The sequence below is a fragment of the Elephas maximus genome, chromosome 12, assembly GCF_024166365.1.
Source record: "Elephas maximus indicus isolate mEleMax1 chromosome 12, mEleMax1 primary haplotype, whole genome shotgun sequence".
Lineage (NCBI taxonomy): Eukaryota > Metazoa > Chordata > Mammalia > Proboscidea > Elephantidae > Elephas > Elephas maximus.
In genome coordinates this window covers 60,583,007-60,686,843 of record NC_064830.1, presented here as the reverse complement: position 1 = coordinate 60,686,843, position 103,837 = coordinate 60,583,007, and the positions used below count along the sequence as shown (strand labels likewise).

The following is a 103,837-nucleotide window of genomic DNA, read 5'->3' as shown; positions in this document are numbered from 1 at the left end:
TAAGACAGATTTGTTCGTTCTTTTGGTAGTCCATGATATATTCAATATTCTTCGCCAACACCACAATTTAAAGGCATCAACTCTTCTTCTGTCTTCCTTTTTCATTGTCCAGCTTTCACATGTATATGATGCGATCGAAAATACCATGGCTTGGGTAAGGCGCACCTTAGTCTTCAGGGTGACATCTTTGCTCTTCAACACTTTGAAGAGGTCCTTTGCAGCAGATTTTCCCAATGCAATGTGTCTTTTGATTTCTTGACTGCTGCTTCCACGGCTGTTGATTGTGGATCCAAGTAAAATGAAAACCTTGACAACGTTGATCTTTTCTCCGTTTATCATGATGTTGTTCATTGGTCCAGTTGTGAGGATTTTTGTTTTCTTTATGTTGAGCTGTAATCCATACTGAAGGCTGTGGTCTTTGATCTTCATTAGTAAGTGCTTCAAGTCCTCTTCACTTGCAGCAAGCAAGGTTGTGTCATCTGCATAATGCAGGTTGTTAGTGAGTCTTCCTCCAATCCTGATGCCCCGTTCTTCTTCATATACTCCAGCTTCTCATATTATTTGCTCAGCATACAGATTAAATAGGTATGGTAAAAGAATACAACCCTGAGGCACACCTTTCCTGACTTTAAACCAATCAATATCCCCTTGTTCTGTCTGAACAACTGCCCCTTGATCTATGTAAAGGCTCCTAATAAGCACAATTAAGTGTTCTGGAATTCCCATTCTTCACAATGTTATCCATAGTTTGTTATGATCCACACAGTCGAATGCCTTTGCATAGTCAATAAAACACAGATAAACATCTTTGTGGTATTCTCTGCTTTCAGCCAGGATCCATCTGACATCAGCAATGATATCCCTGGTTCCACATTCTCTTCTGAAACTGGCCTGAATTTCTGGTAGTTCCCTGTCTGCAGCCGTTTTTGAATAATCTTCAGCAAAATTTTGCTTGCGTGTGATATTAATGGTATTGTTCTATAATTTCCACATTTGGTTGGATCACCTTTCTTGGGAATAGGCATAAATATGGGTCTCTTCCAGTCAGTTGGCCAGGAAGCTGTCTTCCATATTTCTTGGCATAGACGAGTGAGCACCTCCAGCGGTGCATCTGTTTGTTGAAACATCTCAATTGATATTCCATCAATTCCTGGATCCTTGCTTTTCACCAATGCCTTCAGAGCAGCTTGGACTTCTTCCTTCAGTACCATCGGTTCCTGATCATATGCCACCTCTTGAAATGGTTGAATATCAACTAATTCTTTTTGGCATAATGACCCTGTGTATTCCTTCCATCTTCTTTCGATGCTTCCTGCGTCTTTTAATATTTTCCCCATGGAATCCTTCACTATTGCAACTTGAGGCTTGAATTTTTTCTTCAGTTCTTTCAGCTTGAGAAACGCCGAGCGTGTTCTTCCCTTTTGGTTTTCCATCACCAGCTCTTTGCACATGTCATTAAAATACTTTACTTTGTCTTCTCAAGAGGACCTTTGAAATCTTCTGTTCAGTTCTTTTACTTCATCAATTCTTCCTTTTGCTTTAGCAGCTTGATGCTCAAGAGCAAGTTTCAGAGTCTCCTCTGACATCCACCTTGGTCTTTTCTTTCCTTCCTGTCTTTTCAATGACCTCTTGCTTTCTTCATGGATGATGTCCTTGATGTCATTCCATGCTGGGAATGATGTCATTCCACAACTTGTCTGGTCTTCAATCACTAGTGTTGGATGCGTCAAATCTATTCTTGAGATGGTCTCTAAATTCAGGTGGGATAGTCTCAAGGTCATATTTTGGCTCTTGTGGACTTGCTCTGATTTTCTTCAGTTTCAGCTTGAACTTGCATGTAAGCAATTGATGGTCTGTTCCACATCCAGCCCCTGGCCTTGCTCTGACTGATGATATTGAGCTTTTCCATTGTCCCTTTCCACAGATGTAGTCAATTTGATTTCTGTGTTCCATCTGGAGAGGTCCATGTGTATAGTCACCGTTTATGTTGGTGAAAGAAGGTATTTGCAATGAAGAAGTTGTTGGTCTTGCAAAATTCTATCATTCCATCTCTGGCATTGTTTCTATCACCAAGGCCATATTTTCCAACTACTGATCCTTCTTCTTTGTTTCCAACTTTCGCATTCCAATCCCCAGAAATTATCAATGCATCTTGATTGCATGTTTGATCAATTTCAGACTGCAGCAGCTGATAAAAAGCTTCCATTTCTTCATCTTTGGCCCTAGTGGTTGGTGCGTAAATTTGAATCATAGTTGTATTAACTGGTCTTCCTTGTAGGCGTATGGATATTATCCTCACACCGACAGCGTTGTACTTCAGGATAGACCTTGAAATGTTCTTTTTGACAATGAATGCAACACCATTCCTCTTCGAGTTGTCATTCCCAGCATAGTAGACTATATGATTGTCTGATTCAAAATAGCCAATACCAGTCCATTTCAGCTCACTAATATGTTCCATTTCATTTTTGATGATTTCCAATTTTCCTAGACTTATACTTTGTACATTCAGTCCCGATTATTAATGGATGTTTGCAGCTGTTTCTTCTCATTTTGAGTCATGCCACATCAGCAAATGAAGCTCCTGAAAGCTTTACTCCATCCATATCATTAAGGTCAACTCTACTTTGAGGAGGCAGCTCTTCCCCAGTCATCTTTTAAGTGCCTTCCAACCTGGGGGGCTCATCTTCCAGCACTATATCAGACAGTGTTCTGCTGCTATTCATAAGGTTTTCACTGGCTAATGCTTTTCAGAAGTAGACTGCCAGGTTCTTCTTCCTAGTCTGTCTTAGTCTGGAAGCTCAGCTGAAACCTGTCTTCCATGGGTGACCCTGCTGGTATCTGAATACCAGTGGCATAGCTTCCAGCATCACAGCAACACACAAGCCCCCACAGTATGACAAACTGACAGACACGTGGGGGAATTGTGCTGTAGAGGGTCAAATCTTCTCCTGTTGGTGGCCATTCATGTTTTCTTACCATATCAAACACTGCTGCAATAAAATATCCTGTACATACATTGGTACTTTTATTTTATAAGATGGATTGAATTCACAATAGTGGAATTGATGGGTCAAGGAGACTTGTAATTTTAATTTCTCTACTAGAATGTTTTCCAAAAAATCAATATTTCCCTTTTTCCCGAGTTATGACAGTGAACTTTTCTTCCTTTCTTTCTTTCTTTTTCAATGGGTTGGATGAGAAGTAAATGTTTCACCTTATTCTAATTTGCATTTCCGTCATGCCTAGTGAGATAAAGCATCTTTATTTTATGTGATTACTGAAGTACAAAGTTAATCTTCCAAGTATTGGCTGAAAAGTTGGGGTCCTTTTCCCATTGTTCTGAGGTTGTAGTTTTGTTGCTGTTTTATCAATGGTAAGAGTTTACCTTGTGGATTATTTTAGCTCCTTTTTTAATTTTGATGTTGCAAATATTTCCCTATCACATTTTTGTTTGTGTTTGATAGCAGCATTTTTTTCCTCGTGCTAGACATATTTTGAATGTCTGTGTAATCCAAACTTTGTTGTACATCTAAAGACAACCACAGTGACATTGCTCCAGGTGGGTCCCAAACCCACAAATCCCGGCTTAGAAGGCCAATGCTGTACCCATTAGTCCACTGGAGCAGACAGCAGGTGCTTCCATGAAAACATTGAGAGAAGGAATCATTCATTACTGGTGGCCAGAAAGTAATTCAAGAACGAGTTTGAGTATTGTTGACTTTCTACAATGTACCAACCTCTCTTCAAGTGTCTGAGGACAGCATAGTCACCCAAGAGCCCAGGGCTAATCCCCAGACCTTGAACTTGGGGCTGTTATGGTTCCACCAGCTCATGTTAATCCCTTTGAGGCCTGGGATGGAACGTCACCAGAGCCTCTCCCAGCTCTGCTCCACACTCTCTGACATCGCAAGACTCCAATTAAAATGTTAGGAGGGTCAGGAGCCAGCTCGAGACCTTTACAGATTTCTTTTATTCACTCTTTCAGGGCTGAGTTTTCAGGCTCAGTGTTGAGGTCTCGGGGCCTGACCCACATCTCATGTCTAGAAGAGGAAAAGACGTACTTCTGTGAACAGACAAGGGCTCATCCGGGATTCGAACCCGGGATCTCTCACACCCTGAGCAAAAATTATACCCCTACACCAACGAGCCACACCAGCTGCTCCTACGGGCTACTCTATGAACGTGGAATGGCGTCCATGGATGGGATGGGTGGAGCCAGCCGGTGGTGCTGGGAAAACACTGGAACCTAGAACCGCAGAGGAGGCGGGCGTGGGCCCCAAGAGAACCCAGCGCTCTGCCCCTCTCCGCGCTGCACAAAATGAGAGCAGTCCCACCACCAAAAGAAGGATGCACGGGGGACACTGGGGACAATACCCCGCAGGGAGTCCCAGGCCCAGCCTAGCAGACGGACCTCCAGAAATGGGGTGAGTGGCTGCGTCGAAATCTTGGAGCCAGGCCACTGGGACACCCCCTCCTTGGATAGCCCATACCCATAGAGTGGTACTCCCTTGGGTGAAGCACAGAAACAGCCACGGCCCTGGCCCCCTGGGTTTGGTTTCCCCTACTGGGTGAGGTTCTCCGCAGCATGCTGCCATTCTGGACAAATACTCAGTTGATGTGAAGGTTCGTTGACGTGAGAGGGAAAAGTCAGGAAGGCACGACTGGAGAGTGTAAACGGCCAGCTCGGGCACTAAAATACATACCCAACGTGGGGCCCAAACCCATGACCCTGAGATTAAGAGTCTCATGCTCTACCGACTGAACTAGCCAGGCACCTGCATACTTAAGGGGGTGGCGGTTGGCCTGAGCGTGGCAGGAAATTGACCAGGAGGTGAATTGTACCTGCGCCTTAGGGATGGCTTAGCTACATAGTCTCCTCAACACCCATCAACCAAAGGCACCTGCTGTCCCTGCAAAGGGGCCCGACGCAGGGGCAGTCCAGACAGGCAGGTCTGGCAGCAGACATGAGCCTCCAGCGTCCTCTGAGGGAGGGCAGCACCTGGCAATCAGAGCCCCCTCACCTCTTTTCTTTGCCAGCATTTCTAAGAATGCTGTTTGATTCTTTCTTAATCTTCTAGAGCATTTTACATGTCCCTGTTCTTGAAGATATTTTCATTTTTTGTCTTTCTTTTGTTTAGATATAAGTGTTTATATATATATATATATAGCCATCCAGTTGATTTTGACTTATGGTGACCCAATCTGTTACAGAGTAAGACTACTCGGTAGGGTTTTCTTGGCTGTAATCTTTATGGAAGCAGATCGCCAGACCTTTCTTCCACAGCTCCAAACCGCCAAACTTTAGTAGTCCAGTGCAAACGTTTGCACCACCCAAACCAAAAAAACCACACCGATGCTGTCAAGTCAGTTCTGACTCACAGACACCCTATAGGACAGAGTAGAAGTGCTCCATAGGGTTTCCAAAGAGCTGCTGGTGGATTCTAACTGCTGACTTTTTGGTTAATAGCCAAGCTCCTAACCAGTGCACCACTAGGGACCTATAGTAAAGATAGCCTGTTGTCTTCCAGTAGATTCAGAATGATGGCAACCCCATGTGTCACAGAGTACAGCTGCTCCATAGGGTATTCTTGGCTGTAATCTTTAAGGAAGCAGATCATGAGGGCTTTCTTCTGCAGCACAGCTGGGTGGGTTGGTAGTTGAGTGAAATAATTTGTGCCACCCAGGGACCTCCATAATAAGGATAAAAAGGATAGTCATATTATAATCTGTGTCTGATAAACTTAGGATCTGAAGTTTTTGCAATTGTATTTATGGTGCCTGTTGTTTATTGGTTTTTGCTCATGGTACCATATTTCCTGGTTATTTTTTACAGTGACCTGCCCATTTTCCTTGTAAATTTCTTTGTGGGAAATTCTGCGAGATCTAGAATCAAACAGAAAGCTTCAGTTTGATTTTGTCAGGGGCCCAAAGATATTTGCAGTCATGAGTCACTTTAAACTATCTTCTGCTTAAGGTGGTTGTTTGCTTGTTTGTTTTTCCCCCCAACTGATCCTTAAATGCATGAAATTGGATTATTCATGATCCTTGTTTTATGACAAGGAGTCCTGGTGGTGCAGTGGTTAAGCATCCTCAGCTGCTAACTGTAAGGTTGGTGGTTCGAACCCACCAGCTTCTCCATTGTAGAAGGATGTGGCAGTCGACTTCCATAAAGAGCCTAGGAAACCCTATGGGGCATTTCTATTCTGTCCTATAGAGTCACTATGCATCGGAATTGACTTGACAGCAATGGGTGTTTTTTGGGTTTGATGGTTCACGATATGCTCTCAAACCCACCGTCCCCCCAAAAATGAAGACTCCACCAATAACAGTTGTGTCTTCCCCCATTCCATTCACTTGCTGCTGCCTCTCCAGTGTGACTGTCCACCAGATCTTGTGTGAGGCAGATTCTGTGGGGCCCTCAGCTCCACTCTTCTGAGCACATGCTGAAGGCACTGGACAGCAAGCACTTGTGACTGCCCACCAGAGGCTCTCTCCAGTCCTGTGGGCTGGACAAGAGGGTGTGGCTGGTGCAGCTGATCACCCTCATGTGAGTACAGACTATGTGTAAATCTGCTTAGGCTCCTTCTCACTCCTAAATACTTAGGGATTTTGAAGAACCCATTTTCACCCTTGTAGAGCTTTTGAACAGAACAGGAAAACCTGCCAAAGCCAGAACCTGGATAAGGCAGAATCCTTTCAGAGAAGGAAAACTTTAATATTTTCCACTAAAGCAAGATAGAAAAGTGGTAAGACTGTACCCTGATACAGAAAGAAAATTTGCAAGACCTGGAAAAACAAGGCAGTCCCACTGAGTTCCAGCTCTCACAAGTTTTACTGTGTATATTAGGTTTATTAACAAACGCTTGATATTCTCTGGCACGATTTTATGGCATGCCCTCTCCTGAAGCCATTGCTTGACCTTATTTAGCTGGTGGGGTATGGAGGGGTATAACCATATGGAATCATAGCCTCAGAACAACAACACATCCACTATTCTTCAAATGATTAGATTTTTCAACCTTCCCAAGTTAGTGGAACCCAGTGTTCGTGTCTTAGGTCTCTGTATCTGTTTATTGCTCTGTGAGGTAACCCTGGAGGAGCACAGTACTCACGGTACTCACGAGTACTCACAGTACTCATTATTTTTTACACCAATTTGTTATTTAGCTACAAGGTGACCTCAGGGGTTAGTTTCCTTCCAAGGTTTGAAGAGTACCTCAGGGTGATAGTGTCCAGGAGTCTCCCAGTCTCAGCCAGTCCAGTAGGTCTGGGTTTCTGAGGCCTTTCTTAAAGATCACCTTCGACAGGGTCAGTTTCAATGTCCAGCGGTCAAGACTCGGCTGAACCTAGATCTCTGAACAGCATCCATAGGAGAAAAAAGTAAGTGAAGTAAGTGATTAATGGGGAAAACAAAGGGCTCGTCCGGGATTATGAATCCGGGACCTCTCGCACCCTAAGCGAGAGTCATACCCCTAGACAAACTAGCCCCGGGAGCTACATACTGAGGCTTGCCTTTGTGGCTGACTGTGTGCTAGCGTGGAAGGGCCAAAGCCAGCCAGCGCAGGGAGGAGACTTGGGATCTCAGACTCCCTGGAAGGAACTCAGAAGCCAGAGGGATCCCAGCCCCACCCCCATCTCTGAGCAGCACAAAGTGGGGGTACCCCTTGCGCCCCAAATTCGGGCCCATCCTCCTCGTCTGAGGCCTCCACTTCTCTCTGGGACAACCACCATCCAGCTCCAGAAGGTGGACAGCCAGGCGGCATCTGTCCGTCTCGGTGGCACGTAGGCCACCCCTTCAAACACTTCGTGGCAGCCACGAGCGCCCTGGGGACAAAAGCCGCCCGGAGCTCTTCGCCCAAAGGGGCAGAGGGACCTCCAGGGGCGGGGCAGCGGCTGCGTCGCGGGTCTTGAAGCCGAAGTCGCTGGGGCACTGTCTCCTTGGAAAGGCCACGCCCGCACTGTGACACCCAGTGAATGCTGAAAATGCGCTGTCCCTCCGCCTTACCACCCACGCCTGCTTCCCTGGGCTCCGCTCCCCCCGCTCCCAGCAAGGCCAAAGTCAAAAACACGAGCTCCAAACCAAGAAAAAGAGTTCCCGACGTGGGGGCTCGAACCCACGTGGCTGAGGTTGGGAGTTACCTGTCCCAGGAGTGAACCAGGAGGGCAGCGCCAACTGGGCCCTCAGGTGCGCGGAGAAGTCCAGGGGCCGGAGCTGCGACCCCTGGGAGAAGCGGATCAGGCTCTCAGCAGTCCCGGTACTGGGGGCGGGTCAGCAATGCCCTCTCTCCACCCAGGTGCCTAGTAGGGACAGCTGCTTCCGCCCCCCAGGGCGTGGGGAGGGCAGAGGACGCGGCCTGCGAAACAGCGGGGGTCTTGTCCGGGGGTTCATGGGCCCAGAAGTCGGAGTCAGGTTCAGGGTACGCTCTGCTGTTGGTCTGTCCTTCCAAGTGTCCAAGTGTGATCCGATCCCTAAGAATCCAGCAGGTGTGATGAACGCGTCCCCTGCCCTGCGGAGCCCGACCTTTCCTCTCCCCGCCATCTCCCGGGCTCTTGCGAATTTCCGCGGACGCCGACCAGCCAGGAGCGCCCACTGAAGTTCTGCCCGGGGAAGCCAAGCAGCCCCGCCCTCCGCTTTCAGCTAAAATGCGATCTGAAGTACTAGTAGGGCTCATCGCAACCTGACAGGTGAACCTCTGGGGCCCGCGCAAGAATTACAGCACTTGGGCAACAACCAATCAACCAGCGTGACTTGCGCATGTCCTTATTCTAAATAACCTTCCCCGACCCAGGATCCCAGCTCTAGGTTATGGGTTAGGGATTCGCTCCCCATTCTTGCTGCGTGATCTTTTGGGACCGTGACCTGATTGCCAGGGCAGGCTAGCTAATCCCACCTCTTGGAGTCTCCAGACCCTGGGGATCCCCCGACGGCTGTGTCAGCTGGAACCTTCCACATTCTGGGTCTGCCTTCCACCTCCTGCGTCTCCCCTCTGTGGCTGAAAAGGTGAAAATGTCTGCCTAAAGAAGGGAGGAAAACCAGGGCTTATCCGGGATTTGAACCAGGGACCTCTCTCACCCAAAGCTAGAATCATACCCCTAGACCAAGGAGCCACCATAATGTTACTATTTGAGTGTTCTCCTACTGATTCACAGGTCATTCCAAAAACCCCATAGTACAGTTGTTAGCATGGGCACCTCTGAATCCTGGAATGTGGTTTTCCAGTTCACAGCCTTAGTCAGATTTTCAGGTGAAGTGTTTAGTTCTGCTGGATAACTGGATAAACCAGCAATATTTCCTGTTCATATAGGAGCCCTGGTGGCACAGTGATTAAGAGCTTGGCTGATTACCAGAAGGTCAGCAGTTTGAATCCACCAGCCTCTTCCTTGGAAACCCTATGGGCTGGTCTTACTCTGTCCTTTAGGGTTGCCACTAGTAGGAATCGGTTTTTTTAAGCCTCCACGCAGTCCAGCTGAGCTCAGCTTTTGATTCCCCTCAGTCCACATGACAGACAAGTGAGTAAAGGGGCCTCCACATGCATCTGGCTCCCAGCCCTCTAGCTGCCCTCAGCCTTCAACTCTTCCCAGCCGAGCCCCAGACTTGACAGATACAAGTTAAACCTGCTGTTCTTCCTTGAATTCCTGACACACAGAATCCATGAGCATAATATAATAGTTGTCTCATGACACTAAATTTGGGGATGTTTGTTACATAGCAATAACCAAAAAAATAAAAACAAGAAACCCATTGCCGCCCAGTTGATTCCAATTCATAGCCACCCTATAGGACAGGGTAGAACTGCCCCGTAAGAGTTCTGGAGGAGCACCTGGTGGATCTGAACTGCTAAGCTATTGGTTAACAGCCGTAGCTCCTAACCACTATGCAACCAGGGTTTCTGACATGCAGCAAATCAAAACCAAACCCATTGCCATCTAGTCAATTCCGACTCATAAAACCAAAAAAAAGCCTGTTGCTGTTGAGTTGATTCCAACCCATAGCGACCCTATAGCAACCCTACAGGACAGAATAGAACTGCCTCATAGGGTTTCCAAGGAGCTCTTAACCACTACTCCACCAGGGTTTCCTACATAGCAATAAAAAAAAGAACAAAAATAGTAACTGATAAATGGTAACTTTTTTTAATGACAACAAATATCATATTTAATGGTAGAACTTTGAAAGCTTCTCCCCCTGAATTCTAGAACTAAGTAAGAATATCCTCTACCACACTTCTATTTAACATTTTACTGGGAGTCCTAGTTAGAGTAATAAGGCAAGAAAAATAATTAACAGGTATAAATAAGGATCAAAAATCATTAAATAATTAACAATTAAGTACTGCCATTATGCACAGATGACATGCCCGAATATGTAGAAAAATATATAGATTAGAAAAAAATTAATGAATTTCCAAGGTTACTGAATCCAAGGTCAATATGCAAAAATTAATTGCATTTGTATATATCTGCAAAAATTATATTCAAACATCATTTACATTAGCATCCAAAATATCAAATACCTGGAAAAATTCTAATGAAAGATTCAAATCCTATCTGAGAAAAATATTTTTTAAAAAGATCTTAATAATTTGAGGGTTATAGCATGTTCATAAATTGAAAGATTCCATATTGTAATGATGTCAAATCACTCCAAACTGACCTATAGAAAAATTCCAATCAAAATCCCAGTTGCTATTTGTGTAAATTGACAAACTGAATCTCATATGGAAATAAAAGGATGGACAATAACTAACAATTTTAGAGAGTTAGTACATTCCTGGATGTCAAATTTTATCATAAAGCTAAATTGGTTTTGATGCAAGGGTAGACAAAGAGACTACGGAAAAAAGTTGCCCAGAAATAGAATCATATGTATTTAGACTCTTGATTTGTGAAAAGATGTGCACTGCAGAGCAATGGGGGAGAGGGTGATCGATCTTTTAAATAAATAGATCTGGATCAGAAAAAATAAGTCTTGAACGCTACCTCACACCATACAAAGAAACCAATTCATGGTAGGTTATAGTCCTAAATGTGGCAGGGAAGAAAGACACCAGGCAGAGAACAAGAAACTAGAGGCTTTGTTGACTCCTGCAGATTGACCAATGAAAACACAGAACTTGAAGCGATAACTCCAAGATGAAGAGTCTCCTACGGTACCGCCTGGGCTAAAGTGGCAGCTGCGACGTATATTTTGCCGGTTCTTTTCAGGTTTAAGTCGAGTCCTGGCTGGAGGGAAGGAAGGCGTTTCTTGTTTTACATTAGAATGTGTCATTCCTGCTCTCAGGCTGTTCTAGATTGTTTAGAAATCCGAGGGCCCTGGGAACTGGGTTAGGATCTCGGCTCAGCCTCCGACACTTTGGGGGACCCAGAGGGCGCGTCAGAGCTTTGGGAACAGAGCTCAATGGCCTTCAGCTGCGACTTGGGCCTAGCAGCAGCGATGGCCCTTCCTATGGAGCCGAGGACAGGAGAGGAATGGAAGGTTTGAGCCTTCTTTCAGAAGCCCGGCAGCCGTGGCCGCCGCAGTTCCCTCTGCTGTGGAAGCAGGTGTCCAGCCTGGGAAAGCGCCAGAGAGGAGCCGGTTTGGGCGCTCCTGGACACATGCGGACACGACGGGACACAGAGGGACTAGCACAGTGGAGCAGCCCGAGCGGAGCTTTCGAGGACTCCCCTCGGGCCCAAGGACCGGCCTCCCGCCCTCCCAGTCCCCGCGCAGCGACCCAGGCAGAGGGGTGCAACTCACCCAACCCCGAGGACAGCTGCTGGGAGTTGGGTGGTAAGAAGAGGGCGAGAGCCCAGACAACGTCAGGGCGTCGTACCGTCCCTCGCAAGGGAGCATCACCCGGGATGCGGCCAGGACCGCGCTCGGAGCTTATCCACCGCGAAGCCACAGACACTGGCTCTGAGCGGCTCCCGCCGGGTCTCCCCTGGAACTCTGCACATCCGCTGTCTAAAACAAAGACTGTAAAAGTGAACCGAACGAGGGCTCGTCCGGGATTTGAACCCGGGACCTCTCGCACCCGAAGCGAGAATCATACCCCTAGACCAACGAGCCACGAAGGCAATATTTCACTTCCTCCCTCCAGGTGCTCGCAGACTCATCTTCATTCTGCAGTTGGCAGAGTCCCTTCTTCCAGCCACTTACGGGGCAGAGATCTGTGGTCGCAGCCGGGAGACCCTGGGGACGGAGTCCAGGAGGAAAGGGGGAAGCTGGGAAGGGGACAGAACCGCGCAGTCGCCGGAAGAAGATTCCGCTGAGCCGACACGGTTGATTCCTGCCACACAGGAGTGGGGAACAGAAAGGGAAAGGGGGGTGCACGAGGGGCCTGTGTGAGCTAGGAGGTCACCTTGGAGGCGGAACAGCCACTCCCTGGGGGGAGCCTGGGCCTGGGGCTGTGACGGCGGTGGGGGCTGTGGCTTGTGCCTGGGGAGCAGGGAGGAGGGGGCCCAGGCATCATGGAAACCTTAGTGCTTACGGGCTCCAGTTCTGCCAAGAGGAGGCAGTCCAATTTCATGCGACCGGTTCCAGGGTTGGTAGAGGCAGAAGGAAGCGCGGATTCCAGTAGTCTGGTTCTCCCTGTTAATACTCAAGGTGCCATACGGGGGGCGACGATCCCCTCAGGGCTCCCTGCAGTTCTGACCCAACACTCAGTAAGGGTCAGTGCTAGCGAAACGTCAGGGGGCCGTGACAAAAGCTTGCAAACTTGATTCTTTTACGGAAGTCATGGTTTGGACCATAAAACACAACGTCCAAAGTGGGCCTAAAACTCACGATCCTGAGATTTACAGTCTCATGTTCTACCGACTGAGCTAGCCCGGCAACTGTGGTGTTAGACCTGAGACTCCCCTACCATGGGGGAAAGTGACTCTAGGGTCCGGATAGCACAGTCCCGGCCCTTAGCTGAATTTACCTCTCCCAGGCCCGATACACAAGGCCTCGGTTCCACAGGCGGGAGGCGGGACAGGTTCTTTTCGCAGCAGCTCTCGGATCCCAGCACGTTTGAAGCCCTGCGAGCGCAGGGGCAGGAGGAGCGGGGCTACATGCTGAGGCGGGGGGAGCCAGGCTGGGCCCTCCAGAGGGGAAAGGAGAGAAGGTGGGTCCCCAGCGTGGGGCCGCCCCAGGGAGCCTTGCCACAGTGCTTGGGGTGACTCGGCTCCCTCAAGGCTGCCGACTTGCCCCATGCGGTCCAACTGGAAAAAGAAGACTTCTTCACCAGAGCCGGCTTCATGGGCAGGCAACTCGGACACAGTCACACAGGTCGAGATGTATTGACACAATGACCACAACAATTGACTCAAACATATCTACGTTCATGAATCTGAGCCGACTCCACAGGAACTAACAATAATAACAACTACACTTGGTTTCATGCTCTGCTGCCGCGGCCTTGAAATTCTTAATAATATTGTAATGAGGGCCCTGCGTTTTCATTGCACTGGCCCTTGTAAACTATGTAGCCGGTCCTGACACTCCCCTAAATCTAACCAGTCCCCAAGGACCTCCACCTCTATCCCCACGGTTTCTCCGTCCTGCTACCCTCGCACAGCTGAAAGAGAAGACCCCCGGGAAGGGGGCGTCATCACCACCAGGCCCTTGGTGACCCGTGCCTCTAAGTCCCAGAATGGAGAATGCAAAGTCTTGGCTCCAAAGAGGTGGGAGGAGGGTGGCAAAAGCAGCAGCCTGTGGCTGGTCTATGGGCGTGATTCTTGATTCAGGTGCGACAGGTCCCGGGTTTGGCTCCTGGCTCCCTCTTGGAGTTGGCCGCTGAAATCTGGTTCCCAGAATTCTCCAAGTGGATGACGTGTGGACAGTGCAGATCAGCCTGGGTCTGGGTTGAGAAGGGGTGGGTAAGTAGGATTCCTTCCTGGACTGGTGTAGTAAATGTACCGGCATCACAGGGAGAGGGCGTGTGACCTTCCCCCAGAAACAACTCCGCCCCTTGTGTCTAGGAAAACCTTCGTCTATTTAAAAATTAAAACCAAGGGTAGGATAGAAGTGGAGGTTGGCTATGGCCCTCAGGGAGGAAGCCACAGATAGCCTGTAGAGAATCCCGGTGCAAGATATAAAGCAAATGCTGCGCCCAACGTGGGACTCGAACCCATGACCCGGAGATCAAGAGTCTTATGCTCTACCGACTGAGCTAGCCTGGCAAGCGTGATGCAAGCTTAATGGCAAATTCTCTGAGAATTCCTGGTGGCTGAGGCGCCGAAGGGAACTGGGATAGTTTGGCCTGAGAGGGATGAGACTACCACTGCGAGCATGGAGACCCCAGTACCCATCTTACTCAACACACTCCTACCCGTCCCCCACACCACTTCCCGAGAACCGTGGCATTGAAGGCAACGAGGAGCGCAACCGTCTGGCCCAGAGATTGGTGACATCGAGAGACAGCGACGTGCTCCCTGACCCAGATGGAGTGATAGACAGAGGCTGGGGCTTGGCGGTGGTAGGAGGCTGGTGCCTGGCGGTGGGAGCCGAGACGCCCCGCTTGGTCAAGGGACCCCCACGCTGGGGGGGCCACAGTCAGCCACCTCCTTCCCTGCCAGTTCTGGGCTGGGGACCCAGGCCTCCCCTCCATCCCTCCCTCTGGGAACCGGGAACTTTGGCCCAGCTTGTAGACAGGGAAGGAAGGCAGGGTCACCAATCAGGGTCACCAGAAACTGAGCCCACCTCCTTCCCACATAGGGATTGAATCTCCTTCAGCCCCCAGAGAGGTCCTGCATTCAAATCCTCTATGTGTTCTCACTTTCAAACTCTCCAGGCTCGTCCCCACCCCACCTCATCTCCCACTGATGCAGGGCGGGCAGCTGGACAGAATTGCCAGCATCTGGTGGAGGACCCTGGTACCCCAGGGATGCAGCTCCACCCGGCCAAGGCAACCTTCTTCCTTTTCTGCCAGCTTCTGGAGCCTTCAGCGGTCCACCCAGCACCTGAAGTCTGGGGAAGGACTACCAGGCAGGACGGAGACCAAGGTGAGGCAAGAGCTCTGACAAAGAGCTGCAGAGACTTTGGGGGCTGAGCCCAGAAGAGAGGCACTTGGCCGAGGACAGGAGCCCCTGGGTCATCTCCTGACTCTGATCCCTTCTCCTGTGAGAGCTGAGATGTGGCTTTGACCCAAGGCACATCACCTGGGCTGGCCAAGCTGGGAGGGATGAATCCTCCCTGTCCTGGGCTTGGTCTTATGTGGAACCCCCAAGTCAGTCCTGGAGCAGTGCCAGTGCCCCTTGGGTCCAAGTCCCCAGTGCCTCGGCTTGGGCCAGAAGGAGGTGACACAGTTTCAAGAAGGGACTCTGGACTTCAGGACACAGCCAGGCCTAACCTTACGCATCTGTTCCTTAACCCCTTTGTGATATTTTGTTAGGCAGCTCTAGGAGACTACGGCAGGTGCTATGAACAGAGAACATTTAGGACTTTCTGGTGCCCAAAAGTCGTCCTGGACCTGGGATGCCAAAGGTCGAGGGGAGAAGCAGGCACAGTAGCTCCGATTGCTTCTCCAAGAGAAGCCCTGGTCCGCGGCTTCTGGAACCATGAAAGAGAAAATTCTGGTCCAGGTATTGAGCCTGGCCTTTTTACGCCTGAACCGTTTAAAGACACAAGAAAACCATCTGATGGAAGCGATACACCCTTCTCTTCCCTCTTCCCCAACTTGGGAAAGGATAGCCTGGAGTCTGTTTCCATTTTAACGGGGAGGATGGAGCATGGTTGAGAGACCCGTGCCCTCAAAATGGGATGCCCCGACTATGGGGCGGGAAGGGAAATCATGATGTGGAGCTGAAGAGCTGGTCACTTCTCAGGCCACTGGGGTGTTGCTGTGACTGAGAGCTGGCTGCTGTGCTGGTCTGTAATGTTTAGAACTGTGGGTTAACTCAATCTTTAGGCAGCTGCGTTGCCTGCTTCCCAGCCCACAACCCTTAAGCCCACAACCCTGAGATTAAGGGTGTGGGGCTCTACCAACTGAGCTAGGCAGGCAGACAGAGAACACATTCCCTGCTCTGCTGTTTAGAGGCCTCAAGGCAGGCTTTCAGAAAAGGGGTAGAGGTGGGTCTGGCTTCAGGTAAGCGGTGCAGATGTGGCTGCCCCAGAGCCAGTCCTCCGTCCTCCAGGCACCCCGGCATCCAGGCAATTGGGAATAGCCCCTGCTAGGGTCTCTGACGTCTAGACCCGCCTTTCTCCCTCCTGGGATAGCTGTCAGTGGAGTGTGGATGCTTTAGCCTCAGGGTCATGCATTGGAGCCTCCCACTGGGTAGAATTTTTGGCCCCGAGGCTATTATGCACAAACCTGGTGGGGCCTAGCAGGGCGATTCTGGAGAGAAGTTACCACCTCTCTCCAGGGCCCAGGTATGCCCAGAAGGGGCCTGGGGCCCAGGCTCCTTCAGCTAGTAAAAGTCCGAATCCCTGCTGAATTTTGTGCAGGCTTTTTTATGGCTCTGAACCATTTAAAGGGACGGATCAGTCGTTGGAAGCGATGAGCCCTCCCACCCCCTCTTTACCTGTGTGCAGGGCGGACAGACCTCCCCATAAAACTTCAGTGGAGAGGATTCGCGGGTTGTTTTCTTTTGTCCCACGGTAGGTCCTCGCATCTGTGAATCTATGAAGCCACAGCTCTGCCTGCCGTGGCCACATCTTGGAAAGTCCGAAGCCCGTCTGGGTGTCTCTGAGGCCGGCGCCCAGCTCTGCCCCGAGCCTTGGGCGGTGGAGAGAGGGCAGGACCGAGAGAGCTCCCCTCCCTATGGAGGCCTCGGTTTCGGGGCTTGGAGAGGCCAGGTGGGCCAGAACCCCAGAGCTGCATTCCCCCAAGACCTACAGCAGTAATGGGCGGCATCGCTCACCCAGGCCTGCCCTCCGGGCTGAGATCAGAGCACCCTGGAGCCTCCAGCCGCTGGGAACCGGAGATGGCGGGCGCTGTCGCAGAACTAGGAAAATGGCGTGGGGGTAATCAAGAATGCAGAAGCAGAAAGTTTACTGGGGTGGCTTGTTGGTCTGTGGGTATGATTCTCGCTTAGGTTGTGAGAGGTTCCTGCTTCAAGTCCCAGACGAGCCCTTATCTTTTCTTTTTTTCCACCCAAACTCTTATCCTCATTTCTCAAAGACTGGTAGCGGTGGAGGTTTGAACACTGGCCCCGGAGCCTGCGTGGGAGCTCCATGTCCACCTTCCTGAGGGGAAGTGAAGCATGGCTCTGGTCTGCCCTCACCACTCAGCCGGCCAGCTGGCTAGGCCGATGGGAAGGGCCACAGATCTTTAATCTCTGAGACCTGAGCTTGAGCCTGACACTGGGTAATTTGAAGGCTGGGGCCTTCAGAGAGAGACCTCCACGCGCAACCAGACTACTCTGGCTCCCCGACGCTGGCACATGCCCTGCCTCTGGGGCCCCAGCTGGGCACAAGGGGTCCTCCGCAGCTCTGGCTCTCCCAGGCTGGCTAGGAGCCGCTAGGGGGCACTGCTGGGTTGGGAAGCCCTTGCTCTCTCCACGCTTCCCACTCATCGTTAAAATGTATCTCCCTGCAATTTTTTTTTCCTGGAATATTTTAAAGTGCATATCGTATGTTTTCACCCATAAAAGCTTCCATGTGTATCTCTACAAATAAAAACGTTTGTTTTAAAATATTCGCAATGCCAGGCGTGCTCCTAACAGTAATTCCTTAAGATCCTCTGATCCCCAGTCCGCGCGCTGTCCTCTGACCTCTCTCCCTTGATTCGTTCTATTCAGGATGAGGACAGGTCTGCAATGGCATTTGGTGAACGTTTCTCTCGCGTATGAAATTTCAGTGGATCCTAACAGGTCCTCCGAGCGGACCCTGACCCCAGAGCTGAAGGACCGGAGGAGAGGACTCCTGGGCCCCATCCGTAGGCCCTGTGCCCCCAACCCTGCGGGAAGACGCTTTGATCGTCCTCCTGGAGTCTCAGTTCCTTCTTGCGCTCGAGGTCGTGGCCAGGAGGGGGACGCGGCTGGGGTCTCAGCTCAAATCCACCCTGGGGCTCCAGGGCTCAGGCCTGTCCTCTTTTGCCTTCCCTCCAACCACTCAATTCCGGGAGGCTGGACCCTGAAGCAGCTGGCGGGAAGCAGGGGTTGAGGCGGTTGTCCCGAGGTCCCCATGCTTGGTCCGCCATCCACGACCAGGTTGCAGGTTCCAGGAGCACCGGTTCTTCCCAAGAGCAGACCAAGAAATTTGGGGCCCAAAATTTTTTTAAAAATAAATTAAAAATGTTCTTTCGATCTTAGATAATTAAAGGAAGTATAGATGGATTAGCCTGTGAAACAGCGGGATCCTGTGGGTCTAATAATTGTTTTAAGTTCAGGGGTTTGTTTGATCACGCTTGGCGGGGTGGATCTCATTGACATTTCCCCAGAGCCCTCCACACCTGAGGCCACCCAGCTCTGGACCACAAGCAGAGGGAGGGCCCCTGGGGTCTTACAACCACCCACCATTCCTCCTCCTGCCCCATGACCTGCCTCAGGGGCTCCCTGCAGTGGAACAGAAACCACAGCAGGGAGGGCCGGGATGAGGGTGGGGTGAGTGGGGGTTTAAGTTGGGAGTGAAAGGCTGGTGGAGGACGCTGAGGTGAGGGCCCACTACCTTCGGGCAGAAGCAGGCATGGAGATATGAGGAAATTCACGGAGCTTTCAGAGAAGACGCCCAATATGCTCCTGCCCTGACAGGTGCTTCCCTATCCCCTGATCACCCAGATACCTGGCTTCAGAACTAGGTACTTCCCCATCCTCTGACCACCTGAACACTGGCCTCAGCTCCAGGTGCCATGTGTCATCTGAGAGACCCAGGTACCTGGCCTCAGTCCAGGTGCCCCCGCCCCGCCACCCTCTGAGCCACCTGGATATCTGGCCTCAGATCCAGGTGTCCCCCCATCCACTGAGCCACCAGGTACCCGGGCTCATCTCCAGTTACCTCCCCATCCACTGAAACACCTGGACGTCAGTCTTCATCCCCAGGTTTCTCCCACTCTGCTAAGCACCCGAATACCTGGCTTCAGCTCCAGCTGCCTCTAACTACTCTGAGCCACCCAGATCCCAGGCCTCAGCACCTGGTGCCTCCCCATTCACTAGGCACCTGGATACCCAGCCTCAATTCCAGGTGACTCCATATCCTTGAGCCACCTAGATAAGCAGCCTCAGCTCTGGGTGCCTCTCAGTCCTTTGAGCCACCCAGGTACCCAGCCTCAGTTCCATGCAACTCCATGTCCTCTGAGCCATCCAGATACCCAGCCTCTGCTGCAGGTGACTCCCTGTCCACTGAGCCGCCTGGATACTCAGCCTCATCTCCAGGTGTGGCCCCAACAACTAGGCATATGGATACCCATCCTCACCTCCAGGTGCTTCCCCTTCCTCTAAGCCACAAGGATTCCCAGATTCAGCTACAGGACTCTCCCTGTACCCTGAGCCACCAGGGTACCAACCTCAGCTCCAGGTGCCTCCCAGTCCTCTGAGGCACCCCGAAAGAAGGCCTCAGCTCCAGGTACCTCCCCACCAACTGAGTCAACCCATCTACCCAGGCTCAGCCGCAGGTGCCTCCCTATCCTCTGAGCCACCCAGTTACCAGACCTCAGTTCCATGTGCCTCCCCATCCACTGAACCACCTGGATACCTGACCGCAGCTCCAGGTGCCCCCCTGCCCACTAAGCCATCTGGATACTCGGCCTCATCTCCAGGTGTCTCCCCATTTTCTGAGACACCCAGTTACCAGGCTTTGGCTCCAGGTGACTGCCCATCCTCTGAGCCATCTGGATACCTGGCCTAAGCTCCAGGTCGCTTATCATCCTCTGAGCCATCTGGATACCCAAACTCAGCTCCAGGTGCCTCCCCAACCTCTGAGCCACCTGGATACTGAGCCTCAGATTCAGGTGAATCCCCATCCACAAGGCACCCAGATACTCAGATGCAGCTCCACATCCCTCCCCATCCACTGAACTACCTGGATACCAGGCCTCACTCCCAGGTTCCTCCCACTGCACTTAGCATTGGATACCAGGCCTCAGCTCCAGCTGCCTCCCTATCCTCTAAACCACCAAGATACCTGGACTTAGCTTCAATTGCCTTCCCATCCTTTTAGCCACCAGGACACCTGGACTCAGCTCCAGGTATCTCCCTGAGCTCAGAACCACCTGGATACTCAGCCTCAGCTCCAGGTGCCTCCAAGTTCTTTGAGCCACCTGTCCTCAGTTCTAGGTGTCTCCGAGTCCTCTGAGCCACCCAAATACCCAGCCTTATCTCCAGGTCCCTCCACATCCTCTGAGCCACCAGGATGCCCAGACTGAGCTCCAGGTATCTCCACAAGTTCAGAACCACCCAGGTACCCAGCCTTAGTTTCAGGTGATTCCATGTCCTCTGAGCTACCCAGATACCCTGCCTCTGCTCCAGATGCCTCCCCATCCACTGAGCCACCAGGAGACTCAGCCTCAGCTCCAAATCCCTCCCCATCCACTGAGCCACCTGGATACTCCACCTGAGCTCCAGGTGCCTCACCGTCCACTAGGCGCATGGATACCCGGCCTCACCTCCACGTGCCTCCCCAACCTCTAAGCCACCAGGGTGCCCAGACTCAGCTCCAAGTACCTCCCTGTCCTCCGAGCCCACAGGATACCCAAACTTAGATTCAAATGTCTCCCCAAGTTCAGAACCACCTGGATACCTGGCCTCAGCTCCAGATGCCTCCAAGTCTCTGAGCCACCCAGATACCCAGCCTCAGTATCAGGTGACTCCATGTCCTCTGAGCTACCCAGCTACCCTGCCTCTACTCCAGGTGCCTCCCTGTCCTCTGAGCCACCCTGATACCTGTCCTCAGATTCAGGTGACTCCCTGTCCACTATGCACTGGATACCTGGCCTCAGCTCCAGATACCTCCTCATCCTCTGAGCCATCTGGATGTCCAGCCTCAGCTGTAGGTGCCTTCCCATCCACTAGGCACCTGGATACCTGGCCTGAGTTCCAAGTGCCTCCCCATCCTCTGATCCACCTGATTACCTACCCTGTCTCAGCTCCAGGTGCCTCCCCTTCTCTGAGCCACCCGGATACCCAGCCTCAGCTCCAGATGCCTCCCTGTCCAGTGAGCCACCAGGACACCGGGCCTCAGTTCCAGGCTCGATCTGACCACTGGGGTCCACATTTGTTCTGGGTCCACCTCACTGGGCCTGACTGTGCTCCACCCACTGGCCAGCCCAATCTCTCTGGGAAGGTCTCTCTCTACTCAGTGCCTGAAAACATCAGAAAAGTCAAAGTGTTGGTTCCTTTGGGTTTTGAAACTGAAGTGGGAATGAAACCTCCTCCCTAGAAACCTTGGTCTGCAGCTTGGCCTTGCTCCGTAGGGACCATCCACTGTTCACCCATTGGACACAGGGTGGCTGAGCCCCTCCCAGATCTGGGCTGGGTGTGGAAGGGACTAGACCTTTGGCGAAAAAGTTGGAAGGGACAGGGCATTTTGGAGGGAGGGACATTACTGACTGGGAAGAAAGAAGACCTTGGAGAAGAAAGACCTCGATTGTGATGGAGGCGGTGGTGGTGTCCTCTTAAGGGAGGTGGCCATCTTAAGCCGCTCAGGACGCAGAGAAGAACGCCCGGGCTGGGGCCTGTTGCCAGTTGATGCCCCTCCTCGGATCTGTGCAAGCCATCCCTCTGGGCTCGAGGGCTAGAGGGTGTGGGAGGGGCCTCCAGCCTGCACAATCAGGGATGGCTCTCCCGGGCATTTTGTGGGAAAGCCCCACACTTCGGAGTTCGCCCTTGCCCCTCAGAACCCCGGCCCGGGCTCTGTGCCCTGGCGACCCTCCGTCGGGCACGAAGCTGGGTTGGGGGTCAGGAAGAGCTTCCCGAGCCTGGGGGTCGGGCTTGTGGGGCGAGGCCCCGAAACTTCTTCCAAAGCTCCGGGTCCCAGTTGTTCCTCTGGGGGATAAAGGAGAGTGTGCGCCCCTGAACGCAGCCCTTGGTGTCTGTGGTGACCTCACGCCCTCCGCTGTCCCAATTCCAAAGATACAACCCCTCTCCGCCCCATCCTCACTGCGCTTCTCTTTTCCCCTGCCTTGTTGAAGGTTCCGTCCTGCACCCCGGGCTCGTCCTTGGTTTGAATTTGTCACCTTACACACCCAAAGCAAAAACAACAACAACAAAAAAAACACGACATAATAAAGGGCATCTATGCAAAGCCAACAGCCAATATCACTCTAAATGGAGAGAACCTGAAAGCATTTCCCTTGAGAACGGGAACCAGACAAGGATGCCCTTTATCACCGCTCTTATTCAACATCATGCTGGAAGTCCTAGCCAGGGCAATTAGGCTAGACAAAGAAATAAAAGGTATCCGGATTGGCAAGGAAGAAGTAAAGTTATCACTATTTGCAGATGACATGATTATATACACAGAAAACCCTAAGGAATCCTCCAGAAAACTACTGAAACTAATAGAAGAGTTTGGCAGAGTCTCAGGTTATAAAATAAACATACAAAAATCACTTGGATTCCTCTACATCAACAAAAAGAACACCGAAGAGGAAATAACCAAATCAATACCATTCACGGTAGCCCCCAAGAAGATAAGATACTTAGGAATAAATCTTACCAAGGATGTAAAAGACCTATACAAAGAAAACTACAAAGCTCTACTACAAGAAATTCAAAAGGACATACTTAAGTGGAAAAACATACCTTGCTCATGGATAGGAAGACTTAACATAGTAAAAATGTCTATTCTACCAAAAGCCATCTATACATTTAACGCACTTCCGATCCAAATTCCAATGTCATATTTTAAGGGGATAGAGAAACAAATCACCAATTTCATATGGAAGGGAAAAAAGCCCCGGATAAGCAAAGCACTACTGAAAAAGAAGAAGAAAGTGGGAGGCCTCACCTTACCTGACTTCAGAACCTATTATACAGCCACAGTAGTCAAAACAGCCTGGTATTGGTACAACAACAGACACATAGACCAATGGAACAGAATTGAGAACCCAGACATAGATCCATCCACGTATGAGCAGCTGATATTTGACAAAGGACCAGTGTCAATTAACTGGGGAAAAGACAGCCTTTTTAACAAATGGTGCTGGCATAACTGGATATCCATTTGCAAAAAAAATGAAACAGGACCCATACCTCACACCATGCACAAAAACTAACTCCAAGTGGATCAAAGACCTAAACATAAAGACTAAAACGATAAAGATCATGGAAGAAAAAATTGGGAGAACCCTAGGAGCCCTAATACAAGGTATAAACAGAATACAAAACATTACCAAAAATGATGAAGAGAAACCCGATAACTGGGAGCTCCTAAAAATCAAACACCTATGCTCATCTAAAGACTTCACCAAAAGAGTAAAAAGACCACCTACAGATTGGGAAAGAATTTTCAGCTATGACATCTCCGACCAGCGCCTGATCTCTAAAATCTACATGATTCTGTCAAAACTCAACCACAAAAAGACAAACAACCCAATCAAGAAGTGGGCAAAGGATATGAACACACATTTCTCTAAAGAAGATATTCAGGCAGCCAACAGATACATGAGAAAATGCTCTCGATCATTAGCCATTAGAGAAATGCAAATTAAAACTACGATGAGATTCCATCTCACACCAGCAAGGCTGGCATTAATCCAAAAAACACAAAATAATAAATGCTGGAGAGGCTGCGGAGAGATTGGAACTCTCATACACTGCTGGTGGGAATGTAAAATGGTACAACCACTTTGGAAATCTATCTGGCGTTATCTTAAACAGTTAGAAATAGAACTACCATACAACCCAGAAATCCCACTCCTCGGAATATACCCTAGAGATACAAGAGCCTTCATACAAACAGATATATGCACACCCATGTTTATTGCAGCTCTGTTTACAATAGCAAAAAGTTGGAAGCAACCAAGGTGTCCATCAACGGATGAATGGGTAAATAAATTGTGGTATATTCACACAATGGAATACTACGCATCGATAAAGAACAGTGACGAATCTCTGAAACATTTCATAACATGGAGGAATCTGGAAGGCATTATGCTGAGCGAAATGAGTCAGAGGCAAAAGGACAAATACTGTATAAGACCACTATTATAAGATCTTGAGAAATAGTAAACCTGAGAAGAACACATACTTTTGTGGTTACGAGGGGGGGAGGGAGGGAGGGTGGGAGAGGGTTTTTTTATTGATTAATCAGTAGATAAGAACTGCTTTAGGTGAAGGGAAAGACAACACTCAATACATGGAAGGTCAGCTCAATTGGACTGGACCAAAAGCAAAGAAGTTTCCGGGATAAAATGAATGCTTCAAAGCTCAGCGGAGCAAGCGCGGGGGTCTGGGGAACATGGTTTGCGGGGACTTCTAAGTCAATTGGCAAAATAATTCTATTATGAAATCATTCTGCATCCCACTTTGAAATGTGGCGTCTGGGGTCTTAAATGCTAACAAGCAGCCATCTAAGATGCAGCAATTGGTCTCAACCCACCTGGAGCAAAGGAAAATGAAGAACACCAAGCCCACATGACAACTAAGAGCCCAAGAGACAGAAAGGGCCACATGATCCAGAGACCTACATCATCCTGAGACCAGAAGAACTAGTTGGTGCCCGGCCACAATCGATGACTGCCCTGACAGGGAGCTCAGCAGAGGACCCCTGAGGGAGCAGGAGAGCAGTGGGATGCAGACCCCAAATTCTCATAAGAAGACCAAACTTAATGGTCTGACTGAGACTGGAGGAATCCCGGCGGTCATGCTCTCCAGACCTTCTGTTGACACAGGACAGGAACCATCCCTGAAGACAACTCATCAGACATGAAAGGGACTGGTCAGCGGGTGGGAGAGAGACGCTGATGAAGAGTGAGCTAATTATATCAGGTGTACACTTGAGATTGTGTTGGCAACTCTTGTCTGGAGGGGGGATGGGAGGATAGAGAGAGAGGGAAGCCGGCAAAATTGTCAAGAAAGGAGAGACTGAAAGGGCTGACTCAAGACGGGGAGAGTAAGTGGGAGTAGGGAGTGAGATGTATGTAAACTTATATGTGACAGACTGATTGGATTTGTAACCGTTCACTTGAAGCTTAATAAAAGTTATTATAAAAAAAAAAAAAAAAAAAAAACACGACTAGACCAAGCCACAGGACAGATGTCCCACCCGCGGGAATGGGGCGTGGCGGGGACAGGTTTGTCCTTTCGGTACCTGGGGTTCGGGGTCCGTTCCCGCAGCGCCGGTTGTCCCGGTGCACCCAGGACACTGAGGATCACAGTCCGGAGGCGCCCTCCAGACCTTCTTCATACCCAGGCTAATGGAGGGCGCCCCGTCGTCGCCCGGGACAAGTGCTTTTTACCCTCATGGGCCTTGGAGTGCCTCAGAAGCCTTCTCGGCTGGGCTTGCTACACGCCCTAGAAAGGTGAAGGAGGCAAAAAAGTGAAAAAAAACCCCGGTTTGTCGGGGACTTGAACCCGGGACTTCTCACACCCAAGGCGAGAATCATACCTCTAGACCAACAGGGCGACCAGCTTAGGAACTCCTGACGTGGCTCCTTAGTGGCCTGCATCCGTGGTTCCACGATAATCCACCTAGTCCCGGTTTCCCAATCTGGAGTGCAAGGGAAGTTTCGGTTTCCATCCCGGGAAGGGAGAGGGATATGCAGCGCGGCCGCGACCTTCCAAAGAGGGTGCTGCCCAACACCCCGCCTGCAGCGTGAGGGCCCCCTTCCTCCCGGAATCACCCAGTCCGGGAGTGCCGGCTCCCAGCCCCTCCAAGTTGCCCAAATGGAGTTTCTCCAATTTCACCCAACATGGGACTCAAGTCCAGGACTCCGAGAACAAAGCTCAGCCGCCTCCCAACCGGCCAGCACCCACGAGCCTCGATCACCTCAGGGAGGGGGTCCCGGTCCCTAACAGACACCTGACGCCTGTCCTCAGCCAATGCCCCTCTCTCCTGGGATACAGCCTGAGCCCAGTTCATTTCCCTCTGTTCCATCTCAGCTTAACTCCGGAACAAGTCTTCGTAATTGCACTGCCACAGCCTGGCAGGGACTAGCGATACTCTACCACCCAGGCTGTGGTCCTCACTGCCTGCCAGCCAGCAGATCATCCACCTTTAGAATCTCATCCTCACAGTCTGGTTCCTAGAACCACCTGACTTTCGGTACCAAATGTTCTAAAACAAGTTCCCTAGAAGCAAGCCTAAGACAGAGATCTTCATGGAAGCAATTCATTGAGGACACACTTCCAGGAGGAATCTATACGGAAGTGAGGGAAACACTGTAGGACAGATGCACTCTTTATTAAGCTATTATCTTTCAGCTTCAAACTCATCTTTCTGTACTCTGCTTTGCCAGTTGGATCCCTGTTAGGTTTTGCCAATAGGAAGCACTGGAAGGAAAGATGGGAGTAGAAAGAGGGAATTTATTTCTTGTAGCTAAAGAGCTGATATTGCTAAAAACAAAACGCATGATTTAATTATGCATGTTGCAGAATTACCATGTAAATTGAAGTCAGTCTCATTAAATCTTTTATGTCAAAGATATGGCAGTAATTAGGAAGGAGGAGGACTTAAGATTTGGACTGGAACATCTGGAGGAACTCAGACAAAGCTGAGAACCTTGAACTCCAAGCCTCCCTTGATGATGAAAGCAGCCAGTCCTCCAGTATCTGAGATTAGCCTTCCTTTGCTTGAATATCCCATAATAATCTCATCTGGAGCAGTTGCCTTGCAAGAAGATGCCAATTCTCCTCAAAGCCCACTCTAACCACCTCTAGTTACCACTCGACTCATAACTACAGTCAGATCTCGGCCTGTGTCAGGAGCAAGTACAAAGTTGGAGCTGGGAAGAAAAAGCTCATACAGCAAAAGAAAAGCAGGATTTTGCTAATTTATGCCAGCAGCAATCTGGGGGGATATGTGTGGGAATGGTTCTAAGGGTGTTAAACTAAGGAGGATGGGATGTGATTTTATTTCTGTGCGTTTATTGATCTGGGAGCATTTCCCAGAGAGCCTTTATTTAATATGTTGTCTCCTGCCATCTAACATGGCTCCAGCAGGTTCTTCAGTTGGTTGATTGAAATTCGAACTCAGGGATGTGGCTCATGTTTAATGAAACTGAGATGCCAGAATCAGGAACAGATTACCCAAGGTAAGCACCTGCTTAAGGCATCAGCAAAACAGGAGCAGCCATTGTCCAAAGCAAAGACCCGTAGATGCCAAGCAGACAGGACACAAGGAAAAGTGAGCACACAACGAGTCAAGAAAGACTCAATTCATTATCTGTATTACATATGAAAGTAGATATTGTTTGGCAGCTTAACTGTGACAAAATCATTGAAAAATTTATAACACAAAGAATAGAAAGAAATGTTTTTAATTATAACATGCTAGAGATGAAAGATCTAAAAATAAAATACAGTAATTTGTTGTAATATTCATATTCTAATCATTAAATTATCTTTTGACATCTTTTTATTTGATCATTTATAATTATAGCATTATGAAACAAGCATCTATACCTTCACCCAGTCCATTATTTCAAAGAAAACCAGCTGTCATGTAATGTAATCTCTACAATCAGTGTATATTTTTAAAAGATAAAAAAAGATAAGAACTTTAAAAATATATACATAACCATAACATGGCTAGCACATCTAGAAAAATTGCATCCGTTGCCGTCGAGTCGATTCCGACTCGTAATGGCCCTATTGGATAGAACAGAGTAGCACCTGGTGACCGAATGGGGACAGAGTAGAACTGCCCCCCAGTTTCCAAGGAGCAACTGGTGGACTGGAACTGCCGACCTTTTGGTTAGCAGCTGTAGCACTTAACCACTTCGCCACTCTTCCTTTATTCCATTAAGTACAGTGAATGGTTTTAAACAACAATTTCAAGGCTACAAGCACTCCTTTCTGAAAGCTCAACAGGCCTATTTCTTACCTAAAGAAAGCCACGACATCTGCCTGGGGCAGAATCCCCTTTTGCTCGATTCAGATACCGTGACTTGTGTGCCCCAATTGAATTTCACTAAACTTTGTTCCATTCGTTAAAAAAAAAAAAAAAAAAAAATGGCCTCAAATCAACTACTCTCTACCGCGCCTAGGTCTCGAACCAACAAACCCTGGTTTAGGAAGCCAATGCCCCATCCACTAGGCCACCGGGGTTGCCGCAGGAAAAATTGGCTGGTCTTATCTTATCTGGTCTTTTTCCCAGTGGTTTCTGCATAACATGCCGGCCGCATCCCAGCCCTCTTCCCGGCCCGTGGAAGTCCATATTCGGCCCACGTTCTCGTTCAAACCTCACCCTCCACGGAGCAATCTCCGGACCTGGCAGAGACTGCGCACAGTGCGTGTGGCGCTTACAGAGACTGGACAACGGCTCCTTGCTCTCGTTGGTGTAGGGGTATGCTTCTCCCCTGGCGTGAGAGAGGTTTGGGGTTCAGACCCCGGGTGAGCCCTTTAAGTCTTTTAACAGAAAAGCATGGATAATTAGTCGCAAAGAATGTGTTTGTGATGCTGAATGGGGCGGGGGGAGAGTAGACAGGGGACACCATGCGTACTCTGCAATGGCGAATTCGTCTTCCGGAAAGAAGGCGAGGGCGGCGTCCTTCCCTGTTTCCACCCCTCTCACCATTGCTCCTGACTGGGATCCCTGCTTTCTTTGTCAGAACTTCATGGCTTTAGATTTCTGACCTGAGAGCCCTCCACAAATCTCTAAGCAGCTGCCCGGCTAGCTTAGTTGGTGGAGCATGAGGCTCTTAATCTCACAGTTGTAGGTTCCAGCTCCACGTTGCGCGCATCCTTTTTGTTCGCCTGTGTCCCTTCCTGCTGTTCCTTCATCTTTAAAAATCTTATTCCTGTGAAGTTTGTCTGCCTTGTACTTACGAGCCCTCAGTAAACCACTGGAAAGTTACAAAGATGACAAAGGAAAAGGACCCTCCGCACGACCCAGACCATCAGCGCCGTGATACACTCCTCCAGCGGCAGTTCTACCCAACTTTTACCCACCTAGGAGGATACTCTCCGCTGCTCTGCAGCTGGATTCTTATATTTAACCAGAACATGTTGGGGGAAATTCGGTTTCAGCCTTTTTTTGTTGACCCAATTCCGGACATACTGTTTATATTTATACATTTACACAAGCAATTCAAGGGTACGTTCTCGTTGCAAGCAATCTAAATAATCTATTAGATTTTAAATGCACTTGTCCTTTGACCCTCCTTGGGACAACCCCACCCCCCCATCGCAGCTCCTTGTCAGCTTCCATCCTCTGAATTATACTTCACTAAGCGAACATGCCATTTGTTTCCAGCCTTTGCCCCTGCACGTCTTTGAGGACCTAAGGGTAGGTCTTCAGGAAATGTTCCTCAAATGGAATTGATAGATCAAAGGCCATGCCAAAGTCTAAAGAGATGGCCCCAATTTTCATCCATCAGTCATCGCAGCTGCCCTGCCTGGAGCCTTTCCAAGACCTGCGCCTCTCAGGCCTGCGAGGTCCCGGGGGGCTGCTGTGGTACAAGGGCGTCCAGGACGGAGGTGCTCACCTTGGGAGAGGGGATCCTGGTCCGACACCCACTCTGGCCCTAAGATCCTGGCCCCCGTCTCCGAGGGTGAGAAATGTGGTGGGCAGGACCCTGGGTCCCGCCCACTCCCGGGACTCTCGGTCGGTGGCTTCGGGGTCCGCAGTCCGCCCACCGGCGGCCAGCTTTGGGTCCCCCGGCTGCAGTCCTAGACTGGGGTTCTCGAGCTCCGCGGGAGCAGTCCCAAGAGGATAGTGTCGGGCGAGCGGTTTACGCAGCCCGGAATGTCCCAGGCCCTGCTAAAGAGAAAAAGGAAAATTTTGAACTGGAAAAAAAAAAAGGAAAAATCAGAACACCCGCAGCGACCACGAAGGGACTCGAACCCTCAATCTTCTGATCCGGAATCAGACGCCTTATCCATTAGGCCACGCGGCCCCACGCCTGTGAGCGGCACAGCTCGCCTCATAAAGTTTACGTAGGCGCCTAGCAACGTGCCTTAGTGCGCAAGCCGGTGGAGAAGATGAGCCCCGCCCCTAAAGGCATTATATAGGCGGAGCTCCGAACAACCAAGAGCGGCAAGGCTGGGGCGTCTCGGCTGGACCGCGCGGCGGCTGTCTGGGGACCGCGAGTTCGGGCCCCGGGGAAGCAGCCGGTTCCCACCGCCACCCCCCCCACCTCCGCAGGCCCCGCCAGTTCGGCGATCCGGTTCCGCTCTCTTCCCGCACTCTCTGGGTCAGGGGCTCCGGCTGCTCCCCCAGCTCCCGAGCGTCCCCATCACATTCCAGGCACAGCTCCGGGAAACTGCAATGGTCTGTCCCAGGGTCCGTCGCCTGGAGATGGGACTCGGACCGCCTTGAAGGCGGGGGCCGTGTCCCCTGCATTTCCATGGCCCAGCGTGGGATAGAAATGGGCGGCGTGTGCAGAGGTGGAGGTGCATGTGCTGCCCCTTCCCATGACCGCTCCCCCCTGGGTCGCTTTCAGGACATCCTGCCCAGTCCAGCCCGGGCCCCTTCACTGTCCCACAGTTGGGCACTGGCCCCCGCTGGGGCTGTCGCTCCCTGGTTCTCCGGGACACAACTGCGCCCTTAAGAAGTGCCCCTCGGGTTTGGGGACCATGGTTTCAGGGGACATCTAAGTCAAGTGGCATAACAAAATCTATTAAAAAACATTCTGCATCCCACTTTGGAGAGTGGCTTGCATCAATGGATCTCAACCCACCTGGAGCAAAGGAGAATGAAGAACACCAAAGACACAAGGTAATTATGAGCCCAAGAGGCAGAAAGGGCCACATAAACTGGAAACTACATCAGCCTGAGACTAGAAGAACTAGATGGTGCCCCGCTACAACCGATGACTACCCTTACAGGGACCATAACAGAGAACCCCTGAAGGAGCAGGAGAGCAGTGGGATGCAGACCCCAAATTCTCATAAAAAGACCAGACATAATGGTCTGACTGAGACTAGAAGAACCCCAGTGGTCATGGTCCCCAGGCCTCCTGTTAGCCCAAGACAGGAACCATTCCCAAAGCCAACTCTTCAGACAAGGATTGGACTGGACTATGGGATAGAAAATAATACAGGTGAAGAATGAGCTTCTTGGATCAAGTGGACACATGAGACTATGTTGGCGTCTCCTGTCTGGAGGGGAGATGAGAGAGCAGAGGGGGTCAGAAGCTGTCCAAATGGACAGAAAAATAGAGACTGGGGGGAAGGAGTGTGCTGTCTCATTAGTGGGAGAGCAAAGGAGCATAAAGCAAGGTGTATGTAAGGTTTTGTATGAGTAACTGACTTGATTTGTAAACTTTCACTTAAAGCACAATAAAAATTAGTATTTCAAAAAAAAAAAAAAGTGCCCCTCGGTTATCCTCACACATCCCGAGAGCAGGCAGTGTTCACCAGGACAGCGATATTTATTGCATGCCAACTAAGGGCCAGCACTCTGCAGTCATGATTGCTCAGGCCAACAGGTGAGGAGCCGTAGCGTGGATGGAGTCAATGATAACACTCAGGTTTGGCCACCCAGCTCAGCACCCAGTCCTGAGCGCGGTCAGGCTCTCAGGCAGAGCTGGCGCTGTAGTGAGCTTCGGATCTCCAGGCAGGTCTTGCGAAGCTTGTCAGAGTCAGGGCCCAGCGTGTCCAGCTCACACACCCGCCTGTTGACCTGCCAGGACCACTCTTGGCCATTGTCCAGGACTCCCCACTGTGAGGCTCGGCCTGACGTCCAGTGGGCAGCCCCTGGCCGAGGCTTGGGGAAAGAGGGAGTCCAGCCCTTGTTACCTACCTCCACCCTACCCCACCTCCCCACACACACCTCAGTCATCAGCTCTAGGATGTCTCTGCCGGAGTCGGCTTGGAGGACCTCCACCAGTGTCTGGATAAAGTCCGAGCCCTTCCCATCCCGATAGGCCACACATCCTAAGCCAGGGGACCAGAAGTTTTAGATCAGGCCCTCTCCCCTCTGGGGCCTCCAGTTCCTAGGGCCTGTTGTTGGTGGAGGTGGGAGCAACAAGCAGACAAGACCCTGGGGATGGGAGGGGGACTAGGGCACGGAGCATCTGGAACAAGTGGGTGCTCAATATTTGCAAAGTGAATATATGGATAGATTCAATATTTGAGCAAGCATTAACTGTGCACCTACTATGTGCCAGACTCTGAGCAGGGCCCTAGGACCAACAGATCCAACCTGCCCCATGGAGTTTATAGTACAGAGGGAATGGTACAGGCAAGGAAGGGGTTTGGCACAGCCAGCACCACCCAATATCTGCTCACTATTGTTATTATAAATAAGGCACGGGAGGAAGCTGGCTTAACTGCAACCGAGCTGGTGACCACTGTACCCCAACTTCCAAGACCAGAAAATCGGGCCTTTCCTGGACACAGGCTCTTTGATGACCCATCCGCTTACCTTCAGCTGCAGCATAGACCGTCAGGATGTCTGCGTGGTTGGAGCTCCCTGGAGCAGGGCCCCCAGAGGAGCTACCTGCAAAAGGAGTCAACCCCACTTACCCAGCATCCTGATACTCCACCAGCCCCCTGGGAGTCTCCCCACTTGTTATGGATTGAGTTGTGTCCCCCCAAAATTTATGTTGATGTCCTAATCCCTGGTGTCTATGAATATGACCTTGTTTGGAGATAGGGTCTCTGAAGATGTTATCAGTGAAGTTAACATGAGATCACATTGGAGTGAGGTGGGTCTTAATTCTATATAATTGGTATCCTTAAAAGAGAGGAGGGACACAAAGACAGACAGGGAGAACACCATGTGATGCTGCAACTGCAAGGCAAGGAATGCCTGGAGCTACCAGAAACTCGGAGAGAGGAATGGGACAGATTCTCTCTGAAAGGAATCAACACTGCTAACAGGATCTCAGACTCCCAGACTCCCAGAACTGTGAGACACTGAACTGTTCTAAGCCACCAGCTTGTGGTGCTTTGTTATTGCAGCCCTAGTAGACTGATACACCACCTCTGGCTCAAGGGTAACACAGGGCAGTAAACAGAATGCAGGGCAGGAAAGACAGAGTTCAGGGTTCAAATCTCACCTTTGCCACTGACCCACTGGGTGGCTTTAGAAAAGTGATTTCACCTCTCTGACTGCAGGATTGTTGAGAAACTCAAGTAGAAGTCTAGCTTCCCAAATGCCCCCAGCAATTTAGGAAGTCTTTGCTTCCCTCCTCTTAGTAGTACGGAGATGCTTTCTGTAAGGTTCTCACCACCAGCCCTGCCTGAACCAGGCTCTGGGAGGCAGAACCCACCTTGGACATCGGCATAGACCTGGAGGACATCTGCGTGCGAGGGGACAGTTGGAGGTGCCCACAGCCAGCGCCAGAACCAGGAGAGAGCAGTAGGCCCCAAGCCAGCGTCCCTATGCCCTGAGGAAGGAGGTGAGAGGCAGGTGCCTTCACTCTGTAGGTACCTGGGGGTGCCTCCCGGGGTCCCTCCAGGGGTCCTGAGCCTATGTGAACCATGGAGTCAAGGTAAGAACCCAGACTCCAGAGCTTGGGACAGGCCTGCCAGGCTGGAGACATCCAGAGCACAGTGGCCATGTGCTGAGGGTTAAGTGCTCAAATGCATGGGGCCTAGAAGGGGATGGCAGAAGGGGTCAGGGTGGATTGGTGCACAGGCTTCCTGGAGGAGATGGACAGCAAGTCTGAGAGGCTGAAGGTGAGCCAAGGAAGGAAAGCCAGGGCAGGAGGAGGAAGGCTGAGGCCAGGACCAGCCAGCCCTCCAGGTGGGCCCCTGGCCCTGCTCACCCCCACGACAGGCCTGAAGCAGGAAGATCTTGGGGTGGCCCTGCAGTGCCCTGCAGCGGCTCAGCTCCAGCACCAGGGCCTCCGGCTGTACCTCTTGCCCGTCTGCTCCTACCAACCACCCTTGCTGACCACCGTGGGCCATCAGGGCCACCAGGGCACAGCTCACGGGGCCCCTGTGGGTGTCCAGCTGCTCCTGGAACTGGGCCAGCTCCTCCTGGAAGTCCTGGGGTAGAGGTGGGGGGGAGAGATTGAAGCCTGGGCTCTGGAGCTGACTTCCTCTGCACCTGGCTGCCCCTGTCCACCCTACCTCTCGCCTCCTGCCAGTCTAGGGCCCTGTGGGGAAGTCCTTTCTGGAACCTCCTGCTGCAAAGCCGGGCATTGCCTCATTGGAAGTGCATATAGTCCAGCTTCCCACAGCTGGGAAGCTGCCGGAAAGTTAAGAGGTATGAAAAGAGGGCAATGGGCTGATGGGTGCCCAGGAAGGAAATCAAGATGGTTGGAGGGAAAGCTTGAGGGTCCAGTGGGGGCCCCGTGCTGGGAATCAAAGGAACTGCCATCTTGGGAGGCCGCAGGAAGCCTAGGAAGTGAGCTCCAAAGGCATGCGGCAGGGAGGAAGGAGGCTAGGCTTCTGGGCACATTTCCTGCCCTCCAAGTCCTGGGTGAGGGGTGTCAGGGCCCCCTCCCACAAAGTTCCATGCTTCCCTCACCTGGGCTGTAGGGTCCATCCTCACGGTGGTCTTGAAGCCCAGGCTCTGGCACAGGGACCCCAGAGCCTCCACATCATGTTGGGCCCCAGACCGACCTTGGATCACAGCCAAGATGAGGGCTGCTCTGGTCCCAGACAGGTCATACTGTGCCCTGGGGCCGGGATCTGGCTGCATCGAGGGTGAAGGCCTGACCAAAGTGATCGGAGAGGGTGCCTTGCTACCCCACCTCTGGCCCCCCGCCCTCTGTCCCACTCTCACCTGCGGCCATGGGATTGAACCCCCTCCCTGCCTGCTCACCTTGGGTCCCCAGGCCTGCACACCTCCCAGGCACAGCAACCCCCTCAAGGAGCTGTGAAGAACTGGGCAGGAGGTGCCCACTGTGGACTTCTCAGTTGTCCTTCGGAAGACCTGGGGGTGGGGCCAGAGGGCACCTCAGGTAGCTGCTCCGTGGGGAAGGGAGAGGTTCAGAGAGGTCCCAACCCAAGAAGGCAGCCAGGACCCTGAGTTCAGGGAGCAACTCATGGCCACTGCAGTCTCTGGTCACCTACCAGAATGGAGAGAGAAGAGGGCAGACAAGAGAGGGGAAAGGCAAGACGGAACTAAGCAGGACCTAACTTCTAGCTCAGGCTTGAGGTCATGGACTTGCCTGGGCATGGTGGACAGTGGCCGTACCACTCACTCTGCCTTGGGCTCTGTGTACACAGGGGTGGGGGTTCCCTAGGGCAGGGCACAGGCACCCTGCGTGCCCCTCGGGATGGCTAACAGAGAGCAGGAAGCAGAGCTGGACCCACACCTCTCACCTTCATCTCTCACCTCTGGGGTTGCCAGGGGCCCCCAACTCCCCAGTGAGACCTGCAGGCCTCAGGCCAGACCTGAGTCATTCCCAGACTGCAGCCTTCAGGACCTGCTGGCTAACAGATGTGAGGATAGAAGTGATGGATGGTAGGACAAGCTCCACTGGGGGAGCACAAGGAAGGCATCGCTGATAGCCTGGAGCAGACTGTGCAGCTGGCGGGGAACCATGCTGTCAGTCCAGAGGGGATCACGCAGACAGCCCAGAGGGGACTGTGCTGATGGGCGACCGTGCTGACAGCCCAGGCGGGACTCTGAGGATGGAGGCAGAAGCCAAGGGGGTGTACCAGCAGCAGGAATAGCTTCTTGAGCAAAGGCACGGGGTAGGGAGCAGTCTACGTGTGTGGGAGACCCTGACAGTGCTGTGAGTGGGGTGCAGTGTAGGATGGGAGGGAAGGACGAGGGTGAAGACATGTGGGGGAGACAACAGGGTTGGGAATGAATGGTGGGCAGGCATATGAATGCATGTCACCATGTGGCAGGCTCAGGAGCACCCAGCGCAGCCCGCCTCCCTGGGCTCCCTCTCTGGGCCCCCACCTCTGTCAGCAGCTGCAGCAGGGACCAATGAGGACAGCGGTCACAGAGCTTAGCCAGGCTGGGGAGGAAGGTTCCAGGCTCCAGGGTGGCTGGGGAGGGAGCAGCACATTGGCATGGAGGGAGGCCTCAGGGAGCCCTCAGCTCCCCTGGCCGTCCCTCACCCTACCCTCCCAGGCTGGCTTTGCCCTGTCCCAGAGCCAGGGGTCCCTACCCAGCCCACTCACCCCCCGGAGAACTTGAGAGCAGCAGGAAGAGCTTGGGGCAACCCCACAGGGCCCTGCAGCGACTCATCTCCCAGGCCAGCTTCTGGGACCACCTCAGTTGCCCACGGGGAGCCACCACGGCCACTAGGGCACAGCCTATGGGGCCCCCGTGGGCATCCAGCTGCTCCTGGAACCGAGCCAGCTCCTCCAGGAAGCCCTGGTGGCAAGAACAAGGGCCAAGTCTGAGGTCCCGGTCGGGTGTTGGGTGCAAGGCTAGGGGGTGGTGGGTGAGGGCTCACCTGAACGGGGGCCTCTCTTTGCCCAAGACTCTCAAAGCCCAGGGCCTGGAATATGCCCTCCAGGGCAGCGACGGTGGCAACCGGCATCCCCGGACTCCTGAGCATCAGGGCCACTCTTGGGCCCAGTGTGCTGTACCTCCCCTGGGAAGGCAAGGCCGGCGTTGGGCTGGGCTGGGTGCAGGTGAGAGCCAGGTACAGGCTGGGCCAGGCCTCTGGCTACCTTTCTGCCCAGGCTGTCCCAAGCATCTGCCATTTGCGCAGCCACTCGCAGGGTCCCAGCCACCAGGAAGGCCATGGTGCCAGCAGAGCTTCCTCCAAGCTTCCCTCTGGGCCCCAGCCCCAGTGTCTGGGTTCCAACCCTTGCCCTCTCCTGGAGCCTTGTCCCTATCAGCCGTTTATGAGCTGGGCTGGACTCTGTGCTCTGCCCCTGGAATTCTGGGCCCCGCTCCCCTAAGCTGCAGCTCCATGCCCTACTCCAGGGGACGTCCCAGCTGGCGCTCTGCGCCCCGACCAGGTCCTATTCTTAGCTCCTAGCCCATGCTTTTCTATCTGATCTTGTTAAACCTGATGGCTCCCAGAGCTGGCCACCAGCCCCACAGACTCCATGCACTGTTCCCCAGGCCTCACCCCTTGCTCCCCACAGACACGCCTGCACATGCACATGCATCGTGTGTACACAAGCACATGCATTGTGTACACAGCACATGCGCTGAGCTCGAGGGTCCTGGGTGTGGAGCCCTGAGAGGAGGGGAGTGGTGACAGAGTGGCCCAGAGCCATACAGAGCCTCAGCCAGCAACGTCAGGATTAGGTGGGGGTGAATCAGGCGGGAATGGCCTATAGGGGGCAGAGAGGTCAGCACACAGGCTGGTTACTTCCCCTCTGGCAGGGGCAGCACACTCAAGAAGGGACCAGCAATGTGGAAGGAGAGGTTGCTCTTTGGCGACCAGGAACTGGGACCTGCACCCGGCCAGCACCCACCGTGCAGGCCACAACCTGGGGCCTAGGTTTGGTGGTGCGGGGGGATGTTTGGACAGGGCCATCTTGACTCACTGGCTGTCTCCTTCCAGGGATCCAAGGGCAGGGGCCAGTCCTCTGGGCCTATGGCCAGGATAAGCATCACAGCCCCTGGACCATGTTGCTGCTGCCTCTGAGGGTCTCATGTGACTGGCAGGCAGAAAGCAGCGGCCTGGGGGAGACCACACACCCCACCAGGCTCCTCAGTTCTAAATTCCCTCATACCCATGTCCTGCCAGGGTGGGGAGGAGTGCCAGCTGTCCCATTCTGAGATGCTCCAGGCCAGAGTGCTGCTGGGGATAGAGACCTGGGACTCGGGCCACCCTTTGGGGCCTAGCCAACCTGAAAAGCCATGGTGTGGATCCACCTGGTGATGGCCCAGTGTCACAGGCCAGCAGAACAATCAGACCAGGAAGCCCAGCCCCTCACCTCCCCAAAGAACAAAGCAGTCTGGCAGGAAGTTCCCATGTTTATTCAAGCCCTCAGTGGCCCTCAAAGGTGGCTGGGCTGAGTGCCTCTGAAGGGTCTCATGTTCTGTCCCTGTTAATGCAAAGCTACAGATGTAGACTACAGACACAGAGGGAACACAGTGCCCAAGGGCTCAGCCCAGCTCCAACTGCTAGTGTTCTGATAAAGTAATGCCCAGGGTGGCCCTGCCACTGCCCTTGAGGCTTGGCTACCTGTTCCCAGGGCCACCACCACCCTCCCTGCACCAATAGTTAGTAGAAGGCCCCCAAGGGTGAGGATGGGCACAAGTGCTGAGAAGGGGCAGAGGTCACAGGACATGCGAGGGGTGGGTAACAAGGGGTCCCTGAACAACCCTGCAGGGCAGCAGGAAGCCTGTGACCTTGCCCAGGATTCAGACCCTCATGGGGGGGATGACTGTCCCTACCAGGGCCCAGGAGGAGGGTTAAGGCCTGCCGCACACCCTCTGCTCACACTGGAAGGGATGGGCTGGCAGGGGTAGAGGGCTGGTCATGCACCTGCCTGAGACAGCAGCAGACAGACCCCCAGCCAAAGAGAAGCTACAGAGGGTCTGGGATGGGGACCCCAACTGCCCCAGCCTTCCCCATATGTATGGTCACTAGTGAGGACAACCAAAGGGGAAAGGAGAGACGGAGCAGAGCGGGATGATGACAAGGTTAAGGGGGCTCGATCCTGGGAGGGCTGGGCAGGTCCGTGGAGCGGAGCAGGGTGGGGTGTGTTCTGCGCAGCCCAGGGTAGCGGGGCAGAAAGGTGGAAGACGAACAGCAGGGCCACAGGTGCAACCATGTGCTGTCTCCTTCCAGGGATCCAAGGCCTGGCACCTTGGGGCAGCCCAGTGAGGGGGTGGTGCCCGGTCACCCCACAGGCTGGGCCATCTTGGCGTGCAGGCTCTGGTGGGCGATGAGGTGGGCACGCTGCTTAAAGCTCTTGTCACACTCCCCGCAGCCAAATGGCCGCTCGCCAGTATGCACACGCCGGTGGTCCAGCAGGTAGGAGCGTAGCGAGAAGCTCTTGCCGCAGTCGCTGCAGCAGAAGGGCTTCTCACCCGTGTGGATGCGCTGGTGGTCGGCCAGGTAGGCGCTGCGGCTGAAGCTCTTGCCGCACTCGGAGCAGGAGAAGGGCTTCTGGCCCGTGTGCACGCCCTGGTGGCGCACCAGGTCGGAGGAGCTGCGGAAGCGCTTGTCACACGCCTGGCACTTGTGGGGTTTCTCACCAGTGTGTGTGCGCTCGTGCCGCGCCAGGTCTGAGCCCCAGCGGAAACGCTTGCCGCACTGCCCGCAGCTATGCGGCTTCTCGGCCGCCACGTCCCGGAACCGCCGCAGGCGCGTGGGTGGCCGACCCCGCCGTGCCCCCCCCACCTGACCCAGCGGTACCCCCAGACGGTTCTCGCTCTCCCAGGCCTCGGCCTCCTCAGGGCTCCAGGATGCAGACGTGTCACCACCAGCCTGGCCGGGTGACGCCATTACCACTTCTTCCAGCCCCGATCGCTCGCTCTGGCTTTTGAGCCCCAAACCTGTAAAGGGAAGGGAGGCAGCCGCCTCAGTCCCACTGGATTCTGGGGCCAGAGCTGACCCAGGGGGCAGCTCCTGAGTCCAGACAGCCCTGCGCCCCAGTGTCCTCGTCTATAAAATGGGCATGATGACACAATGCTAGCAGGGAAGCTGCTGACAGTGAGCGCCAGGGAGTTCAGCTGCTGGGTTCTGACTGCAGAGGCACTTACTATGCCCATGGCCTTGGGCAAGTCACTGAACCAAGACCTGCATCAGTTTCTACACCTGGATCCAATGTCCTATCTCTGAACCCTGACTGTTCAAATTCCAAAACTAAGTAGACTCAGGTAAATCCCTAAAATTATCCAAACTCTGACACCTGAAACTAAGAACCCAAACAGTCTTGACTAATGTATGTGGCTTCTCTCACCGCAAAAACTCTTGGTATCCAAAATCCAGATCAAAGACATTCAGGCAGGGATGGATCCTGTCCCATCAGATCATGAGAATTAAATGAGATGATCCCAAAGCACGCTTAGGAAGCCCCGGCACGGGAGGGTGCCCGAAACGGGGAGTCCAGTTAGCAGGAGGGAGTCAGCCCGTGCACGCAGCAGGCACTTTCACTGCAAGCACCTCTGCGGCGGCAGGCAGAGCTGGTCCTTCTCATCATAACCAACGGCCTAGGTCCCAGCTCTGTCCCGCCAGTGTCAGGTAACCCGAGGCTCGGGGCTCCTCAACGGCAAAATGGGGATGAAACTCCCCTGCACTGGACGGTGAGAATCAACTGAGGAAACGCACCACGAGAGCAAAGAGTGGAAGCCAGCACATTACCAGCACACCCCACACATTACACGTGCTTGAAGCCACAGGAAAGTGAACCGTCAACACAGCGAGGCAGTCAGTCACAGGGGCCGCCAGACGGAGACCAGGAGAAGACCCACTTCAAGCCAGCTACAGATGGCGGGGTGGGGAGGAAGATGTGAGGATTCTAGCAGGACAGGGAGGCATGGCCTGCTGGGGTGCCCCTCTGCTGCTGGGACTCCAAAGGAGGCTGCATCCCATGTCTCAGAGGAGCCAAGGACCCCAAGGCCCTGGCTGTGTCCACTGGTCCACTGCTTACCTAGAGCAACATTCCGCGAGTTTTCCCGCTTTATGTCCCAAAAAAGATCCCTCTGAGCAGGGTCCAGGGACTCCCATTCTTCCCGGGAGAAGTAGAAGGGAACATCCCCAAATATCACAGGTCCCTGGAATGAGGCGAGGAGACGAGGCTCAGAGCTGCCTTGCTGAGGACTCCCCAGGCAGCTGTGGGCAGGGACAGGTGGAGCTTGAAATGGGGAACAGAATGGGGCCAGGCAGGGACAGGGCGGATAAAAGAGGCCTTGATGGGAAGCTAAGGCCCATTTCAGGGACTGGACAGTGCCAAGGGCCTCAGGGAGGACAGAGGGGCTGGTTACTCACTTGGACCCCCGAGGCAGGGCAGATGTCCATGGTCTCTCTGGGACTCCCCTCTTTAGAAAGGGTAGGGAGCTGGGGGGCAAGCTGGTCTAAGAAGAAAAGAACGGAGCCTGAGAGAGGTCAGCTCAGGCCTGGGATACAGACCTTACACCCTCTCCTGCCCAGACACATACCCACAGACCTAGACACACACATACACATACCCATACCCAGACACTCAGACAGGCAAACCCATACCCACACACCTATACACATACCCAAACATGGGGACACACACACGCGTACACACACAGAGGCATATGTGCCTGGGCTTCACGGAGGCAGCAATACCCTGCCTATCACAGGTGGGGCTCCTGCAGCCTGCAGGGAGAGGCCTACTCACCACTGTGGCTGGGCGGCTCCTGGGGCAGCTGGGTTTGTGCCCCTGTCTTTGGGGGAGGCCCCTTGGCCTGGGCTCTCTGGACTGCGGGCTCAGCTTTCACCTCCTCTGAGGGCACATCCTGTGCAGGAACCACAACATGCTCATCAGCACGGAGCCCAGACCCAGGGAGACAGGGTCTAATCCCTGGGAAGGAGACACAGGAGACATCCCTCAGGATGCTGGGGTGTGGGAAGGAGATGTGCACAGGGCCCCAGGGACAGTCCAGAGCAGAAGGTGACATCAGGCAGTGCTGTGCACGCAGGACCCTCTCTGATTGACTATGAGACCTCCAAGGCCAAGTCACAGAGCCACCTGGCAAGGGGATGTGGAGGGGGCCCTGCTGCCAAGGCAGAGCCCACACCCAGCCCCTTCACTTGGCCCCCCCAAGAGGCCTCCAGTGTCAAAGACCTGCCCCCTCACAAGATGGAAGGCTCCGCGGGCACCTCCACTTTCTCAGACCCCTTCTGGAACTCTGATCATATGTGTCACTGTATCCCAGGGCCTGGCCTAGAGCAGGACATGAACGGGCACTGGGAGAACCTGTGTGAAGCAGAAACCTGCCCTCGTTGGTCCCACTGCTGCCCTTTCTCTGGAGCCACACAAAGGAACTCGATTTCCTTCTGGAGGTGCTCTTCAGAGGATCACCACGTGTGCGCCATGCCTGTGTGCACATGCCCCTGCTCCGCGTGCCCCAGACCCCACTGCCTCCTAGAGGACCTGGCTCTGTGGACATGGCCTCACCCTTCAGCCCGGGGTTCATCCAGGCACCAAACCCCCGCCACACCTGCACGTGGATGAAGAGTGGCGCCCTCACCTGCTGCCTGGCTTTCCCTGGCTGCTTCTGCAGGTCCTCCACCAAGGAAACCGCCTCCTCGCCACTCCCTGGGTGGCGCTCCTGCACCCGGCCCTGGACGCCACCGGGCAGCACGCTCAGAAACTGCTCCAGCACCAGCAGCTCCAGGATCTGCTCCTTGGTGCGCAGCTCGGGCCGAAGCCAGCGGCAGCACAGCTCCCAGAGCTGGCTGAAGGCCTCGTGGGGCCCAGCTGCATCATGGTAGCAGAACTGCCGGAAGCGCTGGCGGCAAGACTCAGCATACCTCCCCTCCTCTTGCTGGGCAGAGTCCTGCTCCCAGGAGGAATCTTCCACCTTCACAATCAGAAGCCCATCTCCCTCCCCAGGGGCCTGGTCCTGGGTCTCCAGAGGGGCTGCCATCTCCCTGGTCCTGGGGCTCAGGGCTAGTTGGTCTCAACCTGGCCCAAGCCTGACCCTCAGTCTCCCAGTGGACTCCCCTGTGGCAGCCAGGTCGACATCTGGACACACGCTCCTGAGAAAGAGCAAAACAGCAGGATGGGAGTGGAGGAGGCAGAGGAGCAAACATCAACTGAAGGGACTGCTGGGGACTCTAGCGCCTGCCTTTCTGTGGCCCTGAAGCCTGTTTGAAGCTGGACTGTAACGCCTTCATGTTATGGTCACTCCTTCTAATACAAGTTCATGGTCCCTCAGCCACAGCTCTAAAACCCTAAAGGCAAGCTTTTCCATGAGACCTGCTTGATAGCCATACCTAACTCATTTGGCCATACCATCTGGCATTCTAATAAAAGAGATTTTATAATCTTCATTTATTCCACGTAATGTAGGCAGTAATATATCTTGGGACAGAAATATTAATATTTGTTCAGTCAGTAAAAACTCATCAAGCTGTACTTGTGTTGTGTTCCTCTGAATAGACACCAAAACCTCTGAAAGCTGGAATCTGCATAAGGTGGAAACTGGTCAGAGAAGGAAAACTCAAATATTTTCCACTAAAACAAATGATAGAAAAGAGGTAAGACTGCACCTTGTCAAAGGCAGAAATCAAGCCAGACCCGGAAAAACAAGCCAGTCCCGTTGAGTTCCAGCTCTCACAGGTTACACTGTATATTACACCTCAATAGTGAATTTTATTGAATGTGTTTGATTATTTAGTGTTTCCCCAGTTCCTGTTGGAGATGAGGTACTGCATTATCTTTCTCAAATCTGAAAACCTCTAAATTCCAAAACACATCAGGCCCTGGTTGTTTCAGAGACAGGCTCATGGCCTTGGCTCCAAGCCATCAGCCACAGGTTCTTCTGAATGCATGACACACATTTGTTCCTTACACCGTTACTCTTCACAACAATCTTGAATGGTATGTACTTTAGATTTTTATTTAAACTGCTTTGTTTCAATGAAAAACGTAGTACAAGCCATTGCGGAAAAAGACAAAGGTGAAAGTGGCTCAAACGATATAGAAATACTTGGTGTTGTTAGTTGCCTTCAAGTCAATTCTGCCTCAGGGTGACCCCATGTGTGAACTGCTCCATAGGGTTTTCATGCCTGTGACCTTGTGGAAGCAGATCGCTAGGTCTATCTTTCCAGGCGCTTCTCGGCGGCTTGGAACCGCCAACCTTTCCAGCTAGTAGATCGTTTAACCGTTTTCGCCACCCAGGCATGGAAGAGGAAAAACCTCCCACAATGTGGCTGCAGACCCCCAGGATCGCTGTTATCAGTGCGACATATGACCCCGCCAACCTAACAATGCTTCTTCACTGGTGGGGCCATGAGCTTCCCGGCATGGATGTGCTCCGGTTTCCCTGGTGACGCGTTTGAGTTGTTCCCAAATCTTCTCTACTGCACACTAAGCACTTATTTTCTTTTTCTACCCCTCATACCACCATCCTCATCCTCCAGTGATGGAGGGGGATGCGCTGCTTGGAGAGGGCCAGGGACTCACCAGGATCGCTGAGCAGCACAGGGCAGGCGGGAAGGCTGGCCTGGGCGGAGCCCCGCGCTCTGCCACCAGCAGCCCGGAGCTGAGGAGGCGGTGGGCGGGCAGGCGGCGGGTGCGCTCGGGGTTTCTGTCCCGGAATCGAGCGGCGGGAGGCGAAGGCGACGCGAACTCCTCCCCGCACTTCCTCGCGGGGTGCACCCCTTCGGACTACGCCTCGGAGTGCCGGTCCCGGCCGAGCTCCGCGCTCTCCCTCGAAGCGCAGCAGCCAGGATCGCCGGTCCCCAGCCCCCCGGTCACTCAGCGCCCACAACCGCCCAGGCGTCCCTAGTTCCGTCGCCAGATCCTGCTGCCGGAAACCCGCGCGGGGCTCGCTGGGAAACCGCGCGGCCCAGGCGTCGCGGAAAACATTAGGTATTACACCCTCCCCCGACAAGAAGGCCGTTCGTCTGTTGAGCCGGCCTTCTCCCCAGGAAACGGCCAATCAACAGGGAAATTTCCAGGGATGGCCAATCGGAAGGCAGCGTCGCCAGTTGCGTCTAAGCCCTGCACCAGGGGTCCAGAGCCGTTGTCTGGGCATTGACTCGCTGCTCCTGCCTCACTCTCCGTTTTTCTTTCAGTTTTCTCTGCTTCTTTGGCCTCTGAGGGGTGGAAATGGAAATAAGACAGGCAAAAGATCGGAGTGGGAATAATTAAATAGCCTCTGACTTAGTATTCTTGGATTTAAACCCAAGTGCAGACCGCCATGTAACTTTTACTGCTAGCACTCGAGGACTACTTGTGATTAACAAACTAAGCGCGTAGACAAGATAAGGGACCATATTTCCTATCCCTACATGCTTGACCGGCTATAAATTACTGACAACCCTCCTGAGTTGTTTTAATAGCCTCCCACAAGGTGCAGAGCATGTGCAGTAAAAAGGTAACCTATGAACGATCTTCCACATGAGATAATTATGAGCAGGGATCCAGAGACATCACGCATGGACAACATCCCAGAATAAGTCCTGTTGGACACCCCAGCAGCCCTCCCAACAGACTCCATCTTAGTTAGGACAACCTCTGCAAGGAAATCCATCTTGAATTCCAATTGCACACGCATTTGGTTTTCATAATCCCTCCCCTTCTGGAAATCACCCATCTAATGAAGACAACCTTTTATAAACCCTAAGAAATCATTCATTCATGAGAGACTAGTGTAGGTGGAAACCCCTCTCCATCTCTCCCTCTAGAGCCTTTTTCTCAGTCACTAATAAACTTTTGTTCATGTGGAACCTCTGAGCCTCTCCTGGTCATTCTTAGTCAGAAGGTAACAGCCTAGGCAGGGTTTAGTCCTGATCTCCCAGATCAGGCTTCCCAAGCCCTGCCCTGTAACAGAAAGTCATGGCTATTCTCCATCTCAGCCATCGGGAACGCTTACGGGGGTTCCCCGGTGCTCCCCCACTAGCAGCCTCACCTAGGAGCTGGAGGGGCGGCGGGGTCCAGACGCTGGGGAAGATCTGCTGGATGCGGGCCGGCAAGCTCGGAGTTTTCTTTTCCATGGAATTGGATCGACTTCCACCTTCTCCACCTGAAGATTTGAGGCTCCAGTTCTTTATCTGAACAGAAAACCCAAACCAAAAACCAAACCCACTGCCACGGAGTCGATTCCAACTCACCAGGAAACCCTGGTGGTGTAGTGGTTAAGTGCTATGGTTGCTAACCAAGAGGTCGGCTGTTCAAACCCGGCAGGCACTCCTTGGAAACTCTATGGGGCAGTTCTACTCTGTCCTATAGAGTTGCCGTGAGTCAGATATATGCATCTGAACAGAAAGCGCTTTCTTATTTGTTTTTTGATTATGCAGGTATTGTATGCTTAATGTAGAAAAATGAAGAATGTATGGAAAATTATAAAGGGGTCCCTCTTGATAGCCACAAGGCTAGCTCCCTCACTCTGCTCAAATGGCACCCTCTTAAAGAAGCCTTCCCTAACCATGTGTAAACACCTCTCCCACCATGTCTCCCCCTGCTGTATTTCTCTTCCTAACATTTATCACTACCTGATATTATACATGTTTGTGTAACGTTTGTCTCCCACTATTCGACTATAAGCTCCATTAGGGCAGACACTGTTTTTATGCCCTACCCTCAGCACCTAGAATTGTGCCTGGAACAAGGTAGTGACTCAGTAAATACTTGTTGAATGAATGAAAATAAAAATTCCTAATCCAGAAAAAAGCACTATTAGTAGTTCAGTCTGTTCTTTCAATTCTACATCTATGAATATATTTCTAATACAAACCTGGAGTCAATATATAAGTCTATCAGATATCTTTATCAGCATTTACAAATAAAATTCATCAGTTTTGCAAGCTGCAAAGAAGAACTGATACACTTGAATTATGGTTTTGGCAAAGGATACTGAACATACCACGGACTACCAGAAAAATGAATAAATTTGCCTTGGAAGATGTACAGCAAGAATGCTCCTTAGAAGCCATGATGGCAAGACCTTTGTCTCACGTATTTCAGACATGTTATCGGGAGGGACCAGTCCCTGGAGAAGGACACATGCTTGGTAAAATCCAGTCCCTGGAGAAGGACACATGCTTGGTAAAATCGTGAGTCAGTGAAAAAGAGGAAGACCCTTAAGGGCATGGATTGACACAGTGGCTGCAACAACGGGCACAAGCACAGCAACGATTGTGAGGATGGCACAGGACCAGGCAGCGTTTCTTTCTGTTGTACACATGGTCGCTATGAGTCAAAACTGACTCAACAGAGCCTAACAACAACATAGTATTCCACAGTATGGAAGTTCCATTATTTCATTTAACTAGTCCCCTACCCTTGTAAATTTACATTGTTTACATTTTTCTGTATTTGCTGATATGGTTCTATATACACTTTTGTTTGAACATTTCCTTGGGAAAAACTAGAAATGGGATGCTGAATCAAGTTTTTCAATACATATTTTCAAACTCTTTTCTAGAAACTTTACGTTTGCATTTGAGAATCAAATGTTTACTTCTTGCCTTGAGGCAGAGGGAAAGGAAGAAACTTAGAGGAGCTCCTCCCCTGTCAATTCAAGACTGAGATACAGAGTTCTGAGGAGAGACTGGCTGCCACAGGAACTCACAGCCAGCAAATGGAAAGAAAAGTGCTTGGAGGGCATGAAGTGGAAAAAGCAGTTGAAGGTTCTGAGCCCAGGCTGTACTGTGACTTTGTGAGGGTTGCTAAGCTGAATGCGACTGGGCTCCCTCTCCTCTACCCCTGCTGGTTCAGGAAGATGGAATCAAAGTCCTTTTCTCTAACTCTGACCTTACAGTGTTCTCCCAGCGCCCTCCATTGGCAAAGAAGTGTTTACAAAGTCCAGCTCCAGTATCACAAAGCTAGACAAAACAGGTGCATTTAAGGCTGAGGGGATAAATGAATAATCAGCATGTCCACCACATTTCCTACTGGGCATTGTTTATATGTGGGAAATGACTTGTATGAAATTATATTTAGACCCACCACCTCAATGAACTTTCTTATTCCTTCTCACAGTTTTTAGTTTATTGATGGAAGACTACACTGTGAGGCTGGGAAGGAAGTATGGTCAGCCAGTTGTTCTGTGCCAGGATTTGTGGCTGAGTTTTCCTCAGTTCATGTCGAATCTTAGAAGTTACCTTGTTTGGTGAGTGGCCTGTTGCATGAAGATCCTTGTATTCGCTTCCTGTGGCTGCTGTAACAAACTACCACAATTTTGGTGACTGAAAACAAATGTATTCTCTCAGCTCTTGAAACCAGAGGTCTCAAATCACTACCAAAGCCTAAATCAAGGTGTTAGCAGGACTCCAGAGACTCTAAGGGACAATCTGCTTCTTGCTTCTTCCATCCTGTGGTGGCTGCCTGCATTCCTCGGCTTGTGGCCACGTCACTCCTATCTCTGCCTCCATGATAACACTGCCTTCTCCTCCTCTGTATATGTCAAAATTCCCTCTGCCTCTCTCTTATGATGGCATTTAGGGCCAACGGGGATAATCCAAAGGAGCCCTTGTGACGTAGTGGTTAAGCACTCGCCTGCTAACCCAAAGGTAAGCAGTTTGAACCAACCAGCCTCTCAGCGAGAGAAAGATGTAGCAGTTTGCATATATAAAGATTTACAGCCTTGGAAACCCCATGAGGCAATTCTACTCTGTTATATAGGGTTGCTATGAATCAGAATGAACTTGATAGCAACAGGTTTGGTTTGGGGATAATCTAGGATATTTTAGTCATCTAGTGCTGCTATAACAGAAATACCACAAGTGAATGGCTTTAACAGAGAGAAATTTACTCACAGTCTAGTAGGTTAAAGTCCAAATTCAGGGTGTCAGGTCCAGGGGACGGCTCTGTCTCTGTTAGCTCTGGAGGAAGATTTCTTGTCATCAATCTTTCCCTGGTCAAGGAGCTTTTCAGGTGCAGGGACCCCAGGTCCAAAGGATGCACTCTGCTCCTGCTTTCTTGGTGGTATGAGGTCCCCCTATCTCTCCGCTTGCTTCTTTCACTTCTCAAGAGATTGCCTCAAGACACAATCCAATCTTTAGATTGAGTCCTACCTCACTAACACAACTGCCGCCCATCTTCCTTCATTAACATCATAGAGGCGGGACTTACAATGTATAGGAAAATGAAAAAATACAGGGAATCAGGGCCCAGCCAAATTGATACACACGTTTTTGGGGGGATATAATTCAATCCATAACAATATCCCAATGTCATGATCCTTAAATCATCTACAAAGACCCTTTTTCATTATGAGGTAACATTTCCTTATAAGGTTCCAAGGATTAGCTCCTGATAGCTTTGGGGGCCATTACTAAGACTACTACAGACCTGCACAGGATCTTCTCAAACTACATAGGCAGTAATTCAGTTTGTAATCTCTAATGTTGCACAATTGACTTCAGGCCTGAAGGCAAATGATCTCTTTCAACTGATGAGAATTTCAGTGTTCATCTCTAAATGCCATTTTTCATTTGGCACAGTCTACAAGGGGTACACTGCAGACACAAGATGGAATTGTCTTAAACTTCATTCTCAATGATACAAATTGCTTCTATGATACACTTAAGATGGCTCACTCACATGGCTATTGGCAGGAAGCCCCATTTCCTCCCCATGTAGACATCTGTGTAGGGCAGCCTGAGTAACCCATTTCCTGAATGATATAAAAACCTTCCAGTTTTGACTGTGATTCCTTGCTACTTGGTAATACGACCCAGCTGATTCAGTGGTGTTTGAAGTGCCCTTTGGCAGGGCCCTATAGATGAACTGGAAACCCTGGTGGCATAGTGGTTATGTGTTACAACTGCTAGCCAAAAGGCTAGTGGTTCAAATCCACCAGGTACTCCTTGGAAACTCTATGGGGTACTTCTACTCTGTCTTATAGGGTCGCTGTGAGTCTGAATTGACACTGTGAGTGGGAATTGACAACAATGGGTTTACAGATGAATCATGACATAGACCCTTAGAATTTTGGAGCAACACGATGCTACCCTGTACTGATTACTACTCTCCTTTTCAGAAACATCTTTCGGCTTACTACTGGGCATTAAAAGCCCTGGTGGAGCAGTGGTTAAGAATTCAGCTGCTACCCAAAATGATGGCAGTTTGTACCCACACCAAGGAAGAAAGCTGCAGCTGTCTGTTTCCGGAAACATTACGGTCTTGGAAACCCTATGGGGCAGTTCTACTCTGTCCTGTAGGGCCATTATGAGTCACAATTGACTTGATGGTAACAAGTTTGGTTTTGGGTTTACTGGGCCTTAGTAAAGACTGAACCATGTACCATAGGCCACCAAGTTCCCATGAGACCTGAATTTCCCATCAAAAAGTGTGTAGTCTGCATAATACAGGAGAGGTCAGCACAACTGCACTAAGCCAAGAGCAAAGAGTTTCCTGAATAAACTGAATGCTTCGAAGACCAGCGTAGCAGGGGCGGGGGCTTGGGGACCATGGGGACAACTAAGTCAACTGGCACAATAAAATCTAGTAAGAAAACGTTCTGCATCCCACTTTGGAGAGTGGTGTCTGGAGTCTTAAACACTAGCAAGCAGCCATCTAAGATGCATCAATTGGTCTCAACCCACCTGGAGCAAAGGAGAATGAAGAACACCAAAGACACAATTATGAGCCCAAGAGGCAGAAACAGCCACATAAACCAGAGACTACATCAGCATGAGACCAGAAGAACTAGATGGTGCCCTGCTACAACCGAACACAACATAGAATCCCTGAGGGAGCAGGAGAGCAGTGGGATGCAGACCCCAAATTCTCGTAAAGAGACCAGACTTAATGGTCTGAGAATAGAAGGACCCCGGTGATCATGGTACCCAGACCTTCCGTTAGCCTAAAATAGGAACCATTCCTAAAGCCAACTCTTCAGACAGGGATTAGACTGGACAATGGGATAGAAAATGATGCTGGTGAAGAATGAGCTTCTTGGACACACAAGACTATGTTGCCATTTCCTATCTGGAGGCGAGATGAGAGGGCAGAAGGGATAAGAAGTTGGCTGAATGGACATAAAAAGAGAGTGTGGAGAGGAGTATGCTGTCTCATTAGGAGGAGAGCAATTAGGAGTATACAGCAAGGTGTATGTACGGTTTTGTTTGAGATACTGACTTGATTTGTAAACTTGCACTTATAACACAATAAAAAAAAAAAATGTGCAGTCTGACCCACCATGGAATAAATTTGGGTATGCACAGCAGCACTCCATGGAAGTGGTGTATATGTGACTGAGCTGAACAGGTCATGAAGACAAAGTGTATCATATCAGGAAGTGGCCCAGAAGCCCAGATGCAAGGAACACCTGGCATGGGAAAGTTCCTAATCTAGGAACCTCCAACAGTGGTCAGGCAACCTTGGGACTTGGGTACAGAAAAGGGACGTTCTCAGAACATCCACCATGACTCGTCAATTTTGCTGGTGCCCCTGGGTCACTCTGCTCCAACACTTGATTGGCTAAGAGTGGGAGAGGCAAGTCCTTCCAGAACCTGGAGAATAAATGTTCCCCCACCTCAGTCTGAGAGAGGTCCCAAGCCCAGGCCCAGGGTCCAGTCTGCAGTCCACAAGCACCAGCAGGCAAATGAGCTCAGGAGGGGAGGAACTGTCCCAGCCTGGCTGAGTCTTTGACTATGATGTGTAGAGACGGACATTCCTGGGCTGGCATCTGGGACCCACAGGGGCTGACCAGAGATTTAGGTGGCACTGCTCCCAGAGATCAGAGACCCTGGGTGCCTTCAGCAAGAATCCTTCCAAGCCAGCAGTGCCCCAAAAAAGGCCAGGTAATGGGGCTGCAGGGAAGGGGGTGTGAAGCCGCAAGGAAATACTGTTCCTTCCACCCTCGCCCTAACCACGTGAAGCCTACCTACTCCTGACATCACCAATCAGGGCTAGTACTCCAGTGGACAAGACACTGGGATTTCAGGTGTCAGCAAAAACCAGGAGGAAGCCAGGCTAACCCTCTGAGCATCCTCACCTTCTACCCAGAGAAGCATTAGAAACGTTCTCTGCCACCTTCCTCTCTAGACTCTTACCTCTCAATGTTGTCCCATCACCCACCAAGTTAGGAGTACCCCAACATTCAGGATTCTTCCACAACACATCCCCCAGCTACCTCCTGGGTCTCGTTTGCTCTGGTCAAATATTTTCCAAACTGCCAACTTCTGCTCTTAAAACACCACCATTCTGGGGCAGATCTAGAAAGTGCATTTTTAGAGTGCAACTTGGCACCCTGCATCACTCAACAGACCTCTTAAGTCCAAGTCCTGACATCTGGTCCCTGACACCATGCCCAGTACAGATCAGTAACTAATTAGTGGAAAAAAAAAAAAAAAAAAAACCTGGAACTGCCAAAAAGCCTTCTGTGTTCAAAACCAGCAACACCCATTGTGCAAGTGAATACTACGTGCACAGCCAAGTGATGACTGGCCTCCAGAGTCATGTCGACAAGTCTTCCCACCTGTGCTCCTCTCCTTGATGTGAAAGTAAGTCCTCCCCAACCTCTAATACTGAGCCAAGCAGAGAAATTCCATTTCTGGCTGCGTAAAGAGAACCATGAAGACAGGTGAAGGGAGGCCGCTGCTTTCATTCTGGCCTCTTAGAGAAATCACCACCTAACTCAACCCGTCCTGCCAACTGCAGCCCTGTATTCACGAGACCTGCTACACACCACCACAACGCACACATCACCATGACCCAGCAGGACTCCCTGGTCCCCAGGCTTCCTGGTGTTTGTCCCCCACACCCCAGCCTTGTCCAAAGTCCTTGTTGCCTGCAATATAAGGCTCACATTGGACAGTGAAAACCTGTCCAGGTATCTGGAAATGAGTACTCCATACCTTCCTCCATGATAAACTATCAGACCTGAACCTAATCTCAGCTTCCAGCTCTCTGGCTGGATGACTTGCTGTTTCCTTATCTGTAAAGCTCACATAAGATAAACCATGGCTCAGAGTTGAGGACTAGGGGAGATATACAGGTGGTGCTTGGCCATACACTTGGTACTGAGCAGCTGCTCAACAGCTGGCAGCTATTATTACTCTTCTCCGTGAGTGTCTTACTGGCTTCTGATCCATGGTGGCCCCTGGAGACAGATGGGGCTACAATGGTTTCCCTGGTGCAGATGCACTCCAGGTCAGCTGTGTCAGAGCTGAACACTGTCTTGGGGGCTGAGCCACAAATCTGGGATAAGCAGCAGGCTGATGTCACACCTCCCCAGGAACAAAGCTACAGAATGGGAAACAGAAGCTACAGAATTAGAAACCCAGGGAGGAAGACTGGAGAGTGATGGAGCCAGGCAGGGGTGGGTAGCGCAATTACAGAGAACATGTGTGACAAGGCTAAGGAGGTAACAAGTGTGGAGGAAGCTTGCAGGGGCCCAGGATGGACAGTGAGGGACAGCGGCTCTGAGAAGTGAGGGCTCCTCACTGCATTGTGGCCCAGCCCCAGCAGAGGCACAGGGAAAACACCCTCGACACAACTCAGTCCTCGGAGCCTGGCAGAGGGGAGGGATGGGAGGCAACTCCAAGTGTGAATTTTCAAGTGGACGCCTCCCTACCCTTGGGTCTCAATAAGCAGAGCTGAGGAAGAGCCTGAGCTGACTCAGTGTTCCCACGAGGATGTGAAAGGCAGCTCAGGATGGCCCTGCCCAGGTCCACAATTCTGAGCCTGCTGGACTGGCTTCTGAACTGGAAGCCAACGTGCACAGAAGCCTCTTCGGGTGGACTTGAGCCCCAGGCTGTAGAACAAGATTTGGCAGAGGGGTCCCGATGCAGGTCAAGGCTGGGAGGGTACCATCCTGAAAGCGATGACCAATGGGTGCTTAAGTGAGGGCGCATGGCCAGAAATGCTCGGTGGCACACTGCAGGACCTGACATAGAGCTGTGGGCCATTTCTTGAATTCCAAGGCCTTTCATTTGCAGCTAGAGTGAGTGCTCCACTGTCTCCAGCTCCTACCACGTTGCCAAGCCCCACCCCATGCCTGCCACATCCCCGAATCCCTCCCCACGCTCTCCTTCCCTCCACTACTGCCCTTGTCATTTGTTTTTCTGACCCCTTCCCCCGCTTCCTAGGTGGGCGGTGAAGGTGCTGCCAGGGCACCCACAGCTGCTCCCTGCATCAGCATGGCCAGGGTCCTGGGCCCCGTGGTATGGATCTTCTCGTGCTGGTGCAGGTTGGTGCAGCGGCTAAAGCTCTTGCCACACAGGAGGCAGGAGTAGGGCCGGGTGCCTCGGTGGGTGCGCTGGTGGGCAGTGAGGCACATGCTGTGGGTGAAGCTCTTGTCGCATTCTAGGCAATGGTAGGGCTTCTCGCTGGTGTGGGTGCGTTTGTGGGCGACAAGGTTGGAGCTGTGGCCGTAGCTCCTGCTGCAGAGATGGGCAGGAGTAAGGCCGCACACTGCAGTGGGTGAGCTGTAGCTGAAGCTCTTGCCACAGTCGAGGCAGCAGTAGGGCTTCTCACCCATGTGAGTGTGGTTGTAGGCGATGAGGTTGGAACGCTGGCTGAAGCACCTGCCGCACTCAGGGCATGGGTAGGGCTTGATGCCAGTGTGGGTACGCTGGTGGGTGACCAGGGCTGAGCTCTGTGTGAAGCACTTGCTGCAGACGGGGCACTTGTGGGGCTTGGCGCCCGTGTGGGTGCCCTGGAGTGTGACAAGGTCCAGATGGCGGGTAAAGGACGTGTCACAGTGTGGATGCACTGGTGCTGGATGAGCATCGAGTGGTGACTGAGGCTCTTCCAGCAGGAGGGGCAGGTGTAGGGCTTCTCACTCGTGTGGATGATCTGGTGCTAGATGGGGTGGGAGCTGCTGACGAAGCCCTTGCCACAGTCCGTGCAGGCGTAGGGCTTCTCGCCTGTGTGTGCGCACCGGTGTGTCACCAGGTGTGAATGGCAGCTGAAGCCCTTGCCACAATGCTCGCACTGTAGGTCTTTTTGCTGCTGACTCTCTTGGCGGCATCAGTGGTGTGTTTTTCCTCCTGGCTGTGCTTCTCAGGAACATTGCCCTCCTGGGTTTCTGGAAGGCTGGTGGCTAGCGTGGCTATCTTTGGCTGTCCCTGCTCCAGAGGCCAGGGCGGCCCGTCGCCCCCGGTCTGTCCTGAGTCCTGGCTGCTCACATCCCTGAGGGAGGCAGCGGCCAGGACCTCTTTCCCCATCCCCACAGCTTCGGGGGAAAGAGGGTGTCCAGTGAGGGAGGCTTTTGTAAGAGACCCTGGGGCGTGGGGAGGCCGAGGTAAGTGGGGGGCTGGTTCCAGGAGATAACAAAGGGCAAGCACCTGGGGGTCCCGGAAGCAAGAGCCACCCTCTACAGAGCAGGGACACTGGCACCCTGCCGTGGGACAACCTCAGGAAGGTATGTGTCCTGGCCAATAAAAAAACAGACAGGAAGCCCTGATGGACAAGGGCACCTGGAAATGAGGTCCCCCCAACTTCCCCAGTTCTCACCTGTGCACACGGCCATCTCCTCCTCCTCCTCTTCTCCTGTCTGTCCGCTGGAGCTAGAGGCCTCGCCCTTCCCCTGCACATGGGAGGTCCAGAAAGGCCTGCTGAGGGGAAACCCTGGCCAGAAAGAGACACTGGGCTTAGCTTCGGCGCTTCTGTGGCTGCCCAGCACCACACATCAGCCCCATAAGGAGGTGGGGCAAACTGAGGAGGGGGCTGCAGCTCTGGAAACTTGGGGTAGAACAAAGTGGGTGCAAAAACTCACTTTCAAAGGTGTTTCTGCTCAGGGTGCATTGAATTTATGTTCGTGGTGAAAGAATGATCTGGAAAAAGATAGTGAAAACAGTTGTATAACTTTAAAAATGTAATTAATGCCACCAAATTACACACGTAGAAATTATTTAATTGGTGTATGGGTTGCTGTGGATACTGGAACCATGATAAAGAGGTTTTTTTTATAAAGTCACATTCTGCAAGGGGCCCGTCACACTTTGAAGCACCTTCCATGGTAACGCCAGGTACACTCTTGTCAAGGCTTGGGGCTGCCTGTGTCTCCATGAACAAGCAACAGAACAAACCTGACAGCAGCTGGACTAGATCACCCAGCGGGTGGGCCCAGCCATGTTAGAATACAGATGAAGAGCTTCTGGCTTCTGTGATTACTTTTGTGGATGACTGGAAAGAAGACTCGGGAGAAAGGCATAAGAATGGGCAGAGAGAGGCCATGTAGGAAGCTGGTAAAAAGACCAGGGATGCTGGCAACGAACACCTCAGAGTACAAAGGCCGATTTGCTGAATCCCCGTGGAGTGAGGGCCCAGAAGATCAATAGCTGAATTAGTAAGAGAGCAGGGGCCTAGCCTCCTTGCCTGCCCCCAGCACCTTGGAGGGTAGGAGTTGGTCCAACAGGATAGCTGGAAATTCAGGGCATCTGTGAGGCCTGCCCTGTAGTGGCCAATGGGTGCCAAGTCCCTCTGATCTCCCGAGGACTTGCTGGGACTTGTTGGGATGTTAACAATGCATGGTAAGCCCACCTGAGATAATTAAAGGGGTGAGTGGACAAGCTGATGTGATCCTGGAACCCACTGGTGCAAGAAGGACATGTATGACCATACTCAAACTCATGAGTGGAACCACCAAGCCCACTGGATCTACCTAGCAGTCTTGGGTGCCAACTGATGGTGCTGAATGCATGAATGAATATTTCATAAGCCTTATAAAACTCTCCCAGAAAATCTAGAGTCTGACACTCAGCAGTCAAGAGCCCTGAAGCTTACAGACTCACCACCAGGAGAAGAAAGGTGCCAAGGCCTCTGAGAACAGAACAGTTTCGAGCGAGCAGAGCCTCGGGGCTTAGCTAGGGCCGTTCCCCACCCAGGGCAGGCAGCCCCCAGGCTTTCTACTCAAAACACCTCTCCAGTGGGAGCTTCTAGGAGGATGGTGGAATCACAGGAATAAGTCAGCACTAAGAAATTACAAAAAAAATGGAGGATCTCCCCATTGATACTGTACTATGCCACAGCCACTGACCACGTGTGGCTTTTTAAACTTAAACCGATTACAATTAAAAATTCAGTTGCACAGGCCACATTTCAAAACTTCAACAACCACATTTGTTCAGCAGCTACTGTATCAGTGCACACAAAGAGCATTTTCATCAATCCGTAAAGTTCTATAGGACAGCACCATCTAGATGAATAATGAGAAGGGCAGCGGGATGTCCCCTGAGGCAACTCACCCAAGGACAGCCCCTTCCTCTCCTACAGGGCCTCTCTGCAGAAGCTCTGCTGTGTGTGGTCCAGGCGGCCCCACTCCTCTTGGGAGAGGTACAAAGCCACATCCTCAAAGGTCACCAGCATCTGAAACAACAGAAACCACTATGTCACCATTCACGCCACAGCGGGGGGACCAGAGAAGGGACAAAATGGCGTCAGGATGGGTGGACCGGGAAAAGATTTGAACCCGCAAGCAGAGAACGTGGCCTGCCAGATCTGTATCAGGGAATGGGACACACCCAGAAATGATCTTTTGTGTGTGTCTATATCTGTGTGTGTGTCTGTGCGCGATTGTGTCTGCGCGTGTGTACATGCGAGTGTGTGCCAAGAACAAGACAACTGTGTAGAGCAGAAAGCAAGAGAACAAAGCGTTTTTCTTTTGGAAGCCCATAATGCCCACAGACACATTTGTTCCAAGTAACTCCTGGGGCCAGAGCTCAAACCTGAGAAGGAATTGTCACACTGGTAGATGCTGCCTCTGCCCTTCCTTGATGTCTGCTCCAGCGTGGGCCCTGGACACAGGTCTGGGCATCCGCCTACCAGCCCTGCAGTGGATCCAGAGCAGTGGTTCCAGCTCCCAGATGGCAGGTCGGTGGTTCCAGGCCTTTACAAGACACCCAGCAGGGGGAGCAGGGGCCAAGCACCCAGCCACAGAGTAGAAGGGGCCCTACCTCAGCTCGGGACAGGTCGGGGAGGGGTAGAGGGATCCACTCACCTGGGACCAGGCAGTGAGAAGCACTGCAGCTATCTGCCAGTCTTTAGTTCTCCCCTCCTGGGAAACAGCTGGAACCTGCGGAGAGGGGTGGGCTGGGGAAGCAGAGGGGACCTCAGGCAGCCGGCTCCTCTGATTGGCCCGTTACACCATAGCAGCTCAGTCCTGACCTCCAGGATATCCACGGCCCCTCAAATTCCACCTCTGCTAGGCCTAAGAACAGGGGTGCTATGCTGTGAGGCTGCTTGGGGGGGCCTCTGCAAGGATGGGGTGTGGGCAGACATGGGGGGGCTGTCTGCATACACTGTAGCAAGCAGCTATTCTGTCCTCTCCAGGGGCCAGAATACTGCCCCTGGCTGTGAGCCACCACTGTCCCCATGGCTGCCACCCTGGGAAGTGCCTCTCTGCTCACCCGCTGCTTATCTACCTTGCTCACCATGCCCTGCTCACTCCCCCACCCCATCGGTCACCTCCCCCATGCCCACCTTTTCTCTGCTCACCTCACTGCTCTCCTTCCTCCTGATCACCTCCTCTCTGCTGGACTCCCTCTTGCTCCACTCATCCCTGTCCAGCTCCCCGCTACTTGCCTCCTTCCTGCTCACCACCCTCCTTGCTCACCTCTACCAGGCAGAAGAGCCTTCTCCTTCAAGCCATGGCTCAGGAGCGCCCACCTCTGTGCACTCAGGGCTCCTTCCTCTTGTGACCCCCCGCCACCCCCTCCCCCGCCCCGTCAGCGTGTGGCTCTTCAGGCTCAGTCTTGACGTGAAGTGACTCCCGAACAGCTCCCAAAGGCTCTATCTCCTCCGACTCAGAAGGTATTTCTTGACAAGGATACAGGTTACCTGGAACCTAGGAAAGGCAGCCCCATTAGCACCAGGAGGAGGGTGGGAGAGAGGACCCCAGCTCTGCCCTGAGGGTGGGGGGCCTGTGGTAGCAGCAGAAGCTGAGGGTGTTAGAACAGAGGTCAGATTCAAGGTTCAGCTCTGGGAACAGTGTGGCCAGCTGCTCCTGTTTCCTTCTCCTCCCTAAGGACTCAACAAATCTCCTCACCACAGCAAGGACAGGGCAGCAAGGGAGGGGATGAAGCCACATCAAGCCCGGCCACAGTGCAGACACCTGGGGCCACATGGTGCAGTTCTAAACCAGGAAAGAACCCGTTGCTGTCGAGTCCACTCCAACTCATGGTGACCCCATGTGTCAGAATACAACTGCTCCATAGGGTTTTCTTGGCTGTAATCTTTACGGAAGCAGATCACCAGGGCTTTCTTCCGTGGCACTGCTGGATGGGTTATAACCTCCAACCTGTAGCCTAGTACCAGTGCCATCGAGTCGATTCCTAGTAGTCAAGGACAAATCAGTTACCTCACTCAAGAGACCTTCCACAGTGCAGTTGCATCTCAATTCCATCTTCTCTTCTACTACAACGAGTCCAAGGCTACTTGTTTAGTCTATGAAGCACGCAGGGCTCAGGGCAATTAGACAATGCCTAAGAGCATACGGCTTGACGGGGCGAGGATTTGAGCTCAAGTGTATCTGACCCCACATCGCCCAGGCCTCCAATTCTGGAAGGTGAGCGGGAGGCATCAGGTGGCCTTGGGCCGTATCAGCCTGAGTCAATTTGGATGGAGTTATTTGGAGTTGTGGCACAGTAGTTAAGAGCTCAGCTGCTAACCAAAATTGTCAGCAGTTTGAATACATCAGCCACTCCGTCGACACCTTATGGGGCAGCTCTATTCTGTCCTATAGGGTTGCTATCAGTTGGAATTGACTCGATGGCAACGGGTTTGGTTTTTCAGCTGAAGTCAATTAGAAGGGACTATTTGGAGTTTTCTAGTTTGAAGGAAAAAGCCTGAGGGCGACACTAACTACTCAGGCCTCATGCCCACTCTAGTCTTGCAGAAGGAAAATTCCTCTCTGGTCACCACCACCTGACTGCCCCCTACCATGGGCTTCCCAAGATCCTACCTGAACCTCTTCACTCTCTTCACCTCTTCATACCCTATCAGGAGGGTGAATAACAACATTTACAGTCCAGAGACCAAATCCAAACTGCCACTCATGGGCTGTTAGCCCTAAACAGGCACCGCCTCCCTGCAAACCTGCGTTTCCATCTCAGTGACAGGAGCCCAACTGCATCTACTCATGAGAGCCATCACGGGGATCTGTGGAGGTGCTCTGTGTACGGCATCCAGCTCAGTCCTTCAAGAGCGTGGCGTGGTCAGTTCTCAAGGGCTTACCTGTGCCTGGAAGGACCCCCCAGAACCCTGAATCCATCTCCCTGCTCTTTTTCTTTTGTTTTCCCTTTATCATATCTTGTATCATTTTGCGCCGAAAACTGGAAAAATAGGGCTTTTCCTGAAAAGGTGTTAGGAGTCATTTCCCAGGGACTGGGGAGGCCCCTGGTGAGACCACATTGCCACCTGCAGGATGGGCTCTTCCTGCTGATCAGTAGACCTTTGGTGAAGCAGGGCTGCCCAGCCTTCTGCTAGGCACTAACACCTCTCCCTGTCCTTCAGTGGCCCTGAAGCCTGTTTGAAGTTGGGCTGTAATGCCTTCATGTGACCGTCACTCCTTCTAACATAGGTCCACAGCCCCTCAGTCACAGCTCTGAAACTCCAAACTCAGGCTTTTCCATGACCCGCTTGACAGCCAAGCCAAACCTAACTCATTTGGCCACACCATCTAACCTTCTGATAAGAGAGAATTTGTAATCTTCATTTATTGCACTTAACCTAAATGTTCATATGTTTTGGAACAGAAACATCAGTGTAAATACTCACGTAAAATTCATCAAGCTGTACTTACCATATGTGTGTCTCTCTGTATATACAATAAAGCCTGTGAAAGCTGGAACCTGTGTAAGGTGGAAACTCGTCAGGGAAGGAAAACGCAAATATTTTCCACTAAACAAGTGATAGAGAAAAGGTAAGACTGCACTCTGTCAAAGGCAGAAAACAAGCCAGATTCAGAAAAACAAGGCAGTTCCGCTGAGTTCCAGCTCTCACAGGTTACATTGTATATTACACCTCAATAAAAAATTTTGTTGAATGTGTTTAATTATTTAGTGTTTCCCCAATTCCTATTGGAGATGGCATACTGTATTATCTTTCTCAAATCTGAAAACCTCTAAATTCCAAAACACATCAGGCCTGGGTGGTTTCAGAGACAGGCTCATGGCCATGACTCCAAGCCATCAGTCACAGACTCTTCTGAACACACTGTTTCTTACATTGTTAGTTATTGTTGTTACGTGCCATCGAGTCGGTTGGTTACCCTTCACAATAATCCAGAACGGTATGTATTTTGGGTTTTCCTGTTTTGTTTCAACGAAAGAAGTAATACAAATCATCGTGTTAAAAAAAAAAAAGTAAGGGAGGCACAAGCAATTTAGGAATACTTCGTGTTGTTAGTTGCCTTCAAGTCAATTCAGAATCATGGTGACCCCATGTGTGAACTGCTTCATAGGGTTTTCATGCCTAGGACCTTTTGGAAACAGATTCCAGGTCTATCTTTCCAGGCACCTCTGGGTGTGTTGTAACTGCCAACCATTACATCTAGTAGATCGTCTAACCGTTTTCACCACCCAGGCATGGAAGAGGAAAAGCCTCCCACAATGTGGCTGCAGACCCCCAGGATCGCTGTTAACAGCGCGACACATGACCCCGCCGACCTACCAATGTTTCTTCATTGGCGGGGCCCAGTTTCCCAACATGGATGTGCTCCAGTTTCTTAAACAATTCCGTAGGGATGCATTTGAGTTGTTCCCAAATCTTCTCTACCGCACACTACTCAATTTATTTTCTTTTTCTACCCCTCACACCACCATCCTCATCCTCCAGGGAGGGAGGAAGCGCCGCTCGGAGAGGGCCAGAGACTCACCAGGATCTATGAGCAGCACACGGCGGGAGAGAACGCTGGCCTGGGCGGAGCTCCGCGCTCTGCCACCAACAGCCTGGAGCTGAGGAGGCGGTGGGCGGGCAGCGGGCGCGCTCGGGATTTATGCCCCGGAACCGAGCGAACGGCCGGCTAAAGGGGAAACCCAAGTCCTGCCGGCACTTCCTCGCGGTGCGCACCCTTCGTATTCCACCTCGGGGCACGGGCCACGGGCCACGGGCCACGGGCCACGGGCCACGGGCCACGGGCCACGGGCCACGGCCGTAGCCGGGCCCTAACCATCGGAGCACAGCCTTAGCCCGCGCGTCACTCGACACCCCAGCGGTCCTGGAATACCGAGATCTGAATCCAGACACTGACGTCAGAAACTGGCGCGTGGCTCGACCGGATACCGCACCGGTAACACGTCCCGGCAAGCGTTTGGAACTACCCCCCCCCCCCGCGAAGGCCGATCCAATGATAAGCCTAGCTTCTTCCCGAGAACTGGCCAATCAACAGGGCTGAACTTCAGCGATAGCCAATCAGAAGGCAGCAAGTCCAATTACGTCATACACAAGCACAGGGGGTGAAAACACAGGACTAGGCCAGAGTAGGCAGTGCTTCTAAAGATGCCGGGCACGTAGGCTGCAGGGAAGGTGCAATGGAAATATTGTCCCTCTGCGGTTGTCTAAGCACCTCTCACCTACCAACTCCTGACAGCAATCATCAGGTCCAGTTCTCCAGTGGACAAGAACCTGGGATTTCAGGTGTGAGAAAAAGCCAGCAGAAAGCCAAGCTAAAACTCTGAGAACCCCACCCTCTACCCAGAGAAGCACCAAGTCCCTTCTCTGCCACCCTCCCCTCTAGCCTCTTAACCTCTCAGTGTTGTCTCATCACCCACCAAGTTAGGAGTAAGCTGACATTCAGGACGCGTCCACAACACATCCCCAAGCTACCTCCTAGGTCTTGTTTACTGTGGTCAAGTATTTCCCACACCCACAACTTCCACTCTTAAAATAGCATCATTCTGGGACAGATCTAGAAAATGCATTTTTAGAGTGAAACATGGCATCCTGCATCACTCAACAGACCTCTGAAGTCCAAGTCCTGACACCTGGTCCCTGACACCATGCCCAGGGCAGCCCAAGGAACTGATTAGTGAAGGAACTGCCAATGAGCCTTCTGCATTCAAAGTAAACACCTACTATGCAAGTGAATACTAGGTGCACAGCCAAGTGATGACGGGCTCCAGAATCATGTCAACAAGTCTTTCCATTTGCACTCCTCTACTTGATGTGAGAGTGAGCTCCTTGAGAGCAAGGACCTTACTTCAAACACCTTAGTCCCCCTCATCCCTTACACTGAGCCAAGCAGAGAAATTCCATTTCTGCCTGAGTAATGGGAGCCATGACGACAAGCTGAAGGGACGGTGCTGCTTTCTGGTCTCTTGGAGAAATAACCACCTAACTCAACCCATCTTGTCAGCTGCCCAGCCCTAGGTTCATGAGACCTCCCAGACAACACCAGGACCCAGCTGGACTCCCCAGTCCCCAGGCTTCCTGGTGTCTGTCCCCCATGCTGCAACCTAGTCCAAGGTCTTGAAGGTCCAGACTGTTACCTGCAGTATCAGGCTCACATTGGATAGTGAAGAGCTGTCCAGGTGCCTGAAAACAGGTCCTCCATACCTTCCTCCATGATAAAACATCAGACCTGGACCAAATCTCAGCTTCCAGCTCTCTGGCTGAATGACTTTGCTGTTTCCTTATCTGTAAAGTAAGATAAACCATGGCTCAGACTTGAGGACTAGGGGAGATGTACAGGTGGTGCTTGGCCACATGCCTGGCACTGAGCAGCTGCTCCACAGCTGGCAGCAATTAATACTGTTCTCAGTCGGCATCCTGCTCAAGCCACCGTGTCACTTGGGACCCACGGTGACCCATGAGAAAGGTCGGTCCCAGTGCAGACGTATTCCAGATCCGTTGTGTCAAATCTGAACGTTGTCTTGGAGGCTGAGTCACAAACCTGGGATAAGCAGCAGGCTGAGCCCACACCTCCCCAGGAACAAAGCTACAGAACGGAAAACGGAAGCTCCAGAGGTAGAAACCCAGGGGAAGACTGGAGAATGATGGAGCCAGGCAGGGGTGGGTAGGGCAATTACAGAGGACAAGTGTGATGAGGCTAAGGAGGTGAGAAGTGTGGAGGAAGCTTGCAGCAGCCCAGGATGGACAGCGAGGGACAGCAGCTCTGAGGAGTGAGGGCTCCTCACTGCATTGCGGCCCGGCCCCAGTGGAGGCAAAGGGAAAATGCCCCCTGACAAAACTCAGTCCTCAGAGCCTGGCCAGCAGAGACGAGGGGCAGGAGGTAACCCCAGGTGTGAATTTTCAAGTAGATGCCTCCCTATCCCTGGGTCCCAAGGAGCAGAGCCGAGGGAGAGCCTGGGCTGACTCAACGTTCCCACGAGGATGTGAAAGGCAGCTCAGGATGGCCCTGCCCAGGTCCACAATTCTGAGCCTGCTGGGCCCTGCCCAGGTCCACAATTCTGAGCCTTCCGAACTGGAAGCCAATGTGCACAGAAGCCTCTTCAGGTGGACTTGATCCCCAGGCTGTGGAATGAGATTTGGCAGAGGGGCCCCGATGCAGGTCAACACTGGGAGGGCACCATCCTGAAAGTGATGACCAAGAGGCGCCTAAGTGAGGGCCCATGGCCAGACATTCTTGGTGGCACACCGCAGGAACCTGAGACAAGAGCCGTTAAAGGGAATTCAAGGAATTCCAAGCCCTTTAATTTGCAGCTAGAGTGAGTGCTCCACCGGCCCCAGCTTCTACCACATTGCCAAGCCCCAGCAAATGCCTGCCACCTCTCTGACTCGCTTCCCACACTCTCCTTCTTCCCTCCACTACTGCCCTTACCACTCCTTGTTTTCCTGACCCCTCTCACAGCCTCCTAGGTGGGCGGTGAAGGTGCTGCCAAGGTACCCACGGCTGCCCCCTGCATCAGCATGGCCAGGGTTTTGGGCCCCGTGGTATGGATCTTCTCATGCTGGTGCAGGTTGGTGTGGCGGCTAAAGCTCTTGCCACACAGGAGGCAGGAGTAGGGCCGGATGCCTCAGTGGGTGCGCTGGTGGGCAGTGAGGCACATGCTGTGGGTGAAGCTCTTGCCACATTCTAGGCAATGGTAGGGCTTCCCGCCAGTGTGGGTGTGTCTGTGGGCGATGAGGTTGGAGCTGTGGCCATAGCTCCTGCTGCACAGAGGGCAGGAGTAAGGCCGCACACTGCGGTGGGTGAGCTGGTGGGCAGTGAGGCGTGAGCTGTGGCTGAAGCTCTTGCCACAGTCGAGGCAGCAGTAGGGCTTCTCGTCCGTTTGAGTGCGGTTATGGGTGATGAGGCTGGAACACTGGCTGAAGCACTTGCCGCACGCGGGGCATGGGTAGGGCTTGACACCCATGTGGATATGCTGGTGAGTGACCAGGGCCAAGAAGGGACACCTATGGGGCTTGGCGCCTGTGTGGGTGCTCTGGTGGGTGACAAGATCCGAGCGGCGAGTAAAGGACTTGTTGCAGTGGTTACACACATAGAACTTCTCACCGGTGTGGATGCGCTGGTGCTGGATGAGCATCGAGGGGTGACTGAAGCTCTTCCAGCAGGAGGGGCAGGTGTAGGGCTTCTTGCTCGTGTGGATGATCTGGTGCCGGATGAGGTGGGAGATACTGATGAAGCCCTTGCCGCAGTCTGTGCAGGCGTAGGGCTTCTCGCCCGTGTGTGTGCACCAGTGCATCACCAAGTGTGAATGCCAGCAGAAGCCCTTGCCACATTGCTTGCATTTGTAGGTCTTCTTGCTGCCATCGCCCTCCCTGGCCAGGCCCTCCTTGCTACTCTTGGGGGCCGCAGCAGTATGTTCTTCCCCCTCGCTAGGCTTCTCAGGGCCATCCCCCTCCTGGAATTCCGAAAGGCTGGTGGCCAGCAGGGCTGTCTTTGGCTGCCCCTGCTCCAGAGACCCAGGCAGTGTGTTTCCCTTGGTCTGTCCGAAGCCCTGGCTACTGGATGCCTGTTGTCCACACTGCAGGATCTCTGCCAGCTGTGGTTCTGAAGGGCTTCACCTCCCCAAGAGTGGCAGGGGCTGAGGCATCCTTCCCTGCCTCCACGACTTCTGGGGAAAGAGGGGGTCCAGTGATACACACTTTCTTAAGAGACCTGGCAGGGGGGTGGTGGGGAGGGCAACCCAAGTAGGGGGTGTTTCCTGGAGATAACAAACAGCAAACAACTGGGGGTTCCAGAAATGAGAGCCACCCTCTACAGAGGAGGGATGCTGGCTGCCCTGCCATGGGACAGCCTCAGGAAGGTGTGTGTCCTGGCCCAGCAGAAAACAGACAGGAAGCCCAGCTGTACAAGGGCATCTGGAGTGAGGTCCCCCCAGCTCCCTGAGTTCTCACCTGTGCGCACGGCCATCTTCTCCTCCTCCTTTCCTGTCTGCCGGGAGCTTGAGGCCTCACCCTTCCCCTGCACATGGGAGGCCCAGAAAGACCTGCTGAGGGGAAATCCTGGCCATAAAGAGACACTGGGCTCAGCCTGGGTGGTTTCTAGGCTTCCCAGCACCAGGTATCACCCCCTGCAAAGTGGTGGGGCAAACTGAGGAGGGGGGCCGTAGCTCTGGAAACTTGGGGAAGAATAAAGTGGGTACAAAAACTCACTTGAAAAAAAAACTTGAAAGTGAGTTTCTGCTCAGAGTGCACTGAGTTTATGTTCATGGTGGTGGAATGTTTTGGAAAAACATAGTGAGAATGGTTATATAACTTTAAAAATGTAATTAATGTCACCGAATTACACACACAGCAGTTACTGGTGTATGTTTTGCTGTGGCTATTTGAACTATGATAAAATGATCTTTTAATAAATTTTCTTTTACTTGTGCTTTAAGTGAAAGCTTACAAATCAAGTCAGTCTCTCATACAAAGACTTACGTACACCTTCCTATGTTCTTCTAGCTGCTCTCCCCATAATGAGACAGCACATTCCGCCTCTCCACCCTGTATTCCCCGTTGTCTATTCAACCAGCTCCTGTCCCCCTCTGCCTTCTCATCTTGCCTCCAGACAGGAGCTGCCCACATAGTCTCATGTCTACGTGACCCAAGAAGCTCACTTCTCACCAGTATCAATATCTATCTTATAATCCAGTCCAATCCCTGTCTGAAGAGTTGGCATCAGGAATGGTTCCAGTCTTGGGCTAACAGAAGGTCTGGGGACCATGACCTCCAGGGTCCTTCTAGTCTCAGACCATTAAGTGTGGTCTTTTTAGGAGACTTTGAGGTCTGCATCCCACTGTTCTCCTGCTCCATCAGGGATTCTGTTGTGTTCCCTGTCAGGGCAGTCATCGGTTATAGCTTGGCACCATCTAGTTCTTCTGGTCTCAGGCTGATGTAGTCTCTGGTTTATGTGGCCCTTTCTGTCTCTTGGGCTCATAGTTACCTTGTGTCTTTGGTAATCTTCATTCTCCTTTGCTCCAAGTGGGTTGAGAGATAAAAAGATTTTTTTTTTTTAAGTCATGTTCTGCAAGGGGTCTGTCACTCTTTGAAGCACCTTCCATGGTAACTCCAGGTACACTCTTGTCAAGGCTCGGGACTGCCTGTGTCTCTCTGAACAAGTAACAGAATGAACATGACAGCAGCTGGGCCAGGTCACTGAGTGCATCACCCAGCCCCAGTGGATGGGCCCAGCCACGTCAGAACCCAGACACAGAGCCTCCTGCTCCTGTGACAACATTTCTGGGTGGCTGGAAAGAAGGGCTTTGGGGAGAGGGAGGGGAATGGACAGAGAAAGTCTGTGTGGGAAGCTGGAAAAAGGGCCAGGGATGCTGGCAACCAACATGTCGGGGTACAAAGGCCCATCTGCTGAATCCCATGGAGTGGGGGCCCAGGAGACCAATAGCTGAGTTAGTAAGACAGCAGGGGCCTGGCCTCTTGTCTGCCCCCAGCACCTTGGAGGGAAGGAGTTGGACCAATAGGGTAGATGGAAATTTAGGGCATCTGTGAGGCCTCCCCTGGAGGTGCCGATGTAGGCCAAGACCCTCTGATCTCCCGAGGACTTGCTGGGACTTGTTGGGATGTAAAAAACGGACAGTGAGCCCACCTGAGATAATTAAAGGGGTGAGTGGACCAACTGGTGTGATCCTGGAACCCACCAGGGCCAGAAGAACACACAAAAGCACTGTCAAAATCAAGGGTGGAACTGCCAACCCCACTGGATCCACCTGGCACTTGTGGGTGTCAACAGATAGAGCTGAATGCATGAATGAACCTTCCATAAGCTTCGTAACATTCTCCCAGGAAAACTAGAGTCTGACACTCAGCGCTGAAGCTTAAAGACTCACCACCAGGAGAAGAAAGGGTGCCAGGGCCTCCGAGAACAGAACAAAGTCTTGAGTGAGCAGGTCCTGGGTGCTTACCTGGGGCCGTTCTCCATCCAGGGCAGGCAGCCCTCAGACTTTCTGCTCAAACACCTTTCCAGTGGGAGCTTCCAGGAGGATGGTGGAATTACAGGAATAAGTCAGGACTACGCAATTACTGAAAATGAGGATCTCCCCAATGGCACTGTACTATACCATAGCCACTGGCCACATCTGGCTTTTTAAACTTAATTTTGAACTGACTACAATGAAATGCAATTAAAAGTCCAGTTGCACTGGCCACATTTCAAAAGCTCGACAGCCATATTTGGTCAGCAGCTACTGTATCAGTGCACATAAAGAGCATTTTCATCAATCTGTAAAGTTCTATAGGACAGCACCGTCCAGATGAACAATGAGAGGGGCAGTGGGATGCCCCTCAATGCAGCTCACCCAAGGACAGCCCGTTCCTCTTCTGCAGGGCCTCTCTGTAGAAGCTCTGCTGTGTGTGGTCCAGGCAGCCCCACTCCTCTCGGGAGATGTACAAAGCCACATCCTCAAAGGTCACCGGCATCTGAAACAATGGAAGCTACCACGCCACAGCAGGGGGACCAGTGAAGGGATAATATGGCATCACGATGGGTGATGAGAAAAAGGACTTGAACCCACTGCAAGATCAGGCCGCCCACAAGATCTGGATCAGGGAATGGGACACAGCGTGAAATGGTCTTTGGCGTGTGCGTGCCTCTGCGTGTGTGTGCACATGTGCATATGTATGTGGGCATGTGTACACAGCAAGAAAAAGGCGACTGTGTAGAGCAGATGACAAGAGAACAAAGCATCCTTCTTTTGTAGGCCCATAATGTCTACATACATGTTCGTCCCCAGGTATTTCTTGGGCAGCGACCAGACCCAAGAAGTCACACTGGCAGATGCTGCCTCTGCCCTTCCTTGATGTCTGCTCCAGCGTGGGCCCTGAACATAGCGCTAGGCATCCACCCACCAACCCTGCAGTGTACCTGAGCAGTGGTTCCAGCTCCCAGATGGCAGGTCGGTAGGTCCGGGCCTTCACAAGACACCCAGCAGGGGCATCAGGGGCCGAGCACCCACCCACGGGTGAAGGAGGCCCTGCCTCAGCTTGGGGCAGACAGAGAAGGGGCAGAGGGATCCACTCACCTAGGACCAGGCACTGAGGAGTGCTTTAGCCATCTGCTGGTCTCTGGTTCTCCCCTCCTGGGAAAGAGCTGGGACCTTTGGAGAGGGGCGGGCTGGAGAAGCAGAGGGGATTTCAGGCAGCTGGCTCCCCTGCTGGGCCCTGCTACCCCTGAGCAGCTTAGACTTGGCCTCCAGAGATATCCATGGCCCCTCAAACTCCACTTCTTCCTGGGCCTAAGAACAGGGGTGCTATGCTGTGAGTCTGCATGGGAGGTCTTGGCAAAGACAGGGTGAGGTCAAGCATGGGGGGCTGTCTGCAGACAGTGCAGTGGGCAGCTCTTCTGCCCTCTCCAGGGGCCAGAATCCTCCCCCTGGCTGTGAGCCACTATTGGCCCCACAGATGCCACCCTGGAAAGGGCCTCTCTGCTCACCTACCTTGCTCGCCATGCCCTGTTCATCCTCCCACCCTGTTGCTGACCTCCTTCCTGCTCACCTCCCCCATTCTCACTTTTTCCCTGCTGGCCCATCCCTGCTTATCTCCTCCCCACTGCTCCCCTCTCTGCTCGCCACCCCCTGCTCACCTCCCCCTGCTCATCTCCATTAGGCATGAGAAGGGACTTCTCCTTGGAGCCGTGGCTCAGAAACGCGTACCTCAGCGCACTCAGAGCCCCTTCCTCATGTGATCCCCACTTGGTGTGCAGCTCTTCAGGCTTGGTCTTGATGTGAGGTGACTCCTGAATGGCTCCCAAAGGCCCCATCTTGTCAGACTTGGAATGCACTTTTTATCAAGGATGCTGGTGACCTAGGAAAGGCAGCCCCATTAGCACCTGATGGAGGGTGAGATGGAAGACCCCAGCACCACACTGCGGGGTGGGGGACCTGTAGTAGCAGCAGAGACCCAAGGCGTCAGAACACAAGTCAGATTTAAGGTGCATCTCTGGCAACAGCATGGCCCAGCTGGTCCTGTTTCCTTCTCCTCCCTAAGGACTCATGAAGCTCCCCCTCACCACAGCGAGGACAGGGCAGCAAGGGAGAGGATGAAGCCACATCGAGCCCGGCCACAGTGCAGACACCTGGGGCCACACGGTATAGCTCCAAACCAGGAAAGAACCCGTTGCTATCAAGTCCACTCCAACTCATGGTGACCCCATGTGTCAGAATACAACTGCTCCATAGGGTTTTCTTGGCTGTAATCTTTACGGAAGCAGATCACCAGGGCTTTCTTCCGTGGCACTGCTGGATGGGTTATAACCTCCAACCTGTAGCCTAGTAGTCGAGGGCAAATCAGTTACCTCACTCAGAGACCTTCCACAGTGCAGTTACATCTCAATTCCATCTTCTCTTCTACTACAATGGGGTCCAAGGCTACTTGTTTAGTCTATGAGGCAAGCAGGGCTCAGAGTGATTAGACAATGCCTAAGAGCATAGGGCTTGACAGGGCAAGGATTTGAGCTCAAATGTACCTGACCCCACATCACCCAGGCCTCTGATTCTGGAAGGTGAATGGGAGGGATCATGTGGCCTTGGCCATTTCGGCAGGAGTCTATTAGCACAGACTGGGAGGGTGAACAACAACATTTAGAGTTGCAAGAAACCCCTTGCCATCGTGTCAATTCCAACTCATAGTGTCCCCATAGGACAGAATAGAACGGCCTCATAGAGTTTCCAAGGATGCCTGGCAGATTTGAACTGCTGACCTTTGGTTACCTGCCATAGCTCTTAACCACTATGCCACCAGAGTTTCTAGAGTTGGGAGACCAGAATCCAAACTGTTATACACGGGCTGTCAGCCCTAAACAGGAATTTCTTCCCTGCAAACCTGTGTCTCCATGTCAGTGATGGGTGCCTAACTGTGTCTACCCATGAGAGATATCACGGGGATCTGTGGTGGTGCCATGTTTACAGTGTCCAGCTCAATCCCTCAAGAGCACGGTGAGGCCAGTCCTCCAGGGCTCAGCTGTGCCTGGAAGGACCCCCCAGAACCAGTCCCTGTCTCCCTGCTCATTCTTTTTTCCCTTTATCATACCTCATATTATTTTTGTGCCAAAAACTAGAAAGACAAGGCTTTCCCTGAAAAGCTATTAGGAGTCATTTCCCAGGGACTGGGGAGGCCCCTGGTGAGACCACATTGCCACCTGCAGGATGGGCTCTTCCTGCTGGTCAGGTGAGCCTATGGTGAAGCAGGACTGCCCAGCCTTCTCTTAGGAACTCACACCTCTCCCTGTCCTTTAGTGGCCCTGAAGCCTGTTTGAGGCTGGACTGTAATACCTTCACGTGACTGTCACTCCTTCTAATAGAGGTCCACAGCCCCTCAGTCACAGCTCTGAAACTCCAAACCCAGTCTTTTTACATAACCTGCTTGACAGCCAAACCTAACTCATTTGGCCACACCATCTGACTTTCTGATAGGAGAGAATTTATAATCTTCATTTATTCCACTTAACCTAAACAGTCATATGTTGAGGAACAGAAATATTAATGTAATATTCATGTAAAACTCATCAAGATGTACTTACAATACATGTGTTTCTCTGTCTACACTGTGAAGCCTGTAAGAGCCTAAACTGGTGTAAGGTGGAAACTGGTCAAAGAAAACTCGTATTATTTTCCACTAAAACAAGTGATATAAAAAAACGCAAGACTCCATCCGATCAAAGACAGAAAACTTCCCAGATCTGGAAAACCAAGGCGGTCCAGTAGTTGAGTTCCAGCTCTCAGAGGTTTCACTGTATATTATACTTCAAAAAATTTTTTTATTGAATATGTTTGATTATTGAGTGTTGCTCCAGATACTGTTGGAAATGGGGTACCATATTATCTTTCTCAAATCTGAAAACCTCTTAAGTCCAAAACACATCAGGCCAACCTTTACAACTCGTAGGTCATTGAACCGTTTTCACCGCCCAGGCATGGAAGAGGAAAAGCCTCCCACAATGTGGCTGCAGACCCCCAGGATCGCTGTTAACAGCGCGACACATGACCCCGCCGACCTACCAATGTTTCTTCATTGGCGGGGCCCAGAGTTTCCCAACATGGATGTGCTCCAGTTTCTTAAACAATTCCGTAGTGATGCATTTGAGTTGTTCCCAAATCTTCTCTACTGCACACTAAGCGCTTAATTTTCTTCTTCTACCCCTGACACTACCATCCTCATCCTCCAGTGATGGAGGGGAAAGCGCCGCTCCGAGAGGGCCAGGGACTCACCAGGATCGCTGAGCAGCACAGGGCAGGCGGGAAGGCTGGCCCGGGCGGAGCCCCGCGCTCTGACATCAGCAGCCCGGAGCTGAGGACGCGCGCGGCGGGCGGGCGAGCAGCGGGCGCATTCGGTGTCTGTCCCGGAATCCAGCGAGAAGCGGGAAGCGAGGGCTAAGCGAAGTCCTCCGGGCACTTGCTCGCGGTGTGCACGCCTTCGGCCTACGCCTCGGGGCACCGGTCCCGGCCTGGAGCCACGCCTGACCGTCGGAGCACAGCTGCTACCGTGGACGGTCTCAGCCCCCGGGTCACTGAACACCCACAGTCAAGTATACAGAGCTCTGTCGCCAGATGGAAACATGAAAAACTGCCGCCCGGCTCCAAGGGAAACCGCGCGTTGCGCATGCTAAAGTAGACCTGGAGAACTACCACTCCCAGGAGGCAGTTCGACGGCTACTCCTGGTTCGTCCCAAAAAACGGCCAATCAACAGGGTTGAATTCCAGGGATGGCCAATCGAAAAGCAGAAAAGCCAGTTGCGTCATACACAGGCACACGGTCAAAGACCCAGTAGAGCTGAGCCAGCAGTGGCCCCAAAAGAGCCAGTTCTGTTGACCGCAAGGAAGGGGCTGGGAAGTGGCAATAGACGGTTTCTTCTGCCGTCGCCTAACCTCTGGACACCTATGTACTGCTGACAGAACCAACCAGGTTCAGTACTCCAGTGGAAAAGACGCTGGAATTTTCAGGTGTCAGCAAAAAGCCAGGAGGCAGCCAGGCTAACTCTGAGCATCCTCACCTTCTACCCAGAGAACCACCAAGACCCTTCTCTGCCACCCTCCCCTCTGACCTCTTACCTCTCAATGTTGTTCCATCATCCACCAAGTTAGGAGTATCCTTCCACAATACGTACCCCAGGTACCTCCTAGGTCTTGTCTGCTCTGGTCAAATATTTTCCCAACTGCCAACTTCCACTCTTAAAACACCATCATTTTGGGGCATATCTACAATGTGCATTTTTAGAATGAAACTTGGCACCCTGCATCGCTCAACAGACCCCTGAAGTTCAAGTCCTGACATCTGGCCTGATTCGCTGGCCAGCGCAGCCCAAAAAAATGACCGCTGAGGGAACTGCCGAAAGGCCTTCTGCTTTCAAAACCAGCAACGGCCATTGTGCAAGTGAACAGTAGGTGCACAGCCAATTGATGATGGCCTCCAGAGTCACTTCTACATCTTCCCACCTTCTCCCCTCTTTGATGCAAAAGTGAGCTCCTTGAGAGCAAGGACCCTGCTTGACATGTGTGAGTTCCCCTCACCCCCTCACAGAGCCAAGCAGAGAAATCCCACTTCTGGCTAATTAAGAGGAGCCATGAAGACAAGCTGAAGGGCAATGCTGCTTTCATTCTGGCCTCTTGGAGAAATAACCACCTAACTCAACCCATCCTGCCAGCTGCTCAGCCCTTGATTCATGATACCTCCCAGACACCACCACAACCCAGCTGGACTCCCTGGTCCCCAGGCTTCTCCTGGTGTCTGTCCCCCCAAACCACACAGCCCCGTCCAAGGTCTTAAAGGCCCAGACTGTTGCTTGCAGTTATCAGGCACACATTGGACAGCGAAGAGCCGTCCAGGTGACTGGGAACGGGTCTTCCATACCTTCCTTCATGATAAAATATCAACCTGGACCAATTCTCAGCTTCCAGCTTTCTGGCTGAATTACTTTGCCTCAGTTTCCTTACTTGTAAAGCTTAAGTAAGATAAACTGTGGCTCAGAGTTGAGGACTAGGGGAGATGTACAGGTGGTGCTTGGCCATACACCTGACACTTAGCACTTGCTCCAGAGCTGGTAGCTATTATTCTTCTCGGTCAGCAACCCGCCTGAGCCACTGCATCACTTGGGACCTGGGAGCCAAGAGGGCCGCAGGCACATTGACTCTGGACCAAAGGTGATCCATGGAGACAGGTGGGGACGAAATGTATGCCCTGGTGCAGATACACTCTAGGTCTGTTTGTCAGAGCTGAATATTGTCTTGAGGGCTGAGCCACAAATCTGGGATAAGCAGCTGGCTGAGCTCACACCTCCCCAGGAAAAAAGCTACAGAGCTGAAAATGGAAGCTGCAGCGGTAGAAACCCAGGGGAAGACTGGAAAGTGATGGAGCCAGGCAGGGGTGGGTAGGGCAATTACAGAGGACAAGTGTGACGAGACTATGGAGATGAGAAGTGTGGAGGAAGCTTGCAGTGGCTCAGAATGGGCAGTGAGGGACAGCAGCTCTGAGAAGTGGGAGCTCCTCACTGCATTGTGGCCCAACCCCAGCGGAGGCAGAGAGGGGTGGTGGGAGGTAATGCCAAGTGTGAATTTTCAATTTGGTGCCTCCCTGCCTCCCAGGTCAAAGGAACAGGGCCACTGGAGATTCTGGGCTCAAGACAATGCTCCCAGGATGATGGGAACAGCATCCCAGATGGCCCTGCCCCAGACCACAATTTACTACCCTGCTAGGCTGGTTTCGGGGCTGGAATCCTCTGTGCATGGAACCCTCTGCCGGTGCACACGACCCCTAGGCTTTAGAATGGGCTTTGGCAGAGGGCCCCAGATATGATCAAGATTGAGAGTGGAAGGTAAAAAATACCAACCAAGGGAGGCCTGAATGAAGGCACAGCCAGCCATGTGCCCCATGCTTGGCAGCCTGCGAAGGAACCGGAGACAGACCAGTGGGCCACTGCTTTAATTACAAGGCATTTAATTTGCAGCTACACTGTTGGTTCCTCAAACCTCAGCTCTTTCCACGTTGCTATGCCCCACTACATGCCAACCATCTCCCAGACTCCCTACCCACGCCTTCCTTGTTCCTTCTGCTTCTTCCCTGGCCCCTCTTCAACCTCCTAGGTGGGTTCCGGTGAAGGTGCTGCCAGGGGCCCCACCTCCCCATCCTGTATCAGCGCAGCCAGAGCCTTGGGGCCTGTAGTGTGGATTTTCTCATGCCGGAGTAGGTTAGAGCGGCGGCTGAAGCTTTTGCTGCACACAGTGCAGGAGTAGGGCCGGATGCCGCGGTGGGTGCGCTGGTGGGAGGTGAGGTGCGAGCTGTGGCTGAAGCTCTTGCCACAGTCGAGGCAGTGGTAGGGCTTCTCACCAGTGTGGGTGCGGCTGTGGGCGATGAGGATGGAGCGATGGCTGAAGCACTTGCCGCACTCAGAGCATGGGAAGGGCTTGTCACCGTTGTGAGTGCGCTGGTGTGTGACCAAGGCTGATCTCTGCGTGAAGGACTTGGTGCAGTCAGGACACTTGTGGGGCTTGTCGCCTGTGTGGATGCTCTGGTGGGTGACCAGGTCTGAGCGGCGGGTGAAGCACTTGGCACAGCGGTCACATTCGTAGGGTTTCTCACCCGTGTGGATGCGCTGGTGCTGGATAAGCGTTGAATGGCGGGTGAAGCACTTGCCGCACAGGGGGCAGGAGTAGGGCCTGATGCCACGGTGGGTGCGAAGGTGGGCGGTGAGGTGTGAGCTGTGGCTGAAGCTCTTGCCGCATTCAAGGCAGTGGTAGGGCCTCTCGCCAGTGTGGATGCGATTGTGGGCAATCAGGTTGGAGCGGTCGCTGAAACACTTGCCACACACAGAGCATGGGTAGGGCTTGATACCCGTGTGGATATGCTGGTGGGTGACCAGGGCTGAGCTCTGCGTGAAGCACTTGCTGCAAACGGGGCACTTGTGGGGCTTGGCACCCGTGTGGGTGCCCTGATGGGTGACAAGGTCCGAACGGCGGGTAAAGGACTTGTCACAGTGGTCACACATGTAGGGCTTCTCACCGGTGTGGATGCGCTGGTGCTGGATGAGCGTTGAGTGGTGACTGAAGCTCTTCCAGCAGGAGGGGCAGGTGTAGGGCTTCTCACCCGTGTGGATGATCTGGTGCTGGATGAGGTGGGAGCTCCGGCTGAAGCCCTTGCCACACTGCTCGCACTTGTAGGCCTTCTCACTGCCATCGTCCTCTGGGGCCAGGCTCTCCTCGCTGCTCTCAGCGGCCTCAGCAGTGTGTTTTTCCTCCTCGCTGGGCTTCTGAGGGGCATTGCCCTCCTGGGTTTCTGGAAGGCTGGTGGCCGGTGGGGGTAACTTCGTCTGACCCTGCTCTAGAGGCCCATGTAGCCCGTCATCCTCAGTCTGTTGTAAGCCCTGGCTGTTGAAGGCCGGCTGTTCACACTGCACGGCGCCCCCTAGGTCTTTGCCGGTCTTAGTTCTGAAGGGCTTCACATCCCCAAGGGTGGTGTGGGCTACAGCCTCCTTCCCCACTTCCACAGCTTCTGGGGAAAGAGGGTGTCCAGTGAGGGAGGCTTTTATAAGAGACTTTGGGGTGTGGGGAGGCCAAGATAAGTTGCGGGGGGGTGGTTCCAGGAGATAACAAAGGGCAAGCACCTGGGGGTCCCGGAAGCGAAAGCCACCCTCTACAGAGGAGGGATGCTGGCTGTCCTGCTGTGGGATAGCCTCAGGAAGGTGTGTGTCTTGGCCCAGTGAAAAACAGACAGGAAGCCCCAATGGATGAAGGCACCTGGGAATGAGGTTCCCCCAACTCCCCGAGTTCTCACCTGTGCACACGGCCATCTCCTCCTCCTTCTCTTCTCCTGTCTGCTGGCTGGAGCTTGAGGCCTCGCCCTTCCCCTGCACGTGGGAGGCCCAGAAAGGCCTGCTGAGGGGAAACCCTGGCCAGAAAGAGACACTGGGCTCAGCTTCAGTGGTTCTGGGGCCACCCAGCACCAGATATCACCGACCCCCAACAAAGTGGTGGGGCAAACTGGGCAGGGGGGAGAGCTGCAAATCTGGAAACTTGGGATAGAATAAAGTGGGTGCAAAAGCTCACTTTCAAGGGAGTTTCTGCTCAGGGTGCACTGAGTTTATGTTCATGGTCATGGAATGATTTGAAAAAGGATAGTAAGAGTGGTTATTTAACTTTAAAAATGTAATAAATGTCACCCAATCACACACAAATTATTTAATTAGTGTATACTTTGTTGTGGATATCTGAAACACATTAAAAACATCTTTTCTAAAGCCATGTTCAGCAAGGGGTCCGTCACTCTTTCGAGCACCTTCCATGGTAACTCCAGGTACACTCTTACGTAGGCTTCAGGCTGGCTATGTCTCCCTGAATAAGCATCAGAATGAACATGACAGCAGCTGGGCCAGGTCACTGAGTACATTAACCAGCCCCATTGGGTAGGCCCAGCCAGGTCAGATCCCAGACACAGAGCCTCCTGTTCTGTGATAAGGTTTCCGGAGAACTGGAAAGGACTCTGGGGAGAGGCAAGGGAAGGGGCAGAGAGAGGCTGTGTGGAAAGGTGGCAAAAGGGGCAGGGATGCTAGCAACCAACATGTCAGGGTACAAAGGCCCATCTGCTGAGTTCCCGTAGGGTGAGTGCCCCAGAGAATGTAAGCTGAGTCAGTAAGAGAGTAGGGGCCTGGCTTCCTTGCCCACTTCAAGCATCTTGGGGGGAATGAGTTGGACCACTGGGGTTGCTGGAGGGTTAGGGCATCTATGAGTCCACTGTGGAGTTGCCAATGAGGACTTGCTGAGACTTGTTGGAATGTTAACAACATGTGGTGAGCCCACCTGAAATAATTAAATGGGTGAGTGGACCAGCTGATGTGATCCTGGAACCCGCCAGGGGCCAGGAGGACACACAGGAGCACCGTCAAACTCAAGGGTGGTGGAACTGCCAAGCCAACAGGATCTGCCTGGCACTCGTGGGTGTCAACATATGGTGCTGAATGCATGAATGAATGAACCTTCCGTAAGCCTCATAAAATTCTCTCAGGAAGACTAGAGTCTGACACTCAGAAGTCAAGAGCCTTGAAGCTTAAGGACTCACCACCAGGAAAACAAAGGGCGCCAAGGCCTCTGAGAACAGAATAGCCTTCGGTTAGCAAGGCCTGGGGGCTTAGCTGGGGCCATTCCCCATCCAGGGCAGGCAGCCCCCAGGAGGATGGTAGAATTACAGGAATAAATCAGCACTATGAAATTACCAAAGAAAAAGAAGGATCTCCCCATTGGTACTGAACTATTTAAACTTAAATTGATTACAATTAAATGCAATTAAAAATTTAGTTGTACAGGCCACATTTCAAAAGGTCCACAGCCACGTTTGGTTAGCAGCTACTCTATTACTCCATGTAAAGAACATTTTCATCGATCTGTAAGGTTCTATGGGACAGCACCGTCCAGATGAACAATGAAAGGGGCAGCCAGATGCCCCCGACACAGCTCACCCAAGGACAGCCCCTTCCTCTTCTGCACAGCCTCTCTGTAGAAGCTCTGCTGCGTGTGGTCCAGGCGGCCCCACTCCTCCCGGGAGATGTACAAAGCCACATCCTCAAAGGTCACTGGCATCTGAAATGACAGAAGCAACCACATCACTTTTTGTGCCACAGCAGGGGGACCAGAAAAAGGAGAAGATGGCATCCTGATGGGTGGTGCAAAGACTCAAACTTGCTACCAGAGGCCACCCACCGGATCTAAACTGGGAAGTCAGCAGTACCCAGAAATGGCCTTTCTGTGTGTGTATCTGCGTGAGTGTGTGTGTGCAGCAATGTGCGTGTGGCAAAAAGAAGGTAGTTGTATAGAGTGGATGGCAAGGTTATGGAGGCCCATAATTCCTATATACAATTCCTCCCCAGTAACTCCTTGGGCCAGCAACTAGATGCCGGAAAAAGTCACACTGGTAGATGCTGCCTCTGCCCTTCCTTGGTGTCTGCTCCGGCTCAGGTCCTGGATAGAGCACTGGGTATCTACCCCACCAGCCCTGCAGTGGGTTCTAGTTCAGACTGCAGGTCAGTGGGCTTGGGCCTTCACAAGACATCTATCAGGGAGCACCAGGGGCTGAGCACCCACCAATGAAAGTAGAGGAGGCCCTGCCTCAGCTCACGACAGATGGAAAACAGGCAAAGGGATCTACTCACCTGGGACCAGGCAGTGAGGAGCGCTGCAGCCATCTGCCGGTCTCTGGTTCTCCCCTCCTGGGAAAAAGCTGGGACCTGTGGAGAGGTGCGGGCTTGGGGGAGCAGAGGGGATGTCAGATGGCTGGCTCCCCTGCTGGGCCCTGCTACCCTCAAGCAGCTCATCCCTGGTCTCCAGGGATATCCAGGGCCTCTCAAATGCCACCTCCCCCCAGTCCTAAGAACAGGGATGCTACACTGTGCGCTGCATGGGGGAGCCTCAGCAAGGACAGGGTATTGGCAGACAAGGGCGGCTGTCTTGACGCATGTGGCTGGCAGCTCTGCCACCCTCTCCAGGGGCCAGAATCCTTGCCCTGGCCATGAGCCACCGATGCCCCCAGTGCTGCCGCCCTGGGAAGGGCCTCCGGCATGCCATTTGCTTACCTCCCCCTCGCTTGCTACCCTCTGCTTCCTCTTCCCAGTGTGCCTCCCCCCCACCCCACTCACCTCTGCCAGGCAGAAGAGCTTTCTCTCTGAAGCCACGCCTCAGAGGCGCCCACCTCCGTGCAGCTGGAGCCCCTTCCTCCTTTGACATCCCCTCAGCATGCGGCTCTTCAGGCTCAGTCTTGTGAGGTGACTCCTGAGCAGCTCCCAAAGGCCCTGTCTCTTCTGACTCGGAAAGCATTTCTTGACAAGGATGCTGGTGACTCGGAACCTAGGAAAGGCAGTCCCATCAGGACCAGGTGGAGGGTGCGAGAGAGAATCCCAGCTCCTCACTGGGGGTGAGGGGCTGCAGCAGTAATAACCGAGGGTATCAAAACACACATGAGATTCAAGGTACAGGTTTGGCAACACTGTGACCCTGCTGGTTGTTTTCTTCTCCTCCCTAAGGACTCATGAATCTCCTCCTCGCCACAGCAAGGACAGGACGGCAACGCAGGGGACAAAGCCATGTTGAGCCTGGCCACAGTGCAGGTGCCTGGGGCCACATGGTACAGTTCCAAACCAGAAAAGAACCTGTAGCTGTCGAGTCCATTCCAACTCATGGGGATCTCATGTGTCAGAATACAACTGCTCCATAGGGTTTTCTTGGCAGTCATCTTTACAGAAGCAGACTCCCAAGCCTGTCTTCCATGGCTCATCTGTTTAAGCTCACATCACCAACCATTAGCTTAGTAGTTGTCAAAACAGTTATGCCACCCAGGGACTTTCTGAGGTGCAGTTACCACATCTCAATTCCATCCTCTCTCCTAGCACACCAGGGTGCATGGGCACTTGTTTAGCCTGTGAGACAAGCAGGGCTCCGAGGGTCCAGAACATGCCTAACAGCACACAGCCTGATGGGGCAAGGATTGGGGCTCATGAGTATGTGACCACATGTTGCCCTGGCCCATTTAGGCGGAAGCCAATTTGGATGGAGTATTTGGAATTTTCTAGTTTGAAGAAGAGAGCCTGAGGGTGACCCTAAATGCTCAGGCCTCACGCCCACTCTGGTCTGACAGTAGGAAAATTCCCACCTCAGGAAAACCCCTCTCTACCATGGGATTCACAGGATCCTACCTGAGCCTCTTCACTCTTTCATCCTCTTCTTCACCCCCTGCTGGGAACAAGCTTTAGAATCAGGAGACCAGAATCCAGACCATCCCTCAATGGCCGTTAGCCTTAAGAAGACTCCACCGCCACATAAACTAGGCTCTCCATCTGAGGGACGGGTGCCTGATGGCATCTACTCCAGAGGGTGTCATGGGGCTCTGCAGAGGTTCCTTGTGGACAATATCCATCTGGGTCCTTCATTAGCATGGCCCCAGCCAGTCCTCCAGGGAGGACTGGAAGTATGCCTGGGAAGCGCCCCCTGGAACCCAGACCCTGCTCTCTTTTTATTTTCCATTTATTGTAAATTGTATCGTTTTTGTGCCGAAAACCTGAAAAATACAGCTTTCCCTGGAAAGCTATCATGAGTCATTTCCCAGGGACTGGGGAGGACGCTGGTGAGACCACACTGCCACCTGCAGGATCGGCACTTCCTGCTGGTCAGTAGAGCCTGTGGTGATGCACGGCTGCCCAGCCTTCTGCTAGGAACTCACACCTCTCCCTGCCCTTCAGTGGCCCTGAAGCCCGTCTGAAGCTGGGCTGTAATGCCTTCATGTGACTATCACTCCTAATACAGGTCCACAGCCCCTCAGACCCAGCTCTGAAACTCAAAACCCAGGCTTTTCCATGACTTGCTTGATAGCCAAACCTAACCTAACTCATTTGGCCACACCATCTGACCTTCTGATAGGAAAAAATTTATAATCTTTTTTCCCATTTAACCTAAAAGGTCATATGTTTTCGAACAAAAACATTAATGCAAATATTCACGTAAAACTCACCGAAGTGTACTTACAATATGTGCGTTTCTCTGTATATACTGTAAAACCTGTGAAAGCTGGAACCTGTGTAAGACAGAAACTGGTCAGGGAAGGAAAACTCAATATTTCCCACTAAAACAAGCAATAGAAAAGAGGTAAGACTGTACCCTGTCAAAGCAGAAATTTTCTTTTTAATTTTTATTATGCTTTAAGTTAAAGTTTACAAATAAAGTCAGTTTCTCATACAAAAATTTACATACACGTTGCTATATACTCCTAGTTGCTCTCCCCCTAATGAGACAGCACACTCCTTCTCTCCACCCTCTATTTCCATGTCCATTCAGCCAGCTTCTGAGCCCCTTAAAGGCAGAAATTTTGCAAGACCCGGAAAAGCAAGTCCAGTTGAGTTCCGACTCTCACAGATTTCACTGTATATTACACTTCATTAGGAAAAAAAAAAAAAAGGGCTTTATTGAATGTGTTTGATTATTGAGTGCTACCCCAGATACTGTTGGAGATGGGGTACCTTTTTATCTTTGTCAAATCTGAAAACGTGTAAATTCGAAAACACATCAGACCCCAGTGGTTTCAGAGACAGGCTCATGGTCATGACTCCAAGCCATTTGCCACAGGTTCTTCTGAACGCATGACACCCATTTGTTCCTTACACTGTTACTCTTCACAGTAATCCTGAATAGCGTGTATTTTGCGTTTTCCATTAAATTGCTTTTTTTGTTTCAACGAAAAAGTAATACAAAACATTGTGTAAAAAGTAAAAAATTGAGGGAGGCTCAAACAATTTAGTAACATCTTGTTCTTAGTCACCTTCAACTCAATTCCAATTCAGGATGACCCCAAATGCTCCATGGGATTTCCATGCCTGTGACCTTTTGGAAGCCGATCGCCAGGCCTATCTTTCCAGCCCCCTCTTGGTGGGTTGGAATCGCCAACCTGTATAGCTAGATCATTTAAACGTTTCCGCCACCCTGACATGGAAGAGGAAAAACTTCCCACAATGCTGCTGTTGAAGACCCCCAAGATCGCTGTTAACAGTGTGACATATGACCCCGCCGACCTAACAATGTTTCTTAACTGGCGGGGCCGTGAGCTTCCCAACATGGATGTGTTCCAGTTTCTTAACCAATTCCCTTGTGATGCATTTGAGCTGTTCCCAAATCTTCTCCACCGCACACTAAGCACTTCATTTTCTTCTTCTACCCCTGACACCACCATTCTCATCCTCCAGCTATGGAGGAGGACGCGCAGCTCGAAGAGGACCAGGGACTCACCAGGATCGCTAAGCAGCAAATGGCAGACCGGAGGTATGGCACGGGCGGAGCCCTGCGCTCTGCCACTAGCAGCCCGGAGGTGAGGAGGCGGCGGGCCAGCCGCTGGGTCGACGCGAACTCCCCCCGGTACTCGCCCCCGGTGTGCACCCTCCCCAGCCCGGAGCCACGCGCTCACACACGTCCGCTCAGGCGCTCCCAGTTCCGTCGCAAGATCCAGACGCCGGAAACCCGCGAGGGGCACGCCGGGAAACTTCTCGGCGCACGCGCCGCCTCAAGAGTTCCAAACTACACGGCACAGAAGGCTGTTCGGCTTCTAAGCCTATCTTCTCCCGGAGGAACGGCCAATCTAGGGGAAAATTCCCAGTGGTGGCCAACCAGGAGGAAGCTATGCCAGTTACGTCCTAGCCTTGCTCCTGGGACGAAGGTCCGGAGTGTTCCTTTTCACTGGCTGCGCCCTTCCGCTCCGTTTTTTGTTCAGTTTGTCGGCGCCTCTGGCAACTGAGGGTGAGGCCTGGCCTCGTTGGCTCCGCCAACAGGGATGCGCTGAGATTACTTTTTCTACATACAGCCCATCTCTCTCTTCGCTCTAAGGAGCGTGTGGAAGCTCAAGAGGGCCCTGGAGCTCAGTCCGGGAAAACCCGTTCCCAGCCTCTTGAGTCCCACCGTCTCCCAAGTATTTAGCCCTAGGTCGGCATTTGGAACCCACCCAGCGCCTCCGTGGTAGAAAAACCTGGCGATCTTCTCTCCCATAACGATTCCGGCCTGGGAAACCCTATAGGCAGTTTTACTCTGTTGCACTGGGTCACTAAAAAAAATCCAAACCCAACCCATTGCCGTCGAGTCGATTCCGACTCATTGGGTCACTGGGAGTCGAAAATCGACTGGACCGTGCAACAACGGAGGGGCGTGTTGAGCTCCTAAGGAAATACGTTTGGAGGCGTGCGCAGAGCCTCCTCACTGCGGTTCTTGTCTCTTGTCTCGGCAGGCGTGAAGGGGACTCAGGAGGATCCCCGAGCTCCTCCACAGGCAGCTTCACCTGCGGGGAGCTGAAGGGGGGGGTGGGATCGTTCTCTTTTCAGTGAAGTTGGACCTACTCCCACCTTCTCCACTCCTCTACCAGAAAATTTGAGGCTCCAGTTTTTTATATGAATAGAAAGCGTTTTTTGTTTTTAATTTTCCACGTATTGTACGCTTAGTGTAGAAAGGAAGTTAAGAATGTGGGAAAATATAAAAGTATCCTTCTGATTTGCATTGGGCAAATCTGCTGCAGAACACCTACTTATAGTGTTAAAAAGCAAAGATGTCACTTTGAGGACTAAGATGCTCCTGACCCATGCCATGGTATCTTCAGTCACCTCATATGCATGAGAAAGCTGGACAATGAATAAGGACGAGCAAAGAAAAATTGATGCCTTTGAATTATGGTGTTGGCTAAGAATATTGAGTATACCATGGACTTCCAGAAGAAGAACAAGTCTGTCATGGAAGAAGCACAGCCAGAATGCTCCTTAAAAGTGAGGATGGTGAGCCACATGAACCAGCAACTACATCATCCTGAGACCAGAACTAGATGGTGCCCGGCTACAACCGATGACTGCCCTGACAGGGAACACAACAGAGAACCCCTGAGGGAGCAGGACAGCAGTGGGATGCAGACCCCAAATTCTCATAAGACCAGACTTAATGGTCTGACTGAGACTGGAAGGACCCTGCTGGTCATGGCCCCCAGACCTTCTGTTGCCCCAGGACAGGACCATTCCCAAAGCCAACTCTTCAGACATGGATTGGACTGGACAATGGGCTGGAGAGGGATGCTGGTGGAGTGAGCTTCTTGGATCAGGTTGACACTTGAGACTCTGTTGGCATCTCCTGCCTGGAGGGGAGATGAGCGGGTGGAGGGGGTTAGAAGCTGGCGAAAAGAACACGAAAAGAGAGAGTAGAGGGAGAGAGCAGGTGTAGCAAGGTGTATGTGGGTTTTTGTGTGAGAGACTGACTTGATTTGTAAACTTTCACTTAAAGCACAATAAAAATTATTTAAAAAAAAATGAGGATTATGAGACTATCTCATGTAGTTTGGACATGTTGTCAAGGACCTGTTCCTGGAAAAGGATCTCACACTTGGTAGCGGTCAGCAAAAAAGAGGAAGATTTTCAGTAAGATAGATTAAAACAGCGGACAGTGGCGACAACGATGAGCTCAAGCATAGCAATGATTGTCAAGATGGCGCAGGACTGAGCACTGTTTCCTTCCGTTGTACATAGGGTCATTATGAGTCAGAACTAATTTGACAGCACCTAACAAAAACAAAATCCCTGTTGATAACCACAAGGCTAGCCCCCTCACTCTGCTCAAATATCTTTCCCTCTATGAGGGCTTCCCTAACCCTGTGTTAACAGCTCTCCCCCCATGTCTCTGCCATGCTGTATTTTTCTAACATTTATCACTACCTGATATTGTATATATTTGTGTAATATCTGTCTCCCACTATTCGACTATAAACTCCATGAGGACAGACACTGTTCTTACAGCCCTACCCCCAGCACTTAGAATTGTGCTGGCACAAGGTAGGGGCTTAGGAAATATTTGTTGAATGAATGAAGGCAAAAGATGTTCCTAATCCAGAAATGAGAACTATTAATATTTTAGTCTATGTTTTTGCAGTTCTACATCTATGTGTATATTTCTAACACAAATTTAATATCTTCCCATATCTGCATTTATAAATAAATTTCATCAGTTTTGCAAGCTGTGAAGAATTGATGCATGTGAATTATGTTGTTAGTGAAGAATATTGAATATACCATGGACCGCCAGAACAAATTTGCCTTGGTAGCAAGTACAGCCAGAATTCTTAGAAGCGAGCATGGCAAGACTTCATCTCAAATACTTTGGACATGTTATCAGGAGAGACCAGTCCCTGGAGAAGGACATCATGCTTGGTAGACGGTCAGCGAAAAAGAGGATGATACTTAAAGGAGATGTATTGAACCCCACTGTCTGCTGCAGTGGCTGCAACAATGGGCTCAAACAGTAATGTGAAAAGATGGTTTCAGGACCAAGCAGTTTTTGTTGTACATTTTTTTTTTTTAGGGTCGAGTCAGAAATTGCTCAACAGCAGTGGGTTTGCCTTTTGTGTGGGGGGCGGGAGGGTGGTAATCCAAACAAGCCCTGGTAGTGCAGTGGTTAAGTGCTTGGCTGCTACCCAGAGGTTGGTGATTTGAACCTACCAGCCTTAGAAACCCTACGGGGCAGTTTTACACTTTCATATAGGGTCATATTTTTTTTATGAGACAGAAACAACCTGATGGCAACAGGTTTGGATTGGTTTGGGGATAATTCAGGATAATCTCCCAATGTCATGATCCTTAATGATCTGCAAAGACCCTTTGTACTAATAAGGCAGTGTTTCCTTATATAGCTTTGGGGCCCATTACTCAGACTACTTCAGGCCTTCAGAGGGTCTTTACAAACCACATAGGCAGTAGTTCAGTTTGTGATCTCTAACGTTGCACGATTAAGACTGCAGTCCTGAGGGCAAATGATCCCTTTCCAACTGATGAGAATTTCAGTGTTCATCTCTAAGAGCCATTTTTCATTTGGCAGAGTCTACAAGGGGTACACTGCAGACACATGATGGAATTGTCTTAAACTTCATCCTCAGTGATACAAATTGCTTCTATGATACACTTAGGTAGATGGCTCACTCACATGGCTATTGGCAGGAGACCCCATTTCCTCCCCATAGGGCAATCCTCTCTATAGGGCAACTTGAGCAACCCATTTGCTGAATGCTCTAAAAACCTTCCAGTTTGGAGTGGGCTTTCTTGCTACCTGGGTCACGTGACCCAGCCAATTCAGTGGTTCTTGGGAGGGCCCTGTAGATGAATCACAACATAGACCCTTAGAAATTTGGAGCAAAACCATGCTGTCCTGTACTGATTACTACTCTCCTTTTGAGAAACATCTTTTGGCTTACACTGGGCCTTAAGAGCCCTGGTGGCGCAGCAGTTAAGAATTCAGCTGCTATCCAAAAGGTTGCTGGTTCATACCCAGTCCTAGGGAAGCAACTGTGACAATATACTTCCTTAAGGATTAAGATCTTGGACAGCCTAAGGTGAAGTTTTATTCTATCCTACAGGATCACTATGAGTTGAAATCTACTGACAATGAGTTTGGTTTTGGGTTTACTGGGCCTTAGCAAAGACTGAACGATGTACCACGGGCCACCAAGTTACCATGTGACCTGAATTTCCCAGTGTGCAGTCTAACCCAACCCACTGCCGTCGAGTCGGTTCTGACTCATAGCGACCCTATAGGACGGAGTAGAACTGCCCGATAGTTTCCAAGGAGCGCCTGCCGAATTCGAACTGCCGACCTCTTGGTTAGCAGCGTAGCACTTAACCACTACGCCACCAGGGTTTCTGCAGTCTAACCCACCATGCCATAAATTTGGGTATGCATAGCAGCACTCCATGGAAGTGGTATATATGTGACTGAGCTTGATCGGGTCCTGAAGGCAAAGTGTATCGCATCAGGAAGTGGCCCAGATGCAAGGAACCCCCAGCATGGGAAAGTCCTAATCTGGGACCTTCCAACAGTAGCCAGGTAACCTTGGGGCTTGGGTGCAGAAAAGGGATGTTCTGAAAACTGACTGTGATTGGTCAGATTTGCTGGCTCACTCTACCCCAACACTTGATTGGCTAAGACAGAGCAAGAAAGGCGTGTCCTTTTGGAACCTGGAGAATAAATGTTCCCCCACCTTGGTCCCTTAGAAGAAGATCTCAGGCCCAGTTCCAGGGTCCAGGGTCCAGTGTGCAGTCCTCAAGGACCAGTGGGCACACGAGCTGGGGGAGAGGAGGAATTGTCCCAGCCTGGCTGAATCTTTGGCTATGCTATGTGAGGCGGACACTCCTGGACTGGCATCTGGGACCCACAGGGGCTGACCAGAGGCTTAGCTGGCATTGCCCCCAGAGGTCAGAGGCACTGGGTGCCTTCAGCAAGAATCCTTCCAAGCCAGCAGTGCCCCGAAAAAGGCTGGGTCATGGGGCCGCAGAGATGGAGTGGGAAGCCGCAACGGAAATACTGTACCTTCTGCCCTAGCCCTAACCACATGACACTTACCTACTCCTGACAGCACCAATCAGGTCCAATTCTCCAGTAAACAAGATACTGGGATTTCAGGTGTCAGCGGAAGCCAGGCTAACCTTCTGAGCATCCTCACCCTCTACCCAGAGAAGCACTAAGACCCTTCTCTGGCACCCTCCCCTCTAGCCTCTTACCTCTCAATGGTGTCCCATCACCCACCAAATTAAGAGTAACCGGACATTCAGAACTCTTCTACAATACGTACCCCAGCTACCTCCTAGGTCTTGTTTGCTCTGGTCAAATATTTTCCAAACTGCCAACTTCCACTCTTAAAATACCATCATCCTGGGGCAGCTCTTTGGAAGACCATCTTTAGAGTGAAACTTGGCACTCTGCATCACTCAACAGACCCTCTGAAGTCCAAGTCCTGAAATCTGGTCCCTGACACCATGCCCAGGGAAGCCCAAGGAATTGACCAGTGAGGGAACTGCCAAAATGCGTTCTGTGTACAAAGCCAGCAACACCTATTGTGCAAGTGAGTACTAGGTGCACAGCCAAGTGCTGACAGCCTCCAGAGCCACTTCAACAAGTCTTCCCACCTGTACTCCTCTCCTTGACATGAAAGTGAGCTCCTTGAGAGCAATGACCCTGCTTGACATGCCAGAGTCCCCCTCGGCCCCTTACACTGAGTCAAGCAGAGAAATCCCATTTTTGGCTGAGTAACAGGAGCCATGAAGATAAGCCATGAAGGCATGGCCTCTTGGAGAAATAACCACCTAACTCAATCATCCTGCCAGCTGCCCAGCCCTAGATTCATGAGACCTCCCAGACACCACCACGACCCAGCTGGACTCCCTGGTCCCCAGGCTTCCTGGTGTCTGTCCCTCACACCAGAGGCCAGTCCAAGGTCCAGCTGAAGGTCCAGTTTGTTGCCTGCAGTATCGGGCACACATTGGACAGTGAAGACCTGTCCAGGTGCCTGGAAACGGGTCTTCCAAACTTTCCCCCACGATAAAACACCAGACCTGGACCAATTCTCAACTCTCTGGCTGAATGACTTTGCCTCAGTTTCCTTTTCTGTAAAGCTAAGATAAACCATGGCTCTAGAGTTTTTTTTTTTAGGGGAGATGTATAGGTGGTGCTTGGCCGCACGCCTGGCACTGAGCACCCATCCTGCCTGAAGCCACTGCATCGCTTGGGACCTGGGAGCCAACTGAGCTGCAGCCACATTGACTCTTGACCCATGGTGTCCCATGGAGACAGGTCGGGCCTCAATGGCTTCCCTGGTGCAGATGCACTCCAGGTCACCTGTGTCAGAGCTGAACATTGTCTTGAGGGCTAAGCCACAGATCTGGGATAAGCAGCAGGCTGATGTCACACCACCCCAGGAAAAAAGCTACAGAACGGGAAATAGAAGCTACAGAGGTAGAAACCCAGGAGAAGACTGGAGAGTGATGGAGCCAGGCAGGGGTGGGTAGGACAATTACAGAGGACACGTGTGACGAGGCTAAAGAGGTGAGAACTGTGGAGGAAGCTTGCAGCAGCCCAGGATGGACAGTGAGGGACAGGAGCTCTGAAAAGTGGGGGCTCATCACTGCATTGTGGCCCGGCCCCAGTGGACATAGAGGGAAAACACCCCCTTACAAATCTCTGCCCTTGGAGCCTGGCAGGTAGAGACGAGGGGTGGGAGGTAACCCCAAGTGTGAATTTTCAAGTTGGCACCTCCCTGCTCCCTGTGTCCCAAGAGGCAGAGCTAAGGGAGAGCGTAGACTGACTCAGTGTTCCCAAGATGATGGCAAAGGCAGTCCAGATGGCTCTGCCTGGGTCCACAATTCCCAACCCAGTTCAGCTGGCTTCATGCCTGGAAGCCTCTGTGTACGGGAGCCTCTGCTGGAAGACTTGATCCCCGGGCTCTGGAATGGGTTGTGGAATAGAGGCACTGACACAGGTCAAGGCTGGGAGGGGAAGGTGCCATCCTGAGAGTGATGACTGAGGGGGGCCTAAGTGAAGACCCACGGCCAGCCAGGCGCCCACACGCTTGGTGACCCGTTGCAGGGCCCCTGAGGCAGAGCTGTGTGCCACTGCTTGAATTCCAAGGCCTTTAATTTGCAGCTAGAGTGCTGGCTTCTCTGGCCCAGTTCCTCCCACCTTGCCATGCCCTACCCCATGCCAATAGCCTCCCTGACTCCCTTCCCCCACCCTCCTTGCTCCTTCTGCTGCTGCCCTTGCTTCTTCCCAGTGCCCTGGCCCCTCTCCTAGCCTCCTACGTGGGCATGGGTGGGGGTGCTGCCAGGGCCCCCGCTGCTGCCCCTAGCATCAGCATGGCCAGAGCCTTGGGCCCCGTGGTGTGGATCTTCTCATGACGGTGCAGGTTGGAGCGGCGGCTGAAACTCTTGCCACATAGGGGGCAGGAGTAAGGCCGAACACCTCGGTGGGTGCGCTGGTGAGCAGTGAGGTGTGAGCTGTGGCTGAAGCTCTTGCCACAGTCGAGGCAGCAGTAGGGCTTCTCACCCGTGTGAGTGCGGTTGTGGGCGATGAGGTTGGAACGCTGGCTGAAGCACTTGCCACACTCAGGGCATGGGTAGGGCTTGACGCCAGTGTGGGTACGCTGGTGGGTGACCAGGGCCGAGCTCTGTGTGAAGCACTTGCTGCAGACGGGGCACTTGTGGGGCTTGGCGCCCGTGTGGGTGCCCTGGTGTGTGACAAGGTCCGAACGACGGGTGAAGCGCTTGGCACAGCGGTCGCACATGTAGGGCTTCTCACCGGTGTGGATGCGCTGGTGCTGGATGAGCGTCGAGTGGTGACTGAAACTCTTCCAGCAGGAGGGGCAGGTGTAGGGCTTCTCGCCCGTGTGGATGATCTGGTGCTGGATGAGGTGGGAGCTGCGGCCAAAGCGCTTGCCGCAGTCCGTGCAGGCGTAGGGCTTCTCGCCCGTGTGTGTGCGCCGGTGTGTCACCAGGTGGGAATGCCAGCTGAAGCCCTTGCCACACTGCTCACACTTGTAGGTCTTCTTGCTGCCATCACCCTCCGCAGCCAGGGCCTCCTTGCTGCGCTTGGCAGCCTCGGCAGCAGATTTCTCCTCCTCGCTGGGCTTCTCAGGGATGTCCTCCTCTTGGGTTTCTAGAAAGCTGGTGGCTGGTGGGATTGTCTTTGGCTGCCCCTGCTTCAGAGACCCAGGCAGCGTGTCCTCCTTGGTCTGTTCTGAGCCCTGGCTGCTGGAAGCCTGCTGTCCACACCGCAGGGAACCCCCTGGACCTCTGCCGGCCATAGTTCTGAAGGGCTTCACATCCCCAAGGGCGTCGGGGGCCAGAGCTTTTAGGGAAAGAGGGTGTACAGTGAGGGAGGCTTTTGTAAGAGATCCTGGGGCATGGGGAGGCCGAGCTAAGTCGGGGGCTGGTTCTGGGAGATGACAAAGGGCAAGCACCTGGGGGTCCTGGAAGTGAGAGCCCCCCTCTACAGAGGAGGGATGCCAACCACAGGAAGCCTCAGGAAGGTGTGTCCTGGCCCAGAGGAAACCCAGAAGAACGAGGGCACCTGGAATGAGGTCCCCCCAACTCCCTGAGTTCTCACCTGTGCACATGGCCATCTTCTCCTCCTCCTCCTCTCCTGTCTGCCAGCCGGAGCTCGAGGCCTCACCCTTCCCCTGCACGTGGGAGGCCCAGAAAGGCCTGTTGAGGGGCAGCCCTGGCCAGAAAGAGACACTGTGCTCAGCCTCGATGCTTCTGCAGCTGCCCAGCACCAGCCATCACCCCCCCCCCCGAAAGTGGTGGGGCAAACTGAGTGGGGGCTGCAGCTCTGGAAACTCAGGGTAGCGTAAAGTCACTTTTGAGGGAGATTTTACTTAGGGGGCATGGAGTTTATGTTCATAGTGGTGGAATGTTTTGAAAAGAATAACATGAATTGTTGCACAACTTGAAGAATATAAATAACGTTACCATATTACACACACAGAAATTCTTTAATTGGTATGTTTTGTTGTGAATATTTGAACCATGGTAAAAACATTTTTCCTAAAGTCACATTCAGCAAGTAGTCCGTCACTCTTTGGAGTACTTTACATGGTAACTCCAGGTACACTCTTATCTAGGCTCGGGGCTGCCTGTGTCTCCCTGAACAAGCAACAGAATGAACGTGACAGCAGCTGGGCCAGGTCACTGAGTGCGTCACTCAGCCCTGGGGGGGTGGGCCCAGCCATGTCACATCCCAGATGCAGACACTTCTGCTCCTGTGATCATGTTTCTGGATGACTGGAAAGAAGGACTCTGGGGACAGGCAGGAGAATGGACAGAGAAAGGCCGTGTGGGAAGCTGGAAAAAGGGCCAGGGATGCTGGCAACCAAAAAGTCAGGATACAAAAGCCCATTTGCAGAATCCCCGTGAAGTGAGGGCTTAGGAGAACATTGGCTGAGGCAGTAAGAGAGCAGGGGCCTGGCCTCCTTGCCTGCCCCCAGCACCTTGGAGGGAAGGAGCTGGACCAACAGGATAGCTGGAAATTTAGGGCATCTGTGACGCCCACCCTGGAGTTGTCAATAGGGGCCAAGTCCCTCTGATCTCCTGAGGTCTTGCTGGGACTTGATGGGATGTTAACAATGTGTGGTGAGCCCACCTGAGATAATTAAAAGGGTGAGTGGACAAGCTGATGTGATCCTGGAAGCCACCGGGGCCATGAGGACACATAGGACCACCATCAAACTCAAGGGTGGAACTGCGAAGTCCCGGGATCCGCTTGGCACTCGTGGGTGTCAACTGATGGTGCTGAATGCATGAATGAATCTTCCATAGGCCTCATAACATTCTCCCAGGAAATCTAGAGTCTGACACTCAGCAGTCAAGAGCCCTGAGGCTTAAAGACACACTGCCAAGAGAACAAAGGGTGCCAAGGCCTCTGAGAACAGAAGAGAATCTCAAGTGAGCAGGGCCCAGGGGATAAGCTGGGGCCGCTGCCCACCCAGGGTAGGCAGCCCCCAGGCTTTCTGCTCAAACACCTCTCTGGTGGGAGCTTCCAGGACGGTGGAACTACAGGAATAAGTCAATACTACAAAAATGCCAAAGAAAAGGAGGATCTCCCCATTGGCACTGAACTATGCCACAGCCACTGGCCACATGTGGCTATTTAAACCTAAACTTGAACTGTTTGCACTTAAAAATTCAGTTGTACAGGCCACATTTCAAAAGCTCAACAGCCACATTTGGTCAGTAGCCACTGTTATTAGTGCACATAAAGAACATTTTCATCAATCTGCAAAGTTCTATAGGATAGCACCGTCCAGATGAACAATGAGAGGGGCAGTGGGATGTCCCCTGAGGCAGCTCACCCAAGGACAGCCCCTTCCTCTTCTGCAGGGCCTCTCTGCAGAAGCTCTGCTGTGTGTGATCCAGGCGGCCCCACTCCTCCTGGGAGAGGTACAAAGCCACTTCCTCAAAGGTCACTGGCATCTGAAACAACAGAAGCCACCATATCACTGTCTGGGCCACACTGCAAGGACTGGTGAAGGGACAAGATGGCATGATGTTCGGTGCTGTGAGCAAGGACTCAAACCTGATATTAGAGGAGGCTGCCTACTGGATCTGGATCGGGGAGTGGGAAGCATTCAGAAATGGCCTTCTGCGTGTGTGTGTATGTATGCAGGTGTGAAAGCACATGTGTGTGCATGAATGTGTGCAAGCATGTGCATGTGTATGTGCGAATCTGTGTGTGGCAAGAAGAAGGTGATTGAATAGAGCAGAAGACAAGAGAAGAAAGCGTCCTTCTTTTGGAGACCCACAATCCCTCCCACACATGTTCCTCCCCAGCAACTCCTTGGGCTGGAGCCCAGTTGCTAGAGGGAGAAGTCACACTGGTAGAAGCTGCCTCTGCCCTTCCTTGGTGTCTCCTCCGGCATGGGCCCTGGACAGAGTGCTGGGTATCTGCCTCGTAGGCCTACAGTGGGCCCAGAACAGTGGTTCCTGCTCCCAGTGGGTTCAGGCCTTCATAAGACACCCAGCATGGGCAGCAGGGGCTGAGAACTCACCCACAGAGTACACGAGGCTCTGCCTCAGCTTGGGACAGATGGAGGAGGGGTAGAGGGATCCACTCACTTGGGACCAGGCAGTGAGGAGTGCTGCAGCCATCTGCTGGTCTCTGGTTCTCTCCTCCTGGGAAAGAGCCGGGGCCTGTGGAGAGCGGTGGGCTGGAGGGAGCAGAGGGGACGTCAGGCAGCAGGCTTCCCTGCTGGGCCCTGTTACACTGCAGCAGCTCAGCCCTGACCTCCGTGGCTCCTCAAACTCCATCTCCCCTCGGGCCTAAGAACAGGGGTGCTACGCTGTGAGGCTGCTCTGGGGGGCCTCTGCAAGGAGGGGTGTGGGCAGACATTTGGAGCTGTCTCCCCATACCACAGTGGGCAGCTCTTCCGCCCTGGCCATGAGCTATCACTACCCCCAGGCTGCCGCCCTGGGAAGGGCCTCTCTGCTTGCCCTCTGCTCACCTACCTTGTTTGCCACACCCTGCTCATCCCTCCACCCTGTTGCTGACCTCCTTCCTGCTCACCTCCCCCATGCTCACCACCCCTCTGCTTACCTCCACCCCTACTCACCACCCTCTGCTTGCCACCCCTCTTCTCTCCTCCCCCTGCTCACCTCCACCAGGCAGGAGAAGAGTCTTCTCCTTGGAGCCACGGCTCAGGGGTGCCCACCTCTGTGTACTCAGAGCCCCTTCTTCTGGTAACACCCCCTCAGCAAGCGGCTCTTCGGGCTCAGTCTTGATGTGAGGTGATTCCTGAGTGGCTCCTAAAGGCCTTGTCTTATCTGACTCGGAAAGTATTTCTTGATAAGGATGCCGGTGACCTGGAACCTAGGAAAGGCAGCCCCATCAGCACCAGGGGGTGGAGGGGCTATGGCAGCAGCAGAAACCCAAAGTGTTTGAACGCACATGGGATTCAAGGTTCAGCTCTGGCAACAGTGTAACTCCGCTGGTCCTGTTTCCTTCTCCTCCCTAAGGACTCATGAATCTCCCCCTCACGATGGCAAGGACAGGTCAGTAAGGGAGGGGATGAAGCCATGTTGAGCCGGGCCACAGTACAGCTGCCTTGGGCCACATGGTGCAGTTCCAAACCAGAAAAGAACCCGTTCCTGTCAAGTCCATTCCAACTCATTGTGACCCCAACTGCTCCATAGGGTTTTCTTGGCAGTAATCTTTATGGAAGCAGATCGCCAGGCCTTTCTTTTGTGGTACTGCTGGTGGGTTATAACTGCCAACCTTCAGCCTAGTAGTCAAGGGCAAACCAGTTACATCACCCAGGGATCTTCCACAGAGCAGTTACATCTCAATTTCATCCTCTCTCCTGGCACAGCGGGTGCAGGGCTACTTGTTTAGTCTATGAGGCAAGCAGGGCTCAGAGCGATTAGATAACACCTAAGAGCATAGGGCTTGATGGGGCAAGGATTTGGGCTTATATGTATCTGACCCCATGTCACCCAGGCCTGATTCTGGAAGGTGAGCAAGGGGCATCATGCAGCCTTGGGCCATGTCAGCCTGAGTCAGTTAGGACGGAGTATTTGGAGTTGTGGCACAATGGTTAAGAGCTCAGCTGCTAACCAAAAGGTCAGCAGTTCGAATCCACCAGCCACTCCTTGGAAACCTTATAGGGTAGTTCTACCCTGTTCTATATGGTCATTATCAGTTGAAATTGACTCGAAGGCAACGGGTTTGGTTTTTTTGGTTTAGTTAGGAGAAAACAGCTCAAGGGTGACACTAACTGCTCAGGCCTCAAGCCCACTCTGTTCTGACAGAAGGAAAATTCCCACCTTAGCAAACCCTCCCCACCAGGGGATTCCCAGGGCCCTCTGCAAGCCTCTTCACTTCTTCATTCTCTTCTTTACACTCTGCTGGAGGGTGAAGAGCAAGCTTCAGAGTCGGGGGACCAGAACTCAGACCATCCCTCACGAGCTGTCAGCCCTAAATAGGCCTGCCTCCATGCAAACCTGTGCCTCCATCTGAGTGATGGGTGTCCAATGGCATCTACTCTGGAGGGTGGCTGCGGCGACATATGGATGGGTCCCAGCTCCATCATTCATAATCGTGGCCCCAGTCAGTCCTCAAGGGCTCTGCCATGCATGGGAAGTCCTCCCCAGGACGCAGAGCCCTTCTCTCTGCCCTTTTAAACTTCTCTTTATTTTATCTTGTATCATTTTTGTGCCGAAAAACAGAACAACAAGGCTTTCCCTGAAAAGCTGTTAGGAGTCATCTCCCAGGGACTGCGGAGGCCCCTGGTGAGACCACATTGCCACCCGCAGGATGGGCTCTTCCTGCTGGTCAGCCCAGCGCTGTGGTCAAGCAGGGCTGCCCGGCCTTCTGCTAGGAACTCGTGCCTGTCCCTCCACACCCTGGTCTATGTTTGACAATCGGGCTGGTTAGGAGGCCTGGGTGCCAGTCGCAGCTGCACTCTTTGCTGCCAAGCCACCTCCCTGAGACACAGGTGCTCTACCTCCTACACAGGGTGGTGAGAGAACTCCTGCTCTGTAAAGTCCTGGACAAAAATGGAGCAGCACTGGTCATTATCATTATTATGCTGTCTGTGTATGCCTGATGGGTTCCAGCAGCAGGAGAGAACGTGGGCCCGGGAGGCCTGTCGCAGGTTATAAAAGCACACACATACAAAGTCATTCTGGAAGTACGTGATTCTCTGTACTTCTGTGCTATGAAAACAGTAAAACTATTACTTGATTTCTGTTGATATTCACGATCACTGGCAACACCAAGTAAGGGGACAACAGTTTCTCTGACTTAGGTCAGGTTCCGGTGGGTGTTTTTGTTTATGCATAAGGGATTATGTCCATTGGCTGATGAATGGCTTACGGAGGACTTTCAGGTCTATCTCTTTCAAGCCTCCTGATAGCCAGATGAGACAGGTTGGCACAGCAGGTACATTTTTCCCATTTCACAGATGACACACCTGATTCAAGAGGCCAGGGGACTTGCCCAAAGTCACACACCTGGCCTACAGCCAACTCATCCTCCTCAGGTTCAAAGTCCATGACCTCGGCCCCTTCGCGGGTTGTAATTACACACATGCCAGCAGCCCAGGGAGTACTGGGGGCTCAGACCCAGGGAGATGAGCAGACGTGGTCCCAGGCAGAGGGCAACAGGGTAGAGGGTGGTTTCCCTGGGTGCGCTGAGCACTATTCAGGTAGCAAACCTCACCAGTAGGACCCCCACTGGCCTCCCTGCCATCTTGTCTGGCCTGCAGTTCACTGACTATGGAATTCACCAGGCAAAGCAAAACAGTTGTGCAGAAGTCATGTCCCAGGTGGGGGCTATTGCCCATCAGCCACCTTCTCTTTAATGTCCCCACCACCCCTGCTCTGCCTGAGTCCACTCTCCCCTTGGTCCAGAAGCTCTGCCTTGAAAACCCTTCCTGCTCCCAGTTCCTTCCAGGTGTGCTCACTCACCCAGCCCCCCATCCATACCTCTCGGGCTCCCTCCTGGTCCTGGGTAGCCCAGGATCCCCCACCGTCTGTAGACATTTTCTCAGAGCTAGAAAGCACAGCTGAGTTGTTTCTCCCTCTTATGCTGGCCAGTGTCCTGGAAGAGCAGAATGAAATCAGCCCGGGTTGCCAGGGGTGCCCTAAAAGTTCCCGCCCCGGAGCTCCTAAAGCCTCCCTCACTCCATTGAAGGGCCCCACCTTCACTATATATCTTGTTATTTTGTTTATTCCCCTTTGTCGCTGAAGCAAGAGCCCTACATGCCAGTAAAACAGGCACAGGGAAAGCTGAGCTGGAATCAGAATCTGCATCTCCTGACATCGGAGCACAAAGTTCTGCAGAGATTTCACAAAACAGGTGCCGGGTGGGCCCGGATGGACCTAGGTGGGCCCGCCCCCGCCCCCGCCCCTCACAGCCAGGGCAAATCCTGGCCTCTCTGTCTCCCAGGCTATGGAAACGCACTCTGTGCCCGGGCCTGAGGTCCAGAAATCGACCTATCTGCTCCCAGCTGCACATCTCCACCCCAGCGCCCAAGATGTCCAACCTGCTCTCGTTCTCGGGGGACGATATCCAACGTCCTTCTTTCCCAGTCTGGGTCCAGGCCCTTCTCTCCCCACCAGCCCGAAGGTGTCTAGCTTTGACCCTGGCCCCTCCTGCAGGCTGGCCACCGCACCTGTCCCTCGGCACCCAGGGGCTCCCCCAGCACCCCTGCCCACTGAGAGGGGAGGCAGAGGTGGAGGGGGCACCTCGGTGGTCAGGTCCCCTACCTGGGAAGGGAGCCGCCGCAGCCTGTACCAGGCAGGTGCCGGGAGCTGAGTGGACTCTGGGATAGGAACAACAGGAAGTCCCTCCCAGACTCCGTTCCCCATGCAGCCACAGACCAGTAGGGTTCCCGGCGTCAAGGGTTCCGGGCCGGTGTCGGAGCGAGGGCCGAACCGTTTCTTGGCTGGGAGGGGTACACTGACTCCCTGATCCGCATTGCTGGCTAATAAGGATTGCTTTTTTTTTTTTTTAGCAGCAGGTACTGATAATACCAGCAAAGCAGGGGCGCCAATAAAGAAAAATGAGAAACAAACATTTTGAAAATATTTTGCCGTCTGGTGTTTTAAAGAGAGCCTGGCGGGAGTCATCGTGTGAAGAAGGGCACTTTGTTGGGCCACCACCCGCTCCTTTTTAGTTTGAACCACATTGGGTGGAGGGTGAGCAGGAGCATCTTTTCCAGCACACACGGCTTTGAAACGTCTTATGATGTCTCTCTGAAGCCCCCGGATTGCACTTAAGCCTTCTGGACCGGCCAGTGGGTTCTGGGTCCTCCCAAAACTGGCGCAGAGTTGGCGACCTGGTGGCTCAGTGGTTAAGCGCTTGACTGCTAACCAAAAGGCTGGCAGTTCCAATCCACGAGCTACTTCCTGGAAACCCTGTGGGGCAGTTCAACTCTGCCCTGTAGGGTCAGTATGAGTCAGAACCAACTTGATGGCACATAACAACAAGACTGAACTTAGGAAATGGAGAGACCAGCACTCCCCACTACCCTGCTCTTTTACCCCACACCTCAGAAAGACTTAGGATCCATGTGATTTTTCCAGATCCACCCTGCTTCCCTCTCAGGGCTAAGTTGGAGGCCATGAAGATGTCTGACCCAGTTATCAGTGGGGTCTCTAAACCCTCAGACAGCACTGGTGGCTTCAGATTCCACCTCAGGTTTTCTCTCACTGGATGTGGAGGCTCCCAAGATGGGGAGCACAGAGATTTTGCCTCACTTTCTTGGGTGAGGAATCCATTTACCCTGGGCTAGGCATGGGAGTTGGGTGTTAGGAAAGGGGAGGGGAAAGCAGCCCTGGAGTCAGATTCCAAGAAGGTTCCTCCAAGTAAATAAAGCTCCAGTACCTGCCACCTTCAGCCCATCAAAGTCCTCTGAGAAATACCTGCTTCATTCAGTATGGTACAGCGACAATTGGCTGCCCGTACCAGACTACAGGTGTTTTAATTTTTTTTTTTATTGTGCTTTAAGTGGAAGTTTACAAATCAAGTCAGTCTCATACAAAAATTTATATACGCCTTGCTGTATACTCCTAGTTTTTCTCCCCTGAATGAGACAGCACACTCCTCTCCCCTCTCTATTTTCGTGTCTATTCGGCCAGCTTCTGACCCCCTCTGCCCTCTCATCTCCCCTCCAGACAGGAGCTGCCCACAAAGTCTTGTGTCTACTTGTTCACAGAAGCTCACTCCTCACCAGTATAATTTTCTAACCCATAGTCCAGTCCAATCCCTGTCTGAAGAGTTGGCTTTGGGAATGGTTCCTGTCTTGGGCTAACAGAAGGTCTGGGGACCATGACCTCCGGGTTCCCTATAGTCTCAGTCAGACCGTTAGGTCTGATCTTTTTGTGAGAATTTGAGGTCTGCATCCCACTGTTCTCCTACTCCCTCAGAGGGTTCTCTGTTGTGTTCCCTGTCAGGGCAGTCATCGATTGTAGTCTCTGGTTTATATGGCCCTTTCTGTCTCTTGGGCTCATAATTACCTTGTGACTTTGATGTTCTTCATTCGCCTTTGCTCCAGGTGGATTGAGACTAACTGATGCATCTTAGATGGCCCCTTGCTTATGTGTAAGACCTCAGACACCACTCTCCAAAATGGGATGCAGAATGTTTCCTTAATAGATTTTATTATGCCAATTGACTTAGATGTCTCCTGAAACCATGGTCCCCAAACCCCATCCCTGCTACGCTGGCCTTTGAAGCTTTCAGTTTATTCAGGAAACTTCTTTGCTTTTGGTTTAGTCCAGTTGTGCTGATATCTCCTGTATTGTGTGTTCTTTCCCTTCACCTAAAATATTTCTTGTCTACTATCTAATTAGTGAATTCTCCTCTCCCTCCCTCTCTCCCCGCTCTCGTAACCATCAAAGAATATTTTCTTCTCTGTGGTAACTGTTTCTCAAGTGCTTATAATAGTGGTCTCATACAATATTTGTCTTTTTGCAATTGACTAATTTCACTTAGCATAATGCCTTCCAGATTCCTCCATGTTATGAAATGTTTCACGGATTCGTCATTGTTCTTTATCAATGCATAGTATTCCGTTGTGTGAATATACCATAATTTGTTTATCTATTCGTCTGTTGATGAGCACCATGGTTGCTTCCATCTTTTTGCTATTATAAATAGTACTGCAATGAACATGTGTGTGAATATATCTGTTTCAATAAAGGCTCTTATTTCTCTAGGATATAGTCCAAGGAGTGGGATTGCTGGATCCTATGCTACTTCTATTTCTAGTTTTTTTAAGGAAGTGCCAAATTGATTTCCAAAGTGGTTGTGCCATTTTGCATTCCCACCGGCTGTATATAAGTTTTCCAGTCTCTCCAAAACATCTGCAACATTTATTATTTTCTCTTTTTGGATTAATGCCAGCCTTGTTGGGGTGGATGGATTCTCACTATAGTTTTTTTTAATAATTTTTAATGTACTTTAAGTGAAAGTATACAAATCAAGTCAGTCTGTCACATATAAACTTACATACATCTTACTACGTACTCCCATTTACTCTCCCCCTAATGAGTCAGCCTGCTCCCTCCTTCCAGTCTCTCCTTTCATGACCATTTTGGCAGTTTCTAACCCTCTCTACACTCCCATTTCCCCTCCAGACAGGAGATGCCAACACAGTCTCAAGTGTCCACCTGATACAAGTAGTTCACTCTTCATCAGCATCTCTCTCCAACCCATTGTCCAGTCCCTTCCATGTCTGATGAGTTGTCTTCGTGAATAGTTCCTGTCCTGGGGCAACAGAAGGTTTGGGGACCATGACCACTGGGATTCTTCTATCTCACTATAGTTTTAATTTGCATTTCTCTAATGGCTAATGATCGAGAGCATTTCCTCATGTATCTGTTAGCTACCTGAATGTCATTTTAGTGAAGTGCCTGTTCATATCCTTTACGCATTTTTTAATTGGATTGTCTTTTTGTAGTTGAGTTTTTGCTATATCATGTAGATTTTAGAGAGCAGACACTGATCAGAAATGTCATAGCTAAATACATTTTCCCAGTCTGTAGATAATCTTTTCACTCTTTTGGCGAAGTCTTCAGATGAACATAGGTGTTTGATTTTTTTTTTTAATAATTTTTATTGTGCTTTAAGTGAAAGTTTACAAATCAAGTCAGTCTCTCACACAAAAACCCATATACACCTTGCTACACACTCCCAATTACTCTCCCCCTAATGAGACAGCCCGCTCTCTCCCTCCACTCTCTCTTTTTTGTGTCCCTTTCGCCAGCTTCTAACCCCCTCCACCCTCCCATCTCCCCTCCAGGCAGGAGATGCCAACATAGTCTCAAATGTCCACGGGATCCAAGAAGCTCACTCCTCACCAGCATCCCTCTCCAACCCATTGTCCAGTCCCATCCATGTCTGAAGAGTTGGCCTCGGGAATGATTCCTGTCCTGCGCCAACAGAAGGTCTGGGGGCCATGACCACTGGGGTCCTTCCAGTCTCAGTCAGACCATTAAGTCTGGTCTTATGAGAATTTGGGGTCTGCATCCCACTGATCTCCTGCTCCCTCAGGGTTTCTCTATCGTGTTCCCTGTCAGGGCCCTCATCGGGTTGTAGCCGGGCACCATCTAGTTCTTCTGGTCTCAGGATGATGTAGTCGCTGGTTCATGGGGCCCTTTCTGTCTCTTGGGCTCATAATCACCTTGTGTCCTTGGTGTTCTTCATTCTCCTTTGATCCAGGTGGGTTGAGACCAATTGATGCATCTTAGATGGCTGCTTGCTAGCGTTTAAGGCTCCAGACGCCACTCTTCAAAGTGAGATGCAGAATGTTTTCTTAATAGATTTTATTATGCCAATTGACTTAAATGTCCCCTGAAACCATGGTCCCCAGACCCCTGCCCCTGCTACACTGGCCTTCGAAGCATTCAGTTTATTCAGGAAACTTCTTTGCTTTTGGTTTACTTCAATTGTGCTGACCTCCCCTGTACTGTGTGCTGTCTTTCCCTTCACCTAAGTAGTTCTTATCTACCGTCCAATTAGTGAATACCCCTCTCCCACCCTCCCTCCCTCCCCACTCCCCTAACCACAAAAGAATGTTTTCTTCTCAGTTTAAGCTATTTCTCAAGTTCTTATAATAGTGGTCTTATACAATATTTGTCCTTTTGGAACTGACTAATTTCACTCAGCATAATGCCTTCCAGGTTCCTCCATGTTATGAAATGTTTCATAGATTCCTCACTGTTCTTTACCGATGCGTAGTATTCCATTGTGTGAATATACCATAATTTATTTATCCATTCATCCGTTGATGGGCACCTTGGTTGCTTCCATGTTTCTGCTATTGTAAACAGTGCTGCAATAAACATGGATGTGCATATATCTGTTCCTGTAAAGGCTCTTATTTCTCTAGGATATATTCCAAGGAGTGGAATTGCTGGATCATATGGTAGTTCTATTATGGTAGTTCTATTTCTACCTTTTAAGGAAGCGCCAAATCGATTTCCAAAGTGGGTGTACCATTAGACATTCCCACCAGCAGTGTAGAAGTGTTCCAATCTCTCCACAGCCTCTGCACCATTGATTAGTTTGTGTTTTTTGGATTAATGCCAGCGTTGTTGGAGTGAGATGAAATCTCATTGTAGCTTTGATCTGCATTTCTCTAATGGCTAATGATCGCGAACACTTCCTCATATACCTGTTAGCTACCGGAATGTCTTCTTTAGTGACGTGTCTATTCATATCTTTTGCCCATTTTTTAATTGGGTTGTTTGTCTTTTTGCAGTTGAGTTTTTGCAGTATCATGTACATTTTAGAGATCAGGCGCTGATCAGAAATGTCATAGCTAACAACTTTTTCCCAGTCTGTAGGTAGTCTTTTTACTCTTTTGGTGAAGTCTTTGGATGAGCATAAGTGTTTGATTTTTAGGAGCTCCCAGTAATCTAGTTGTTCTTCTACGTTCTTTATAATGTTTTCTATACTGATTATGCCATGTATTAGGGCTCCTAATGTCCCTATTTTTACTTCCATGGTCTTTATTGTTTTCAATTTTATATTCAGGTCTTTGATCCATTTTGAGTTAGTTTTTGTGCATGGAGTGAGGCACAGGTCTTGTTTCATGTTTTTGCAGGTGGATATCCAGTTATGCCAGCACCATTTGTTAAAAAGACTGTCTTTTCCCCATTTAACTATTTTGGGGCCTTTGTCAAATATCAGCTGCTCATATGTGGATGGATTTATGTCTGGATTCTCAATTCTGTTACGTTGGTCCATGTATCTGTTGTACCAGTACCAGGCGTTTTAACTACTGTGCCCGTATATAAAAACAAAACCAAACCCACTGCTGTCCAGTCGATTCTGACTCATAGCATGAGTCTCATAGAGACCCTGCGGGACAGAGTAGAACTGCCCCACAGAGTTTCCAAGGAGCGCCTGGCGGATTTGAACCGCTGACCTCTTAGTTAGCACTGTAGCACTTAACCACTACGCCACCAGGGTTTCCAATAGGTTCTAAAATCAGGTAAAGTGAGGCCTCCCACTTTGTTCTTCTTTTTCAGTAATGCCTTATTTATCCGAGGCCTCTTTCCCTTCCATATGAAACTGGTAGTTTGTTTCTCCAACTCATTAAAGAATGTCGTTGGGATTTGAATCGGAATTCCATTAAATGTATAGATCGCTTTTGGTAGAATAGAGATTTTTACAATGTTAAGTCTTCCTATCCATGAGCAAGGTATGTTTTTTCCACTTACGTAAGTCTCTCTTGGTTTCTTGCAGAAGTGTACTGTAGTTTTCCT

At 51.9% G+C, this 103,837-nt stretch overlaps 5 protein-coding genes, 1 long non-coding RNA gene, 3 other non-coding genes and 1 pseudogene across 13 annotated transcripts; all 10 read right to left on the bottom strand.

The window, feature by feature from the left end:
• Positions 1-4,703: 4,703 nt before the first annotated feature.
• Positions 4,704-4,776, bottom strand: TRNAK-CUU (transfer RNA lysine (anticodon CUU)). The gene has a single exon. It is a non-coding gene; the product is annotated as a tRNA-Lys (tRNA).
• A 6,218-nt stretch (positions 4,777-10,994) lies between these two features.
• LOC126086827 (uncharacterized) lies at positions 10,995-25,605 on the bottom strand. The gene is made up of 4 exons (XR_007519603.1): positions 25,451-25,605; positions 25,154-25,356; positions 11,741-13,826; positions 10,995-11,226 (listed from the first exon to the last, which is right to left on the bottom strand). It is a non-coding gene; the product is annotated as an uncharacterized LOC126086827 (long non-coding RNA).
• Positions 11,981-12,052, bottom strand: TRNAP-CGG (transfer RNA proline (anticodon CGG)). The gene has a single exon. It is a non-coding gene; the product is annotated as a tRNA-Pro (tRNA).
• Positions 25,606-29,827: 4,222 nt separating the features above from the next.
• Positions 29,828-29,900, bottom strand: TRNAR-CCG (transfer RNA arginine (anticodon CCG)). Its single transcript has one exon. It is a non-coding gene; the product is annotated as a tRNA-Arg (tRNA).
• Positions 29,901-31,365: 1,465 nt separating this feature from the next.
• LOC126086809 (caspase-14-like) lies at positions 31,366-37,842 on the bottom strand. Of its 4 annotated transcripts, none has more exons than XM_049903520.1 (11): positions 37,762-37,842; positions 36,318-36,458; positions 36,040-36,235; positions 35,816-35,904; positions 34,724-34,834; positions 34,427-34,594; positions 33,720-33,942; positions 33,222-33,338; positions 32,372-32,446; positions 31,778-31,881; positions 31,366-31,627 (listed from the first exon to the last, which is right to left on the bottom strand). In XM_049903520.1, the coding sequence occupies exons 1-11, from the start codon at positions 37,798-37,800 to the stop codon at positions 31,514-31,516; spliced, it is 1,377 nt and encodes a 458-aa protein (XP_049759477.1). In that variant the 5' UTR covers positions 37,801-37,842; the 3' UTR covers positions 31,366-31,513. The 4 variants fall into 4 exon arrangements, with proteins under 4 accessions (XP_049759477.1, XP_049759476.1, XP_049759478.1 ...); XM_049903521.1 differs by having other exon boundaries at positions 31,532-31,619; XM_049903519.1 differs by having other exon boundaries at positions 31,366-31,881.
• ZNF213 (zinc finger protein 213) lies at positions 36,472-72,048 on the bottom strand. 2 transcript variants are annotated; one of them, XM_049903525.1, is made up of 6 exons: positions 71,979-72,048; positions 41,999-42,509; positions 41,146-41,263; positions 40,767-40,852; positions 40,429-40,552; positions 36,472-39,331 (listed from the first exon to the last, which is right to left on the bottom strand). In XM_049903525.1, exons 2-6 carry the CDS (start codon positions 42,395-42,397, stop codon positions 38,673-38,675), a joined length of 1,386 nt encoding a protein of 461 aa, XP_049759482.1. In that variant the 5' UTR covers positions 42,398-42,509; positions 71,979-72,048; the 3' UTR covers positions 36,472-38,672. The 2 variants fall into 2 exon arrangements, with proteins under 2 accessions (XP_049759482.1, XP_049759481.1); XM_049903524.1 differs by lacking the exon at positions 71,979-72,048 and adding an exon at positions 43,939-44,343.
• LOC126086815 (zinc finger protein 205-like) lies at positions 45,538-58,088 on the bottom strand (annotated as a pseudogene).
• On the bottom strand, positions 58,087-72,065 carry LOC126086814 (zinc finger protein 205-like). The gene is given in 7 exon segments (XM_049903531.1): positions 58,087-65,307; positions 65,309-65,387; positions 65,671-65,765; positions 66,704-68,193; positions 68,796-68,887; positions 69,426-69,576; positions 71,979-72,065. Coding segments are annotated over 4 exon segments (1,158 nt in total). The 5' UTR covers positions 66,727-68,193; positions 68,796-68,887; positions 69,426-69,576; positions 71,979-72,065; the 3' UTR covers positions 58,087-64,346.
• A 2,600-nt stretch (positions 72,066-74,665) lies between these two features.
• Positions 74,666-82,688, bottom strand: LOC126086808 (zinc finger protein 205-like; the record flags this gene model as incomplete). The annotated part of the gene is made up of 7 exons (XM_049903518.1): positions 74,666-76,251; positions 76,534-76,647; positions 78,212-78,332; positions 78,902-78,993; positions 79,385-79,592; positions 81,250-81,312; positions 82,518-82,688. Coding segments are annotated over 7 exons (2,178 nt in total), but the record flags the coding sequence as incomplete, so codon positions are not given.
• On the bottom strand, positions 82,660-97,819 carry LOC126086806 (zinc finger protein 205-like). The gene is made up of 7 exons (XM_049903509.1): positions 97,606-97,819; positions 97,046-97,160; positions 94,217-94,430; positions 93,680-93,771; positions 92,917-93,037; positions 91,173-91,286; positions 82,660-90,914 (listed from the first exon to the last, which is right to left on the bottom strand). The coding sequence occupies exons 2-7, from the start codon at positions 97,100-97,102 to the stop codon at positions 89,866-89,868; spliced, it is 1,647 nt and encodes a 548-aa protein (XP_049759466.1). The 5' UTR covers positions 97,103-97,160; positions 97,606-97,819; the 3' UTR covers positions 82,660-89,865.
• Between the last annotated feature and the right edge of the window lie 6,018 nt (positions 97,820-103,837).

What these genes read in the sequence shown, in the direction of transcription:
- LOC126086809 (XM_049903519.1), bottom strand. Translation starts at nt 37,800, where the DNA reads ATGGGAACTTCCTGCCAGACTGCTTTGTTCTTTGGGGAG. An exon ending in GCTCTCAAGTTCTCCGGGGG is followed by an intron (nt 35,905 to 36,039) that starts GTGAGTGGGCTG and finishes CTCCCTCCCCAG; the next exon opens with CCACCCTGGAGCCTGGAACC. An exon ending in GGTCTATGCCGATGTCCAAG is followed by an intron (nt 32,447 to 33,221) that starts GTGGGTTCTGCC and finishes CTCCTTTTGCAG; the next exon opens with GTAGCTCCTCTGGGGGCCCT.
- LOC126086806 (XM_049903509.1), bottom strand. Translation starts at nt 97,102, where the DNA reads ATGTCTACAGACGGTGGGGGATCCTGGGCTACCCAGGACCAGGAGGGA. An exon ending in TCTTCTCCTGCCTGGTGGAG is followed by an intron (nt 93,772 to 94,216) that starts GTGAGCAGGGGG and finishes TGCTCCCTCCAG; the next exon opens with CCCACCGCTCTCCACAGGCC. An exon ending in TCCTCACTGCCTGGTCCCAA is followed by an intron (nt 93,038 to 93,679) that starts GTGAGTGGATCC and finishes CTGTTGTTTCAG; the next exon opens with ATGCCAGTGACCTTTGAGGA.
- ZNF213 (XM_049903525.1), bottom strand. Translation starts at nt 42,397, where the DNA reads ATGGCAGCCCCTCTGGAGACCCAGGACCAGGCCCCTGGGGAGGGAGAT. An exon ending in CAGGGAAAGCCAGGCAGCAG is followed by an intron (nt 41,264 to 41,998) that starts GTGAGGGCGCCA and finishes GTTCCTGCACAG; the next exon opens with GATGTGCCCTCAGAGGAGGT. An exon ending in CTCGCGGAATGTTGCTCTAG is followed by an intron (nt 39,332 to 40,428) that starts GTAAGCAGTGGA and finishes TTCCCTTTACAG; the next exon opens with GTTTGGGGCTCAAAAGCCAG.